Here is a 144,179-nt window from a genome sequence, read left to right as displayed (position 1 = left end):
GCGAAGATCTGTACCCCAAAAGATGACCCAGTAGCTCCCCATCTTCTTTTTCTGCTGATTCACTGCACATTCTCTGTGTCACTGTCACTTACTGAGCTTAGGCACCAAATGCACACTATACAGAATATATATATATTTAACAATGTAGAGAAAAGTCAGATTAGTAATTTATTCAAATTCACAGAGTGTCATGCTGAGAAGCACCTTTAATGGTATAGAGATAAACAGCAAGACACACCCCGCAATGTCACTAGCCAGATCCCAAAAGCAGAATAAGACTATTAATAATAATAGTTTGTATTCAAAATGTATTAAACCCTGAGGATGGAAAAGTCAGAATCAGAAAATCCGGCATCTCAGACCTGTCGAGGTTGCATAACAGTTAATGGGAGAAGTCCCAATGATTTTTTGATGTCCGCTGGGTTTTTGTGCAATACCCTGGGTGAAGTACGTGAAAATCGGATGAAAAAAATCGGAATAAATCATGAATATTTGTATTTTTTTGCGCAAAGCAAATTTTCGGGAAAATTTAATAATAAATAAGTGGAAAAAACCCAAGCATATTTTATCGGAGTTTGTAGCAGAAAATATTGAGATAAATTCAGACTTTGATAAATAACCCCCTTAGTCAATGGGAAAAGACCCAATGATTTTTTGATGTGCGCTGGGTTTCGTGCAATTTCGGGTGAAAATTCCAAAGAAAAAAAAAAAAAATTCATGAAAATCGGATGATAAAATCCGAAAAGATCTTGAAAATTGGATTGTTTTCCCATAAAGCAAATTTTTAGGAAAATATAATAATGAATAAAAGTAAAAAACCCAAGCAGATTTGATTAGAGTTTGTAGCAGAAAATATTGAGATAAATTCGGACTTTGATAAATAACCCCCTTAGTGTTGGACACCCAATGTCAGGGCTGATTTACAGCCTAGGATTTTACTAGCAGTCATAGGATGCCAAATAAAAGATGAAGGCAGTAAACAGGGAGTCAGAGGAGAACGTATACAGCAAGGAGAGATGAAGGGTACAATGGAGTGTGATTTGGAAGATGTAAAAGAAAGGGCAAAGATCCACGTGTCCTGAAAATATAACTTGCATTTATTTAATTCTCTTTATTAGAGCAAACTAATTATTAAAGCAAGCTAATCTGTATAATTAGTACCAGACCCAGTCATCTAGGGTAAGATATTGCCTTAATCAGCCAATAAATACAAGACTGTATGGCAGAAGCAGATGCAATATGGCTGACTTGAGTTACGTCCGTGCCATTATGAGGCTTAATTACTCTTCCATTGCTCTGAAATGTTAACACATTTATCAAGAAAATCACACTTTAATAACACCACAAAATGCTGATAATCTCCATGGAACGGATGTTAATCACATTGGCTGCCAGCGGTTCAGGCCCTCCGAGACCTGAGATCGATATTGCATTTCATTAGCAAAAGGATTTCCATTAAGAACCAAACATGCGCAAGTGTCTGCTGTAAACAGCCTTCTAAATCATCTCTGAATTGAATTGTGCTGGTCTATGAACACATTAATGGCCATCATGCAGTTTGATAAGAGGGATGTGCATTCAGAACAGGAATAACAAAAAATGATTTTAAAGGGACCAGATTTTTATTGTGACAACCAAGATGGCTGACAGTTTATTGAGGTCACATCTTTAGAAATGTACAACTGTCACAATGATTAATATCTTTCAGCTGACACTTGATGGATCAAGGAAGACTTGAAGGTCACTTTAGTCAAGGTCACTTTGTGACGAAATGTTTGATTTGGTGAGAAAAGCTTTGCTGAAGAATCTCAGAGCTTGATGAAAATGGTACTGTCTTCATATTTAACTAATAAGGCTGCTAGGTTGGCATCCAATCAAAGGGTAATCGTAGATATCCCCCGATGTTAACGTCTCATCTGTCCCATCAACAGTTAAGGAACTTGAATTCGATTTTTAAATTAATAAAACAAATAATTTCAGATTTATAATATGCATTAGGGCAGAGTCCTACATCGCGTCGGGTACTTGCAGAATATCTGCAAAGTGGCTTTAGAGCAGAAAGACCCCGATTTCCTAAGCATGCAGGTGGTCCTGCCAATTGCAGGCTCATAAAAGTAATTTTCCCCCTGACCTGCTTGACCCACCTCCAGAGTAACATCACTTCAACCCACGGGTGACATCACTTCCGGTTTGTGTGGATCCATGAGTCAGGTTAATGTAGGTCAGCAGATTCGTCTATCCATGGGCCCCAGATTTTTTTTCAAACCTGTCTGGGCACCCTCTGCTCAAGTATGTTAGCTTGTATAAGGGGAGAGCATCATTTACTAGGAATTGCCATCGTTTTAAGGATGGAGCTTTTGGTAGCTTCCAGAATAAGGTAATTGTTTTCCTAGCATTGAAGTTTAAGAGCTTTGGTGAAATACGCTGATTAGGGGTTAGGGGTTATGTTCTCAACCAGACCCAGGAGGCATATCTCAGGGGTCTGCACATTTAACATATTAAGAGTTTGTGCAACAAAATTTACCACCTTGCCCCAGAATTTATCTATCAACGGGCATGTCCAAAAGGTGTGTAGGTACGTGCCGGGGAGTGTTGCCTCGCTGGAGTAAGAGTCGGTCTATCATACGATATTGTACCAAGATGTTATTACTGCTTATTACAGAGGGTAAGTACGAGTGTGGGACGTCATCCCAGTCATCAAGGTCAAGGTGTGGTATATCCGGCACCCATTTGGTGTGACAGTGTGCATAGGGATTTCGGCTTTGTTTATTAAGAAAGGTATAAAAGCAAGATACTAATTTTCCCTTGTCCGATGACCTTAAGATTTCCTCAACCAAAGAGGAACATTTTGGGGAGAGTTGGGAACTGGTTGGTTGCTGCACTTCTTAGTTGAATATATCTATACCACATTTTCCTAGGAAGTTTGAATTCTGCTGTCATGGCCACATAGGACTTAAACCCTTGATTGTCATAGAGCTGACCAATATATTTGATGTTATATCTTGCCCAGATTACTGGGAGGACTTTACAAATTTACATTAAGGTCCCCATCACTGGACTCTGGAACAATGTAAACACTACCCAATCTGGAAGTCTGACGAAAAAACCTGGATCTGGCAGATCTCAGGAGATCACTACCTGCCTGAATGTGTAATACCGATTGGAAGTTTGTTGGCATGGACAGTTTTCCATGGGCTCCTCGCAACCTTAAGGCTATAGTGTACAATAATATTCCTCACAATTACTTTTCTACTTTGTTGCGACAGTTTGAACACAATGTTTCCAAGCACAAAGTGAGGTCAGTGCAAATTTGGTTTAATGAGATTGGAGTGGAGGAACCTGACTGGACTACGCAAAGCCCTGATCTCAAACAAAGTGACTTCCTGCGGAATGAAGCAGAATACCGAGTCCCAGATCTGATTCCCAACAACAGCTCCCCAAACTCACGAATGCTCTTGTGGCTGAACTGAAGCAAATCCCACCCATACTATAAAGTGGAAAGCCTTCAGAGAAGTGTAGAGTCTGTTGTAGCAACAATTGAGGACCAACTTCACCTTTTGTGGAATGAGCTGTTGGACAAGACAGGTGTCCAGATACTTCTGGCAATATAGTGGAAATATTCCTGCCATAATTCAGTTGTTCTGTATAGGTATATTGCCTTTCCAGGCCATGCTTCAATGTCCCTGAATGAAAGACAAGCCTGCAGCATGCCACTTACAACGCTAGCCCAATTAAAGGATGTACCACTGATAACTCTACAATTCTCCAGCTACTTTTCTGTACATACTCAACAGAATCTCAAACACCAACAGAATGAAGTTGAGCAAACAAGCAAAACCTTGAAAAAACTAAATTTCTCATCCTTAAGGCCGGGCCACACCGGGGCTGAAATCAGCTAACTGAAATATGCTGGCTTATTTCAGCCCTACCGTGTGCCTTCTCTTTTCCTCAATGAAATGCTCTGTGTGAACAGATTTCAGCAGATTTCTACTAAAAATGCAGAGACTCGTGGTCCTTCGCCAAAACCCTCTGAGTCTGTTTGTGATGAAGCCAATTCAGCAATTATGAAAGCCTGCGGTAGAGCTGAAATCAGACAGCATATTTCAGCTAGCTGATTTTGGCTCCCGTATGGCCCTAGTCATAAAGAAGAAGGAAAGACTAAAATTAAGTAAGCTTTATCAGAAAGGTCCATATAACACTATAACACAATATTTACACCAGTAAACCCTCAAAGTAATGCTGCACTGCATTTCTTTTCTTCTATTGTGTATACATGGGCTTCGGTATCAGACTTCCTTCTTTCAGCTTAAACCTCCAGGGCTAGGGCTTGAGCATGCTCAGTTTGCTCCTCTACCCCTCCCTTCTGTAATCTGAGCCCAGAGCTATGAGTGAGCAGGGAGAGACTCAGACAGGAAGTGATGTCACACAAAGCTAATATGGCAGCTGCTATCCTAAACAAACAGCTTCTAGAGTGGTTTACTTTACATTAATGGCAATAAACCTCAATTTACTGTGGCAAACGTTCATATTACTTTCTTCAGCAAATTATCCAAACAACAATGAAGAATACAAAGGTTTTTTTTTTAATTTAGAGGCATTATTTCATTTATAACAGTGGCCTTGTTTTCGGCTCTATATAAAGGAATCTGAATTATAAAGTCTGCATTCGAGTTACAGATTACATCCGACAAATATTTACAAACTGGTATTTCATTTTAGAATATATTAGTCATACTTGTAACCAATGGGACAGTCTCATTTCATATTCAGTAGCTTATGATGGTGTCACGCCTGAAAAGCATCTTCACATAATATTCACGTTGCTGATCCATCCCTCTACGGCTCAGTCTTGTCCGTACGTAAGCCATCTTATTTCTACTGAAGAGCTTGAGTTTCCCCTTCAGTAAAATCACACTCCCTTAGTAGCTTGAAAGGTGCCATGTGTAACATTTACAATGGCTTTCGCGTTTTTCTTCATGATTAAAGCTCTGTCTTTCAGTGCAAGGCTTTTCATGTCAGAGAAAGTGGAGACAGTACCAAGACAAAATGAAGAACGAGTAAGCCATCCTAGGAGGAATCACATATTTGTTACTGATTTCCGAAGGAATAAAAAACAAATCCAAAGACATTTTTTGAGATACGATTTTTTAAACTCATACTTGCTGGGAAAAAAAATATACAAGAAGGTAACAAGAAGAAGTGTGAATACTTCTAGAAAACCCAGATAGGAGAGCTGCACTGATTGCATTTCATTTACATGCCATTGGTTTGCAATCAGTGCAGCCCAGCAATTTGCATTCATATCAGTCTCTCTCTAAGGCAGCAATGTCAGTCTATAGATCAAACCTGATCCAGAGAGTAGGGAGAGGCACAAAATCATTTCTTCTTTACCCTCAGTGACTGCATTAACATGTTTAAATAAATAGTGCTAAGCCCCCCCCCCCAACGACGATGAGGAGATTTGTAGCCCACTATTAACATGCATGAGATAAATCCCCCAAAAATGCCTCTCTATTGGAAATAATTGAATTTGCCTGCAGTAAAACCATCATTCTGAAGTCATCCGACAAATCTCCACGTTGGCCACAGCTCTAAGGTAGAGTCCTGCGTGGAAACCAATTTCTAAGACCCGAACCACTACTCGACTCGGGCCCGCAACTGCCTTATCTGCAACCTGACCCGCAACCCACTGACCACTATCAAACAGTAAGTGATGTTGCTGCAAACTGGAAGTGACCGTCAAATGTGGCTGATAGCAGAGAGGGACAGAAGTGCGTCGTGTAAGAGAGCTGTGCCTGAAGTCAGATGGGAGGGGGAGACAAGTGGAGGGAAAGCTGCAGGGAGAGAGCTGCAGCAGGAATTGACCCACAACCCGATCCGCGTCTATATCTCTAGCTGAGCTAAACAATCCCAGTGTCATTCAACAGCTGGAGTTCCATGGAGATGCGCCATTTACAGCAGGGAATCAAGGTTGTACAGCAGTGTTCCCCAACCGGTAACCCCTTGGATGTTGCTTTCAGTGGCCTCAAAGCAGGGGCTTTTTTTTTGTTGAATTCCATACGCGGAGGCAAGTTTTAGTTGCATAAACCAGGTGTACTGCCGAACAGAATCTCCTGTAGTCTGCCAGTCCACATAGGGGACGTATCCGGCAACTTTGGAAAACGATGTGCTCCGAGTGCCATCCTGCCAAAGAAGGAGATTTGTCGCCAGGCACCTAATCTCCCCGAATCGGAGTGTGTGTCTCTGCCCTAATGGGTGGAAAAAACACTAACACCAAACAGGAAGATTATCATCTTTTTATACTTAGAGATTCTGTCATGATTTTTAGGATGTAGTTTTCATTTCTAAATTACACTGCAAATAATTCACTCTACAATATAAAATGTTATTCCAGAACCAGAAAGTGTATTTTTTTTTTAGTTGTAAAATGTGTAGGTGTGTAGGCAGCCATCTCAGGTTATTTTTCCTGGGCATGTGCTTTCAGAAAGAACCAGCACTTTAGGATGGAACTTCTTTCTAGTAGCCTTTGGTTTCTCCTACTAAATGTAACTGAATGTGCTGCAGTGGGACCTGGATTTTACTATTCAGTGCTGTTCTTAGATCTACCATGCAGCTGTTATCTTGTGTTAGGTAACTGCTATCTGGTTACCTTCCCATTGTTATGTTATGCTGCTGGGGGGAAGAGGGGGTGATATCACTCCAACTTGCAATACAGCAGTAAAGAGTGACTGAAGTTTATCAGAGCACAAGTCACATGACTGGCAGCTGGGAAACTGACAATATTTCTGGCCCCATGTAATATTTTAAAATTTAATGTAAAAAAAAACAAAACTGTATTCTCTTTTGAGAAATCATCTTCAGTGAAGAATTCTGCTGGAGCAGCACTATTAACTGATGCGTTTTGAAAAAAAAAAAAATTCCCATGTCAGTATCCCATTAACATTTACAACTCCTTTCTCTTACAGCCATCTTATCTGTTGCCTCGCCCAGTCTATTGTGTTTAGTACAATACATAGTCATGACACAATTCATGATCTGCTCCTAAAGCTCTGCAAAACATTACGTACAAATATCACACTTTCTAGAAATGCTGAAAAGTGAAAATGACATGTGAATGCACAGGCAACATACTGGTATGCAGGTATTACTGGCACGGAGCAGTGGACTGCACGGATATAATAAAAAGAGGAGCAGAAAATAAGCGGCTGCTGTTATATCTTTTGGCCCAGAATTACTAAGAAAGGATTATTGCTGCTGAACAACTAGGTCAACTATGTTATAAATCAGTCAGTATATTTTTACATCGAGAACTCCTCCAGCTCCCGCAGCTTGCTTTAATAATGTATGTTGTAGTTCTGCAAATGGCCCTCCTTTCTTGTACTTGTTTTCCCTTGAAACTAAGCCTGTCAGGCACAATTAAACGTACCTCCTACAACATATTGTCAGATTAGATTCTAGCAGGGGATATCCCAGCTCTTTGTCTATTCATTAAGAAAGAAAACAGGGTCACAGTTTATGTATCCGATCTATATAGGATCAGGTATAGGATCCGTTATCCGGAAACCCGTTATACTGAAAGCTAAAATTACGGAAAGGGTGTCTCCCATAGACTCCATTTTATCCAAATATTCCAGATTTTTAAAAATTATTTCCTTTTTTCCAATAATAAAGCAGTACCTTGTACTTGATCCAAACTAAGATATAGTGAATCCTTATTGGAAGCAAAACCAGTCTGTTTACATGATTTTCTAGTAGACTTAAGGTATGAAGATCTGAATTACAGAAAGATCCATTATCCGGAAAACCCCAGGCCCGAGCAATCTGGATAACAGGTCCAATACCTGTAGTATTCTTTAAGTTCGACATCCCTTATGTGTATCCTTATTACAAGCAACAATGAATAGGGGTTTCATTACGCTCCCATTTTTTTTTTAAAGATGGTTTATGTGCCCCAATACAGCTGGTTGGATTTGTTGTTGGACCAATCATAGAAGATCTTTATACAGTGGAACATGGATACATACAATCATTTTAAGTTTTGTTTTAAAGGGGTGGTGAACTTTTAGTATGTTATAGAATGGCTAATTCTAAGCAACGTTTCATTTGGTTATTTATTTTTTTTGAGTTTTTTTTTTTGCCTTTTTCACTGACCCCATCTAAAAAACAAATGCTCTGAAAGGCTACAAATGTATTATTGTTTTTTAAAACTTTTTATTCTTCAACTTTGTATTCAGGCCCTCTCCTATTCATATTCCAGTCTCTTATTCAAATCAATGCATGGTCTCTGGGGTAATTTGGACCCTAGTAACCAGATTGCTGAAACTGCAAACTGGAGAGCTGCTGGATAAAAAGCTAAATCACTCAAAAAACACAAATAAAAAAAAAATGCAAACCGGAATATCACTCTCTACTTCATACTAAAAGTTCATTTATAGGTCGACAACCTCTAACGCATATAAAAAAAATAAATCATACTAATTTGCTCATCCTGCAAATTTGTCTTAATTTAGTTCACCCCATATCTAGACTGCAAATCCTTTATAATTTCTCCAGCACTACAGCTGCTCCTTTGCTTTTTATGCATATTCCAGGCAGCTGGGAAATAACAGAAAAGCCGACTAATCAATAATTTTTGACCCAAGATGCAGAAGGGTAATATGTACAGCGCCTATGCCCACAGGCAGTGTTTCTATTGTAAAATATGCTTAGAATCATCAGCTTATAAACTGCTCTGCCTCCATCTTTCATTTATTGTTTTCAGTTTACCTCCAGGCAAGTTTCTCGGGAGAGAAAGAAAACTGTCATAATATTGAATTGATATGGTTTCTCCGAGAGATAATGTCAATATGTATAAAAGAGCAGAGATAAAAAAGGAAAGACAAATCTGTCTGTTATGGGAAACATGAGAAGGATTCTGGTGCATCCAAACACCAAAGAGATTTATTGTACGGGAGCCCCAGAACACACAAAGAAAGAAAAACTGAAGAAATACACAGAGGGCACTACCAGAGCTGCGGAGTCGTGGAGTTGGGAGACATTTTGTGTCGGAGTCGCCAAAAATGTTCTGATTCCTAATAACTTTAAAAACAAGCACTGAACATAGGAATTCACCGTATCCACTATTCTGGATTCAGCTAAATCCCAGAATCCTGCTTGAAAGATTCGGGATATGCAAATTAGTCAGAAAAGGAAAAAGTAGAAAAAAATTCTTCTTTTGTCACAAAAAGTCGTGTGAATTCCCTACCCGTCCCTAGTTTACACATGCAAATTAGTATTCGGTTCTGCTAGATTCCGTGCATCCCTAACTGAAAACAATAAAATCTGATTTAAGAGCGTCTATGAAGGAGGATATGGCAGAAGCAATTCTTTTTCTAAAGGAAATACTTTAGTTCATTTTGGATTATATTTAACATAGGGATGCACCGAATCCAATATTTTGAACCCCTGAATCCTTCGTGAAAGATTCGGCTGAATAACGAACCGAATCCTAATTTGCATATAGAAGAGGAACCTTCAGCTAGGAGAGCGGATCCCAACTGTATTGTATTTGAGCAGGCACTCCAGGACCAATCCTCCACAGACGTGTAAATAAAACAAGTATTTTATTCAGTATTCATGTCATTGCCTTACGCGTTTCGTATCTCTACAGACACTTAATCATAGACTCATGATTAAGTGTCTGTAGATATACGAAATGAATAAGGCAATGACATGAATACCAAATGAAATACTTGTTTTATTATAAACCCCAGGTCCCAAGACTTCTGGATAACAGACCCCATAACTGTATCTGAAGGGGCCAGCTGTATATTTAAAGGCAATGAAACACTAGAAATTGTTCTTCCAATCCAGCATGGGTATTTTTACCCACATGCCTATGGCTAGTTAAAAGAGGTCGGGAAGTAAGCTACGCTTAGGGGTCGCTGAAAATTGTCAAGCAGAAAATGAGGTTGGTCTGTAATATAAGATGATGCTACAGGGCTGATTATTAAATTCTGATGCTAGTTGCGTTGGTTCCTGTGCTGTCATGTAGTAATTATCTGTATTAATTACTAATCAGCCTTATATTGTGACATTTCTATTCTATGTGTACTGTATATTGTGAGTGGGTCCCTAAGCTCAGTAAGTGACAGTAGCACAGATCATGTGCAGTGAATCAGCACAAAAAAAAATGGGGAGCTACTGGGGCATCTTCTGAGACACAGATCTTTACTGCTAAAGAGCTGTGTTTGCCTTGGGCTTGTACAGAAGCCCAAAACGTAACGTACAACATTTATAGCTACTTCTTTAGTTAGGCTTTAGATGTCCTTTAAATACGCCGCAATGGAAGGGACATTTTCTGCTGTTTCATGCAGGTGACAATATACCCCCATGCGTCTTTGCATCGAGCAGAATCGTGACTGTTCATTAGGGCCGTCATGCTTTAAAGTGTAATTTCTGGGTGGGTTATTTTACAGGAATACTTCACTTACCGCACTCAATAACTCTGTCTGCTGCTTCTTGAAATCACATTATTCCATGTGAATGCGTTACATCCCAGATCAAAGCAGACACGGGAAACACCTCATTATAAATAGCTTGTCAAATATCTACATTAATCAGAGTATGCACCCTGTTGTGCCAGGCATGGGCAGAGTTTGCAGTCACTTTCCCAGCCCTTTAGCTTTCGCATGTCCTTATCCCACACATCATATCAACACACGAAATTATGGATGTATTATAGGGGTTATAACAAAGAATGTCCCATTATTCAAAATTCGTAAAATTATTTTCTAATTCAAAATCCATATTAAAAATATTTTCATACTGACCATACGACAATCGTTACTCACCTTTTGCACTGGTACTGGTTGTTACGTAGGTAAGACTATGTTGTATGTATGTAATTCATGTGATTTCTTTGTATAAGCACATTCATTTTACAGTGCTGCGCAATAGGTTGGCGCTCTGAAAATATTTTTAATATGGATTTTGGAATAAAATTAAAATTTTAAAAATTTTGAACTACGGGACAATCTTTGTTATAAGTGGTGACTTGTGCCCCGGGAACTGGGGTAATATGGCGTTAATTCCGTCTCATTTTCGACTGGCAACTAGATTCCCCTAAGAGACAATAAGTGGCAGATTTATTAAGGGTTGAATTAAAAATTTGAATTTTCGATTTTTTTTTTGTTTTGGTCAAAAACTCTCAAATTCGAATTGTGAATTATCCAAACTCGATTTGAGTTTTAATTTGAATTTCAAGATTGATCATACTCTCTCTTCAGAACTCATTCGACTATTCGCCAGCTAAAACATGCCGAATTCATTTTTATGTCAATGGGAGAGGTCCAGTGATCCATTTGAAGATGTTTGCAGCCTTCCTGACATTCGAGTTTTACATATTTGATTTTTTTTTAATAGTTGAATATTCGCATTTCATTTAAAAAAAAAAAAACTCACATGAATTTGAAATTCGACCCTTGATAAATGTGTTCCTAATTGTGTTCTGTTATAGGAGGCCAGAATGGTGATGTGTGAATGAAGGGTTTTCAACCAAACATTATTTTCTAGCCCAACATTTCAGACACAGAGAGGTGCCCTGGAATATATTGTTTCTCACATTTTCTGTTACTGTGCTGCTTCCAACAGAGACCCAGCTTATACCAACACCCTCTCCCCTCCTGCAGTCGGAAGATTAGTCATTGTCACCTTACAGGCGAGATCACACTCTCAGCAGGTATTTGCACAACTACAGTGCTAACAAATATTCTGCAGCACCCAGTGATTTGCTATAGGAATAACAGTGCACATAGTATGCATGTTATATAATGCACAGTTATGAAACCATAATGGAAGTAAAATAAGTGACGGATTTCTAAAAGCCCTGTTTTGCCTTCTCTAATTCAAGGGATATTGAAACGATTTAGATATTTTTTTTATGTGCTTTCCAGGGCCAAATAGCCCAGAGATGGTATTTTTCCCACCCTATTTTCTGCCTCCTTAATCTTATGGTCACATTGGAGCACAGGCAATTGGGTTGTGCATTAGTCTGATTTCTAAAAGTGCTTCTTAAAGCTCCCCATAGACGTGATGATTCTTCATGCCGAACGACCGATTTTAGGGAAGTCCGACCAATCCTTCGAAATTATCGTGCGGTTAGTGGGATTCGAACGATCGTACATCTTACGATTTTTGGGCCGACATCTGTCAGGAAATTGATCGGCCAGGTCAAAAAATCTTTGTCAGTCCCAGTGCAATCTATCTATGTTTGCAGGGCCAAGCAGGCAGCTCCCCTTTGTTTTCCGGGCAAATTGGTCTTTTTAGTTGATGGTAAATTCGTACGATCGTTCCGAGAAGATCGTGGTCTCAAGATCAGGATCTGATCTTTAACAAATCTCAACATTTATGGCCAGCTTTAGTGAGGGGGTGTTAGGATAATCAGAGCTGCTGTAGCACCAATACTATAAGGTCACCTTATTAACGGGGTGGTACACCTTTAAATTAACTTTTAGTGTGTTATAGAATGGCTAATTCTAAGCAGCTTTTACATTTTTCTTTATTTATAGTTTAAATTATTTGACTTTTTCTTCTTCTGACTCTGTCCAGCTTTCAAATAGGGGACCCCATCTAAAACACATTTGCTCTTTATAGCTACAAATATATGTAATGTATATTATTGCGACTTTTGGTTACTCATTTTTCTGTTCAGGCCCTTTACCATTCATATTTCAGTCTCTTATTCAAATCAATGCATTGAACCATATCAGGCTGCTTAAATTGCAAACTGGAGAGGTGCTGAATAAAAACCTAAATCACTCAAAACACACAAATAATAAAAAATGCAAACCAATTGCAAATTGACTCCGAATACCACTCTATACTCATACTAAATGTTAATTTAAAGGTAAACGACCCCTTTAAAAAGAAATCCTAAGCAGAAATTTAAAAAAAGTGTGAGTGGTAAAAATGGGGCATATTTATCTGCAATTGATGTGTCAAGTGGGTAGTATCCATTTCTCACTGGCAGCAAGACATTGCCGAAGGGAGAGATGCAGACTGCACTTACACGAAAGCATGAATTCAATATAAAACCTTATAAAATAATTTTCCGAGATGTAAAATCTTTTAATGACTCTAGGGACCCATATAAAGCTCAATGTGGTTAAATTCCATGCATATTTTGAAATAAACAAGGTTATGCAGGGTTGAAGCTGAAGCCACTGTGAGTCCTGCACTCGATTGGGTTCCCACGGAATACCAACAAAGGTATCTCGAGCAGGAAATCCCAGAGTCCCTGGCCGTGTGGGCAGTCTGAGGGTAACCAGGCAAAGGTGTGGGCTTAATCCCTCCCACCCTCCCCTGTGGTCCCAGGAGCTTTCTTCCCTTTTACTGCAGTTTCGCCACCGGGGTGACAATACCAGTCCAAAGTGCACATATAGTTTTGCGTGTCCCCCAGGTCGGATGTTAAGTTGGGCTATTGTGGGTAGGGATGGGTAGCAGATTAGTGGGGGAAATTTGTGGGTCGCGGGTCTAACAAAATGGGCCTGTGCAGGTCTCTGCTGTGAGCCCCAGATTTCTTCCCATAAAAAAAAAAAAAAATTGAAATAAGGTTACACAGCCACTGAAACCAGGGTTTCCACTTGGCTTTGTCTGGGTTTACAAATATATTCCCAACATTAATGCATATACAGGCATAAGGGGTATCTTTATAATGATGAATTCACAGCTGGCAAGCAAGTGCATATGAACACTTATAAAAAATGGCTGCATTACGTTTTTCATTTAAAAAAAGCAGCAGCAAAAATGAGTAGTGGGTATGTGTGTAGGGTGTGATAAGATAAAGGTATTTCCCCTTTTCCCATTAAAGTCAGAAAATTCCTAGAACACGTTGCAAAATAAGGGTAATAGCCCGAGAACAAGCTCGTCACAAACAAGTAAATTCTCATAATGATCCACTTTTCAGCTATATTCATTTACGCCAAGAATCTATTATCTTACCAGCCCTTAATCATCAACCTCTCCAAATGGAACCAGGACTTATAGGAGATGTTCTGGAAGATTTCCAGCTTGGAGACTGGAAACATTATGGGGGGCAACATTTCAGTATTTATAGCAAAGAGATAATACCTGAACTGCTTTTTCACCAATGGCACCAAGAATTTCCCGCAGAGTCTGAAAGTGCTCTAGCAAGTGATCTCCGCATATAATGTCTACCTGCAACAAGAACATCATTTATAATCAGCCAAGTGTCACATCTTTCAACAGAAACATATCGGCATACGTTGGGTGTCAACCATGAATGTAAAAATTGCAAAGTTGGCGCTTTATACAATTTAATTAATAAAAACTTGCACCCAGGCTGTGAAATTATTCATATATGATTTACACTATCAGTAGTCATAGTGCAAGTATGGGATACGTTATCTGGAAACCCATTATCCAAATAGCTCCGAATTACAAGAAGGCCATCTACCATAGACTCAGTTTTAATCAAATAATTCATTTTTTTTTTTTTAAATAATTTCCTTTTCCTCTGTAATAATAAAACAGTACCTTGTATTTGATCCCAACAAAGATATAATTGATCCCGGTTAAAAGCAAAACCAGCCTATGTGGTTTATTTAATGTTTAAATTCAATTTTAAGTAAGCTTAATGTGTGGCGATCCAAATTATGGAAACATCCCTTATCCAGAATACCCCAGGTCCCAAGCATTCTGGATAACAGATCCCATACCTGTACCAGGAAGTCTAGGAGGCTTGAATTAACTAAGTATAAAACATGACATAACCCTCCAATATATATAGTTGTTTCATGTATAAAACTTTCATCTCTTAATGCACTCAAGGTGAGGGGGAGGAGAGCTTCCTTTATAATTCAGTTAGCAAGCGGAGATGGTGAATGCTAAATCTTATTTGTTTGTAGAGTTCATGTGTGTTATGCATCAGCTCTAAAGTATATTGGAGATAGGTTTCTATTTCATTAAAGAAAGCAAAAATGGGATTATTTTTTTTGCCTTTACATGCCCTTTGAGGTATGAAAATCCAATTTACAAAAAGATCCCTTATCCTGAAAATCCCAAGACCCAAGAATTCTGGATAATAAATTCTACACCTGTATTAACAAGTATGTTAAAGAGAGAAATTTGGAGCACAAATATGGAGGTGAAGAATTATAATGGGAATAAGTTGAAAATGGGGATAAATGGATGGAAGGAGAATGGAACATAATGAACGGGGGGGGGAGCAAAATGGAAGTGGGGAGAGCCCGAAACATGTGTGGGTGAGAAGGTGGATACACTTATATTTGCAGAGAAGGACAAAAAAAACAGGGGAACAGTTTAAAAGAATTTGAATAAGGGCTGAATAGGAAATGTGAGACAAGGAAGGCGGTGAAAGATAAAGGGTGTATGTAATATAAAGAAAACGTAAAGAAATAAAATGAAGGAAAAAAAGACTGGAGAGTGCATTGGAAATGAGAAAAGAAAGACATGACACAATTAAAAGAAAACTGGAATAGAGCCAGCATTTGATTTTGGACTGCTACCAGTTAAAGGACACCTGTCATCTGAATTTGTTTCCCCCAGCAGATGAGTAGGTTAATAGATCCAGCATTCTGATTGCAGGAAACATTAGAAAAATGAAAAAAAAAAAAAACGAAAAAAAAACTGTGCCCCCCACCAGCGTTGGGCTGCCAGCACCAGGAGGGAGCTCATTTAATGTGCATTCAATGTCCTAGAATGATTGCAGATATGGAAGACGATATTTGAACAGTTTTGTTTCTATTTTTTTGTTTGTCTTTTTCCTGAGCATTTAAGCACTGCCTGAGGCATAGAGTTGGGGCAGTCAATTACTTTCACTCTCAATTCAGCACTTCCTACATATCACTGCAACTTCTCACATTGCCCCTTCCCTCCTCAGGCTCTGTAATCATGTACTGCACTGTGCATGGGCATTAGGTTCCCCATTCTGGTGCATACACAAGATTTTGGGGTGATACAAAATGTATCTTCATAACAGTGTTCACAAAATGGCTCCTGCGTGCTTGCTGTATAAGACTGAAGAAAACGAAATGTAAATAATACATATAGTGTAAGTAAAGTTTATTTTGCTCAGCTAACATGATAATAAAGAACTTGGAATTATTTTTTTAGGGTGACAGGTCCCCTTTAACAGAGTGAGGGTAATAAGTGTGCTTTAAGAGATCTTTTGAAAGCAGAAAGGTTGGGAAAAAGTCAGACAGACTGTGGGAGAGAATTCCAGGAGGGTGAAGCCCTTGCAAAGTCTTGAATGCGAGCATGTGAGGAGATAATGAGAGAAGAGTTGAGTAGCAGGTCAGTAGAGGAGTGTAGGAAGCGGAGGAGTTCAGAGATTTAGGGTGGGGTTAGGACGTGCTTTGTAGATAAATGGGTGAATTGTGGTGAGCTCTATTTTCACTTTGACAACATGTACTTTTACATTGTATGTACAAACCAAACTGGCTGTGGCAAACACATTCCCTTAATTGAAAGCCGACACCTAAATGCCACAGTGACCACTGAGGCGAGCAATAACATGCTAATCCGAACGGTGGGCCTTAGAGCCCAAGAATCGTCTCACAACGACGGAGATACAAGCAGTGAGGAACGCATCAAGGAGTCGATGTGGTCCTTGTTTCAACAGAATTTTTAAACCTGCCCTATAGATATCTTGCAGATTTTTGGCCAGATATGAATTGGGAAAGCCCATTGGATGGCTCGATAAACAGACCAGCACTCTGTCAGCAGCTTTATTAGCCCATTCATGGCCACCTTAAAGGGGAACTATCATGAAAATGAAAATTTAATATAAGCTTTAATATACGCTTCCTCATACTGAAGTAATAAACTTTTTAAATACAATCAATTAAATTGTATCTCAGTATCTGTTTCTCTTCATTCTCTTTTCATGCAGTAGTTGGGTGTCAGATGAATGATCTAATATATCTTATAGGGGGGGTCCCTTTCCTAGCAGATGTATTAGAGCTCACTCAAATAACTGATTCCAGTAGTAGCACAATCTAACAAAATAACTGCCTTTTGCACAAATTCTGCATTTAGAGAGACAGGATTTCTGGTGATTTGTTTTTACTTAAAGGAAAACTATATCCCCAAAATGAACACTTAAGCAACAGATAGTTCATATCATATTAAGTAACATATTAAAGAATCTTACCAAAAAGGAATATATATTTAAGTAAATATTAACCTTTTACATCTCTTGCCTTGAGCCACCATTTCGTGATGGTCTGTGTGCTGCCTCAGCTATCACCTGACCAGAAATACTACAACTCTAACTCTAACAGGAAGAAGTGTGGAAGCAAAAGACACAACTCTGTCTGTTAATTGGCTCATGTGACCTAACATGTATGGTTTGTTGGTATGTTTGTGAGTAGTGAATCCTACGATCCCAGGGGGCAGCCCTTATTTTGTAAAATGGCAATTTTCTATTTATGATTACCCAAAGGCACATACTACTAGAAAAGTATATTATTATGAAAATGGTTTATTTACATGAAGCAGGGTTTTACATATGAGCTGTTTTATGCAATATCTTTTTATAGAGACCTACATTGTTTGGGGGGTATAGTTTTCCTTTAACGAAACAAAAAAACACCAAGGTAGTTTTAACTTTAAATGCGCAGTCTTTATTAAGAAATTACTTACCGATTCTCTGCTTGCTCCACTTCAGAAAGGCAACAGGGCGACAATGCATCGATTTCTCCTCCCTGCCTTCTATAGGAGATATCCAGGGAGGAGAAATTGAGCGCTGCACGATGGATCGTCGCCCTGCCGCCGTTTCTGAAGAGGATCGCAAGCAGAGAATTGGGAAGTAATTTCTTAATAAAGACTTTGCGCATTTAAAGTTAAAACTGCCTTTTTTTTTTATTTCGTTAAGTAAAAACAATTTTTTTTTAAAAAAAATTCATGTTACTAGTCCTTTAATTAATTGTATTTACAAAGTTTATATTAAATTTTCTTTTTTGCGATAGTTCCCCTTTAAGTCACAGAAAGAAGCTAAAGGAATGCCACAGAAAGACTATTTATAAAGTGGATATTTTTAAAGTTAATTTAACCTAACAGATGATACTACATGTTTACCTGGCAAGTTGCGTTAAGCTCCATCTTTCTTCTTAGAAATTTCTCGACATGTCCAACGGTCGCTTCTCCTGAGACACGAACGTATTTCTTCTCCAAAGGCTACAACAACCCATAAAAGGAGATTTTACTACACTTCCTTTACATCTCTGGTGTCTGCACAAGGTTAACATAAAGGGGACATTTTCCTAAGGTAAGATATATATATATATATATATATATATATATATATGCTGTATTAAGCAACCGCACTCTGTACACCGGACTTCTTGTTATTGTTTGCGGGTGCAGGGTCAATTGTTTTCATATGCAGAAGTAGTATATAGACCCGCACACCAATGTTTCTTTCCAATAAAGTGTTTATTTAGTACATTAATCCGACGTTTCGGCCCACATTAGGGCCTTTTTCAAGGATAAATGATGTACATTATAACTGAGCTTTTATACAAACAACCCCCATTTGAATTTGGCGCCATATCTGACGTCATCCACATCCAAAAAAACTTTTTTTCTTTTTTGCATCACCCATAGTACTGTGTACCTTGTATACAATATGTGCAATTTCCTACCACCAGGTGGCATCAGCGTGCAGTGCAGAAAGTTCATTTAGATGCCAAAAGTGTCTTCAACCTGAAAAAATGTATATAAATTGTATACTTAGTAACTTAAAAAACGACATACAAACAATGTTGCTTAAAAAGATATGCTTATACAATGTTTCAATAAAAAAGAATTATAAGCCTTGGATTGTCGTTTCTTGTACATTGGTCCACATTGTGAGAATTTAGATGTTCGTCACAGAAAGCAATTCAACACCAATTGTCCATTTAACCCATGAGGGGCCACACAGTTCAGTTCAAATATCCAGAATGCTTCTTTCTGTAATAAAGCTTTATTGTAGTCCCCCACCCCTGGGCCTAACCGGTATGTGATCTATGGGCATACACCTGAATGATGATGGGCTATGTTTGGCCTCAGCCCAATGTCTCGCAACCAGTTGTTGGGATATGTCCTGTTTCTTATCCTTAGGTTTGCCTTTGTCGTAATTTGGGTCTAAAGCAGCTCTGATACTGGATCTGTGCATCCCCATCCGTTCTTTTAATTGTCTGATGGTTTTGCCGCAATATATAAGTCCACATGGGCATTTTATGATGTATATTACCATTGTGGTAGTGCATGTCATTCTGTGTTTTATTTTATAGACGCTACATAGACGATGTCTTTTTTGTGTGGTTGGGGCCAGCACAAACACTGGTTGACCTCGTGGGACATCTGAATGAATCCGATAGCCCAGTACGTTTCACGTTAAAATATGATCCTAATGAAATTGAATTCCTTGATGTGAAAATATACAAAAGTGAGGGGAGTTTACAGACTTGCATGTATGTCAAACCCACAGATAGGAACACCATTGTCCATTACCAAAGTAATCACCCTCGACACTTACTCAATTCATTACCCAAATCGCAAATGTTGCGTGTAGTAAGAATTGACAGTGACGCTGAGAAGCGAGCCCAAGATTTGGAAATTATGAGTAAAATGTTCCTCGAAAGAGGTTACCCCCAAAAATTGATTGCAGAAACCAAAGAATGGGCATCAAAACTCGATCGAGCCACAAACAAAAATAATGTGGCTAAAAGGGACAATGGTGTTTCAAAAGAAATGTATTATGTGAGTCAATATGGTGTACAATCCCGCTATATGAACCAATGCCTGAACAAACATTGGCCCATTGTAACCAGTGATGAAAACCTGAGTAAAAAATTACCCTACAGACCAAGATTAAGCTACAGGAGGGCAAGGAATTTAAAGGAAAACTTAAGCCCCTCAGATCCTATTGAGAAGTACACTAAACCCCAGAGTCAGCATTTCCTTTCACAGCGACCAGGAGTCTTTAAATGCGGTGGGTGTGTCCTATGCAGCAGTCTGATACTGGGGGACAGCTTCCACCATCCGCAAACTGGCAAAAAATATAAAATAAAACACAGAATGACATGCACTACCACAATGGTAATATACATCATAAAATGCCCATGTGGACTTATATATTGCGGCAAAACCATCAGACAATTAAAAGAACGGATGGGGATGCACAGATCCAGTATCAGAGCTGCTTTAGACCCAAATTACGACAAAGGCAAACCTAAGGATAAGAAACAGGACATATCCCAACAACTGGTTGCGAGACATTGGGCTGAGGCCAAACATAGCCCATCATCATTCAGGTGTATGCCCATAGATCACATACCGGTTAGGCCCAGGGGTGGGGACTACAATAAAGCTTTATTACAGAAAGAAGCATTCTGGATATTTGAACTGAACTGTGTGGCCCCTCATGGGTTAAATGGACAATTGGTGTTGAATTGCTTTCTGTGACGAACATCTAAATTCTCACAATGTGGACCAATGTACAAGAAACGACAATCCAAGGCTTATTCTTTTTTATTGAAACATTGTATAAGCATATCTTTTTAAGCAACATTGTTTGTATGTCGTTTTTTAAGTTACTAAGTATACAATTTATATACATTTTTTCAGGTTGAAGACACTTTTGGCATCTAAATGAACTTTCTGCACTGCACGCTGATGCCACCTGGTGGTAGGAAATTGCACATATTGTATACAAGGTACACAGTACTATGGGTGATGCAAAAAAGAAAAAAAAATTTTTTGGATGTGGATGACGTCAGATATGGCGCCAAATTCAAATGGGGGTTGTTTGTATAAAAGCACAGTTATAATGTACATCATTTATCCTTGAAAAAGGCCCTAATGTGGGCCGAAAGGTCGGATTAATGTACTAAATAAACACTTTATTGGAAAGAAACATTGGTGTGCGGGTCTATATACTACTTCTGTATATATATATATATATATATACAAATTATTTAAAGATCTTGGCTAAATAGGTTTTTCTATGTAAAATTTAAACTTGTTCTTCTGGGCATTTTAGCAGTTTAAAATGTACTGTTAAGGGGATGGCACATGGGGTTACTCCAATTGTTTGTAGCAAAATAATAGGAACAGCCCCTCTACCAATAGTTGCCTGGACACTGCTTGTGTATTCAAGTATGGCAATTGTTGGTCAAAAAGCCTACAGCAAGTGTTTCTGATGAATAATTGCCTGACCTGTGACTGAACAAGCAAGGTGCAGGCAATTTCTATTTTAGTCAATAGAGAAGCAATGCTTTGCCCCCACCTGAGCTTAAAATGGTTTGGGTAGGCATTTAGTATATATCAAGAGCAAGCTTGGTTTATAGAGGGGAGCAACCTTATTTAACCCTGTAAAAAAGTATGCTGAACAGATGCAGTGTAATTTCCTAAAGAAAAAGCAAAATGTAATCCCCTGAATACTAGAAAAAAAAAAGCTAAATGTAGATTACAGCTGCCACCAAAACATTTATATTTAAAAATAGGGTTGGTTAAATGGAATGTTAATGTATCATGGAATATCTAAATGTCAAGATTTGACAGCGTTATATTAGCAAGGGGGGAATGCAAATTACCTTAAAGTTTCCAGTGCCTTTTTCAGCCCTGGAATAAATGAAATCCATTAAAATCAATCATTCAATCAAGAAACCACAAATAGACAAAGGCAGACTTAAGTAGATATTTCCAAAAGCAGACACTGAATAATTAAACAATATTGACTTCAGATTTAAAACTCATTTTATCTGTTTCCCTTTTAAAAACACAGGGCTTTTCATTAAAGGTCCCAACTTGCCTCCTAAACCCATTTCATTTTCATACATAATTCTGTGGTTTGCAACACACTCAAAAATCACTTGTCATATACAAAATGCTGCGGTGATCAGAGCCCAGCTCCAGATAAACAGGACTTGGCAATATTCCATGGAGTGTTGTAAAAAATGCAAGCAACCATCTGATTTAGTCTGCGACAATCTCCCGGAACTGCCTTCCCCTTGCCTTCCAACTGCTATAATGAGAAAACGCCAGCGCCAATACACTCGCGGCGATTCGATTTCCAAAGTCACCCGAAGATGCCCGTTTGGTAGCTCCTATAAGGCGCCCTAGTGCACCAGATGCTGGGTAAATGGGCAGAGAATTGCAGATTTGTAGCCCATAGTAATCTAGGACATGCATCAGCGGCTTTTGTAAATGATCCTTTATTACCCTTTACAATAAATTATTGTTTGACAACATGGCAAATAGGTGCAATTATAACCCAAGTGCAAATCATTTGCTACTGCCAGTAGCTTCCATTTAATATAACTTGCGAGTTTCACATGAATAACCTATGTTTATTTATCACTTAAAAGGATTAATTTGCAAACATTGATTAAAGGAGAAGGAAAGCTAGAATGCTATATTTATTCTGTAGAATGTTTTACCATACCCGAATAAAAAGCTCTTTTGTTTAGGATAGGAGCTGCAGTATTAACATGGTGTGACATCACTTCCTGCCTGAGTCTCTCCCTGCTCTGGGCTCAGATTACAGCAGAGAAAGGGGGGGGGGGGAGGAGCAAACTGAGCATGCTCTTGCCCAGGGCAATGAGGTTTAAGCTGAAGGCAGGAAGTCTGATACAGAAGCCCATGAGTACACAATAGATGGAAAGAAATGCAGTTTCTATTGACAGGGGACTCAGAGCAGCACTACTTTGGGGGTTTACTGGTATATTTAGATGGACCTTTCTAATAAGGCTTACTTAGTTTTAACCTTTCCTTCTCCTTTAAAATAGCTTTGGAATTCTGTTTGAGATGTGTAAGGTTAAAACAAACTTCCATCTATCTTTTGGCCAGCCTTTAAAATTATGTAATCTGTGTTGATATCCTGATGTAAAAATAAAAGGGACTTTGAAGCATAGCCCTTTTAATGATTAAATATGTGCTGTCCAACTGGCGGCCTGCGACCCCCCCCCCCCACTTGTGTGGCCCCCCCTCAAGGTGTTTAATCATGTGCTGGGGGGTGCAGTTATCCACAGGGGAGGATGAGGCATGTGGTATTAAGGGTATGTCTTAAAATGACTTACATTTTTTACACATGATTGATAAGTAATATTCCTGCAGTCAGCACCAACCATTTGGTTTTTTGGTGTGCTACTACTATTAATGTGGACATGGTCTTAAAAGTTCATGTGGTATCATGGGTGTGGTATAAAAACAGCACTGTCCACCATGTAGGATAGGCCCTCCGTACCACAGAAGTGAGACAGCACTGATTTAAACCATGAAGTTTACAAATCAGCCATGAAGTCTGTGGAATTGAAAGAGATTAGCTAAAAAGGCTGCTGAAGGCATGTCCCACCCAAAGAACTTGTACAGAGTACTTTGCTGCCCTCTTATGGAGATTTCATGAACAGCTCTACTTTTACTTACAAATGACAGATAAGTTGGCTACACATGCACAGCTCAGGCACATCAAATGACCTTTATTCAGGTCCATGATCACCATAGCAGAGGGAAATTAAAATTAATGGTGGTCCTACGCTTTTAAATATGGGCGTTGGTTTGGGCAATCTCTCTCTCTTAAAAGCCTTCACTGGCGGGGGGAGGATTCAGCCTTCAAATTGAAACCAATGCTCAACACACACTGAACACAGGTAATGTTATTATGCAGAGAAGTATCTCTTTTTAAAGTAAGCAAGTTAGGGACCGCCATATGGGGTTTACCTTGACGTGGTATGGTGGCTTTTTCAATTTTATGATCATAACTTTGGTAACTAAAAACCCCTGTTTTGTAAAAATATGCACTTGCATTTATATTGAATTATTTATGAGACAGGGGCTCAGGGAAGTGCATTGTAAGTAGCACTTCCATTATATTTGAATATATTTTGATTTAGCCTTGAGTGCTTCCACAATTCCCCTCTAATATTGTATATTGGCCTGAAGCTGTGGCATAGCTTTATGTGGTTTTTCAATAGCACCCCATACCCCCCCCCTTAAAATTAATGGTGGTCCTACGCTTTTAAATATGGGCGTTGGTTTGGGCAATCTCTCTCTCTTAAAAGCCTTCACTGGCGGGGGAGGATTCAGCCTTCAAATTGAAACCAATGCTCAACACACACTGAACACAGGTAATGTTATTATGCAGAGAAGTATCTCTTTTTAAAGTAAGCAAGTTAGGGACCGCCATATGGGGTTTACCTTGACGTGGTATGGTGGCTTTTTCAATTTTATGATCATAACTTTGGTAACTAAAAACCCCTGTTTTGTAAAAATATGCACTTGCATTTATATTGAATTATTTATGAGACAGGGGCTCAGGGAAGTGCATTGTAAGTAGCACTTCCATTATATTTGAATATATTTTGATTTAGCCTTGAGTGCTTCCACAATTCCCCTCTAATATTGTATATTGGCCTGAAGCTGTGGCATAGCTTTATGTGGTTTTTCAATAGCACCCCATACCCCCCCCTTAAAATTAATGGTGGTCCTACGCTTTTAAATATGGGCGTTGGTTTGGGCAATCTCTCTCTCTCTTAAAAGCCTTCACTGGCGGGGGAGGATTCAGCCTTCAAATTGAAACCAATGCTCAACACACACTGAACACAGGTAATGTTATTATGCAGAGAAGTATCTCTTTTTAAAGTAAGCAAGTTAGGGACCGCCATATGGGGTTTACCTTGACGTGGTATGGTGGCTTTTTCAATTTTATGATCATAACTTTGGTAACTAAAAACCCCTGTTTTGTAAAAATATGCACTTGCATTTATATTGAATTATTTATGAGACAGGGGCTCAGGGAAGTGCATTGTAAGTAGCACTTCCATTATATTTGAATATATTTTGATTTAGCCTTGAGTGCTTCCACAATTCCCCTCTAATGATTTAGCTATGTGCATCCCTTCAAAGTAATAAAAATGTTTAAAAAAAAATATGCCTCCAGTAAGGATTAATTATATCTTAGTTTGGATCAAGTACAAGGTTACTGTTTTATTATTGCAGAGAAAAAGGAAATTAAAAATAAATAAATAAATAATTGGATTATTTCGATAAAATGCAGTCTATGAGAGATGGCCTTCCCATAATTTGGAGCTTTCTAGATAATGGGGTTTTCGGATAACTGGCCCCATACCTGTACTGTAAAGAAAAAGGTTGAAAGAATCCAAATGAGAAAAAAAAAACAAAAACCACTCAATCTTCAGTTTTGGAAAATTTTTGTTCAGTTACAAATGTAAAAAAAACCTCAAAAGTTCAACTCAAAGAAAGATTTTACAACAGGAAAAGGACAGCTCCCGTTAACTTCTACATGACCATGCCAGCTCTTACATACTAAAGTTTTGCATTAAGAGTTTTTCATGGTTTTTCATGTTTTATCAAATTTTTCATGGTTTAGAGACCAAATTTTGGTCAGTGCTGTAATGTTATGCACATTACATTCGTAGTACACGGTGTGAGCGCACAACCTCGCTTTCCCTTTTCAGTGGCCTGGTGCACAATCCTCTGGGGAGACGGCACTCCCACGATTTCCAATGTAAAGCAGAACAAGGAGAGATCGGCACACAGGAACAATTGCAACATGGGGTAAACCCCTAGGTGTTTATTGTGTCATAGTTTGCACAACGTTTCGGGGGCACGCCCCTTCGTCAGGTACCTACACTATGCACTTTGGCAAAAATAATATAAATGCAAGTTATACACTAAATGGCAGTGTGTTGGGAGTTTCCTTAAATGAGAAGGATCTAGGGGTTTTTGTAGATAACACGTTGTCTAATTCTGGGCAGTGTCATTCTGTGGCTACTAAAGCAAATAAAGTTCTGTCTTGCAAAAAAAAGGCATTAACTCAAGGGATGAAAACAAAATTATGCCTCTTTATAGGTCCCTGGTGAGGCCTCATCTGGAGTATGCAGTGCAGTTTTGGACTCCAGTCCTTAAGAGGGATATAAATGAGCAGGAGAGAGTGCAGAGACTAAGTGCAACTAAACTGGTTAGAAGGATGGAAGACAAATTATGAGGAGAAACTGTCACGGTTGGGGTTGTTTTCTCTGGAAAAAAGGCGCTTGCGAGGGGACATGATTACACTTTACAAGTACATTAGAGGACATTATAGACAAATGGCAGGGGACTTTTTACCCATAAAGTGGATCACCGTACCAGAGGCCACCCCTTTAGACTAGAAGAAAAGAACTTTCATTTGAAGCCACGTAGAGGGTTCTTCATAGTGAGGACAGTGAGGTTGTGGAATACACTGCCGGGTGATGTTGTGATGCTGATTCAGTTAATGCCTTTAAGAATGGCTTGGATGATTTTTTGGACAGACATAATATCAAAGGCTATTGTGATACTAAGCTCTATAGTAAGTATAGATATGGGTATATACAATTTTTGTGAAAGTATGGAGGGGTGTGTGTGTATGGATGCTGGGTTTTCATTTGGAGTGGTTGAACTTGGACTGTTTTTTTTCAATCCAATTTAACTATGTAACTATATGTACACCATGCATGTTGTTATGGCCTCTCTTTTGCTTTGTATATATAAGGGATTGCACTTCTTATGCTCAGAGTAAAATGTAGTAAGTTTATGGTTTGGCCGAACCACAGGGACAAGCGTGCAAGCAAAGTAAGTATCACAATTAAATAGGACACGATAACTGAGAAAGAAAAAGGTAAGCACATCACAAAAAACTAACCTCCATGACTACCTATACTTTGCTGTATCCATTATATTTATATAGTGTTGACTTCTATATGGTTAACAAGAAGAAATGCATTAGAAGTGGCATGGAGGAGCACACTTCATGCTTATGGAATCCTGTCAGCGCTGTTTTTTTATTTCTAGTTGTTTGGTGGTTGCCGGTAAGTGGCTATACACCCTATTGGACTGTGTGTGTGTGTGTGTGGATGCGTGTGTGCGCACAGTCATATGAAAAAGTTTGGGAACCCATCTTAATTCTTTGGAGTTTTGTTTATCATTGGCTGAGCTTTCAAAGTAGCAACTTCATGGAAACAGTAGTATTTCAGCAGTGACACCGTTTATTGGATTAAAAGGAAATAATGAATATGCATCATAACAAAAGTAGACGGGTGCATAAATTCAGACACCCCAACAGAGATATTACATCAATACTTAGTTGAGCCCTTTTTTTTGCAAATGTAACAGCATATAGACGCCTTCCATAGCCTTTGATGAGTGTCTGGATTCTGGAAGGCGGTATTTTTGACCATTCGTCCATACAAAATCTCTCAGTTCAGTTAAATTTGATGGCTGCCGAGCATGGACAGCCTGCTTCAAATGATAGATTTTTGATGATATTCACGTCGGGGGACTGTGACGGCCATTCCAGAATATTGTACTTCTCCCTCTGCATAAATGCCTTTGTAGATTTTGAAGTGTGTTTAGGGTCATTGTCTTGTTGGAATATCCAACCCCTGCTTAACTTCAACTTTGTGACTGATGCTTGAACATTATCCTGAAGAATTTGTTGATATCGGGTTGAATTCATCCGACCCCAGTCCCTGAACTCGCCACACAGCCCCACAGCATGATGGAACCTCCACCAAATTCGACAGAAGGTAGCAGGTGTTTTTCTTGGAAAGCGGTGTTCTCCTTCAGCTATGCAAAGCGCTTTTTGTTATGACAAAATAACTGAATTTTTGTCTCATCAGTCCAAAGCATTTTGTTCAAAAATGACTGTGGCATTTGCATACAAGTGACTGTTTGAGGCGTGAGTGCAGAAAGGGCTTCTTTCTCATCACCCTGCCATACAGATGTTCTTTGTGCAAATTGTGCTGAATTGTAGAACGATGTACAGATACACCATCTGCAGCAAGATGTTCTTTCAGGTCTTTGGAGGTGATCTTTGGGTTGTCTGTAACCATTCTCACAATCCTCCGCATATACCTGTCCTGTATTTTTCTTGGCCTCCCAGACCTGAGTTTTATAGCAATTGTGCCTGTGGCCTTCCATTTCCTGATTACATTGCAAACAGTTGAAACTGCCAGTTTAAACCTCAGAGATAGCTTTTTGTAGCCTTCCCCTAAACCATGATACTGAACAATTTTTGTCTTCAGATCTTTTGAGTTGATTTGAGGATCCCTTGCTGTCACTCTTCAGGAGAGTCAAACAGAAGCACAACTAGCAATTGTCCACCATAAATACCTATTGTCATGATTGGACACACCTGCCTATGAAGTTCAAGGCTTAATGACCCAATTCGACCAATTTGGTGTTGCCAGTAATCAGTAAGAATACTGATAAAAATCTTTGTTTAGAAAACACCCCAGTACTCAGATGTTTCTGAGAAATTAAAGAGATAACACTGTCATCTTTTTTGTTGAAAGTGGAGTAAATTATTATGCAGGTTAAGAGGAGTTATACACATTGCCAGCTTTTTTGGGAGGGCAGAAAATGAATTTATAAATCATACCATGCACAGGTCCCCAGTGGTCTAGCTATAAAGGCTGAACAACTGAATTTGTTCAATTTGTCAATTCAAAGTGGCAACACATCCACTATGAAAAAGGTAGAATGCAAAAAAAGCAGCTGAATGATATATCATAATTAATGTATGTAACAATTTTTTTAATTCTTACCCCATAAATTCCAGGAGCAACGATACATCCAGCTCTGGAGGGATCCGGAAAACTGGTCCTAACATCTTTTTCGGTTTTGCACGAGAACTAGGAATAGGCTGTGGAATATCTGTAAAAGAGAAAAATCAATGTAAGCCTGAAACCAAACAGTATTTAGTAAGGCAAATGTCTGCTGTTCATTTTAACTCATAAAGGAGAAAAAAGGCTGAGTTAACTTGGGGGTGACAAAAGTTAGGCACCCCCAAGTGATTGTATTTACTTACCTGAAACCCGGCCCAGTGCTCCATTCAGGATAAAATTGCACCGACACGGGTTTCTTCCAGCGAGCACAATGGATCTATAGTCTTCCTGCTCCTTCTTTCTTCTTGCAGCTGCACATGCACAGTAGAGCAAAAACCCAAACAATGCATCTTCCCCGGGAAATTTGAAGAAAGAAGAAGCAGGAAGAGGATTGCTCCGTGGTGCTCTCTGGAATAACCCTGGGCTGGGGCAGTTTTCTGCAGATAGGAGCACCGGCCCGGTGTGAATACAATCACTTGGGGGTGACTAATATCTGGAACCACCAAGTGGGATAAGACTTTCCTTCTCTTTTAACCCTGAATTATGATAGGCAGCAAAAATCGTTTCATATTGATTGATTGCAAATCAGAGCAAGCCACAACAATCACTGCTGAAGTCAGCTTTACATTGGCAGATCTCCGTTTGACCAAATTGCAGCACAAACCTTGATTTGGGAACCACTGGCTAAGTATATATCAAATTCAGGAGGTGATGTGACAGAAGAGTAAAAATGGGGGGGGTAGAGTAAAGTCTTATAGAGGCATTATTTTCCCTTTAAATACAAAAAGTCAAAATCCCTGCATACCGATGTTATGATCGATATGATAATATGATCAACGACTAATACGGGCGTGTTCGTTTTCCACTGATTGCGACCACACCAGAAATGTTATTATAAAGCCTCCCTCCTTGGTTAAACAAACATTTTAATAAGATGGGTAAAAGGGGGACAAGGAAAGGCATAGAAACGGATATATTGCTTTCAACTATGCGCCTATAACCCCCCCCCCCCACCAACACTAGATCAAATTTAGCGAATTGTAGTAGGAACAGAATACATTTGGTTAAATATGCAGGATTTTATTCCTTGCCATTCTGGATCTTCTTACATCTTTGCCCTCCTCTCACATGTTCTACACACATTTACAAGTCTAAACCCCAGTGATGTCAACTCTGGCAGCCTGGAAAGCAGTACTTTGATTTTTGTCAGTTGTTTTAGCAAATGGCAGGCGACTATTGTGCGCATACTTACTAGGCTTTGGTACGTCTAGGCCTCGTTCTTTATAAAATGCATGCATCTGTGTTTTTTCTCCTAAAAGAAAGATCACAAAGTGTAGTTAAATTAGATATCATATATCAAATTGATGATACTGTTAGTATTTGCTATTAGGGCTGCACAGAATCCACTAAATGGGATTCCGCCTAATCCTTTGTGAAAGATTTGGCTGACTACCGATCCGAACCCCAATTTGTATATGCAAAACATTTACATATGCAAATTAGGGACAGGAAAGAAATTTACCTAATTTAGATATGTAAATTAGGATTCGGTTCGGCCAGGCACTAGGATTTGGTGGAATCCTGGCTGAATCCCGAACCAAATTCTGGATTCGGTGCATCCCTTGCTATGGTGAGGTTACAGATATATATATATATATATATATATCTATATATATATATCTATATATATATATATCTATATCTATATATATATATATCTATATCTATATATATATATATCTATATCTATATATATATCTATATCTATATATATATATATCTATATCTATATATATATATATCTATATCTATATATATATATATCTATATATATATATATATATATATCTATATATATATATATATATCTAATATATATATATATATATATCTAATATATATATATATATCATATATATATATATATAGATATATATATATTAGATATATATATATATATATATATAGATATATATATATATATAGATATATATATATATAGATATATAGATATATATATATATATATATATATATATATATATAAGATATATATATATATATATATATATATATATATATATATAAGATATAGATATATATATATATATAGATATATATATATATATATATATAGATATATATATATATAGATATATAGATATATAGATATATATATATATAGATATATAGATATATATATATATAGATATATAGATATATATATATATATAGATATATATATATATATATATCTCAATAGCAAGGATTTATCAAAAAATGCACTTGAATCTTAATCCATATCTCAAAAATAATTTCATACAATTTCTAGTTTGACTACTGTACAAACCAGGGGAAGTCAAGATTTTACAGCAGGTTCGGCCATACTGTTAATTATCATACAAGTCTTAAAAACAAATAAGTTTATTTACAATTATATATTAAACAATGTGGGCAAGGACTTCCTTTCTAGTGTGTCCCTTACCACAAGGCAATTAATCTATGTATATTCAAATTTACGCAATTCTAAGGTTTGTTTCCCAGAATGTACTTTTCTATATTGTAAAATTGTACAGCGTTGTGTATCCTAGTAGTGTTTAAAAAATAAAGCTATACATATATATAACACACAAAACAGCAGATACTTACTTTGTTCCAAATTGACTACTAATTTGAAGACAATGTCTTGGAGTTGTCTGTCCAACCTACAAACACCAACAAAGGAATCCTTACAGTGGAAACGCAGAGGTGAATCATATTGTAGAAGAAATGGATCCATGGCAAAGACATGGAAGTGATCATTTTGGTTACAGAGAACTAGGGATGCACCGAATCCACTATTTTGGATTCGGCCGAATACCGAACCGAATCCGGGAAGGGGAATTTTTTTTTTTTTTTTTTTTTTACTTCCTTGTTTTCTGACAAAAAGTCACGCTATTTCCCTCCCCACCACTAATTTGGATAATCCGAACCCTGCTGAAAAAGGCAGAATCCTGGCCGAATCGCGAACCGAATCCTGGATTCGGTGCATCCCTACAGAGAACACCACAGCTTCATTGTGATCAGTTTGAAAAATTTGCTAAAATGTTCTGAAAGCTTGCTATGATTATCTTACTCATAAAGGTATCACCTTTGTACCATCTGTTTGTTATTTTTCTTGATATATTTAATACTGTTGTGACTGGCGTTCTTAGAAGGACATGCCTTGTATTTGCATTTCAGATAAAAATACCCAAAATGAGTAAAATGTACAGGTTAAAATAAAATAAAAATCCACATTACACACTTTTACAGCAGTTAGAAATGAATCACAGTACCCAAATACTTTCCTGACTAAGGAAAAAATATCATGACAAATTCTTTTAGCAGTTAAAGAACATTCATTCTGTTCTATGGAGTGTATGAGATCAGTGACAGTGATGAGCTCTAATACCCCTCCACAAGGTTTAGCCCCAAGAAATAAATGAACACTGTTTTAAAATGAACACAGTGCAGGTGGGGGAAGAGGAATTTGGAAAAGCCTGGTAAATCTTGACAGGAACAGTCTTTTTTTAACCGAGTAGTAACCATCATTAGTACGCTGTAAAAATACAGTTCATCCTTAAATTTGACCAAATGTATTTTATCTCTCCATATACGGAGACTTACAAATGAACACTTACCTGATATTGTAAAGTGGTTGCGTCTGATGAACGACAATGTTGCACTTTGGACATCTGTTGGTGTAGTAAAAATGTTTTACTATACAACTCTTGCAAACTGGGAAAGAAAAAAAATTTACACAGGTAAGCAAAAAGGAAATAATTGAAACATTATCAGTTAAAACAGATTCCATAAAAAAACCCTATATGACTATATACATTATATGATTTATTATCCAGAATGCTTGGGACCTGGAATTTTCTGGATAAGAGACCATTCTATAACTTAAAGGGGTTGTTCACCTTCCAAACACTTTTTCATTTGAGTTGTTTTCGGATTGTTCTCTGGACTTTTTTCAATTACTTGCTGTTTTTTAGTTTTTACCTTTTTTCCACAATGTAAGTTTAAAGGGATTGTTCGCCTTCAAACAACTAGTTGCTTTCCGATAGATCACCAGAAATAACGACTTTCTAAACTAAGGGGGCGATTCACTAAGGGTCGAATATCGAGGGTTAAATAAACCTCGATATTCGACTAGGAACTAAAATCCTTCGACTTCGAATATCGAAGTCGAAGGATTTAGCGCAGATAGTTATAATAAGAATAGGATAATTCCTTCGTTCGAACGATTAAATCCTTCGAATCGAACGATTTGAAGGATTTAAATCCAACGATCGCAGGAATATCCTTCGATCAAAAAAAGTTAGCCAAGCCTATGGGGACCTTCCCCATAGGCTAACATTGACTTCAGTAGCTTTTAGATGGCGAACTAGGGGGTCGAAGTTTTTTTTAAAGAGACAGTACTTCGACTATCGAATGGTCGAATAGTCGAACGATTTTTACTTTGAATCCTTCGATAGTCGTAGTTGAAGGTTGAAGTAGCCCATTCGATGGTCGAAGTAGCCCAAAAAAATTTCGAAATTCGAAGTTTTTTAACTTCGAATCTTTCACTCGAAGTTAGTGAATCGGCCCCTAAATGTTGCAAAACAGTTTCGAGTCTGCACCTGAATTACTGAGCTACCAGACAAACACCAGACACACGAACATTAAACTTAGATTTTGGAAAAACAGTAGAAAATAAATAAATAATGGAAAGTAACTGAAAAAAAGTCTATTTCTGGGGAACAATCTGAAAACAACTGAACTGAAAAAAAGGTGAAAAACCCCTTTAAAGCTGAATGTTCGTGTTTTAGTCTGGCAGTTTAGTAATTCGGGTGCAGACTCTAAACGGTTACAATTTAACAACATTTACCGTAGTTGAGAATTTCTTAAGAGAAATGCTCGTCCAGCACATCACTACTCCACACCAATATTACTGCTAAAAATACAATTGTACATGATAGAGTGAATTATGTAAAAGGTGTAATTCAGCAAATAAAAAGGAATCCATAAAAATCATGACAGAATCCCGTACATGCACAGATTTCGTACGAAACAAAGTATTTTTTCACACCCGGGAAAAACAGTAATTTCATCGGGATCTATATTAAACTGCACTGAATTTGCACAGAAGAAAGTTGTGTGCTTTTTAGGAGGCGATACGTTCTCTGATGGGGGGTGTACAGATACCCTTAACGTATTTACGTATATAAATAGATGAATGTTTGCACTCACATGTATGAAGGCATTCAGTGATAGTTGTGGCGTCTATTAAATACCCTTTGCAGATTGAGCACAGAATGTAGGGATTTAGGTCAGTCAGGTTAATCATGTGCTGGAAATAAAAGATATGAATCAAACATTACACATGTACTGAATACAGAGCACAATCATGATCGCTGAAACAGTACTGTCCTACAATCTGGCAGAAAAAATACCTGTTTGCAAGATATTTAAGTAGCAACATTTTGCTCTTCTTTTCCTTATTAACACACTGGTGGGGACAAGCCTACATTTTTGTACTGAAATAATAAAGTAAATTACTATTGGTGTATGCCATGCATGGACCAGCACATACTGGTTTATGTTTATTTTGTAGTTGTATGTTTTTTTTCCCCCCACGTCCTGGTTGCATTGGCCCTGCGGATATAGATTACTTGTTATTATACAACAGGGGTCCCCAACCTTATTTACCTGGGAGCCACATTTAGATGTTGGGGAGCAACAAAGCATGAGAAATGTTCCTGGGTGGTGAAAATAAGGGCTGTGATTGGCAAATTGGTAGCCCCATGTGGGCTGGCTGCCTACAGGAGGTGCTATTTAGCGGTACACCTGGCTTTTATGCAAAAAAAAAAAACTTGCTCCAAAGCAGGAATTAAAAAATAAGCACCTGCTTTGAGGCCACTGGGAGCAACATCCAAGGCAATGGTGACTACTGCTATAGAACATGACTCTATGTTGCCTTAGAGTTGCCAACTGTTCGGTTTTCACCCAGACAGCCCGGTTTTTGGAAGGGTTGTCTTGGTGAAAACTGCCTGTCCAGATTTTCAAATTAGAAAATCCATTCAGGGCATGGCTGTCAGCCAATCGCAAATCGTCTCATCATCAACCCCATCCCCGAAGTCATCTGCCCCACCCCCTGCACAGAATCACCTATTGAAAAGGTGGCAACCCTATGGTGCCTTGTTACATAAGATTTACCTAAGCAAGGTATAGGTTTACCTACTGCAACTACCTTGTAAACCTAGGGATGCACTCCCGAGTGATTATCACCCGACAACCCGGGATGTTGTTCCTGTTCACTTAAGACTGCACCGGCCTGGGATATTGCTGAGGAGCTCATTCTCTGCAATCTACTTCTGCAATCCTCTTCCACGTCTTTCCTTTGGGCCGGGGCAGGTCATGTGAAGCAGTGTGAAAAAGCCACCTTTTTGCATCTAAGTTCAGCTTTCCACCATACGCCTATCTGGACCAGACCAGATATGAAACGAGCTGAAGAAGATGGCAACATCTAATCAAACAACTCAGGCCGGTGCTGTTTTTAGCAAACAGGAGTATTAGGCAAGTGATTATAATTACCTGGGGGGTGCCTAGCATTTTGGCACCTATTGTACGCACTGTATATTATGCTTGGGTGTCCCTATTTTTTTGCTTTTACTGCTACATCTATAATACAGTGGTGATTGGGGAACCTTGTGGCTCCCTCAGTGGTGCAAATAATTTGCTAAAGTATACGGACGCTTGGTGGCTTTGAGACCACAACTTCGTTTTACGTTTTAGTTAACTGCATTTTCTGATGTTTTTTCATGCTTGTCCCTAGCAAATTGCTTCATTTATATCTTTAAAAATAAAGCTTCATTTAGGAAATAAAGCACCTTGAATATTCCCCTTGTATCTTGCAATCGCAGGCACATCAGGAACGTCTCATTTTTACCTTACATCACACACACTGTGCATGCGTGCCTAGCCGGGTCCTAACAAAATGCCACAAGAGTGGCACAGCTTTGGAAAAATTGTAAATGCACAACACAGAAACACTGTTTGGTCGACCAAACAAATGACTCCTCTACTTATTTCCTTTAAATAGGTGACAATTAAATAAATGTCCTTATGACATTTCCCTTATGTTACATATTTTTCCATAGTCCCCTTAAAAATGTAAAATGGGAGTTCTACTGTAGACTGAAAAATAAACATTGTGATAGTAGTTACCGGTCAAGTCTGTTGAGCTGCTGGGGACTCACAGGAGTATAATGGTGCAGCGGGGGGGGGGACATCATACTATGTTAAATACTATGAGTGGTGTGCTCTAGTGGAAGTCAAATAGCTCAGATGTGCTGGTAAGATTATTGGGCTAAACAGAATGAAAGCAGACCTGGATATGTGGGGAAGACACAAAGGCCCGGGCCCAGGGAAGCACAATTTCAGGGGCAGCATGCCTCCAAGCCACATCTACTGAATAATTTATACTGGGCGTGCAGCAAATTTTTCACAGTTACTTATATCTCCCACATGCAAAGTACTCCGTGCCAATGGAGTCATGGAAATTGCGTACACATGCACATTCAAGAGGGATGGCAGGGGAGCGGAGACACAAGGGTCGGCCTAGGGGCGCCGGAAATACAGATCCTGTCCTGAGTGAACGTTCCTTCTGCTTTAGAGGCCTACACTAGATTTCAGTTTAAAAAAAAAAAAAAAAAAAAAAAGGAAATTTGCCTTTTAAAAGTTACCAGAGGCAGCTCACCTTGCCTCATGGTAGGACCAGCCCTGATTCCAGGTGATCAACATTACAGGTGATGTTGCTCATAGCAACCAACCAGATCTTTGCTTTTGTTTTCTATCTGTTGAAATCTAATTGCTGATCAGGGCAACATCGCCAGAAATGCTTAACTCCACTTTTTACACACCATATTTTTTTTTTAAAGCGGACCAGTCACATAAAAAGCTGCATAATGAAAGTGCTCTGCAAATTAAACATGGAACACAAATATTTGTTTCGCTGCCAATCAAATATTATGCGCCTCGTCTCTATGCCTAAGGCCTAGAGGTGGGGCAGTAAATTACTTTCACTTTCCATTCAGCACTGGAAAGTATCACTGCACTTCTCACATTGCCCCTTCCCTCTTCAGGTTCTATAATTATGCAGGGCCAAGGTTGGCGGTTTTCCAGCCAAATTGGGACTACTAATTTAAAGCCCAGGCTGGTTTTTGAAAGTACAAAATAGCAAAGGTATGGATTTGGGCTACTTTTTGTTCCTTTGAAAAAAATGTTTTTTCTTGCTTTAATGTGCCAAGTCTGTGTCTCCCAATGCATGTTGGGTAATGTTTTTGTTTAACAATTTGCCAAGTTTAATGTAAATAGGGATGCACCGAATCCAGGATTCGGCCTTTTTCAGCAGGATTCGGATTTGGCCAAATCCTTCTGCCCGGCCGAACCGAATCCTAATTTGCATATGCAAATTAGGGGTGGAGAGGGAAATTGCGTGACTTTTTGTCATAAAACAAGGAAGTAAAAAATGTTTTCCCTTTCCCACCCCTAAATTGCACATGAAAATTAGGATTTGGTTCCGTATTCGGTCTAATTTTTCTTGAAGGATTCGTGGGGTTCAGCTGAATCCAAAATAGTGGATTTGGTGCATCCCTAAATGTAAGACTACAATACCCAGCATGCAATGGGACTGACTTGTGTAGAAGTCGGGAGTTAACAGATTTTGGGCTCTGTACCCCAGTCTCCCGTCGCTCTTAAGCATTCTCGCATTCGCCGGTGAATTTCCTCCGTTTCAGAAAATTGTGGGGCAAAAATCTGCTGGCCAACAGAATGTCTAGAGGTTGACCTATTTTACCAACATTTATGGAAATTGTATGTGTATTAATAACTCCTGGGCCCCACTCTGTGGAACAGATTCACCGTCACCAGGGTCATAACTTCATGGCATATTTTGCTTCATGGAAAAATTTGCAAAACAGTGAAAATTTGAAAAAGGCTTATTTTCACATTAAGGGCCCGATTCACTATGGGTCGAATATCGAGGGTTAATTAACCCTCGATATTCGACTAGGTACTAAAATCCTTCGAATATCGAAGTCGAAGGATTTAGCGCAAATAGTACGATCGAACGATTATTCCTTTGATCGAACGATTAAATCCTTCGAATCGAACGATTCGAAGGATTTAAATCCAACGATCAAAGGAATATCCTTCGATCAAAAAAAGTTAGCCAAGCCTATGGGGACCTTCCCCATAGGCTAACATTGACTTCGGTAGCTTTTAGATGGCGAACTAGGGGGTCGAAGTTTTTTTTAAAGAGACAGTACTTCAACTATCGAATTGTCGAATAGTCAAACGATTTTTACTTCGAATCCTTCACTCGAAGTTAGTGAATCGGTCCCTTATTCTTTTTTTTTAGACTTTTTTTTCACTGCACATATTGTGCTATTTTTGGGCTACTTTTGAAGTGCCTCATAGCTAGTTTTGGGCTGTTTTTTAGCCTACTTTGGCTGGTTTTGACAATTTGACCTGGCAACCCTGTGTAGGGCACTGTGCGTGAGCATTAGGTCCCCCATTCAGGTGTTTTTGGGGTGAAACACAATTTATCTTAATAACAGTGTCTACAAAATGGCTACTGCCTGCTTGCCGTGATTGTGTAATTCCAAGACTGAAGGAATCCAAATGCAAATAATAAATGTAGTGTAAGTGAAGTTTTTTTGTTCAACTAACATGATAGAAAATAATTTGGAATTATTTTTCAGGGTGACGGGTTCCCTTTAAAGGGGTCCCCCCCTCCCACCGCAAAAGTCTTTATTTGTAATTCTAAACAATACACAAGAAACATTTTCGTGTAGTTTTGGAAAGTGAATTGTAAATGCGACTGCTACTCCCTCTGAGATCTGACTTCTAAACCAATTGGAAGGCAAAGTGCAGAGACAGAGACAGACAGATACTCTTCTGAACAGAATGAGCATTTACAAATAACTAAAAAAAACACTGGAAATCTTTAATTTGTGGATACTGGAGTAATAACATTATGCAAAAATAAGTGTTGTTGTTTGGAGCTGCCCTTTAAGCAATGGATAGAGTGCAGCCACAGGTAGGAAGTCTGCAGTGCATAGGAAAAGGCTTCCCCTGTGTCCATCGTATTATCATAAGTCTCTAGTAGCACAACAAGTCGCTACTAACATAACTACTCTCACCTCCTCGGCCTCGCCCCCACTGAGCTGCTCCACTATCCCTTCGTCATCCTCACTGGACATCCCATCGTTTTCCCCAAACGACGAGCGAGTGGCCTCAGGGGCAGACACGACCGAAGGGGTTGCAGCGACTTCCATCTCCTCCTCTTCGGAACGAGCCGAGTTCCCAATCGCATTATCCATTCAGCGCTCACACTTCCCAAACAGGGAACACGGCAGCGCGGGAGTTCTGTTCCGTCATACGTGTATCGCGCATGCGTCGCGCTCGGCATTCTGGGAAGTGTAGTTCTCTTAAGTTTGTCACACGAGCTGGAGCAATGAAATTGTTTTTTAGTTTTCAAAGGATATACTCTGATAGAAGTTCTAAATAATATGGTCTCCGTGTACGTTTTGTGGAAACATTGTATAGCTATACAAAATATTATTTGGAAATGAAAGTTGTTTTTGCAAGTGCATACTTCAAGGTGGGAAGCTAAAATAAAACAAAAAAACAATAGATTGCTGCTGGGTGTTCTGAGGATCCCATGGTTCGGGTTGCCACCTTTTCTGGAAAAAAATACAGGCCTATAATATCTTTTTTCCCTATTAATAGGGTTGCCACCTGGCTGGTATTTTACCGGCCTGACCGGTAAAAATTTTGGTTGATCCCAATGTTATTACTATGGAAAATGATAAATGTATAGGAAGGCCGGTATTTATTTACGGAAAAGGTGGCAACCCTATATAATAACATTGGGTTCAACCATCATTTTTACTGGCGATGCCGGTAAAATACTGGCCGGTGGCAACCTAGTTGCCACTTGGCCAGTATTTTACCAGCCTGGCTGCTAAAAATGATGCTTGATGCCAATAATTTATAGGGAAAAACCATAAAAATATAGGAAGGCCGGTATTTTTTTCCATAAAAGGTGGCAACCCTACCTATTGTAAACCCAGGACCTCTTAATAACATGCAGTTATTTTGAGGGGATATGTATATTGGTTCCAACTGTATTATCTTCTTTCTTTTTTTTTTTATAACAACTAGACTGGTGGAAAATCCAGCAAAGCAACCAAGCCCACTGTGACTGAAATATTTGTGTTTATATAGTGCAGACAACGTGACTGGCTGATGTCACGGGGCATACCATTACGTTCAGCTGGGGGGCATTCCTGTGGCAGAAGATCTCCTCTATCTTTGCGGCAGAGCCACCAGACATTGGGGGGCAGATTTATCAAGGGTCAAACGGCTTTACTTCGGCTTCGAATATAGAAGTTGAAGTTTTTTTTCACCGAATTTGACTGTTTTGCTGTCGAAGTAAAATCGTTCGAACGATTTTTCTTCGACTTCAAAAAACTGCTCTGTAAAGTCCCCATAGGCTAACATAGCACTTCGGCAGGTTTAATTTGGCAAAGTATTGAAGTCAAAGTTTTTTTTAAAGAGACAGTACTTTGATTATCGAATGGTCGAAGATCCAAGCGATTTTACTTCAAAACAAAGTCGAAGTCGTAGTATCCTATTCGATGGTTGAATTATCCAAAAAATTACTTCAAATTTGAATTTTTTTACTTTGAAAATTCCCTCAAATTCAATTCGACCCTTGATAAATCTGCCCCTTAATGTATAAAGGAACAATGATGTGTCACTATCTCTACAGGACACCATGCATCCACCATCAGTGGTGCCTCCCATGGATGTCACTTCCTAGAAGCTTTTGAAAGGTTGAATGTTCATAATGTGCCTACAGTGCACCCCATTGTTTCACCATCATCTGCGTACTCATCAAATGCTTTAATGTTTGGGGTACCAGCATTCTCACAGTGCCTTGGCTACCAACCAATGATAAGTACTGAGTGCATCAAGGGAACATAAACCCATATATTATGCGATAGAGCAGCAGTCTCCAGCATGTTGGTGAGGGGATAAGACTTGAATTTAGCAGTGGGTGAAAAGTGCAATAGAAAAGCTGCCCTTGCTTCCGCTAAGTACATGGAATCCATTCCGCTGCTGGAAGAGCAGATAGATGCTCTGGAACATTTCAGATTTTTTCCTTTCTGGACCAGATTAGCATCAGAAGTCAATGGACCCACCAGGGATTTAGAAACTTGTCCTTTTAATTTTTTTTATCTTTTTTATACTTGTGTCTCAGAAATTCTTTTATACCTGTTGCATTGCCTGTAATTGTGTTTTTAGAGATTAAATCTAAAGATTTTTCAAGCATGAATTGTAATTTGTCATTTTATATGTACAGCCCATATGTGTGTGTGTAAATATATATAATTAGATAGATTAGTTGGTAAAGTAAGTTTACAATACAAAATACAGCATTTTAGCTATAATCTTTTTTAGAGTCCCAATAGCCTTAGAGTATAGAGTCCCAATAGTCATTATATATTCAGAACCACACTCAGAATCACACAGAGGATACAAAGAGACGGCATTCCATCAAAGAACCTAATGATTATAGATCAGGGATCCCCAACCTTTTAAACCCGTGAGCAACATTCAGAAGAAAAAGGAGTTGGAGAGCAACACAAGCATGAAAAATGTTATCGGGGTGCCAAATAAGGGCTGTAATTGGCCATTTAGTAGTCCCTATGTGGATTGTCTACCTACATTGAGGCTCTGTTTGGCAGTACATCTGGTTTTTATGTAACAAAAACTTGTCTCCAAGCCTGGAATTCAAAAATAAGCTCCTGCTTTGAGGCCAGTGGGAGCAACATACTGTTCCTCACGAGCTACTGGTTGGGGATCACTGTTATAGATGAATAGTGGACGTACTCTTTAACCACACTACACCAGAGATCTTTGTTTATGATCCACAGGTTGATTCCCATTAAGTACCTCCTCCTCCTCCAAGGCTTTAGCAGGTACATGCACATGAAGTACCCTTCATCCTAGGGTGGTTAATATAGAGCACCAAAGGCTAGGATAAGAGACCTGTACCAGAGGTAAGGTAGTTGGACACTCTGTGTGGGGCACCCCCATCTAATGGTTTAAAAATTAGTGGTAAGCCCAATTTTCCATGTGACACAATCCATTCACTCATTTCTATTCCTTAGTAAAGGTTGGGCACCAGAGTTGGACAGGGGGCTCCTGGCCTGCAGCCTCAGGGGCTCCCAACAACATCACCTGGGCCCCCAGCCGCAAACTCCTCTGTGTTGAGACCTCCTGCACCCCACACCTCCCAACACATTGATTGCATTTTTTGTTGGGTAAAAACACAGAAATATATGTTTACCCCTCACATTCTACTGAATCTAAAATATGTACCCATGCCTTTCTGCTCCAAACTACTGAGTCGCAAGACTTTCCCAAAATTGGCGGTTTTGGTGAAATATCTGAAAATTGCCTCAAAGCTTCAACTCTCCCGCATCATATCGCCCATGTATCGTTACATACCAAGAAAAGGCACCCTAAATATGATTGCCAGGGGTCCTCCAAACAGTTTGATGCCCCTTGTGCATAGGATTACCAAAGTATCTGGCATTTAGAGGCCCCAAAATAAAGTTAGGTCATACAAATAGGCCTGTGTGTAACTTCAGCTAATGAAAAATCAACACATTAACTGCATTTTATGTGTGCTGAAAACACAGAAATATATGTTTACCCCACAAAACCATATATTTTTGGAAAGTACACATGCTACCGAATCTAAAATGGGTACCCATGCCTTTCTGCTCCAAACTACTGAGTCACAAGGCTTTCCCAAAATTGGCGGTTTGTGTGAAATACCTGAAAGCTTCAACTTTCCAGCATTGTATTATTGTCCATGAATCATTACCAGCGTAAAGCATCCTAAATGAAACGCCGGGGGTCTACTAAACAGTTTGATGCCCAATATGCATAGATTTACCAAACTATGTGATATACAGAGACCCCCAAATCCAAATAGTCCATATGAATTCTCACGTATGACACTAATGGCTAATAAAATATAAGCACCCGGTATGTGTAAAATGTGCCATGAAACCCCCTAACAATATGGAGACCCTAGAAAACCATATATTTTCCGAAAGTACACATTCTGACGAAAAATGGATAAATATGTCTTTCTGCTGCAAACTACCAAACTGCAAAGCTATGCTAAACATAACGCTTTTTATGAAATTTATGAAAGATTTCACAAAGCTTGCATTAAAGCCCATTATATACCACATATTTCGTAATGTGGCAGCAAAAGAAATCCTAAATATGAAAGCCAGTGGTCAACTGAACAACTTGATGCCTGATATGCACAGATAAACCAAACTATGTCGCACACAGAAACCCCCAAATGGATATATAGCAGACAAAACTTTCCATGGGCAAAATGTGACAAAAGAACAGAGCGAAATGTAATAAAATCACTAAAATCCAACAAAACCACAAAAATCTATTTTTGACGCCTACTGTAATCAGCAGTCAGAATCACAGTTTAAATATTTTAGCATGGGCAAATAGGTTGTATGGACAGAAATAAGGTAACAACACCTGCGCAAGCTGAAAATGCACCAAAATCACCGAAATTGCAGTATAATCACCGAAATAACATACAAAAGGTATTGCGCAGTACAATTAGCAAACACGCTATACGCAATGGCAATAAAACAGTTTTTTCAGTGTCAGTGAGCCCCATTTGAAAGCTGGAAAGAATCAGAAGATGAAGGCAAATAATTAAAATAAATGATGACGACCAATTGAAAAGTTTCAATGAGCCATACAGTTATGCGATCCATTCTCCGGAAACCAGTTATCCAGAAAGCTCCAAATTACGGAAAGTCTGTCTCCCATAGACTCCATGTTATCAAATGAATCCGATTTTTTTTAAATGATTTCCTCTCTCTCTAAAACAGTACCTTGTACGTGATCCAAACTAAGATATAATTAATCCTTATCGGAAGCAAAACCAGCCTATTGGGTTTATTTAATGTTTATATGATTTTCTAGTAGACAAAGGGGCCGATTCATCAAGGGTCGAATATCGAGGGTTAATTAACCCTCGATATTCGACTAGGAACTAAAATCGTTCGACTTCGAATATCGAAGTCGAACGATTTAGCGCAAATCCTACGATCGAACGATCGAAGGATTATTCGTTCGATCGAACGATCGAAGGATTTTAATCCAACGATCGAAGGAATATCCTTCGATCAAAAAAACTCAGGCAAGCCTATGGGGACCTTCCCCATAGGCTAACATTGAGTTCGGTAGCTTTTAGCTGCCGAAGTAGAGGGTCGAAGTTTTTCTTAAAGAGACAGTACTTCGACTATCAAATGGTCGAATAGTCGAACGATATTTAGTTTGAATCGTTCGATTCGTAGTCGTAGTCGTAGTCGAAGGTCGAAGTAGCCCATTCGATGGTCGAAGTAGCCCAAAAAACACTTCGAAATTCTAAGTTTTTTTAATTCGAATCCTTCACTCGAGCTTTGTAAATGTGCCCCTAAAGGTATGAAGATGCAAATTACGGAATGATATGTTATGTGGAATACACCAGGTTATTATTATTATTACAGAGAAAAAGGAAATACTTTTTTTTTTTAAGATTTGGATTATTTGGATAAAATGGAATACAGCCTTTTCGTAATTTGGAGCGTTTCTGGATAATAGATTTTAGAAGTGAAATCCCTATAGTAAAAATGTACTTCCTGATCTCCCCTGTTTAGTTTATTAGCAGCTATATCTGGCTCATTATTTTGGGAGGAGATCAGGGCCTACCTTGGTGTACACAAGATATTAGGGTGGGCTTCACGCTCTACCAGAAATCTGAGCTGCTGGGTGTGTCTAGTTTACTTACATGAAGGAATATGTTAATATGTATCCATCCCATCTGCTTTAATCTGAAACTGCCTTTCTGTCTTTTCTGGACTGTAATGGACATTTGTCTCTTACACTGAATATGTCAAACCTAGCAAGTATATTTCACCTTGCCTGACACCCATAGTGGCCTCACCCCTATGTATATATATATATATATATATATATATATATATATATATATATATATATATATATAAGCACTGAGGGCTTGCCTGCCAACCAGCATTTGTGTTTTTTAAGTTATTAACCTTTTTCTTCAGCAGCTTTCAAACTTGCAATTTCAGCAGTCTGGTTGCTAGGGCCTAGCTTGTCCTAGCAACCATGAATTGATTTGAGTAAGAGACTGCAATATGTACAGTATAGGAGAGGGCCTGAATAGAAATGGAATAATAAAAAGTAGCAATAACAATAAGGGGCATATTTATCAAGGGTCGAATTTCGAATTGAAAAAACTTTGAAATTCAAATTCAAAAAGACAAACCGAAATGAAGTTTTTTTTTGGGTCGAATAGGTCCGTTTTCGATCGAATTGGTCCATATTCGGCCAAATTCAAATAGAAGGAATAGCATATTCGAACGAATTTGATTCAAAGTTTTTCCCAAAAAAACTTAGATTTTTTGAAGTCCACCAATTGACTCCGAGTAGGTTCTAGGAGGTCCCCCATAGGCTAAAATAGCAATTCCGCAGGTTTTAGATGGCGAATGGTCGAAGTGGAATTTTTTAAGATACAGTACATTATAAAATTTGAATTTTTTAATTTTTTGCAAATTCAAATGAAATTTGGACTATTCCCTAGTCGAAGTACACAAAAAATAGCTCGAAATTCGAATTTTTTCAATTCGAAAATCCACCTTGACCTTTGATAAATCTGCCATCAAATGTGTAGCCTTACAGAGCATTTGTTTTTAGATGGGGGTCAGTGACCCCTGTTTTAAACAGGAAAGAATCTGAAGAAGAAGGCAAATAGTTAAAAACTATAAAAAGGAAAAAATCAAGGCCAATTGAAAAGTTGCTTAGATTATCCCATTCTATAGGATACTAAAAGTTAACTCAAAGGTGAACCACCTCTTTAATGAGGATGAACCTGGCATAATAAAGGGGACACAAACATATTCCTTTTAAAAATAACACTACAATTTCAACTCCTAGGTTTCTTAGGAAGGCACCCCACGCTTAATTTTTCATGCAAAGAGATTATGCCATGAGAATTATATCAGTAGTATATCATCTCACTATCATGTGGGGGTTAGTTTAGTTTACATACAAGTTATTGTCTTCTTTTTATTCATTCATTTAAAAAAATGTTGAATTATTGGCTTAAAATGGACTCTCTGGGCGACGGCATTGCTGTAATTGAGAGCTCCACTCGGGCAGGGCCTTATGGGAAAAATAAAAATCTTTGCTGGTAGGCCTGTCTGACCCTGCAGGTATGTTCCTGGTACAGGTATGAGATCTGTTATCTGGAAACCTGTTATCCAGAAAATGCCAAACTACAGAACGGCCTTCTCACATTATTAAGAAATACCCTTCCCTTTGTATTCAAAGGGTATAGGATCCTTTATCCAGAACCCGGTATCCAGAAAGCTCCAAATTATAGCAATAGCCAGGTACAGGTATAGAATCTTTTATCCAGAAAGCTCCAAATTATGGAAAGGAAGTCTCCTGTACACTCCATTTTATTCAAATAATCCAAACTTTAAAACATTATTTCCTTATAATAAAAATGTAGCTTGTACTTGATCCCAACTAAGATATAATTAATCCTTATTGGAAGCAAAACCAGCCTATTGGGTTTATTTATTGCTTATATGATTTTCTAGGTATGAAGATCTGTTATTTGGAAAATGAATCCTTATTGGAAGCAAAACCAGCCTATTGGGTTTATTTAATGTGTAAATGATTTTTTAGTAGACTTGAGGTATGAAGGTCCAAATTATGGAAAGATCCGTTATCCAGAAAACCCCAGGTCACGAGCATTCTGGATTAAAGGTCCTATATTTGTATAAAAAATTCCAAATTTACTTTACCTCCTATTTAGCCAAAAGTAATATACAACCCCCCCCCAATAACACAGCACTGTGGGCATATGTATATGATTCCACCATTTCTTAAAATTTTATTATTTTAACTTTTTAAATAAAAATGTTCCGTTGCTATTCTCTGAAGACAGATGACATCACAATAAGGATAACACCTTTGTGAGTCATCTGCTCTGTTGCTATTGGCTGAAGACCGATGACATCATAATAAGAATAACATCTTGTGCTGTGTAAGGCTCATTTCCATTAAGAGCTGTTTTGGAGAGAGAGAGATTTGTTGTTTGGAGAGAGAGAGAGATTTGTTGTTTGGAGAGAGAGAGAGATTTGTTGTTTGGAGAGAGAGAGATTTGTTGTGTGGAGAGAGAGATTTGTTGTGTGGAGAGAGAGAGATTTGTTTTTGTTTTTTGGAGAGAGAGAGAGATTTGTTTTTTGGAGAGAGAGAGATTTGTTTTTGTTTTTTGGAGAGAGAGAGATTTGTTTTTTGGAAAAAGATATATATTTTTTTTTTTGGAGAGAGATTTGTTTTTGGAGAGAGAGAGAGATATTTGTTTTTCGGAGAGATTTCAGGTAAGTTTATGTACAATATTATATCCTATAGTATGACAAGGTACCGCTATATTTAGCCCTTATTCCATGGTTCAGTGTCTGAGTATTAGTATCAGAATTTTGTTTCAATTTGTAAGTAGCCATGGCACGCTATCACTATCACTTAGTGCTCCCTGCTAGATATATCATTATTATTGCACTTCAGCAGTGGATTTCATGAGAAATAAGGACTTTCATGTGTTACAATTGTGAACTATGAAAGAAAAAAGGCAATGCCCTGTCCTATTGCTCTGTATGCCAAGCAGGCTTTTTATAAGGACATCAGGCTTTACTGGAGGGAAAGGGAGTTATTCAGCCTGAGTTCTAGACAATCCTTTCATATAGATGTGCTTCTTATTAGAACAGATCCCTAGATTACAGTCTGTATAGAGATGTGCTGCCCTTCTTACAGTTGTTACCGGCTAAACCAACTGCCTTTAGCAATGGGCCTGAGTGAGAGTGTCAGTTGATAGCAGCATGGATATAGACACTCACACACAAAACACAAAACAAACAAGTCAATAAACATGTACATTTATACCCGGGTGGGAACATAACCAATGAGGTTTAGGGGTGGGCATGTATTTAGCTGCACCAAACATAAAACATACAATTAACCTTCAGCTTCCTACCCATGATTATGTTCATTTTGGCTGCTCAGCCTATAGAATTATTGTACATTAGTAATGTATGTAATCATTGCTTTTCTGCCCCATTAAAGTTGCAAATACCAGTAAGTTTTTAAAGGGGAACTTTACCTTTACCATAACCTTTAGTATGTTTTTAGAAATTCTAATTCTAAGCAACTTTTCAGGTGGTCTTCATTTTTTTTCTATAATTTTTGCATTATTAGCCATCTTCTTCTAAATCTTCCCAGCTCTCAAATGGGGGTCACAGACCCCATCTAAAACAAATGCTTTGTTAGGCTACAAATGTATTGTTAATGCTCCTTTTAATTGCTCATCTTTCTATTCAGGGCCTTTCATATTTAAATTTCAGTCTCTTATTCAAATCAATGCATTGTTGCTAGGGTAATTTGGACCCTAGCAACCAAATTGCTGAAATTGCAACCTGGAGAGCTGCTGAATAAAAAGCAAAAAAACTCAAAAACCACTAACTAAATAAAAATTAAAACCAATGGTAATCCAGCGACTGTCGGATGCAAACGCTGCAAGATGCTTTTGCATCTGACAGTCATGTCGGATTATCATTGCAACACTATCCAACTTTATATTACTTACCTTGTTCCTGGCGCATCTGACTTGACGCATTCGTTTTGTCGCCCAGAGTCTGATCGCATCAAAGTCGGCCGTGTAGTCCTACCCTAAGACATGGGGTCTGAAGACAAAAGGGGCCCAAAGACATGGCTGGGCATTCATCTAAAATATGCAATACCCCATGCTACATCTCACTTACTTTTGATCTTACCCATTCCCACACCTTGTGACTCAACTCCTTCACCTACTAAGCTCTTTTGGGCAGGGCCCCCACCTCTTATATCAGTTATTGGTTGCTATGTATGTAATTCAATGTATGTTCAATATATAAACCTATTTATTGTACAGGTATAGGATCCATTATCCTGAAACCTGTTTTCCAGAAAGATTCGAATTATGAGAAGGCCATCTGCCATAGACTACATTTTAATCAAATAAGATTTCCTTTTTCTGAGTACAGGCATGGGATCCATTATCCGGAAACCCATTATCCCGAAAGTTCCAAATTACTGAAAGGCTGTCTCCCATAGATTCTATTAGAATGAACTATTTCAAATATTTAAAAATGATTTCCCTTTTCTCTATAATAACAAAAATGTAGCTTGTACTTGATCCCAACTGAGATATAATTAATCCTTATTGGAATCAAAACCAGCCTATTGGGTTTATATTAATGTTTACATGATTTTTTAGTAGACTATACGTATGAAGATCCAAATTACAGAAAGATCCGTTATCCGAAAAAACCCAGGTCCCAAGCATTCTAGATAACAGGTCCCATACCTTCAATAATAAAACAGTAACTTGTACTTGATCCCAACTAACATATAATTAATTAATCCTTATTGGAGGCAAAACAAACCTACTGGGTTTATTCAATGTTTATCCCTATTGGGAAGGTCATTCTGGATAACAGGTGCCATACCTGTACATAAATAAGATAATGGTGTAGTACAAGTATGAATTTAATAACTGTCAAATAAAAATTATTTGCTGAAAGTGTTGCCATCATGAAACGTTTTAATTTCTTTTGTTTTTCTATGTTAGAAAGAGAATGGAGTATCATCTTGAGGAGGAGATTGTGGATTTTAAAGATTTAGGTAATGGACTTTATCAGTTACTTAGGGGCCGATTCACTAAGCTCGAGTGAAGGATTCGAATGAAAAAAATTCGAATTTCGAAGTATTTTTTTGGTACTTCGACCATCGAATTGGTGAAATTCGTTCGAATTCGAACGAATCGAACGAAAAATCGTTCGACTATTCGACCATTCGATAGTCGAAGTACTTTCCCTTTAAAAAAAACTTCGACCCCCTACTTCGGCAGGTAAAACCTACCGATGTCAATGTTAGCCTATGGGGAAGGTCCCCATAGGCTTGCCTGTGATTTTTTGATCGAAGGATTTTCCTTCGATCGTTGGATTAAAATCCTTCGAATCGTTCGATTCGAAGGATTTAATCGTTCGATCGAACGAAAAATCCTTCGATCGATCGATCGATCGCAGGATTAGCGCTAAATCCTTCGACTTCGATATTCGAAGTCGAAGGATTTCAATTCGAGGGTCGAATTTCGAAGTATTTTTAACTTCGAAATTCGACCCTTAATGAATCTGCCCCTTAATGTATTTTTGGAATAATACAATGACATCATTTTAAAATGTCTTAGAAAAATTTGCTTCTCGAAGTAGGGATGCACCAAACCCAGCATCCAGTTTAGGGTTCAACCCTACTTTGCAACATTTGGCTAACCTGTGTATTAGTATGCTCTTTATACAGAGAAGTATCTTTAAGTACAGTTTGAGGACTCTTCTTTTTAACTATAAGGCAGATAAGACTAACCGTATCTCTACTTCTCCTTGACAGACCAGGCCCCAGTGATGAGATCTTGGGGGTCTCTGATGGACCTTAGGGACGTAGAGGAGGTAGAAGAAGAACCATCAGAGGTGGAAGAGAAGGAAAATGATAAATTAGGTATAAATATATCTATATTTATATATACAAGTATAGGATCTCTTATCCCATAATTTAGATAAACATACTTTCATTCAACTAAAAATTCTTTTCAACGTTTGCTTGACAGATCAAGCCCCAGTGATGAAGTCTTGGGGGTCTCTGATGGACCTTCAGAATGGAGAGGAGGCAGAAGGAATAAAACCATCAGGTAGAAATCATAATATTATCTGCTGAAAAGTGCTTTGTATAGATTTGCATGGCTAACACTTCCTTCTATTTTTTAGCAGCAAAGGACTGGAGACCAAAACGGGATCTCCCAAATTTGAAGGTGGAAGAAGAGGAGAATGATAAAAAATCAGGTATAATTATATCTATCTATATATATATACAATTATGGGATCTCTTATCCGGATTTTTACCCCCATAATTTAAATAAACATACTTTCATTCAACTAAAAATCTTTTATTCAACTTTTCCTTGACAGATCAAGCCCCAGTGATGAATTCTTGGAGGTCTCGGGGTGGAGAGAAGGCAGAAAGAGAATCATCAGGTAGAAATCATAATATTATTTGCTGAAAAGAGCTTTGTATAGATTTGTATGGCTTCAGTTTCAATACTATGATTGGCTTTGTGGCTGATATGGTGTCAGATCAAAGGAAAACTAACCCTTCCTTCTCTTTTTTTTATCAGCAAAGGACAAGAGACCAGAAATGGATCTCCTAGAAGTGGAAGAGAAGGAGAATGATGATAAACCAGGTATAACTAATAATCTACATTTATATATACAGGTATAGGATCCATTATCCAGAAACCTGTTATCCAGAAAGCTCAGAATTATTGAAAGGATATCTCCCATAGACTCCCTTTTCCCCAAATAATCCATATTTTTAACATTTATTTCCCTTTTCTCTGTAATAATAAAACAGTACCTTGTACTTGATCCAAACTAAGATATATTTAAACCTTATTGGAAGCAAAACCAGCCTATTGGGTATTTTTACTGTTCATATGATTTTCTAGTAGAGTTTAGGTATGAAGTTCCAAATTACGGAGAGATCTGTTATCTGGAAAACCCTAGGTCCGGAGCGTTCTGAATAACAGGTCCCATACCTGTACAAGTATATATAAATGTTTCATACAAAGGTATATCTGTTAGACATAAGGAGAACTTACCCATTCTTTCACTTTTTTTAGACCCAGCCTCAGTTAGAAGCTCGGGATCTCTTACTGATCTGATTGCAGAAAAAGAGCAGAAAGTTGAGACAGGTATGAATCATAATTTAATGTATTGTGCTTTGCTCGTTTAATCCTTTAGCATATGATCCAGTTGATTAGGAAAAGGTTATGTGGGTTCATTTGTAGTTTTGGACTATTCAAATACCATTTATTGGCGTAGTTACATGTATTGGGGCCTATGCATATGGGGTTGTGTCTATGTTTTGCACCTCCCTGTCTGTAGTATAGGTATAAGTGCTAGGCCACCATCTTTTTCTTCTTCCCAGGTGTCCCTGGTGTGACTTCTAGTAGGGAGTAGAAAACCCACAGGTCTGTTGAAACACTTTATGGGGTAAATTTATCAAAGAGTGAAGTTCCGCCACTAGAGTGAAATTCCACAGTTCTCAATTCATTTCTATGGGATTTTGAAAGGCGTATTTATCAATGGGTGAAAGTTCACCCTTTGATAAATACACCTATAAAAATCCCATAGAAATGAATGGATAGTGGCGGAATTTCACTCTAGTGGCGGAACTTCACTATTAACTTCACTCTTTGATAAATATACCTCTATGTGTTTATTACGGAGTGCAGTGCAACGTTTTTGGGCGTACCCCTTTGTCAAGTATACAGATCATACAAAGTAGTGCATTTAAATAGGCTAACAATCATCCAATTAAATGATCCACCAATTAGTAAAGTGTAGATTTCAGAGAACATTCTCCCTTACAAACCAGAACATCTAAAAGCATAGAAAAGCATAAAGAACTAGCAGTGTAAAATGTCCAATCTTGATCCACCATAGTTCCATCAAGCGAGATGTGTCCAAATAAAGTAATAGAGTCCAAAAAGTGGTAAAAATCAGTGATGCAGAATAGTAAAAAATAGCTGCTAATAGCATAAAAAGTCCATAACAGTACCCGTTTATTTTAACACGACATTTAACGCATATATAACATCACATAAATATACCCTATATGAGGACAGCAGAAGAATATAATAACTGACCCTAATTAATTTGTTAGTTGGACTTTGCTTATGTGCAAGAAAAAAAAGACATAAAAATCCATTAACAAACATGTTTTTTTTTACAAGAAACAAGACATATTGTATACTTCGTTCAATCCCTTAGGTTGTCTGGTTTGAATAAGCCACATCCATTAAAATTCCCTATGGAGTTGCTCTGCACTCCGTAATAAACACTTAAAGGGGCACATTTATCAAGGGTCGAATTTCAAAGTGGAAAATACTTAGAAATTCAACCACCGAATTGGATTACTTCTACTTCGAATGTCGAAGTCGAAGTTTTTTCTAATCAAATTTGCCCGTTTTCGGTCGAAGTCAAAACGTTCGATCGTTTGATGAAATCCTTCGAATCGGACGATTTCATGGATCGGTCGAACAATTTTACTTCGAATTCTAAAAACTTAGTCAAATGTTGGCTATAGGTTCTAGGAGGTCATAGGCTAACATAGCAATTCGGCAGCTTTAATATGGCAAAGTGTCGAAGTTTTTTAAAGAGACAGTACTTCGATTATGGAACGGTCGAATATTCAAAGTATTTTCAATTCGAATCAAAGTCGAATTTAGGCCTATTCGATGGTCGAAGTACCCAAAAAATAGTTAGAAATTCTAAGTTTTTAACTTTGAAAATTTACTTCGACCCTTAGTAAATCTGCCCCTTAAAGTGTTTCAACAGACGTGTGCCATTGGGTTTTTTACTATTGCTAAGAGGTGGCTGAATCTCCACCTGTGTGCGCCAGGCATCTTTGTACCGCCTATCGGGCAGGGTGTGCGAGGTTCTACACCATTTGTATTTCATACTTCTAGTAGGGACACATGTACAGTTTAGGGATTTTATAGTTCTGTACTGCGCTTGCCCCAACCAATGTGGGACACTGGAAGACTGGAATGGAATGAGATTGCAGTGCTTAGTGAGTTCAAATATATAAAAAACATTTATTCCTTTTTATTTATAACTTTGTCCCTTAAAATCATCCCTACAAGCCAACAATTAAACTGACTCTAGTGGGTCTGGGAAATTAGGTTGAGAAAGGTCAGGAAGAAGTTTCCTCTCAAACCATTGGCCTTATACTCACATAAATGTATCTATCTATATTAACCCCATGTGTAATAAAAAGCACAAAGCTTGCACAAGTGCAGTGAACAACAGCATTGAAGGAGGTGTTTGCTTTTAAATGTGTGACAAGTAAATTCAACCTGTTTATTGGTTGCTATAAGTGATAAGAACTAGAGTAATATTTGCTTCTTATATATAGGGATGCACCGAATACAGGACTTGGTTCGGGATTCGGCCAGGATTCAGCCTTTCTCAGCAGGATTCGAATTCGGCCAAATCCTTTTGCCCGGCCGATATGCAAATTAGGGGCGGGAGGGAAATGACATGACTTTTTGTCACAAAACAAGGAAGTAAAAAATGGCTTTCCCAAATCTTTCGTGAAGGATTCAGGGGTTCGGCGAATCCAAAATAGTGGATTTGGTGCATCCCTACTTATATCTCATAACTAGGGATGGGTGAATTTGACCCATTTCGTTTCGCCAAAAATTCGCCACCAGCGTAATGTTGCTGATGCCCATTAAAGTCTATGGGCGTCAAAAAAACTTTTGTCGTGCGGCAAATTATTTTTTGCCGCGCTGCATTTTTTTGCCCTGCACAACGCCATACAAGTCTATGGGCGTCATTTCCACGGTGAAACAAGGCAAAAAAATCGCCCTTCCATCAATTGATTTTGGCCCTATGTTTGTCATTAATTAATATTGGGCAAATTTGCACCCTGGCATTAACCCATAGCAACCAATCCTTTTTCAACTGGCTGCTGGTGATCTGATTGGTTGTCCTGGGATCCTGGCCAGATAATCTGAATGAGGGTGAAAGAAATACAAATTACGTTGTATTTATATAAATAATAATTCTCCTGTTTATCATTATAATATGATCTTTATAATAAATATGTTTTCCCAGTCTTGCAGAACACCACTCGACTGTGGAAGCCCAAGTTGCGGCGCCCAACTTTTGTTTTTGGTAAGTGGAATTTCATTGATCTGTCTATAGGGACAATGTCAGTGTAGGCTTGTGGTACCCCAGTGAGCTGTAATGGGAATTGCATTAAAGTTCACTGCCCATGTGCCTATACCATTGTCATTATACCCTGTTAGATACTTATCTTTACAACTATAATTCCAATTTTATCATTATCCTATGATTTTTATGGAAAATATTTATTTTTATCCAGTCAACCAAAACATCACGCCAAGGTTGAAAGAAGGCGAGTTAGAGCGCCCAACTGCTGGTAAGTTATACCATTATTATACCCTTCCATGTACATAATGATATTTATATTATATGCCAAGTGTACTGAGCTCATCAAATTAATTATATCCTTATTCTCCTAATAGATACCACCAAAGCAGACGCTGGGCCTGTCAATGTGTCGCCAAGTTGTAAAAATGATCAGTTACATCGCCCAACTGCTGGTAAGTTATACCACTATTATACCCTTCCATGTACATAATGATATTTATATTATATGCCAAGTGTACTGAGCTCATCAAATTAATTATATCCTTATTCTCCTAATAGATACCACCAAAGCAGACGCTGGGCCTGTCAATGTGTCGCCAAGTTGTAAAAATAATCAGTTACATCGCCCAACTGCTGGTAAGTTATACCATTATTATACCCTTCCATGTACATAATGATATTTATATTATATGCCAAGTGTACTGAGCTCTTTAAATTAATTATATATATATTTTCCTACTAGATACCACCAAAGCAGACGAGGGGCCTGTCAATGTCACCCCAAGGATGAAAAAATATGTGTTACATCGCCCAACTGCTAGTAAGTTATACCATTATTATACCCTTCCATGTACATAATGATATTTATATTGTATGCCAAGTGTACTGAGCTCTTTAAATTAATTATATATATATTTTCCTACTAGATACCACCAAAGCAGACGAGGGGCCTGTCAATGTCACCCCAAGGATGAAAAAATATGTGTTACATCGCCCAACTGCTAGTAAGTTATACCATTATTATACCCTTCCATGTACATAATGATATTTATATTGTATGCCAAGTGTACTGAGCTCTTTAAATTAATTATATCTATATTTTCCTACTAGATACCACCAAAGCAGATGAGGGGCCTGTGAACAGAAAAAGAAACATGGGTAAGCTTTTAGTTAGTCTTTAGATTTTTTACTATTTAGATTGTTTGTTTTAAGCCTGACTGTAAGGTCAGGGCCTTCTCTTGCCACGTAACAACGTTGGGGATTAATAGATTTATACAAGTATCATTCTGTAGTTACAAGTATATCCAGTCCTGCAATGAAGTAGCCCCCCCAGATTTATCATGGCCTGTGGCCATTCTGCTATGGCAGAACACAGTGTGCAAAGTGCAAAAAAGTGGCAGATTGTAGCATTTTTGTTTGCACACTGCGTTCTGCATATTAAATGACCCCATAGTTGTAAAATACATCATACAATAGAAGATAGAAGATATTCTGTTAACAATGACACTGACTACTACATAGCACCACATTGATTGCTATTACTAGATTTGAGGGTTCTGGGTTTGATCCCTAAAACCTTCTGCAGGGAGTCTGTATGTTATCATTTGTTTTTTGAGGGTTTTGATCCCAAGTATGATTACACTCATGTTAATTAGCTTTTTATCATAGTGATACCATAGAGTGTGTGGCAGTTCAAGCTTTACTCTATACATATATATATTTATCTGTTTTCTAGACAACATCAATATAGAAGAAAGAAGCTCCCTGCCTAAAAAGAGAAAGACAGGTAAGCTCTTGGATGTTGATAATTCACAGTTCACATTCTTCAGAGAATTTGAATACATTTGGAAGCTTGACATTTGAATAGTATTTCAATATGTATAGTTATATATAATATATATCTTTATTTATCTTTTAGGCCACATTAATATGGATGAAAGAGGCGGCATGCCTAAAACAAAGGACAAAAGAGGTGCCATGCCAAAGAATATGGATGAAAGAGGCGACGTGCCTAAAAGAAGAAAAATAAGTTAGTTGTTGGCTGTTAATAATTAATAGTTTACTTTCTTTTAAGAATCTAAAAACATTTGAAAGCTTGATGATTTAATATTATGGAGATTAATGCTCTGTGACCCCCTCCTATACACATAACTGTTGGAACTGGTGGTATTGGGATTGGAATTGTTGACTCTGACTATGTAATTACTGACCATTACTATCTGTACAGGGATTATATGCTGTCCCTGCATGAGGCTCAAGACAATAACACAGGGGGTAGATTAACTTGATAAAGCCCCAGAGAGCATATACTATTAATTAGAAATGAGAATGTAAGCTCTGCAGGGTAAATGGAAAAACATGCTATATAATAATATATCCGGAAAACCGCAAGCATTCTGAATAACAAGTCTCATGCCTGTACCAGTTGATGCTATAATGTTCTTGGACATAACTTAAAACAAGTTATATGCAGAAATAACATTTATTCACAATACATTACTATCTTGTGATTTTTAGCCTTTGAAGATTTCCCCCAAAAGTGGAAGCGAGAGAATCAACATTGTTGGAACCATGGTGAGATATTTTAAGTTTTTTGTTAATGTGAAGCAGAGGAAGTAGTTACAATGAATGTTCTATATGTAGGTCTGTGAAACTTAAATTAGTAAGATATGAGGAACCCCTGATATCTTGAATTTTATACGTAGATAGCAGATATTTAGGGCAATCGTGTTAATGATTGCATTTACTTTACACAATACCAGATTATATCCAACACAGTAGGGCAACACACTTGTTTAGATCAATGGAATGGTTATAAACGTTATTCCTATTTTATCATTATTTTATGATTTTTACTGAAACTATAATTTCTTTCTTTTCTCAGCCCCTCGAAATCACACTGGCAGATGGAAGAAAGACAAGCAATGCGTAAAAAATGGTACAATGTTTTTGTCTATATCTATTTTAAAGGAATAGAACCTCAAAATGATTATTAATATACTCAATATTTTTTATAATACAGATATGGGATCCGTTATCTGAAAATCTGTTATCCAGAAAGCTCCAAATTATGGGAAAGCCATCTCCCATAGACTCCATTTTATACAAATTTTTTTAAATGATTTCCTTTTTCTATGTAATAATAAAATAGTAACTTGTACTTGATCCTATCTAAGATATAATTAATCCTTATTGGGAGCAAAACCAGCCTATTGGGTTTAATTAATGTTTACATGATTTTCTAGTAGACTTAAGGTATGAAGATCTAAATTATAGAAAGATCCATTATCTGGAACACCCCAGGTCCCAAGTATTCTGGATAATAAGTTTCATATCTATACACAAATTTTAATAAGTCGCCTGACACAAATTTTATCACTAAGTGCTGATTATAGCTGATAATATAACTCGAGACCATTTATGAGGATATAATTTACATATTCATGCCTCTTCTGAATTTTAGGAAAATAAATCTCTGAACAGACTAGTTATTAGAATGTGTATTATGCCCTAACTGTTATTTTTCATTTTAGGATTCTTTACTTGGAATGAGCCAACTATTCAAGTCAGAATAGAAATGAGTAAGTGTCCTCTATGATATTCAAAGGCACCAACGGGTTCTGTAATAATATATAATATATATACATATAGACAAATACAAGAGTCCTCTGCACTCAACCCATTATCAATATATTTAAGACAGAGACATTTTGTGCATACTGCTACTAAAAAATGCCTTACCCTTTAAACAAAACAGGGATTGTTTGTCCATATATTGCAATATATTTAAGCTGGCCAACTACGTCAAAGTCATCCCATATCTGGCCAGTCCTATGCTCAATTTTATCTGATTCATTAAGAATTCTATTGCTTCATTATATATTTTACAAAGGGACTAAGTTTTACCTGCAACTTACTAGCTGCTTTCAAAGTAAAACTCCCAAACTTGGCTGCCCTTTTATTAGACACCAGTGGGATCATGTGTGTGTGTCAATATATCATATTACCATATTATATCATATTTTTGGAGAAGAGGAACATTATTCCTTATAATACATATGGGTTTGTTATCTGTTATGTGGAGATATAAAGGGAGGGTGAAAAGAAGACAAGAAGTATGGGGAGATGGGAAGCAACCATGTAGTTAATAAATATTATGCCTGATGTTGTCTATATTTACTATAAGCAATGTACTTTATGTTGCAGGGCCCGAAAGCTCTTACCAGCGAAAATGGAGCCAGCCTAAGGGCAGAACACGATTTCGTCCATATTAAGTACACATTGATAAAAAGTTGCAGGGCCTGAAAGATCTTAACAGCAAAAATGGAGCCGGCATAAGAGAAAAAGACGATTTCGTCCATATTAAGAATGCATTAATAAAATGTTGCAGGGCCTGAAAGATCTAAACAGCAAAAATGTTGCCAGCCTAAGAGTAGAAGACAATTTCATCCATATTAAGAATGCAATAATAAAATGTTGCAGGGCCTGAAAGATCTTAACAGCAAAAATGGAGCCGGCCTAAGAGAAAAAGACGATTTTGTCCATATTAAGAACGCATTGATAAAATGTTGCAGGGCCTGAAAGATCTTACCAGCAAAAATGTAGTTGGCCTAAGAGCAGAAGACGATTTCATCCATTTTAAGAACGCATTAATAAAATGTTTTTGTTTATTGAAACTGTTCTTTTTAGTTGAGTAGTGGCTGTAGGTGTAAGAGACGGGAGTGTGACTGCAGAGATAGTGGGAACTTTAGTGTGAATGTCAGTAGATGTTATTTCATTGATATAGGAGATATAAACATCTTGGGGTTGGGAAGAAAATTCCTAAAATATGAGACAAATCATGATGGTCAATAAGTTTAAAGTGACAGACAATGTTCATTAGGGCTCACTGATCTTAGAGAAGAAGCTGTACTATAAATTATATATATGCTCCAACCTGCAGGGCCGGATTTAACGAAGTGGCGCCCCAAGGTCGCACGATCCATACCCTTGCTGCTTCTGGTCGCACCGCCCTGTTTCCACAGGGTCCTAGTGCCGGCTGTGGCGCTCGCTGAGGCAGAAGCGCTGGGGAGCGTTAAGTCTCCAGTGCTGCAAAGATGCGGCTGGGCGGCGTGCCGCCCCAAAAATTTTGCCGCCCTAGGCCCGGGCCTATGTGGCCTTACCACAAATCCGGGCCTGCCAACCTGCTAGACATAGGATAAAGGGAGGATGTTTCATCAGAGTGCATATGTTTATTCCCTTCCACCTTCTTATTAACCCCCCCATTCCCTCTCAGTACAAGCCATGCACAGGGCATGTGGTGGGAAATTGAGTGTTAAATGCAAGATCCACTTATTATACAGGTATGGGACCTGTTACCCAGAGACCAATAATCCAGAAACTCCACTTTGTCAGTATGCGTACAAGTGCTCGTTCATGCACACATGTGCATACCTCCCAGCTGTCTGGTTTTCTGCGTGACAGTCCTGATCCTGATTTTGACACCTCAGCCCACAGTCCTGGTTTCATACTGAAGTGTCCCGCATTTCTCTTTGATCTCCTGCACTGACGACAGAAAAAGATACAACGTTTCTGAAATTTAATTGAAGAAGAGGCTTTTGGTAGAGAGGCCAGAATACTCAGCACCTGCATTGTGATATAATTGTAACTAATAAGATAACCTGCTTAAAGGGCAATTTCATCTTTATTAGCAAAATTCTAATAACAGAAAAAACCTGATCCTAAAACCATCAGAAAGGTCTTCAAACTTTTCTTAACCTGCCAAATTTTGCAATTGGAAAGGTATTTAGGGGTAGGCCATACGATGGTCGTGTCCATATAATTCTCTGTGCTGAGTGAGGCTGAACTTTCTGTCCCTCACTCCATCTTTTAAATGTTGAGAGGTATGCATGCGTCAGGGGTTGGGAATAGTGAGGTGACTAGCCAGGTTGCCTACGGTGCAGGTGTGGGTGTAAGTAGGTTTATCTGTGGGTCTCATGGTGGGGTTTGAGGGTCTCAATATGAGCACCTTTTACACCTTAAAATTCATTTTTACCCCCTTTTGTTTTTTAATTCCTTCCCACTTCAGATAATGTCACTTCTGGTTTTCAGGGCAACACTTCTGGTTTGTGGTGGTCAGTGGGTTGGTCTCATCTGGGTAAAAATGCAGGTTTTGGGTCAGGTCCAGGTTTCAAAATCTGGACTCTACTTTGTGTATCCCAGCCACAATACTACAGGTATGGGATCTGTTATCCCGGAACTCGTTATATAGAAATCTCCGAATTATGGAAAGGCCATATCCCATAGACTCCATTTTAATCAAATAATTAATTTTTTTAAAAAAGATTTCATTTTTCTCTGTAATAATAAAACAGTACCTTGTACTTGATACAAACTAAGATACAATTAATCCTTACTAGAAGCAAAACAGCCTATTTTAATTATTTAAGTGACTTAAGGGATGGAGATCCAAATGACAGAAAGATCCCTTATCCGGAAAACTCCAGGTCCCAACCATTCTGGATAACAGGGTAACATATACATAAGTACATATATGGGCATTGGAATATCACAGTAGAATTCCCGATATAGTGCATTAAACCACATGCATTAAATGTACATGTATCAAATTTCACTCTTTGGACTTCATTATACATTTGTGCTGAGCAGCTCTCAGTCCTGCATCTAGGGTTGCCACCTTTTAAAAAAAATCTTCACCGGCAGGTGGAGGGGGCGGGGTTAAAAGAGCGGGTTGTGACGCTAAAGGGGACGGGTTGTGACGCTAAAGGGGGCCGGGCCATGATGCGCTATTGGCTGGGTGGGTCGTGATGTCAAAAGGGGCGGAGCCAATGCGCGTGTTTGGCAAGAAGCCCAGGAAAAAAGGTTATTTTTGAGCAGGCTGGGGGCAGGCCACTGGCTTTTTTTAGGTGTTTTACAAATTTACCGGCAGCTACATTTGTAAATTTGTAATACAGGCCCCGGCCTTGGCTGGTGTTTTACCGCCTAGGCTGCATCCCATTCAGAATTGAGCAAAGTTGCACTTACCGACACAGAGGAACCATGGAACCACCGCTAACCGATACTACCATATTAAAAGTTAACTCAAAGTTGAACAACCCCTTTAAACCAACGATAAAGTGTATGCTGTGAATTGTAGTCCAACACAACAGTACAAGAGTAAAGTGCAGTTGCTCAAAGAGTGTTGATGTCCCCTTTAAGTGGCATTTCAGCCAGAGCAATTCTGTGCCAATATTTAAACCTAGGTGCCATGTTTTCCCAAGACAGTATCCCTTTAAATATCAGTTTCACTTTAAAGGGTAACTGTAGTTTATTTGTTTTATGGCATTATTATTAAAGCTTCATCACCCTGTGAATTCTTCACCACGTTTTCTTTATGCTCTGGACAAAACACATTAATAGTCCTACTACCCATGTAAAATTGTGTGGTGGAGCCAGGGAGAAGAGTGTAGGAACTGTAATTTAAGCATCGTGGTGCTGCTGTGTGCTGGAAACTAAATGACAATGTGAATAAAACTCCCAAATACAGTTATGGGACGTTAATGGATGTGTAATGGATGCTGTACCTGATTCCCAAGATGGCGTTCCGCTTCCTCACCGCATGGCCTCTGCTGGTCGCAGTACTGTGACGCCCCCTTCTTCCCGCCCTGTGATTGGGCACCGGCGACGGAATGGGCGCCGGCGTCAGGACGCCAGCGTCAGCACGCCACTGCGTCCGGACTGACGCAACTGCGTCCGGACTGACGCAACTGCGTCCGGACTGACGCAACTGCGTCCGGACTGACGTCAGCACGTCCGCAAATTGGCGCGAAATCAGGCCTATTTAAGGCAGCTCCTTGTACTGCTCTGTGCCCAATTGTAGGTCTTGTTTCCAAGTTCCTGGGTGTGTTTATGCTGATATTAGATTTCCTGTGTGCCGACCTTGCCTGTTATATCGATCCTGTTTGTCTGCTGCCTGAATTGACCATTGCCTGTTTTCCTGACTACTCTCTTGATAAACCCTTCCTGTACTGCGAATCTGGTCTGGTCTCCTCCTTGGTCCTCACTTCAACTGTGCCTTCGGGCCCTTACAGTATAATTGGGCCATGGACCCTCTTGAGGAGACTCAAGTTCAGCCTGACGAATCTGGAACCATCCTGGAGCTGACTAACCGCATGCAGGCCTTCGAAGGCCGACATTCTCGCTACAGTCAAGTCATGGAAGCAATCCTAGAGAAACTGTCTGTTCTCTCTCCGGTAACTCCTGTTTCTGTCTCGCCTGTGCAAGTCCCGCAAGTCTCTGAGCCACGCATTCCTGCACCTCCACTCTATTCTGGTGATCCTGAAGCCTGCAGAGGATTTGTCAACCAATGTCTGATCCAATTCTCTCTGCTTCCTGGACAGTTCGTCTCTGAGTGTGCAAAGGTGGGGTATATTATTGCCCGTCTGTCTGGAAAGGCTCTTGAGTGGGCATCTCCGCTTTGGGAAAAGGAAGACCCCTTGATCTTCGATTCCAAGGCGTTCTTACAGGAGTTCCGCACTATTTTTGATGCTCCCGGCCGGGCTGCTTCAGCTTCTGCTCGCCTGTTCCAAATGCGGCAAGGTTCTCGTACAGTTCCAGAATATGCGATAGAATTCCGCACGCTGATGGCTGAAACTTCCTGGAACAATGACAGCTACCATGCAGCTTTCTATAATGGACTGTCGATGCACATTAAGAATGATCTTGTGTCTCGGGAAATACCCACTCGATGGGAAGATCTTGTTGCCCTGGCTATTAGAGTTGATACTCGTCGGAGTGAGCATCTAGCGGAGTTGAGGCGAGCAAAGAAGTTCCTGCCAGCTCTGGCCCCTTGTTTCCAGAAGCCTCTTCTCTCTTCTTCGCCTCCGGCTATCTCTCCTCCTCCAGCTAAAGAGGTCTACCTGGGAAGAGTCGATCACTCCTGCCATTCTTCTGCCCGTCGCCTGCTTCTTCCTGTGCAGATTCAGATGGGCTCCAAGAGAATCTCCGCTCAAGCTTTCCTGGACTCCGGTGCTGCGGGGAATTTCATGATAAAGCATTTGCCGGCAGCCATTCTTTTCCTCTCCAATCCCTGGCAGCACCCCTTCGAGTTCTAGCCATTGATGACCGTCCCGCTGACTTCGGCTATAATCTCCCAGTCTACCGTGGATCTCTCCTTCAAAGTGGGCACATTACATCTTGAAAGACTGTCTTTTCTCTTAATTGACTGCCCTTCAACTCCCATTGTGCTGGGTCTGCCCTGGCTGAGTATCCACAATCCGGTCATTGATTGGTCTTCTGCTCAAATTTCCCGGTGGAGTCCTTTTTGTCAACGCAACTGCTTACCCTCCAATTCCCTTATCAAGGTTTCTTCAGTAACTCCGAATCCATCTTTACCGCCTGTCTATCAAGCCTTCTCTGATGTGTTCTGTAAGAAGTCTGCCGAAACTCTACCTCCTCACCGTCCCTATGATTGCCCTGTTGAACTCCTTCCCGGAACCATGCCCCCTAGAGGCCGCACCTACCCACTTTCACCTTCAGAAACCTCTGCCATGAAGGAGTATATTCAGGAGAATCTCCAGAGAGGATTCATCCGTCCATCCTCCTCTCCAGCTGGAGCTGGATTCTTTTTTGTAGAGAAAAAAGACGGCGGTTTGAGGCCTTGCATAGACTATAGGGGGTTGAATAAAATAACCTTAAAGAATCGCTACCCCCTTCCTCTCATCTCAGAACTATTTGATCAGCTCAAAGGTGCCAATCTGTTTACTAAATTAGATCTCCGGGGGGCCTATAATCTTATCCGGATCAGAGAAGGAGACGAATGGAAGACTGCGTTCAACACTCGAGACGGGCATTACGAGTATTTGGTGATGCCATTCGGTTTTTGTAATGCTCCCGCAGTCTTCCAAGAGTTCATTAATGATATTTTCCGGGACTTGTTGGGGCGAAGTGTGGTCGTTTATCTGGACGACATTCTTGTTTTTTCCAAAAATCTTAAAGAGCATCGCTGTCAAGTCCAAGAAGTCCTTTTCCGTCTGAGAAAGAATAACCTCTTTGCCAAATTAGAGAAGTGTTTGTTCGAAGTGTCCTCCATCTCCTTCCTTGGATACATCATCTCCCAACAAGGCTTCAAGATGGATCCAGCCAAGGTTTCAGCGATCCTGGATTGGCCTCTCCCCACTAGTGTCAAGGCTGTTCAAAGATTCATCGGCTTTGCCAATTACTATAGACAATTTATCAAAGGTTTTTCGTCCAAAATCTCCCCTATCCTGGCTCTCATCCGTAAAGGGGGAAGACCTCAGCATTGGCCTCCGCTAGCCTTGGAAGCTTTCAAGACCCTCAAAGAATCTTTCTCATCTGCCCCAATCCTTAGACATCCAGAACCCCTTCAACCTTTCTTCATCGAAGTTGATGCCTCGGATGTTGGAGCTGGAGCTATATTATCTCAAAGATCGTCTTCTGATAGGAAATTACATCCCTGTGCTTTCTTCTCTAAAAAAATTCTCTTCTCCTGAACAGAACTATGACGTAGGAAACCGTGAGTTGTTGGCTGTCAAGTTGGCTCTTGAAGAATGGAGACACTTACTTGAAGGTTCAGCAGTTCCAGTAACTATCTTTACCGACCATAAGAACCTAGAATATATCCAGTCTCTCAAACGTCTCAATCCCCGGCAAGCCAGATGGTCCCTCTTCTTCTCACGTTTCAACTTCATTATAACTTTTCGTCCTGGTTCAAGAAATAAGAAGGCGGATGCTCTTTCCCGAAGTTTTGTTTTCTGATGATCCCATTTCTGAAGACCCAGAAACCCATTTTACCTCCTACAAAGATTATTGCCGCATTGTTTCCTTCCTTAGCCTTCAATTTATTGTCTGCCCAGTCCTCTGCTCCTGTGGATACTCCTGTGGGGGTAGCCTTCGTTCCTCCAGAGTTCCGTCATGATATCCTGGTCCAGGCCCACAATTCGAAGCAAGCAGGTCATCCTGGTGTTAAGAAAACAACGGAGCTCTTATCTCGTCTTGTTTGGTGGCCCTCTTTGAAGAAGGACGTTAAAGATTTTGTTTCTTCTTGTTCCATCTGTGCTGTTTCTAAGTCTGGACATTCCCCTCCCAAGGGGTTATTATTACCCTTACCCATTCCTTCTCGGCCATGGACTCATTTGGCGATGGACTTTATTGTGGACCTTCCTGTTTCTTCGGGTTTTACCGTGATTTGGGTGGTGATCGACAGATTCAGCAAGATGGCACATTTTACTCCTCTTCGCAAAATTCCTTCAGCTCCTGAACTCTCCAGATTATTCATTGAACATATCTTCAGACTTCATGGTTTTCCTGCGGAGATTGTCTCTGACCGTGGGTCTCAATTTGTCTCGAAATTCTGGAGGTCCCTTTGTAAAGCCCTTGGTGTTTCCCTTCAATTTTCTTCAGCCTACCATCCCCAGTCCAATGGAGCAGCAGAAAGAGTCAATCAGGCTCTTGAACAGTTTCTCCGGTGTCATGTGTCTCTGTGTCAAGATGATTGGGCTGATCTCCTCCCTTGGGCTGAGTTTGCCCATAATAATGCTTTACACTCTTCTTCTGAAAAGTCTCCTTTTTTCTGTGTCTATGGTATTAATCCCTTGGCTTTCCCTCAGGATCTTCTCTCACAAATGTCCCCTGCTGCCAATGACCAAGCTGCCCACATGTTGGCTATCTGGCATGCTACTACAGCTAACCTGGAGAAGAGTTCTTTGGCACAGAAAAAGTTTGCCGACAAGAGAAGAGTTTCTTCCCCTCCATATGCTCCTGGAGACAAAGTCTGGCTTTCTACTCGAAATATTCATCTCAAGGTCCCAACTCCCAAACTTGGTCCCAAGTTCATCGGTCCCTTTCCTGTCATCGAAATCATCAACCCTGTTGCTGTCTGGTTGCAACTCCCTCCTGAGATGCGGATTCCAAATGCATTCCATGTGTCTCTTCTTAAACCTGCAGTCTCTTCTTCTTCTTCTCCCTCCCCAGCTCCTGTTCTTGTGGATGGCCATCAGGAATTTGAAGTGCAGAAGATTCTGGACTCTCGGATTTCTAGAGGTTCCCTGCAGTATCTTATTGAATGGAGGGGGTTCGGTCCTGAGGAGTGTTCTTGGGTGAAGAGTTCCGATGTCCATGCCCCTCTTCTTGTCCGGAACTTTCATAGACGTTTTCCCTCCAGCCCTGGTCCTGGGGGTCCTGGGGCCCCCCCTAAGGAGGGGGGTACTGTAATGGATGCTGTACCTGATTCCCAAGATGGCGTTCCGCTTCCTCACCGCATGGCCTCTGCTGGTCGCAGTACTGTGACGCCCCCTTCTTCCCACCCTGTGATTGGGCAACGGCGACGGAATGGGCGCCGGCGTCAGGACGCCAGCGTCAGCACGCCACTGCGTCCGGACTGACGCAACTGCGTCCGGAGTGACGCAACGGCGTCCGGACTGACGCAACTGCGTCCGGACTGACGTCAGCACGTCCGCAAATTGGCGCGAAATCAGGCCTATTTAAGGCAGCTCCTTGTACTGCTCTGTGCCCAATTATAGGTCTTGTTTCCAAGTTCCTGGGTGTGTTTATGCTGATATTAGATTTCCTGTGTGCCGACCTTGCCTGTTATATCGATCCTGTTTGTCTGCTGCCTGAATTGACCATTGCCTGTTTTCCTGACTACTCTCTTGATAAACCCTTCCTGTACTGCGAATCTGGTCTGGTCTCCTCCTTGGTCCTCACTTCAACTGTGCCTTCGGGCCCTTACAGTTATCCAAAATGTTCGTGACTTGGGGGTTTTCCGGATAACTAATATTTCTGTAATTTGGATCTTCATACCTTAAGTCTACTAGAAATTCATGTAAACATTGAATAAACCCAATAGCTTCCAATAAGGATGAATTAAATCTTAGTTTGGATCAAGTACACGGTTCTGTTTTATTCCAGAGGGAAAAAAGGAAATCATATTTAAAAATCTGGATTATTTGGATAAAATGGAGTCTATGTGAGACTGGAGCTTTTTGGACAAAGGGACCCATACCTGTACAACTCATATTGGCTGATGTTTTAAACATGTTTACACATCCCTTTTCACAGCACATTGACACAGTCATGCAAGTTCTGTAACTAGAGAAGGCAAGACTCTTGTATAACAACCGGCAACGTGTTTGGAAATATTAATGTTTTTTTCCCCAAGTTTCTGGATTCATGAACAAAACATGAGTTGAGTCCATGGTGGGGAAATCGTCATCTGTGAATCACCATGCGTGGGCGTCCAAGATAAAAATAACATTAAATAAAGAGGGGAAAAGGAAGAACCGAGCAAACGTCTGGAGAAAGCAATGAGATTAAATTGGTCTCTGAACTGCCTGTTTAAGTCAGTCTCTGCGGCATATGATGAAGCCCAGGTACGAGCGCCATCACGTTAATGGATCAGCGCAACTGTCACATATTGTATCCGATGAGCTTCTGGGGAGTTGCCTGTGAGCTGTTATATAGAATTCTACTTATGTCTCACTTGCACTGATAATAGAAATATTGAGTCACTCCCTGCAATGCTGCAGTTGAACTAATGGGTGAGATGTGAGGGCTCCTTTGTTAATGCCAGACGTAAGGGATATACTCATTATGCAAAACTGTGCCATTAGCATTCACATTGCCTATGGAACCAGGTCCATTCTGAGAATTAAAATAGTCCCTGGCATTTCCAACCCACTAAATACTGACTTTCTATGGCACCTTATAGCAGCCCCTCTGGCATTTGTCAGAACCCACAGATTGCCAGTTCGGGCCTGTATGGAACCTTTAGTAGATGAGCCTTATGATATTCTGAGCTCTCATCTCTGATCATCTTTCTTGTAACATTACTTGCCATCACTTTCATGATCAATTACATGTAGATACTGTATAGTTTCACTGGTATTGTTACACTTCACATATTTTGTGACAAATGAGGAAAGAGAAAATATTTGCAGCCTACTGAAATGAAAGAGACAACTTACTGGAAATCCTAAAAAAATAATAATATAGCATGGATATTTAGATAAATATAATTTGTATATAGGCATGGTCAGCTCAGTAGGTTGTCTGGACAGGCTATTCTGTAATCACTAAGGGCAATAATCACTTGGACTTATGGTTCTTAGTGTGTACGAGTTAGAGGGGCCACAGGCCCTTTCCACTAGCAGAACTACAACTGCTTATTCTATGCCGCTATTGCCTTTCAGTTGGCTGTCAATGAGCATTTGTGATTAAAACAGTTCTGCAGCTTTGTCTCTTACTGTGATGTGAGCAGAGAAGAGTCAGGGACATGGGTCACTGCAATGGCCTGATAAAATTAAGACTGAATAGCGGAGCCATTGTACTGTTCTGGTGGTGTTAAACCTTGGTTTTCACGTTATGCTACACTAGCTTTTCTAGACATTTGTCCTAATTCCAATGAAAGATTGAAAAAAAAAAAAAAACAGATTAATATGAAAGAAGAAGAAGAAGAAGTCTGGATCCAAACTGAACCTTCTATAATAAAAAGTGTGTGTTCTGTTAAGAAGAAAATGACCCGGGCAGCATAGTTCCATAGGGGCAGAGCCTGGGGACAACTATTGCAGATTTCTCAATCACTGTGCCAAGTTTCATGCCGATGTTATTTATAAGAACTCTTACAGCCAATGTTCAGGCAAGAATGAGATAAACATCAAGGGAGCAAAGCAGTACATTTCCAGATCTTTATGCGATTTGTCCATTATGGGTTTTGTAAAAGTACTACCAGGCTATGGACCATGCACACCACCAGATATACATGAAGATGCTCCTTGCTCCACAACCTCAAAAAATGTAGATGGGGGGAAATTTAAATCTAATTAAAGGGAATTTATTCCTACAGTTCACTCCATAGGCACATCATTGACCTGCGGCTCAGATCTCCCATATGTACCTACAGAAGATCATTTGGGTTGTGAAAAGGTTACAGCACTTCAGAGGCAGCAGTAATTGGAAAATGTAGCCAAGTCAGTGCTATATATAGGGAACAGCTGCTCACTAATTCCACAGATGGAACACGCTAGAACTTCAATTAATAAATGGTCAGATTTCCGGTGCCATCTCAGTAACGCAGTGTTGCATAGAAAAGTCACAAAGGGACAGATCTACTAAATGATCATTGGCGGCTGTTAAGTTTTGGGAAGGTAATAACAGGCAGCTTTTTTTTTCACCCCAAGTTGCGCCATGTTCCTGAGTACCATATAGCAACTGTGCTGCTAACACCCCTATGTGTAAGTGTACTTTAATCTATATTGTGCAGGGGAAAAGAAGTTCAATGCTTGTTTCCTAACACAGCGTGTCTGGAACCATACTGGCAGATGGAGCACAGAAGCTGCTCTCTAGCCCCCTCTACTGAAGAAAAGTTGGATGTGAAGCAGCTGATTTCTCTTCTTCACACCTGTTTCTAAAGCCCCCTAACTTTGTATCTGTTTGTTCTGCTTACAACTGGGAATTTGGTAATCAGAGAAAAGTCATTATTATCTGTTATAAATGTAAAAATTATATATAGAATGCTTAGGGCTCTGAGCAATTTCAAGTTACTTGTTTGAAGGGTTCACATGGCCTTTTAAGGTTCAGTCTGGTACTATTATTAAGCTGAATCCAAAAAGGACAGGTTCCATAGCTTTTGTACGTGCCTGAAAGGGGCAATGCTTTTGTGTGCCTGATATAAAATGACTGGATGCTGCCAACTGCATATCTGTGCCAGACTGTTTGTTTTAGGGATGCACTGAGTCCACTATTTTGGGGGTTCAGGTGAATCCTTCGTGAAAAGTTTAACTGAATACAGAACGGAACCCTAATTTGCATATGCAAATTAGGCCAGGGAAAGGTGAAAGAACCGTGTGCTGCAGGAGTGGCTAGTATTTTTTTTAGCTCCATGGTTGTGTGGCGTAATGTCACGTGATTACAAAGGATTGTTTGTCCAGGCACTTTTATTCAGCCAAATCCTAATCCTGCTAAAAAAAACAAAAAACAAAAAAGGCTGAATCCTGGATTTGGTGCATCCCTAGTTTGTTTTCCCCATCAAATCCCGCAATGTTATCAGATCAGTTTCCCGTGGAATACACGTAAACAGATGGGTTTCGGGCAGAAAATACCCTATTCCCTGACAGTGTGGGCAGTCCACAGTTATCCTGCAAGGGTACTTGGGTAAGATGTAAGGTCTAATCTGGATCTAGTCCCTTACACATCCCCCCACCACACATTCTCTAGAGGAATTTTTCTAAAAAAAAATTCCTGACCTGTTTGATCCGCCATCCACAGATAAACATCACTTCTCATTCATGGTGTTAGTGTGGTTCCCCAGTTGGAGTAATTTTACACCCCCAGCAGGGTCGGGTAGCAGGTCTGGGAAAGAGGGAAAAAGGAAAAGCAGGGAGCCGGGTTTAAGTCAGATGGTCTGGCTGGGGCAGGGGTTTGCCTAACTAGACCAGTGCCTGTAGAAGCTACCTCTATTCAACATGTGGTCACACTATAACATGTAATCATCAACCAAGCAGGGGCTATACTGTACATATTGGTATGTGTATGGCCAGCTTATGATTTGTGCTGATTCATCAGCTGATGAAGGGTGGGTGTTTCCCCCCCCGAAACGTTGATGTTTGGTGGCTGAATAACCCCCCGAAACGTTGATGTTTGGTGGCTGAATAAAAGGGAATAATCCCCGACTGCACTAATCGGTGTGTGTGCGGATCCATTTTCTTTTACACATTGGTTGCTAAGGGACCCGGCCGGGTCAACGGAAGGAACGCACCACAAGCTTGCAGGAGTGGTGAACTACAGGTGTGCGGTAGGAGAATTACATTGTCTTCAGGAAACAAATCATATACAGCAGCAGGTAGGTTGGTGTGCCACTGGCCTTATATCACACAGCAAGGGATAATAGGGAAGAGACGACAACAAATCAAGATTGGCATTTATTTTAATGCATCAATTCTGCATATGAATATACACACACGCAGAACAACACAACGCAGCACACAAAAAAAAAATCAGTGGAGAAGGATTTAAAATGAAGATCCGTCTCTGAAGGGCAAATGCCCAAGTCTCAGAGTCTGTGTTCCTGTGGCAGCTCTCCCGGCATTCATATAATAACTCTCTATTGCATCCAATCTGTAGACAATGTATATAAACATTAATCAGAGCAGTCTCTAAGCACAGGGCACTATGTGGCCGCCAGAGAACTCTGAGATTCCACGTACTGCAGCGCTTTCTCTTTCATGGCCTGGACACTCTCGGTGCTTCCATGTTTCTTTTCATACTTCAAGTAGCGCTTGAAAAAGAACTTGATCTTTTTAGCTGCCAAGCTCAGATGAATCACACGCTCAAAAATGTCCCTGTTGGAAGAAAACGGTTTATTAATCAGTCAGACAAACAAGAGATGGGTGCTACGGCTTAGAAGAGCTAAAGCAGTGGTCCCCAACCAGTAGCCCGTGAGCAACATGTTCAGGTGCTTATTTTTGAATTCCTGGCTTGGAGGCAGGTTTTAATTGCATAAAAATCAGTTGTACTGCCAAATTGAGCCTCCCGTAGGCTGCCAGTCCACATAGGGGCTACCAAATAGCCAATCACAGCCCTTATTTGGCACCCCAGAGACTTTCATGCTTGTGTTGCTCCCCAAATCTTTTTGTATCTAAAGGTTGCTCACTGGTAAAAAAAGGTTGTGGATCCCTGCTCTAAAGAATGCTTTAAAGGGCAAGTGATAACAGGAAATGAAAATGACCTAAATTAATTTATAAAAAAGCCTCACTTACTCTGCGTGTGTAGGACACAAGAATTGGTGCAGTGAATGATTAGAACAGATAAAGTTTATAAACTTTTTATAAGGATACATTTTACACACATCGGAAATTAAACCCTACCAATGAGCTCTTTTAATAGACACATGTTGGTTATTGTTACAGAGAGCTATACGTGGAAGTACTTACCTCACTTCCTGTTGGCTGCCATGTTTCACCATCATGTCAATATAAACAGACCAGAGGTCTGTACGTTTTGGGTAGCTGCTCAGCGTGCTCTCAAACAGGGCTTTGGCCCGCTCAGTGTCTCCCAGCTGAAATTCTAACTGGGCAAACTTGGAAATCACATCAACATCTGCAAGCATAAAGAGAAACCAGTTTCAGAATCTGCCCTGAACCCTGCAACTTGGACATGGAAGTTGTTTCTTTATACAAAATGGAAACTGACCATACACAGGCACATTGACCCATTCAGCTGCCTATATAATAATTTATAATCCATTCATTGACTCTAGAACCAATAATCAGATCAGTCCACTTTGGCCCAGCATGTAGGCAGAATATCAGGCCCAGATCCCCTTGTTTGTAGAGCTCAGATCTGACATGTGCATGGCCACCTTAAGACTCAACAAAACTATTTTACAAAACTTTACATGTGGGTTCAACAGACCGTACGTTTGCTATACCGTTGCTAGGCACACTGACCACAGTAATGGACCAGGGCTTTTTGTGAATGAATGAGATGAATAGGAGAGGTTGTTGAAACAAAGATAAACAATGAAAATAATCAAATATTTTGCCCTGCTTGCTGTATGAGAAACTGAGACCAGGAGAATGAGGGAAGACAGACCTGGGGATTGATATTGAATGTCATATCTTACATCATATCTTAGAGGCAGATTTACTAAGCTCGAGGGAATAATTTGAATGCAAAAATATTCGAATTTCAAAGTTTTTTTTTGGGTACTTTGACCATCGAATTGGTCAAATTCAAACGAATCCAATGATTCGAACGATTCAAAACAAAAAAAAAAAAATAGACGTAACTCAAACTCTTCTGCTTCTTCTTTTTCTCTGGCGGCCTCAGCTTCCAGCAGTGAAGGACAGGGGCCCAAGAGGAGAAAGTTTTTTTTTTTTTATAGAAATCCTTTTTCAGACTGAGCGAGTCCCTAATGACAAGTTCCCTGGCCAGCAATTATTTTTTAGAACTTGTAGGGGTCCCTGGCCACTAATGTTTTGTTTTTTTTGTAACTTTTAGGGCCTAGTCTATTGAAGGGGTGGTTCACCTTCAAGTAAGCCTTTAGTATGTTATAGAATGGCCAATTCTAAGCAACTTGTAAATTGGTTTTTATTATTGCTTTTTTTTATTATAATTTTTGAATTATTTGCCTTCTTTTTCTGGCTCTTTCCAGCTTTCAAAGGGGGTCACTGACCCAGGGCTGTATTTAGGTGCATCGGACCCAAACACGCCCATACATGTGCGCGTGATGTCACTTCTGTAGTCTTCCTCGGACCCCCTACTCCTCACGCTCTCAGCTCTGTCACCGCGGACGGTGGGGAGGGTTTATTTAAAAAATAAATAAAAATAAAATCAATACCGAAAAAAAAATAGGCACCTGAGGGCCGTCCTCAAGACGGGGCCGTCCTAGGCACAGGCTCTCGGGGGCCTATATATAGTGAATAAAGTACCCCCTCTTGTAAAATATAAGGATATTAGAAGTTACCAAGGAGTTTCATGACCATATAAAAACACGAGGACCGAAGGAACTCCGAGGTAACTTCTAATATCCTTATATTTTACAACTGGGGGTACTTTATTATAATACACAAATTCCAGTGAGTCATGTGACCGAAATGACATCAGAACTCACCGTTTATAACTGATGACATCAGGGGGCAAATTTACTTAAGGTCGAATATCGAGGCTTAATTAACCCTTGATATTCGACTGTCGAAGTTAAATCCTTCGACTTCGAAGTTGAAGGATTTAGCGCTATTCGTTCGATTCGAAGGATTTTAATCCATCGATTGAAGGATTTTTGTTCGACCAAAAAAAGCTAGCAAAGCCTATGGGGACCTTCCCCATGGGCTTACATTGACCTCGGTAGCTTTTAGGTGGGGGTCGAAGTTTTTTCTTAAAGAGACAGTACTTTGACTATCAAATGGTCGAATAGTCGAACGATTTTTAGTTCGTTTCGAAGTCGTAGTTGAAGTTCGAAGTAGCCAAAAAAAAAACATTCGAAATTCGACGTTTTTTTTCTCTATTCCTTCACTCGAGCTAAGTAAATGGGCCCCCAGAACTCACCGTTTATAAGGATATCATTTACAGGATATTCATGGTTTTTGTGTATTATATATAAATACGGCCTTGCACTGACCCTTTCAAAAAGAAATGCTCTGTAAGACTACAGACTTTTTGTTATTGCTATTTATTATAACTCATCCATCTATTCAGGTCTCTCCTATTCATATTCCAGTCTCTTATTCAAATCAACGCATGGTTGCTAGGGTATTATGGACCCTAGCAACAAGAATCCTGAAACTGCAAACTGGAGAGCTGCTGAAAAGAAAGCGAAATAACTGAAAAACCCACAAATAGTAAAAAATTGAAAGCCAATGGCAAATCGTTTTAGAATATCCCTCTCTAAATTATACTAAGAAAGCCGGTGAACAAGCCCTTTAAAGAATGTACCGCTCTGCATTTCTTCTTGTAGCCAAGAATTATACAGAACAGCCAATAGCTATTTGGGGATTGGCCACAAGATGGCAGATGTTTTATTTCACGACTGAAGCGAAGTAACGCAAATCTACGCGTAGCTTTCAATCAAACTACGTCAGGACACGCCTGCCGGAAAGCTTTTCTTTGCCAGGAGTGTCGCGAACACGTTGAAGTTATAGAGAACAGCGGCGGCGACGTGGAAGTACTGGCACGCTACTAGGGACGAACTGACGCCATTACGATGGGTTGTTCCATGTAGTGCCGTAAAGAGAGACGCCGTAAGAGAATAAACTCCCGCTGCAAAATGGCCGCAGTGCCAGACGAGGCGAGTGTGGTGGTGAAGTCGGAGCCCGAAGTGCAAGATGAGGTTAAGGCTGATATGTCGGGGTGCGTGGATGGGAACGTACAGGCGCTGGGGAATGGCGCTCCCCCGAGTCCTTCTAGTCCCCAAGCCGCTCCTCCTGTTCCACCGGGGGTTGCGGCTCCTCCAGCAGCAGCTGCTCCCCCAGCGCCCGGCTCGGATGCCAGTGACCGCCAAACGCTGCTGGCCGTGCTACAGTATCTGAAGAAGCGCAAACTCAAGGACTCCGCCGACATCCTCCTGAAGGAGAGCGGACTGTTCGACTCCGAGGAACTGCTCGCCTTAACCTCGCTCAGCCCTGAACTCGCCGGGGAAGGGGACGGAGCCGAGACGAACTTGCTGAGCCGAGTGAGCTGTGCGGCGGGAACTGGAGGAGCTGACGTTTCCTTGTCTTCTGCCGGCGGTGCGGCGCCTTCTAACAGCTCTTCTTCTGCCTGCGCCGGGAAAGGTCAGCGCTCTGGATCTCCTCTGTAATATCTCCTCTGTAATATCTCCTCTGTAATATCTCCTCTGTAATATATCTCCTCTGTAATATATCTCCTCTGTAATATCTCATGTAGAATCTCCTCTGTAATATCTCCTCTATAATATCTCTGTAATATGTCATTTAGAATATCTCCTCTGTAATGTCATCTAGAATATCTCAACTATAATATATCTAGATTACTTCCTCTAGAATATTTATCATCTATAATATCTCCCCCCCAGAACGTCTCCCCCCCAGAACGTCTCCCCCCCCAGAACGTCTCCCCCCCCAGAACGTCTCCCCCCCCAGAACGTCTCCCCCCCAGAGCGTCTCCCCCCCCTAGAGCGTCTCCCCCCCTAGAGCGTCTCCCCCTAGAGCGTCTCCCCCCTAGAGCGTCTCCCCCCCTAGAGCGTCTCCCCCCTAGAGCGTCTCCCCCTAGAGCGTCTCCCCCCCTAGAGCGTCTCCCCCCCTAGAGCGTCTCCCCCCTAGAGCGTCTCCCCCCCCTAGAGCGTCTCCCCCCCTAGAGCGTCTCCCCCCCTAGAGCGTCTCCCCCCCTAGAGCGTCTCCCCCCTAGAGCGTCTCCCCCCTAGAGCGTCTCCCCCCCCCTAGAGCGTCTCCCCCCCCCTAGAGCGTCTCCCCCCCCCTAGAGCGTCTCCCCCCCCTAGAGCGTCTCCCCCCTTAGATGCGTCTCCCCCCTAGAGCGTCTCCCCCCCCTAGGAGCGTCTCCCCCCCTCTAGAGGCGTCTCCCCCCCCTAGAGCGTCTCCCCCCCCTAGAGCGTCTCCCCCCCTAGAGCGTCTCCCCCCCCTAGAGCGTCTCCCCCCCTTAGAGCGTCTCCCCCCCCCTAGAGCGTCTCCCCCCCCTAGAGCGTCTCCCCCCCCAGAACGTCTCCCCCCCCCCCAGAACGTCTCCCCCTACCTAGAACGTCTCCCCCCCCTTTACTGAATGAATATGTAACCCCCCCTCTACTGCCCCAACCTTACTGCATTCCAAGGGGCCCCTTGAGAGGCACAGGCATTGGCTTCTGACGAAATTCTTAGACTGTAAGCTCCGCAGGCACAGGGACTGAGAAGAATAATGAACAGTATTTATGTAACGGGTTATTTTTTAGATGTGATGTAAAATAAAGTATCATATTTTTAATATACAATTTTTGGCTCTTGGAATCTATTTTCGTTGGATGTCCCGGAGCTTGTTTATATAAACAATAAAAGTGTTTCTGAAGCAAACACAGCAGTTTTACCAGGGCAACATTACACGATATTTGCATTACTTTAAGGACAGAAACACACTCAGATTCGGGAGATTTAATCACCCAGCAACAAATATCCTCTTCTTCGGGGGGATTAATCTCCCTGAACTGCCTTCCGCTGGCTGGAATGTAAATCACCGGTGGGATTGCAATCAGTGAGCTAGTTTTCTGAAGTTGCCTCACGAGGAAACTTCGGGCAACTTCGGAAAACTAAGCGATCTGAGTACCATCCCGCTGGCGATTTACATTCCAGCCTGCAGGAGGCAGTTCGGGGAGATTAGTCGCCCTGAAGAAGAGGAGATTTATTGCCGGGCGACTAAATCTCCCCAAGTCTGAGCGTGTCTCTCTGCCTTTAAACACTTTCACGTTTAATGTTAATGTTTCCTTAGTTCAAATGCTGTTTAAGCTGAAATTTATCTTTAATGGTTCCAAGACCCCCTGTTTTCAGTTGGACCTCTGTGTTATGACACTTTTCATTGACTGTGAGGACAGGTCTCAACGACAGTTGGTATTTATGTAACGCTTTATGTGTGTATTTTCTCTTTCTGCCAGTTACTTTAAATAACGGCCCTCAAGACCAGCCGGACGTCAGCGCAGTTTTGTCGGCTTACACCCAACAAGGAGATCCGACCCTCTACGAGGATTACTACAGTAGCCTGAAGCGCTTTATCGAGTCCGTGCTAGACTGCCATCGGGCCGAACTCTCCCAGCTGTTCTACCCACTGTTTGTCCACATGTACCTGGAACTCGTATACAATCAGCATGAACACAAGGCAAAATCCTTTTTTGATAAGTAAGTCCTATATAATATACTTGTAGTATCCGGAAAAATATACAATATAGTGACTGTGGTTTTTGTACATGCTGCTATAGTGCTGCAGCGGGTCAGGTACTGAATTAGGGTGGAAAGACCATACTGTGTGTGTGTGTGTGTGTAGGGGGGAGGGGCAGTGCAGGTACCCATCTAGGACAGGGCTGTCCAACTGGCAGCCCGCAGGCCCTCCTTTATGTGGCCCTCCACATCAAAGTCTGTGTCTGTTTACCATTTGTAATCTTTAAAAGGTATCACTACAGAGATTAACTGCCCCCTACATTGTCTAAACATTAAATTCACACATGTAATCCCCCTGCATTGTTCACACTTGTGACACCTTTTGTTCACATCCTAAAGGCCTGTACTGTTCACACCTGAGACCCAGACTGAAACTGCCCACATTGTTCACCTGTTCACACCTTAATCAAAATGCTAATGGGGCACCAGCACTGTGTCACTGTATGTAGTACATTAGAATAAATTTCCCTGTCTCCTGCCCTGTTCTGCCTTCCCTGTGCTCCCTGTGTGTCATACTTTGCCTGACCTATGATCCCTATGGAACATAAGTCTGGTATTTGTTCTGGGGGTTTGTTAGCATTTGAAAATTATTGTTAGGGGCCCCTAAGGTGTTTAATCATATGCTGGGGTACTGTATTATACACAGGGGAGGAGGAGGCATATGGATTTAAGGCCAGCAGCCATCAATTATACTACCCCTCATACCTGTACCAGCAAGCTCAGCAGCCATCCATCAAACAGCCCTCCTGCAGCCATCATATTGCCTCAATCTTTACCTGTGTCAGCAGCAGCCAAAAATAAATCTGATCACATTATATTGCCCCCAAGTATTTATGTACCTGTGCCAGCGCCCAGCAGCGACAGCAAACATATGGCGCCAAATCTGTACATGGCTGTGCCAGCAGGAAGCTTCACATTTTCACAGTAATAGAAAGAATGTCTTCAGTTCAGTGCAACTGTGCAAGGCTGAGAGCAGCGAGAGCCACACCAAGCAGCCCCCCAGCTCTCTGCCTCTCTCTGTCACCCAAACACATCAGTGACATCATTGACGCGTATACGCACATCTTGCTGCACTGACGCATTGCACAGGAGGAGCTATTACTTGCCGGCAAGAGGGAGAAGATGAAGGGGGATTCCATCCGACTGAGTGATCATGATTACTGAAACAAATTATTAAATTATAAAATAAACGCTTGAAAAAAACCCAAAATATTTAAAGTGCGCCCCACAGTGATGGCGTCCTAGACAGCCACCTACTCTGCCTACCTCTAGTTCCGACCCTGATCCTTGCAGTGAGCACCAACCATCTGGTTTTTTGGTGTGCTATTAATGTGGACATGGTCTTGCGGTAACATGGGTGTGCTTCAAAGTGGTTGTGGTCTAAAAACAGGAAGTGTTTAACACTGGCTTCCATTATCAGCCCAAAAATTCCGGCCCTCTGTACCATATAAGTTGGACAGCACTGATCTAGGAGGTTGCGGGCAGCTTTAAAACCTAAAAAGCAACCCCAACCCCCATGCTCCAAAGGGTTCCTGCCACTTCCAGTCCCAAGGCTGTCCTGCCCCCGAAATATTGACATAACTTCCGGTTTAAATAAACATTCAAATAATGGTGTATGGCTCTGTCCAATAAAAAATTAATAAATAATAGGGGTGCACCGAATCCACTATTTTGCATTTGGTCGAACCACCAAATCCTTTGCAAAAGATTTGGCTGAATACCGAACCAAATCCTAATTTGCATATGCAAATTATGGGTGGGAAGGGGAAAACAGTTTTTACTCCCTTGTTTTGTGACAGTCAGGTGATTTCCCTCCACACCCCTAATTTGCATACGCAAATTCGGATTCGGCCAAATCCTGCTGAAAAAGGCAGATTCCTGAACCGAATCCTGGATTTGGTGCATCCCTAATAAATAATCCAAAAATGAGAAAAATAGTAAAATTGATGAAATGGTTTCTCACAAGGACAACTCCCAGTCCAAAGGTTGCCAATCAATTTTTTTTAATATGCAAAAATCCAAGTGGAGTGAGGCCCATTTGCAAGTAAAGCAGTAGCTCAAGTCTTAATGAATTAAAACTACTACAAATACCATGAGGTTCAGCTTCAAAGGGGTTGTTCACCTTTAAATTAACTTTTAGTGTGATGTATAGTGTGATATTCTGAGACAATTTGCAATTAATTTTTTATTATTTGTGGATTTTGAGTTACTTAGCTTTTTATTCAGCAGCTGTCCAGTTTGCAATTTCAGCTCCAAATTCCGCTAGCAACCATGCATTTATTTGAATAAAAGACTGGAATATGAATAGGAGAGACCTGAATAGAAAGATGAGTAATTAAAATAGCAATAACCATACATTTGTAGCCTTACAGAGCTTTTGTTTTTTAGATGGGGTCAGTGACCCCCATTTGAAAGCTGGAAAGAGTAAAAAGAAAAAGGCAAATCATTAAAAAACTATTAGAAATAAACAATGAAGACCAATTGAAAAGTTGCTTAGAATTGGCCATGCTGTAACTTAAAGGTGAACCACCCCTTTAAGGTGGTAATGCTCAAATACGGGATTCTTCCTTTGCCAATGCAGATTTCATGGAGATCAGGAATGCTATTACGAAGATGATCTGCGCATTTTAGCCAGCCTCACCAAAAAGGAGCACATGAAGGGCAACGAGACCATCCTTGATTTTCGCACCAGCAAGTTTGTGTTGCGAATTTCTCGTGACTCCTATCAGCTGCTGAAGAGGCATCTACAGGAGCGGCAGAACAACCAGATCTGGAGCATCGTTCAGGAGCACTTGTACATTGACATCTTCGATGGGATGCCGCGCAGCAAGCAACAGATTGACGCAATGGTGGGCAGTCTGTCTGGGGAAGCAAAACGAGAAGCTAACAAAGCAAAGGTACATGCACATATTCAAGGTGATAATGAAGGATTTTGACTGCAGATCTGCCACTTTTTAGCCTTTGTAATCTAAAGATGTGCCCCTGCTGTTGATAAAATTCAACTTCCAGTATACTTGGTGTGTGTTATACAGGTATCGGACCTATTATACAGAATGCTCAGGACCTGGGGTTTTTCGGATCATTTGGATCTTCATACCTTGTCATTTAAACATTAAATAAACCCAATAGGCTGGTTCTGCTTCCAATAAGGATTAATTATATCATGGTTTGGATCAAGTACAAGCTACTGTTTTATTATTACAGGGAAAAAGAAAATCATTTTTAAAAATTTGGATTATTTGGATAACATGGAGTGTCTATGGGAGATGACCATTCCATTATTCAGAGCTTTCTGGATAACGGATCCCATACCTGTACTAAAACTAAGGTTAGAGGATAATTTAACGTCTGCAAATTAGTTTCTTCCCTGAAGCCCAGCAAATACTCTGTGGTTTTATATGCTATTTTGGCCACAGGGGGCGCTGTTTTATTGTGGATTCGATTTTATTTTACCTCACCAGAGCAAGTTTCATTAATACAACCAAATCCAAATTTGCATGTGCAAATTAGGGACGGGGAGGGAAATTGCATGACTCTTTGTCACAAAACAAGGAAGTAAAAAATATTTTCACCTTCCCACCCCTAATTTGCATGTGCAAATTAGGATTCGGTTCAGTATTTGGTCAAATCGTTCACAAAGGATTCAGGGGTTCGGCCGAATCCAAAATAGTGGATTCAGTGCATCCCTATAAATAATTGCAAAATAAAGGGAAAGGTAACCATTATTACAGCATATATTTTTCTATTTACCATGCTTTTTAGATCTTCTTTGGGCTTCTAAAAGAGCCAGAGATTGAAGTCCCTTTGGATGACGAAGATGAAGAAGTGGAGAATGAAGAAGGGAAGCCAAAAAAGAAAAAGCCTAAAAAAGATAGCACTGGATCTAAAAGCAAGAAACAGGATCCTAATGCTCCACCACAAAACAGGTATAGTGGGCAGGCAAGATACTGTCGTGAAAAGAAAGTGAGCAGGAAAATTAGTATTTTTATATGAATTTATAGGTATGTCCATTCAGAAATGTGCTGCCCAAAGTATTATTTCCATATGGGTATTACAATAAAGGCAAAGTTTGGGATAGGTCAGCCCTTTGCCATTAGGGGTATTGCAGAACTACCTGCCAAATTCAGCTGTCTATCTGTTGAGAGAATGATGGGGAGTTGTTAGGTCTTTCTTAGAGTTTAGTTCTAAACTTCACAAGTGCATTCTCCATGGCAGTCACTCCACAATAAATTTTGATCAGTCTTTTTCTATATATGTTTTTGCCCCTGATGAAGACCGCTATATGGTCGAAACGCGTAGGGCTTATGTAATTGCAATCCATTTTTTGATCTTTAGGACCAGTCAGAAAAGCAATGATCAGGTTGGCTGTTTGGAAAACTGCATTGTTGCAATTTACTATGTTCGTAAATCTGCGCCATAGTCCTGCAACAGCCCGAGCAATAAAAATTGTACGACTTCCGATTATATATGTACAACAGAATTTTCCCCAGCCCACCAACTTCTTGCAAACAATATTTTGTTTGCTTTAAATATCCTTAAAAACTAAGGTTGGTTGCATGCTCTTTTACTCCTCTATAGAATTCCACTTCCAGAACTAAAGGACTCCGACAAACTTGATAAAATCATGATCATGAAAGAAGCTGCAAAACGAGTGAGGCTGGGCCCAGAAAGTTTGCCTTCCATTTGTTTCTACTCCTTTCTTAATGCATATCAGGTCAGTACTTTGTTTCCAGTTTGGTCTTGGTTCGTTGTCTTACTCATTGGGGTAATGTCAATTAAGCTGCAATATTGCTTCTATGTGCTCCAGTCAATTGGTTTTTAAACCTGCAAATTAGCTGGGGTAAACGTTTTTCCAGTTTAAGGCAACCTCTAACCATTGACATCCCTATGTAAATTGCTCCTTAAACTAGAGATGAATGTGACTTTCTTTAAATGAAATCTTTTGGTTTATAACTTTTCTTTTGTATTTGAATATGAGTGACATGTAAGTAAAAACACCCCCCCCCCCCCCGTTACCTATGCAGGGTCTGACAGCAGTGGATATTACTGATGATTCCAGCCTCATAGCAGGAGGATTTGCAGACTCCACTGTTCGTGTTTGGAGCCTTACCCCTAAAAAACTGCGGAGTGTCAAATCTGCATCTGGTAAAAAAATAAATGTGCCTTTTGCTTTTTTGTTTTAATTATTTGTACACGTATAAATTAAATCTGCAAACTTCAGTTTATAGATATCGCATATATGTGGCAAACCATTATGCATATTTAGCATCTTGCAAATAGTACAGCATAAGAACTTTAAAGCTGATTCTGAAAAAAAGTATAGGCATGAAGGTTTTGCTAAAACAGCTAACCAAACGTAGTAGAAAACAATTTTTGTTAGATGGCTCATTTAAAATTAGAAAGCACTGAATCCATAACTTGTCCAAAATCCTCCATAAAATGTTTGGCTGAAGATGAGCTCTAATTCACATTACAGGTTTGAGATCTGTTATTTGCTAACACGACACCATTTAATCTAGGGAACCACCGAATCCAGGATTCGGCCTTTTATCAGCAGGATTCGGCTGAATCCTTCTGCCTGGCCGAACCAAATCCGAATTTGCATATGCAAATTAGGTGCAAGGAGGGAAATCGTGTGACTTTTTTGTCAAAAACAAGGAAGTAAAAAATGTTTCCCCTTCCCACCCCTAATTTGCATATGCAAATTCGGATTCAGTTCGGCAGAATCTTTCGCGAAGGATTCGGGTGTTCGGTCTGAATCCCGAATGGTGGATTCTGTGCATCCCTAATTTTATCCAAATGCAAATTTTTCAAAAAATGTTTTCCTTTTCCTCTAATAATAAAACTGGAGCTTGTATTTTATGCAAACTGAGGTAAAATTAATTCTTACGGGTAGCAAAACCAACCTATTTGGTTTATTTAATGTTTACAACATTTTCTAGTTGACTTATGGTAGGAGCCACATATCCCGAGCATTTTAGATAACCGGTCCCATACCTGTACACAAATTTGAGATCTAAAACATCAAATGCAAAATCGTCCCTTTTAGTTGTCAACACCTTTTAGAAAGTCATGAGTTTGTGGGTTTGAATCCCATGCTGAATCCTGGATGTGGTGCATCCTTGTTCAAGTGCTGAGCCATTTAAAGTGCAACACTGTTGAGCATGTGCGTGTTTTTCTATTTTTCTGCAGATCTGAGCATCATAGACAAAGAGTCGGATGATGTTTTAGAAAGAATCATGGATGAAAAGTCTTCAAGCGAGATGAAGATTTTATATGGTCACAGTGGACCAGTTTATGCTACCAGCTTCAGTCCAGACAGGTTAGATGCTTATTATTTATTTAGTGTCACTGGTTTCCACAGTGTTGATCAGATTGTTGTACTGTGTGATGCACTACCTGTTTGTAGGATGAAAAATGTAACTTGTGATAAAGGAAACTGGTAATCATAAAATACTCTGGAGGGCCTTAAAGGCTTCTTCACATTCCAAACACATTTTTTTTTTCAGTTGAATGTTTTTGTTTTTTTTAGATTGCTCACCAGAATTAAAGCCCCTTTTTTCAATTGGTTTCCATGTTTTATTTTTGACCATTTTTCCAAATTTTAAGTTTAAAGTTAAAAGGAGAACTCGGCTTTCCAACCTAAAATTTGATAAAGAGACCCACATAAGAGAGAAAACCCTAATATACCCATCACAGTTACCTGTTTCTTCAAATAGTATGAATAAATGCAATTTTCTATGCTGAAATCCAGCTGTTTAACAGTTCTTCTCTTTCTGCATCATTTGAAATCCTGGCAGGGAAGGAGGGACTAAACACTGATGTTACAAATTGTAACAACTTCTCCACAGTTTACAGACAGCATGCAGGAACTACATAACCCACAATGCATTGCACTTGATGTTCTGTTCCTTATTGATATCATGTGCAGGGAATTGTGGGGTTGGAGGATGCAGGCTGAGGACAGATGGCTGTTGATACAAAGTAACAGTAGTCAGCCAGCTCAGCAAAGTAGTCGGACAGATCAGCAGGAGGGCAGGGGGCTAGGCTTAGGGAACTGTTCCAAACCATTAAAAATCATGAAAAGTCTGCATATTTTTTTTATTGATGTATATTGCAAAGTTGCTTGAAATTATGTTTACTTTTCAAAAAGCTTGTTATGTTTGTGTGAAGTTCCCCTTTAATGTTCTTTTCCTGTCTAGCAACTATATGTATCAATTCTAACAGCTGCCTGTAATGAAACTCAGGGAATTAGCTCAGCAGGGATAAAGATAAAAAAGTATCAATTTAAAAGTTGTCTCCACAAAGCTGCTTGAGAGAGACCTAAGAAGGTGATAAATTAAATTTCACAGAAGGTGATATACATTTTACACTTCAATATTAAAGAGACACAAATAGAAAGTAATTGGAGAAAAGTCTTTATTTCTGGTGAACTGTCTGAAACCAACTGAACTGAAAAAAGTGATAGAAGGTGAACTACCCCTTTAATTGGCTATTGGCATTAAGCTGGCATCATTGAGCTAGATTTATTTTGAAAGGAGGGTGACTGATTTAAAGTTGCTTAGATTTTGGTCTGCACATCCATCATGTGGTTGGTCAACTTACAAAAAAAAATTAGTTAATATACTACAAAAAAAACGCATATTAAATAGGGATGCACCGAATCCACTATTTTGGGTTCGGCCGAATTCGGCATATTCAAATTAGGGGTGGAAAGGGAAAGACATTTTTTACTTCCTTGTTTTGTGACAAAAAGTCACACGATTTCCCTCCGCACCCCTAATTTGCATATATTAGGATTCGGGTTCGGCCGGGCAGAGGGATGAATCCCGAACCGAATCCTGGATTTGGTGCATCCCTAATATTAAACTTTGAACGAAGTCTTTATTTAGAAACTCCGCTTGCGCTCCTCTTCAGACAAGGCGACGATCCATCGTAGGGCGCTTGATTTCTCCTCCCTGGCTATCTCCTATAAGGAAGGGAGGGAGGAGAAATCGAGCGCCGCAAGATGGATCACCCAGTCGCCTTTTCTGAAGAGGAGCGCAAGCGGAGTTTTGGTAAGTTATTTCTAAATAAAGACTGCGATTTACTGGTCCTTTAAAAGGTTGAACTTGATGGATGTGTCTTTTTATCGATCTTTCTTACTATGTTACTATGTGTCCTTGTGTTTCACTTTAGTATCTGCCGCTGTCCCCTCTGCATGTGGATGGATCGTCCATCAGTGCTATTGGCTAATTCTCTGTTTTACTAATAACGTTATATCTGTCTTAAAAACAGGAATTACTTGTTATCCAGTTCTGAAGATGGCACTGTCCGTTTATGGAGTCTTCAGACATTTACATGCTTAGTGGCTTACAAAGGGCACAACTACCCAGTCTGGGACACGCAGTTCTCTCCTTATGGCTACTACTTTGTATCAGGAGGCCATGACCGAGTTGCACGGTAAGAGACTGGATATTGCTGCTGATCTGTGGGCAGTTAAGGGCATTGGATTGGCGTCTATAATAAGCAGTGTAGAGAACAAGCTTAATTACATTGTCAAGAGTGACATTTTTGAATATATAAAACTGAATACAGGTATGGGATCTGTTATCTGGAAATCCTGTTATCCAGAAAGTTTCAGTTGCAGAAAGGCCCTCTCCCATAGACTCCACTTTATTTAAATAATCCAAATTTTTTAAAATGATTTCCTTTTTCTCTGTAATAATAAAACAGTACCTTGTACTTGATCCAAACTAAGATATAATGAATCCTTATTGGAAGCAAAACCAGCCTATTGGGTTTATTTTAGGTTTTCATGGTTTTCTAGTAGACTTAAAGGGCAAGTCAACCCCAAAATAAAATTGCCTAATAAAAGAAATCCAAGAAAAACTGTAGCACATTGATCCAGTTTGTTGTGCAAAGAAAAGTGCTTTCATTGGCTCATGGTAGACATCAAAAGTTTGGCAACATTTCGGGCCACACTGGGCCCTTTATCAAGGCTTGATAAAGGGCCCTGTGTGGCCCGAAATGTTGCCAAACTTCTTGGGCCCTGAGCAGGGGGTCTTATGGACTGTTTAGCACCTGAAAAGGTCTATTTATTTCAGATGAGCAATTTTGTGTGGAATTGCCTTATAAAAGAAAACCTAATTCTAAGTAGCTGTCCAATATACATTTATTAAAAATGGTTGGTGCTAAAGTTATTTGTAAAAATGTTTGCTATTAAAAGCAGCACAACTCCTGCTTGTTACTTTTTACTTATTTAAACAATGTTGCAAAAGTCTTGCTTCCCCAGCAAAGTCAAGTCTGTTAATCGGCTGCTTGTCTTACATTGTATAAGCAAAGCAGTTTTAGCCATCAAAGCAGAGAATAGACAGGGACAGACAAACACTGCTTTCAATAGCAATACATATACCAATAAATTAAAAACCGTAGAAAATGTGTAATGAATGTATATTGCAAAGTTTTATAGAATGTTTTCTTTTATTAGGCAATTTTTTTATTTTGGGGTTGACTTGCCCTTTAATGTATAAAGATGCAAAATCCGGAAGGCGCGTTATTCAGAAAACCGCAGGTCCTGAGCATTCTGGATAACGGGTCCCATACCTGTACCATAAGTCATCTGTACACTATCGGCTTGTACAGGTATTGGATCCGTTATCCGGAAACCCGATATCCAGAAAGCTCCGAACTACAGAATAGCTGTCTCCCAGAGACTCCATTATAATGAAATAATCCACATTTTTAAAAATGATTTATTTTTTTTCTGTAATAATGAAACAGTAGCTTGTACTTGATCGACTCTAAGATATAATGAATCCTTATTGGAAGCAAAACCAGCCTATTGGGTTTATTTAATGTTTACATGATTTTCTAGTAGACTTAAGGTATGAAGATCCAAATTTCAGAAAGATCCGTTATCCAGAAAACCCCGGGTCCTGAGCATTCTGGATAATAGGTCCCATACCGTATAGTCTGTTTTGCAGCCCTTTTAAACAAATGGCAATTATATATTCATTGTATTCTGTTTTTTCCCTAGTTTATGGGCTACAGATCATTATCAGCCATTAAGAATATTTGCCGGCCATCTTGCTGATGTAATATGCACGCGCTTTCACCCAAACTCCAACTATATTGCCACCGGCTCAACAGATAGAACGGTCAGAATGTGGGACGTACTAAGCGGAAACTGCGTGCGGATTTTCACGGGACACAAGGTAAATAAATATGATCCTGGAAACAACATTGACGTAGTTTGTAAGAAACACCAGAAACAATTGTGAGGATGCGTTTGCTGTTTTCTGTCCTTTTAATAAGATATGTGTTTCTGTAGGGACCAATCCATGCGTTGGCATTCACTCCAAACGGAAAGTTTCTTTCGTCAGGAGCTTCAGACAGCAGAATTCTTCTGTGGGACATTGGCCATGGTTTGATGGTTGGGGAGTTAAAGGGTCACACAAACACAGTGTATGCACTTAGGTTCAGCAAAGATGGAGAGATTTTATCATCAGGTATGTGTAATGTTGTGGAGCTCCTTAGTCTTCCTTTTACTTTACTAAATGCAACTTGCATGCAGAAACAACTTTAGTGTTTAACATTAAGGGGTTTTTTTTTTATCAAAGGTCGAGTTTTAGAAGTTTGTGAGGGTTTTTTTTATACCTCAAATGAACTCACAACTCAAATTTTCTAATTTAAAGAGGTTGTTAACCTTTAAATTACCTTGACAGAGTGATATTCTGAGACAATTTGCAATTGGTTTTTATTTGTTTTTGAGTTATTTTAAATATACAAAAAAGGGAAACGGCTGGCTCCAATCAGACTCAAATCAATTTATATCTGAAGTTCTAAAGCACTAACTATAGTTGTGCTTAACATTGGGTAGTGACAAAACTACTAGGGAATAGCTCACCGAGTAGAAAATTTGACCTGGTTGTACAAACCCCAGGTCCAGCACTTTAGTGTACAACCAATTAGAAGTTTGAACGGTGTAATAGTCAGCAGAGCTTACACTCACCAAATAGACCGGGTGCCGTGCCCCGAACCTGTAGCTTGGGTAATGTGTCCAAAGAAAATAATTGTGCACGCACTCCTGCAGCCACATTAGTGGCTGCAGGAGTGCGTGCACAATTATTTTCGTTTGAGTTATTTAGCTTTTTATTCAGCAGCTCTCCAGTTAGCAATTTCAACAATCTGGTTGCTGGGATCCACATTACCCTAGCAAACCACACACTAACTGGAATAAGAGACTGGGATATGAATAGGGCCTAAATAGAAAGATAATTAATAAAAAGTAACAATACATCTGTAGCCTTACAGAGCATTTGTTGTTTAGATGGGGTCAGTGACCCACATTTAGAAACTAAGAGAAGAGTGCAAATCATTCAAAAAACGATAAATAAATAATGAAGACCAATTGAAAACTTACTAGGAATTGATCGTTCTATAACATACCAAAAGTTACAATAAAGGTGAACCACCCCTTTAAGAAAAAACTCTCGAAAAAAAAATTAGAATCCGTGAATTTGGGAGTGACCCGAAAACTTGAATTTTCTGCGTGGAAAAACTCGAATTAAGTTTTAGAGCAAAACACACCGAAAAACCCCGATCAAGAAGGCTATTAATATCTTCAAATGCTTCAAAGGGTGTAATCCTTTTTTATTTATTTTTTTACTGAAAACTACCCTCAAATTCTTTGGGAAAACACAACTCGACCTTTGATAAATAACCTCCTAAGACAATTAATGTGTTTAGAGATTTACATGCTCGTTAGTTTAGTAACAAGAGTCCACATTATCCTTGTACAGAAAAGGGTCAGACAGTGACTTTCACTCATTACATTACCCCCTTAGTTTACAAAATATTGAGTTTTCTGTGAACTGAAATCAACTTGGAGGCTTATTTATCAATTCCGGATCGATTGATTCCAAATTACATATCTGTGGTATCGAATAAAGAAGTTTATCACAATTGATCTATATAGAACTAATAGTTCTAATCGTGATTGATCTCAACAGAAAACATTGTTATACATGTACGGGACCTGGGGTTTTACAGATAACAAATCTTTCCATAATTTGCATCTTCATACCTTAAGTCTACTAGAAAATCATGTAAACATTAAATAAACCCAATGGGCTGGTTTTGCTTCCAATAAGGATTAATTATATCTCAGTTGGGATCAAGTACAAGGTACTGTTTTATTATTACAGAGAAAAAGGAAGTCATTTTAAACATTTCTGTAATTCAGAGTTTTCTGGATAACAGGTTTCCGGATAATGGACCCCACGCCTGTATCAAATTAACATTAAAAAAAATACTTGCATTGATTGCCCATAGCTTTATTGGATTTTCCATCCACAGAGAAGCCGTTTATTTGGTTTGTCTGGAATAAGGAATCCTGAATGCTTGGACCTTGTTAATGTCCTATCGGATTCATTGTTTGATTTTTAGCATCTGTTCAAGCCAACGTTTGGTATTAATTTAGTGTTGATGCAGTAATTGTCCAGCTTACAATAGTGTTTGCTTTTCACAGTCTAATATCTATTTTGTTTTTCTTTTATGAACGGATTCACAAGGTTTGCACCTGATCTAAAATGGGTGGGGTCAATGCACCAGGTGTTCCTTGTATATGTATTTATGAAAGTGACAGAATGCTTGGTCTGTTAAAGGACAAGGAAAGTTAAACTAAAGAAGTAGCTGGAAATATTGTAAATTATGTTTTGTGCTTCTGTACCAGCCCAAGGCAACCACAGCCCTTTAGCAGTAAAGATCTGTGTCTCCAAAGATGCCCCAGTAGCTCCCCATCTTCTTTTCTGCTGATTCACTGCACATGCTCTGTGCTGCTGTCACTTACTGAGCTTAGGGACCCACTCACAATATACAGTACACATAGAATAGAAATGTCACAAGAAAAGGCTGATTAGTAATTAATACAGATAATTACTACATGGCAGCACAGAAACCAGTGCAATTAGCATCAGAATTTAATAATCAGCTCTGTAGCATCAGCTTATATTACAGGCCAACCTCATTTTCTGTTTGATAATTAGTGACGACCCCTAAGCTTAGCTTCTCAACAGCTGCTCAGAGCCCACTGAGCACGTGAGTGTCACAGACACTTTCCAAGATGGTGACCCCCTATGACAAGTTTGAAGTCCTGGATCATTGCTGCTATTGAGAAGCTGAAACTTTAGGCTGGTGCAATAAGTTCATTATATAAAACATGGCATTTTTTTGTCCTATTCATTTTTAGGGTTCAGTTTTAAGACACAGCAAGAGGTGTGGTTAGTCTTGGAATAATAATCATTATTATTCAACCATTAAATGATCAATGGGTACAGTTTTGGTCCCAAGCAGTAACCAATCCAGTGGTATAAAATAGAGCAGACCCCACAGGGTTTGCTGTATTCTAGCCCCCCCCCAAGTCAATCTCCTTCATTAAACTTTGCCTGTGGGCAGGGGGTACTCAGGGGATGAATTTTTTTTTTTTTATAGTTATGCGACTGAATGAAATACTTAGAAATACTAATGGCACAGTGAAAGTGCATCTTCCCAGTTAGTATTGCTTGGAGACAAGGTTTACTGGCATTTTTCCCAGAAGCCTCGACTGATGAGAAAGATGAGTGTTAAGGTTTTTAAAGTTCCTTAGACTTTTTTTTTTCCCCCTAGGTTCAATGGACAATACAGTTCGGTTGTGGGACACAGTGAAGTCCTTTGAAGACTTGGATACAGACGACTTCACAACTTCAACGGGCCATATAAACTTCCATGAAAACTCGCCGGATTTACTGCTGGGTACCTTTATGACCAAGTCAACCCCTGTCATACATCTCCATTTCACAAGGCGAAACTTGCTCCTTGCCGCAGGAGCTTACACACCACAGTGAGAAGATGCACTTTATTCTCTTAAGGAGACGTGCAGTTGTTTTGTGAGGATGGACCTCTGCTGACAGTAGCGAGTGCGGAGAGACAGCCAGCCTTATATTTTTGAAGCGGTCTACTCATTGTCTTGTTTTTAATCAGGAGTCTCTTGAATAGTGCCTAGCTCATGGAAAAGACACGGTTCTACAGTCAAACACATGGGGTAGCAACAGGGAGAAGAAAAAGGGGGTTGGCTTTTCTCCTTTCTAAATTGGGGGGGGGGGAGTTTATATCCTTTAAGGGTTTGGTAAAAGATTATTTATTTTATGAACAGCTAGAGCATGCAAATGCTCTGGTTCCTTAATGGCAGACCTCTACTCTTTCATGTGGGTTTTATCCCAGTATATAGTTGTAGCAAATACCGAAGCTGTGAAGTGTCTCAAGCATTTATGTGAGGTGGTGCTTTAAATCCTGCTTCCTCTAAGGCCAATATAATTGTATAAGCATTTCCACAAGTGCTGATAAAAGCTGTCTAGTTCATAATACGCCTCTATCAACAGTGCTATTATTCTACAGCTCTCAGATCAGGATTGCTCTGTTAGTGTCACTACTCCATTCTGGACTCTGTAGTATTGTCACTGTGAAGCAAGTCCCCCGTTTTTATCTTATCACAAAACTGCATAATATAACACTGCTTTTGTTAGTGAACAAATATCTGCAGTATTTGTGCACGCTCCAGATTTATTAAAGGAATACGGTCATAGGAAAACATGTTTTTTCAAAATACATCAGTTAATTGTTACTCCAAAAGACTTCTGCACTGAAATCCATTTCTCAAAAGAGCAAACAGATTTTTTTTTTTTTATATTCTTATATTCGATTTTGAAATCTGACAGGGGGGCTAGACATATTGTCAGTTTCCAGCTGTGACTTGTGCAAGCACTTTAGGATGAAACTACTTTCTGGCAGGCTGTTATTTCTCTTACTTAATGTAACTGAATAAGTCTCAGTGGGACTTGGCTTCTACCAGGCAGCTGTTATCTTGTGTTAGGGAGCTGCCATCTGGTTACCTTCCCATTGTTCTTTTAAGACTGCTGGGTGGGGTGATATCACTCCAATGTGCAGTAAAGTGACTGAAGTTTAACAAAGTCACATGACTGGGGGCAGCTGGGAAACTGTCGATATGTCTAGCCCCATGTCATATTTCAAAATTGAATATAAAAAAAAAAATCTGTTTGCTCTTTTGAAAAATGGATTAACTGATGCATTTTGAAAAAGAAAAAAAAACATTTTCCCATGACCGTATCCCTTTAAATGCAGAATCATGTCCATAGCTTGCTCCTGAATGAGGCTGCAAAGCATTCCTTAAAGGAAAACTATACATCTCAAACAATGTAGGTCTCTAAAAATATATTGCATAAAACAGCTCCTAGGTAAAACCCTGTTTGATGTAAATAAACCATTTTCATAATATACATTTTAGTAGTATGGGCCATTGGGCAGTCATAAATAGAATATGGCCATTTATTAAAAAATGTGATTGTAGGATTCACAGTGCACACAAACAAACCATACATGTTAGGTCACATGAGCCAATTAACAGACAGAGTTCTGTCTTTTGCTTCCACACTTCTTCCTGTTACAGTTAGAGTTGAAGTATTTCTGGTCAGGTGATCTCTGAGGCAGCACACAGACCATCACAAAATGGTGGTCCAAGGCAAGAGATGTAAAAGGGCAATATTTACTTAAATATATATTCCAGTTTGGTAAGTTTCTTTATTATATAAACTATTGCTCAATTATTCATTTTGGGGGTATAGTTTTCCTTTAACAACTGAGTTCTTGACAAATCCAGCTCCTTCATTCATGAAACAGGACTGGTGTCTTCTACAATCTGTACTTTATTACCAATTGCTTATACTTAATAGAAAAGCATTTGCCATACACATATGAAGGCTCCAAAGTTAACAGTCCAATGTCCCACTACCATATTTTATATAATCCAATGCTGAGTTTACCAGGCAAAGCCATTAAAACTCTAGGTTTTTATTTTCTATCTTGTTTGCAGGGGGTAGAAAAGGCAGTTGTTGTGCCGGTGAAGAGAGAAATATTGACCATCTACCCTTAAATAATATAGAACCACCTCCACTTTTCCTGTGGTTAGTGCCTGCAGCTAGAGGATATGTTCCTGGAGTTTGTGGCTGGAGAATGTCTAAAATATATCCAGTTTTTTATTTTTTTGGCTCATTGATGTGTAGCCCTGAAAGTGGACTATAAATCAAGGTAGGGCATCTACAACCATTCACAAGACTTGTCGCAAGTGATCGGAGCGTACACAGCTAGCCTGTGAATAGTAATGCTGGATTGAAATTGTAGCCTGTATTCCAAGGCTGCTTATGAGTAACTAAAAGACAAATAACAGGACTGAATGACAGTGGAATACATTTAATTATATACCTCCAACAGACTGTGTGATGCTTAACTGTAAAGTAAAAGACAGAAGAATCACTGCTTCTTTTTGTACAGTTTTTAACTAAGTGATATTTTGTAAATAAACAGTACAAATCAATGCCTTTTTATTTGGAAGAAGGAATCGATCACATTTTGATTGCAGAACCAAGGACCCTAAAAAGGAGAGGGGGAAACGCCACCATGAGATTGGCTGGTGTTAAATACTTTTGCAAAAAACACTGCGTATTAGAAGTGGTATTGGCTCTACCGGTGCACCAGTCAAAACATTGACTTGTTTTCTAGGAAACTTTCAGTCCACAAGGGGGTTTTGTACTTGAAAATAACCAGTTTTCGTCTGCTCAAAGTCAGATTAGAACTTTGGCCAAAAAAAAGTTATTAGAAGCGGTAACTGGAAGTTACTAGTTGTTCCATTAAAATAAATTAAAGGCTACATAGTGACTGGGCAGTATCCACCACAATAACAGTCCTTTCAGTAGTCTAATGTTTCATTCTAGATTAGCAACAATATTTTGAAGTAGGAAGGTTTATAGTATAAAGGCTGGTGGGAGAGGGGGAACAAAACAAAAATCAGCACTTTTTAGCATATAAATGTTTACCAATGTGCTGCAAAGTGGTTGGGTTTCATGCTTTGTAATCAATCAAAGCTCTTGAGGCCCCACCCACTGTTTAATAAAACGTGACATCTCAAATTGCTTGCTGCATTGGACATTATCCCCCATATATGTTATAAAAGGCACGAAGTTTGCCCCAGAGCAACAAATAAGGTGTTTGCTTTTACATGTGACCAGGAAATTATAGCAACCAATCAGCAGGTAGAACTTACTGCCCCTGGGCAAACTTGGTGCCATTAATTACATAACGTCTTTAGAAGGGGAGCACTTTATACCACCATAAATACTTGCCATTATTTGTCTGTTATGGCCGGAGTCTGTTTCTTGGGCTTCAGTTTAAAGAAAAGGATGAGGGTTGCAATTCCAGCATATGTGGCCAACACACACTAAAATAAAGAGGAAAGAAGAAAAAGCGGAGTAAACCTCAGAACCAGTTTGAGGCTGTGGGTCATTGAAATACAATAACAGGATAAAATACAAGTATGTTATCCAGAATGCTTAGGGTTTTCCAGATCTTTCTGTAATTTGGATCTCCATACCTTAAGTCAGGGGTGCCCAGGACGTTGATCGCGCTCTACCAGATCTCTGTCATGTTCCTGGTAGACCGTGACCTGGCGTTGGAAGTGCGCTGGCTGGGCTGACCGCACAGGGGAAGGGAGCAAGGGCAGGCGTGGAAACGGGAGGGAGGGAGGTAGGTCGGGCTGACAGCAACAAGCACGGCTCACAGCAGACGGGAATGGAGGAAGGGTAGGCTCACAGAAACAAGCACAGACACGGGAGGTCGGTCGGCTAACAGCAGCAAGCATGGTCACAGAAGGGAGAGCTGGCTGCAAGCACAGACACGGAGGGGAAGGGAGCATGTCTGGACTGGGAGTCAAAATAGGCCCTGGCATTCCAAGTACATTGAGGCCCAAACAGCCCCCCACCAGCCCACTAATTAGTTATTTTCTATGACATTTTAAAGCAGCCAGAACCCACCGATTGCCAGTCCGGCCTGGAAGGGAGGGAGGGCCGAGAGCAGCAAGCACGGAGGAGAAGAGAGTGTGTTCAAACTATCATAACCTGCCAAAATTTGTAAAATGAACATGGTAATTGGGGGGGTGGCCACACAAATGGGTGTGGTCAAAAAATGTCACCACCGGGGACCAGGTGTCGAGAGTAGACCCCTTCTCTACAAGAAAATCATTTAAAAATTAAATAACCCAATAGGCTGGTTTTGCTTTCAATAAGGATTAATTCTTAGTTGGGATCAAGTACAAGGTACCGTTGACCATAAGCAGGAAGATCTGCTCCTTTTGAGAGGCCCCAAATAATCAGATCTTTGCCTAATTCAGCTACTCATTAGCCAAATCAGCTGATCCGATCATCTGGACCCAACATTGGTCAATGACAGTATAGAGGGCTCCATGCAGACCAGCCATATGCACAATACAGTCTCCACCTGACTGCATTTTATGTCTTTCCTGGTCAATGGCTGAAGAAGTGCCAGACTTTGCTTTGCCCCCCACATACACCCTAATAAGCTACAAACTTTTGGGAAGAGTGACCCAGTTTACAGCCAGCACTGCTGAAATTCTCCAGTTCTTTGCCGTGTACTTACATTCCTTCTCCCTGTTATGGTATATGCATTGAAGTATTTCTGGATGCCAGTGAACTGATGGTGAGTTCCGGAGTCGTGTCCACCCATGACTGATAGCCTTAAAAGGGGACAGAAAGTGTTTACAATTAAGCTCATGTAAAGCTGGAAATATTATGCCATCCACACAGCGAGTCCAATTACATTGGGACTTTTAGTATGATGTAGAGAGTGATATTCTCAAGACAATTTGCAATTGGTTTTAATTTATTACTTGTGGTTTGAGTTATTTAGCAGCTCTTCAGTTTGCAGTTTCAACAATCTGGTTGCCAGGGTCCAAATTACCCTAGCAACCATGCATTGATATGAATAAGAGACAGGAATAAGAATAGGAAAGGGCATGAATAGAAAGATGGGTAATAAATAGTAGCAATAACTATACATTTGAAGCCTTACAGAGCACATGTTTTTGATGGGGTCAGTGAACCCAATTTGAAAGCCGGAAAGAGTCCACAAAAGAAGGCAATTAATGCAAAAACTATAAAAAGAAAAAATGAAGGCCGATTGAAAAGCTGCTTAGAATTAGCCATTCTATAACATGCTATAAAGCAGCTTGTTTATATAAACTATAGTAGTGTTTCTGAAGCAAACACACCAGTTTTACCAGTGCAGAGCAACACTACATTATATTGTCATCCCTTTAAAATACTTTCATCTTTAGGGTTACCGCTCCTTTAAACGGGAAGTGCATCAAGTTAGGTAAACCACAAACAGCTTTTATTTGTTATCCCTTTTAGCAATACCCTGTATAGCAGGAGTGCCCATACGTTAATAATGTGAGGTTCACTTTTAGTGATGATGTCCTATTATAATCTACGTCCATAAAAGAATTGTTAACATGGGTTCATGTAAAATATTACTTAAATATTGATTTATGAGAAAATGTAGGATTGCTAACAAACAACGATTTCTTTTGTAAGCATAACAAATAATAGTAATAGGTAAATAGCTGAATGAAAAGAAAGACATAGGGAGGGTAATTTAGTTTAGTGTCTTGAGATCTACTGATCACCAGCTAAAGGTCTGGTAGACCCCGAACTTTGAATGTCAAGATGTGAGGTCAGAGGACAATGTCTCGAGAGCTTACCATCCAGAATTTGGGGTCCAAATGAGTTTTGGGTTTTATGGCAGTCTCACACATTCAAGCTGGACACACACTGCTAAACAGAATAAAAAGGGCTGCCACTGGCACGTAGTCTAATCATGCCATGCTGCATGCATTAATGGACTGAAAATCAAAATAGGCCCTGATATTTCAAGTAAACTAAGACCCAAGTAGTCCCCAAAATTCCAAAATAAAACCCAGGTTCCCAGCAGCCCCTCTCGCAATGGCCAGGGTGTACTGATTGTCCTTCCGGCCTGTTCATATGTACTCTGTAGGTCACATGATGATGTGAGTAAATTGCCTTTTAGATTTTATACCCAAAATGCCCCTTCATATTTTTTTCTTCCCTTTTGGAATAATAATAGGAAATTAAATTTCTAAGCAACACATTATTTTCAATGGTCTTAAAGTTATATGTAAACATAATTGCTATTGAAAGCAGCATCTGTCTTTTACAACGGTCTTCTCTTTACCCGACTGCCAGATTACCCAGCAGTCAGCTCTCCCTTTACAGGTATGGGACCTATTATCCAGAACGCTTGTGACTTGGGGGCTTTCCGGATCACAGTTCTTTCCGTAATTTGGATCTTCACACCTTAAGTCTACTAGAAAATCATGTACACATTAAATAAACCCAATAGGCTGGTTTTGCTTCCAATAAGGATTAATTATATCTTAGTTGTGATCAAGTACAAGGTACTGTTTTATTATTACAGAGAAAAAGAAAATCATTTTTAAAAATTTGGATTATTTGATTATTATGGAGTCTATGGGAGCCTTTCTGTAATTTGTAAATTTCTTGATAACGGGTTTCCGGATATCGGATCCCATAGCATTATGGAAAAGGACCTTGGAGTCCTTGTAGATGATAAACTTGGCTGTAGCAAGCAATGCCAGTCATCAAGGGCAAATAAGGTCTTGAGCTGTATTAAAAGGGGCATAGAGTCACGGGAGGAGGGGATCATTCTTCCACTGTACAGAGCACTTGTAAGGCCCCATCTAGAATATGCCGTACAGTTTTGGTCTCCATCTCTCAAACAGGACATTATTGTATTAGAGAGGGTACAGGTATGGAAAATCTTAGCTATGAGGAAGGACTGGCCAAATTGGGGATGTTCACGCTGGAGAAGAGGCGCTTAAGGGGTGATATGATAACTATGTATAAATATATAAGGGGATCATATAATAATCTCTCTAATGCTTTATTTACCAGTAGGTCTTTCCAGCTGACACAAGGTCACCCATTCCAATTACAAGAAAAAAGGTTCCACCTAAATATTCGGAAGGGGTTTGTTACAGCGAGGGCTGTGAAGATGTGGAATTCGTTCCCTGAATCAGTGGTACAGGCTGATACATTAGATAGCTTTAAGAAGGGGTTGGATGGCTTCTTAGCAAGTGAGGGAATACAGGGTTATGGGAGATAGCTCATAGTACAAGTTGATCCAGGGACTGGTCCGATTGCCATTTTGGAGTCAGGAAGGGTTTTTTTCTCCTCTGAGGCAAATTGGAGAGGCTTCAAATGGGGCTTTTGCCTTCCTCTAGGCATGGGATATTTTATCCCGAAACCCATTATCCAGAAAGTTCTGATTTATGGAAAGAACATCTCCCATAGACTCCGTTTTGTCCAAATAATCCAGATTTTTAAACAAATTTATTTTTCTCTGTAGTAATAAAACAGTACCTTGAACTTGATCCCAACTAAGATATAATTAATCCTTACTGGAAGCAAAACCAGACTATTGGGTTTATTTAATGCTTACATGATTTTGTAGTAGACTTAAGGTATGGAGATCCATATTATGGAAAAATCCATTATCCGGAAAACCACAGGTCCCAAGAATTCTGGATAACGGGTCCCCTGAGGGGACAGAACCTGTGTTTAACTCAGCTTTGAGGCCCTGACGGGGAAAAAGAGAAGGGGAGTGTGGCTGTTTATAAAATGGCTGCACCTTAGAACTCCTATTCATTTTTAGCGAGAGAGCATATTTATGAGAGAACATAAATCCCCATTAAACTGCTTGCACTCAGACCTTTCAGCCCGATACTCACTTGATTTTCCCGAGGAGCAACACACACCTTGCCCTTCAACACCGGCCTTTACTTCCACTGCGGCTGCTGCTCAAGCCCCGCCTCAAGTTTTCAATGGTAGTGCCGCGCTCATTGGCTGCTAAAGTCGTCTGTCAGGCAGCGTCGGAGTATGATTGGTGCAAAACAGAGGGCTCTGTTCGCGCTGGGAAGGTGACATTTCCCTGTCTCTAAATCGGAAGTGGCTGTGATTGGTTGACCCGGAAAAAAGTAGCGTTTCCGGGTCATTTGTATGGTTGCTTACACGTGTGTGAATCGGATCGCTACATTCCTAGTGTAAAGCGTGAGAACATGCAATTGTAACAGCGCAGAAAGTCGAACCGGGACACGAGTATAATTGCCGCGACCATTTAAGGTATGTTATATGGGGGAATATATTTTGGTGCTCTTTTATGATTATTACCAGGGCCGGTTTTTATTATATAATGGACCAACGTGTTAGTGACGATACTTTGCCACCATCCTTTCATCACAGGGGTCCCTGGGCGAGGAGGATACATTGTTAGAAATGTATCAACCCAATGATTGCCCATGATGCAGCCCTCCAGCTCTTGTTGAATTGGGAGGAACTCGTATATGGCCTTGTGGATGAGGTGTCTTGTAGTTGAACTACAGCTGGAAGGTTGCAGGTTGGGCAGTGCTGATTTATGTAATCTCCAGGGGTAACATCTAGATCGGATTGTAAGCAGTTTGGTGCATGAACTGATATAAAGGAGGAACAATGCCTATAAAGTGCTACATTACATGTCAGAGCAATGTAACCTCATAATAAACTCTGACTGGGAACCTCATCCCTTAGGGTAAGGCCACACTGGGTGTTTTGGGGAGATTTGGTTGCCTGGCGACTACTCTCCTCGTCTTTGCGGCGACCAATCTCCCCAAACACCTTCCCTGACGCTGCGCTGGCTAAAATGAAAAAACGCATGCGCTAATCACACAGTGCGATTTGTTTTCCGAAGTCTCCCAGGGGTTCACGTTCCAAACACTTTTTTCAGTTGAATTGTTTTCAGATTGTTCCCCATAAATAAAGACTTTTTTCAATTAATTTCCATTATTTATGTAACCCTTTCGACACCCCTTTGTCGGTGTTACACTCCATATATGGCGCTTACCAGATGACATGAGACAAACCTGAGCCACTCCGCAGTGGTATGGGCAGAGACTGGGTACCTGGTACTTACTAGCACAATGCCTCCACCTTGTGTGATCCGGGAATGCACCTACGGGTGGCCCCACTAGGAATACAGTAATAACACACGCACACACAGTAATGGTTAATCTGAATAACTGTTTATCTGAATATCTGTTTATCTAAAATAAATGGGCACCTAATACATGCAGCACTCCTAACCGGTGGCAATAGGGCCTCACTAACTAACTTCTATCTAACTAAAAGAAACAAAGTCCTTTAATGTCCTCTTTAAAGTCTCTTTATCTTCAAGTGCTTCCTTAGGGTACTGTCCTTTTAAACAGGATACTTAGTCCAAATCCTCTTTGGATACTTTAGAGCTCTCTTCAGGCGAGTCCAGCATACAGTGCAACTACCAGCCCCTTTGGATGCTCAGATAGGAATCTCCTGCTGGTTGTTCCTCCAGTCTGAATTCCTTTCACACTCTCGGTCTTTCCAGGCACAGTATGTGGCTTCCCTGTGCCAGCCCGATCCAAATGAATACTTGTGGTGCAGCCTCTCAGCTCTCTGGCCTCTTTCTCTGTTCACCATGCAGCTTTCTATGCCAGGCTCTCTTCTTTTGGCAGTATCTGTGACTTCCTTTTCCTGCCAGCCACTCACTAGCTGCTGTGTCACTTCCTACTGCATTGAACAGCTGGTCACTAGGTAATAGCTTACAGCACCCAGACACAGGCTCTGTGTTTCTGCCCTTACAGTGATAAAAGCAAGAAGTTTACACAAATTCCCTACATTTATTTTTTTACTGTTTTTCCAAAATCTAAGTTTAAAGTTGAATGTTCCTGTCTCTGGTGAGTCTGGCAGCTCAGTAATTCAGGTGCGGACTCTAACTGTTACAATTTTGCAACATTTAGTTGATACATTTCTCAGCAGCATCTCTGGAGTATCAGCAACTATTGTATCAATTCTAACAGCTGCTTGTAATGAAACTCAGGAATTCTGCTCAGCAGGGACAAAGATAAGAAATGTATCAACTATATATCGATTTAGAACAGTTTACAGGATCGGCGACCCCTCCCTGCTTTAGAAGGTGAAAAAACACTTTACACTTCGATATTAGAAAAATTGTCACACATAGAAAATAGAAAGTAATTGGAAAAAATCATTATTTCTGGTGATCTATCTGAAACCAACTAGTTGTTTGAAGGTGAACAACCTCTTTAAGTGAAAGGCTGTTGTGGGCTATGCCAGTTGTAGTACATAGGTTGCAGGTTGGACTTCCCTGAGTTATTTCACTACCCATCTCTGTTATGTCCCCAGCCTTCTGGAATTGCCAAGGCTTAGTTCAAGGGGAACTCCACAAAAACTTAACTTTAGCTTTTTGAAAAGTAAACATAATTTCAAGCAACTTTGCAATATACATCAATTAAAAAATATGCAGACTTTTCATGATTTTTAATGGTTTCTGATCATTCCCTAAGCCTAGCCCAATGCTCTCCTGCTGATCTGTCTGACTACTTTGCAGCGTTGTCTAACTACTGTTACTTTGTATCAACAGCCATTTGTCCTTAGCACATGTGATTTCAATAAGGAACAGAACATCACAATGTAATGCATTGTGGGTTATGTAGTTCCTGCATGTTGTCTATAAGCTGTGGAGTTGCTACAATTTGTAACATCATTGTTTAGTCCCTCCTTCCCTGCCAGGATTTCAAATGATACAGAAAGAGAAGAACTGTTAAACAGCTGGATTTCAGCATAGAAAATAGCATTTATTCATACTTTTTGAAGAAACGGGTAACTGTGATGGGTATATTAGGGGGTTTCTGTGTTATTTGGGCCTCTTTATCAAAGTTTGGTTTGGAAGCCAGAGTTCCCCTTTCATCAATAACTCTAATACACTTTCATTTATAAGCACAAGCGTTTAGTTTATAGCAAGTGTGGTCAGCACCAGTTCCATTTAGGCAATTTAATAAATAATAAAAAGGGCGTTTAGGAAAATGTATAATCTTTTCCACATCCCAGATGAGGGACCCTGTTGTAGAGCAGAGGTCCCCAACCTTTTGTAACTGTGAGCCACAATGAATTTACAAAGTGATGTTTCTACTGCTGATCTGCACTGCAGTTGCATGCCTATAAGTTGGACAGTCCTGATATGTCTTAAAAGAAAAAGTTAATGCAAGGTTTCAGCCAAACTCTCGGTGGTACCATTTTCTATAGTAATATCTATCTGATTTGAAGTGGGTATAATTAATATTCCTATTATTTTGAGTGTTGGATAGTGAGGGGGCAGTGATGGTAGAAACATTCTAGACTAAATATCTGTAGGTACAGAACATCTCGTACTTTAATGGGTAGATGTTTGAGATTTTGTATGCTTAAGTGATTATTATGGGCAAACTATTCTATATGTGGTACATGTTATTTGTCCATAAACTGCTATAGGTTTCTATGGACCTTAGATATCTTATACTTGTTTGTATTCTGTTAAATCACTGTCCTGACCAGGGGCCTAAGCTTATTCTGATTTTGAAATACAATACGCTCTATGATCAGTGAGATCATTACTTCCTGCTTTTCAGCTCTCTAACTCTTGAGTTAGTGAACAACTTGAAGGGAGGCCACATGGGACATAACTGTTCAGTGAGTTTGCAATTGATCCTTAGCATTCAGCTCAGATTCAAGAGCAAACCATTTTGACCCATGTGGTCTTCCCTCAAGTCCCTGATTGGTTACTCTCTGTTAACCTATAAGTGGAAACCAAGAGAGCTGCAAAGCAAGAAGTATTGTCCTGACTATTATGTTAGACATCCAATCACTGCAGCCTTTATAGATTACATTTTTGGCTAGCAAACTATATTGAAAACATTGTTTTATTTTGCACATGCTATCTATTTACCTAGTTTTTATTTAATACTGAAGAATTCCTTTAAGATATGCAATCTAGAGAAAAATTAAGAACTGCCATTGCTTTAGTAAGAATCAGTCACAGAGATAAATAAGATAAAAATAAAATCACACCTTTAACTAAGTATCATACATACTTTTGTTTCTTCTCTATTCCACATAGCCTTAAGTGCCATCCAAAAATTAGGAAACATGGAAGAAAGTTTCCCTCGAGGTGGATCCCAGAAAAAAGCAGAGCAAAAAGCTGTTTTAAAGAGGCCTAAGGAAAATGATGGCAACCTTTTCTCAGTAAGTAGTATGAGAATATATTTATCTTCTATGAAATTGAGGTTTATCTTTAAAAGAAGAGTGTGTATTTATAATAGTCTCCTTTTTTTTAAGCTATCGGTTAAAAAAAAAAAACTTCATATGGAATTTAAAGTAATAGCCTCAACATCCCTGAAGAGCCATAGAGTGGGCTGGATTATTATTCTCATTCTTTCATTTCCTCTCAGTTTGTATGTGCTTGAGAGCACAGACCACATACAGGGTTGAGAGAAGCCCAATAAGCCCTGGGAGAAAGCGAGATCATTTTATAACCCTCTTCTCCCAACCTGTTTTTTCTTAATATAGGCAATGCAAATCAGAATAAATTGTTTGTTATTCCAACGCTAAATGAAATGTATTAAAAAATGAAAAAAAAACATATTCAGGGTACGATACAGTAGCAATCGGATAAAGTGTGTGCCTATATCTAAAGGTCTCACACCCACAGCTTTTTAATTACAGTTCCGAGTAGCAATATATATATCTATGTATACACACACAAATACTATTGGGCCTATAACTACTCTGGTTCACTCCTTTTCAATGTCATGGCTAACTATCTGCCTCAGCCTAGTTTCCAGCCTAAAGTCTTTTTTTCAGCACGGATGCCACTCTTACATTTATACCCATGGCTTTTTTTTTTTTCCAATTATAATTTTTATTGAAAATTATTGGCGTGAACGTCAAACAATATTTGTCTCGCAGGACCTGAAAAGAACTGTCTTTTTAAATCACCCCTTATGGTACATGAACTCCCATAGTGGATGACAATTTTGACCATACCGGTAAATGATGGATTACTTCATTTTTTAATTTTATGCAGACCCATCATGAGGAAGAACCGGAAATCAAGAAGAACAAGAAAGTATCTCGTGAGAAGCCAAAGGCTGTTGGTCTAGAAAAAAGGACAACATCTACTAAGGAAATTGTGGAAATTCCACTGTACAGTGTATGTATAATTCTGTATTCATTCCCTCTCTGCTTAAATTATTTTGCTTTTTGTGTTTTGAGGAGGCTAATGCAGTAATGGGCAATTCAGGGTTGCTTAACTACATTTTCTGTACTCCTTAACCGCCACAAATTCTTGGTGGGCTACAGGGAGTTGTGGTTCGAAAACATATACCATATGCCCAGCACTCTTGCCTTGATTAAGCAGTGTCCTCACTGGTGGCTGTATAACCTGACACTGTACAAACACTTGCTATATAATACACGAGACATGATTATCCTGTAAATTCTATTCTTATAAATGGTGCTTAGTGATGTCATTGGTTATAATCGGAGCTTAGTGATGCCATTTCTGTCACATGACTCACTGAAACTTGTGTATTATAATAAATAAAGTACCCCCTGTTGCAAAATATGAGGATTTTAGAAGTCACCTCGGAGTTCCATGACTGTATAAAAACACTAGGCCTTTTATATGGTCATGGAATTCCTTGGTAAATTATAATATCCTTATATTTTACTCACTATATATTTGATAATTGGATGTAATGTGAATGATTACTCTGTTTATTCCAATTGTGTTTCAGAAACTGAGCGTCGGGATGCTGTTTCTTGGTTGTGTGAAACGGACCAAAGATTTTGAGTTGACAGTGAGTTTACCATATTGCTTAACAGGCTATATCCAAGCGACAAACATTTGTGATGCATATACTAATCTCATCAGTGAACAAGTGGAAAAAGATGACCCCCTGGAGGTAAGAGATGTTGATGAGTAGCAAATCCTTTAAACTCCTGTCAAAGGCATGTAATAACACTGATCTTTTCTATAGGGTTTAGTTAACATCTTGGCATATGTGTTACCCTAATAAACTCTGACACTGTGGAAGACCTAGTTATGTTGAGTTCTTTGAGACATATTGAATTTCCCACTAATTGTGCTGATCACATGCTCTGATTTAGTTTTTCAATATAATTCATTTTTAACCAGACTGTATGATCTTCATCCGTATGTTGCCCAATGCCCACTTACACTGTGGGTTGACTGGCTAAAACAGACCGGGATCGGAAATATGCTAATTTAGGGTATATTTGTTCAGTTATGAATCGCTGCAGCATACCTCCCAACTGTCCCGTTTTTAGCTGGACTGTCCCAATTTTGACAGCTCAGCCCACAGTCCCTGTTTCTTAGATCCTTTGATCTCCTGCACTGAAGCCAGAAAAAGAAACAATGTTTCTAAAACTAAATTAAATTTAAAAAAAAAAAAGCTTTTTGACAGAGAGCCCAGAATACTCAGTACCTGCGCTTCAATACATTTGTAACTATTTCAGATAAGCAAAGATACAGTTATAACTATTTAAGATCAGCAGGTCTATTGGGACAAATGAGACAAATGAGCTTAAGCTGGCCATAGATGTAAAGATCTTTTCGTTATCGTGAGACCACAATTATCTCGAAACGATCATTTAAATTAGGGATGCACCGAATCCACTATTTTGGATTCGGCCGAACCCCCGAATCCTTCGCGAAAGATTCGGGCGAATACCAAATCGAATCCGAACCCTAATTTGCTTATGCTAATTAGGGGTGGGAATGGGAAAACAATTTTTACTTCCTTGTTTTGTGACAAAAAGTCACGCAATTTCCCTCCATTCCCCTAATTTGGATGTGCAAATTAGGATTCAGTTTGGCTGGGCAGAAGAATTCTGCCGAATCCTGCTGAAAAAGGCCGAATTCTGGATTCGGTGCATCCCTAGTTTAAATATACGATTTGTCCATCAACTAAAAAGACCATTTCAGGCGATATTGCCATGAAAACTGAGGGTAGCTGCCTGCTTGGCCCTGCAAACATAGATAGATTGCACTGGGACCGATAACATTTTTTAAACCTGGCCGATCAATTTTCTGACAGATGTCGTTTGAAAAATCGTAAAATGTACAATCTTTCGATTCCCACTAACTTCACAATAATTTGACGGATTGGTCGGATTTCGTTAAATCGGTCGTTCCCCAAAGAAAAATCTTTGCGTCTATGTGGACCTTTAACCATAACCTGCCAAATTTTGTAAAATGGACATGGTATTTAGGGGTTGTGGCCACACAACGGCATGTCAAAAATTTCACTGCACTGTGTGCGGCAGATCTTTTTGTCCCTCTTCCCAATTTTCAAATATTTGGAGGTATGATGCAGTCTGCCAGGTAATTCATCAGATTGGGTCATGGCCCATTGTTTTACAGGCAGATTGCTCTGATAGCCGGTGTCATGGTCTGTATGTGGCCAAATGTAGAGAGATTTTTGGGATGAGGGACATTCTGCATGAAGCATTGTCTAAGGGTGGCCATTCACAGGCTGATTAAAGCTACCGATATCGGTCCTTTAGACCGATTCAGCATCTTATCTGCCCTTGTGTTGGGGCTTCCAAAAATCAGACAGATATCGATCAGGCAGGTTTGAATTTTCCTGCGATTGACGACCGCATCGGCTAGTTGAAGTGGTCCTACGACCTGTGGCACCCATTTCCTTCTTTAATCCAATCGTATGGCTCTATGGCCAAACATTTGGATTAACCCGATATTGCCCTGCCGTTGGTGGGCATATCGGGGAAAGATCCACTAGTTTGGCGACCTTGCCAAACGAGCGGATCTTATAGTGTATGGCCGCCTTATAAGTTTAATAGAATTAGTTGTGCAACAAATGGCTAATAGGGGCATTTACAGTGCTCTGTTGTGTCTAGAGTGTAAAAAATGTGCACAATCGTCTATATTTTTGCACTCTGTGTACTGAATGGAACACAGCCTGCATTGTGCAGTGATCCATTCAATAGAGGTTGGCGGTGGGAGGCATGTAGTGGTAAGAGGACAGGCGATGATAACAGGGCTAAGTTGCACCTCCTGGTCCTGTTCTCTGCACTGATCACCAGATAGAAGTGCAATGCTCAGGGGCACTCAGGTGCTTAGGAAATGAGCAATAAGATTCATATTCTTGCACCCCTTGCAAATGACCCCTAATGTGAATATTGTAGAATTGTATAACTCTCATATGCTAAATATTGGTTGTTATGCTGATAAATGTATATGTCTCTTAAATATATTGATTGTATACTTTTAATTTGAACAGTAATTTGCACATATAATACTAACTGGCTATTTAACACAATCCATAACTTGTAATTAATGTCACACTGCTGAAGTCATCAGGTCAAAAATGGCAACAAACAAACTGCTCATCTCCACCTCTCACTGCTCCCCATAGTAATCTTTACACACTCTACACACGTCCACAGATTTCATAATGTCCCACATAGGGCTGTATTTAGGCCACCCCCTAAAGCAACCGCCCTAGGCATGGACCCTTGGGTGCCTATGAAGAAATATGTAACTGATTACAGAGCAACCAGAGCATTTACAGACCAATAGGCTACTGCCCCACCCTCAGACAAGAAAAATACAATTTTAATTGTCTTGTAGCACATAAATAAAATACATCTTGAAAAATCAGTCTCTATATGTATGACCATTTACACATTGTATATTCTACTCTGTACAGTCCTATGTAATGGGTTTCATTTACACTTTAATGTAGTTCTGAAACGAACAACTGGTTTTATGGTTACATACTGCTTATTCTTACCTTGCAGGCACTAGTTCCCCTTTCTGAGCTGTACAGTCCAGGAATGTTAGTAAGGTGCGCAATAAGCAGTTTAGAGACAACGGCCAGCGGTTTCCCCAGCGTTAAACTGTCCGTCAACCCGAAACATGTCAACAAGGCTCTGAACACAGGATCAATTAAAACAGGCATGGTATGTATGGGGTGTACATGGGACTTGTGTGAATTCTGGAAATGGCAAGTGTAATTTTACAGGTTTTTGAAAAATAACTACTATCTCTTTATAGGTTTTATCTGGGTGTGTATCTAGTGTAGAAGACCATGGATATCTTGTTGACATAGGAGTCGCTGGTACTAAAGCATTCCTGCCACGTCAAAAAGCGCAATTATTTTTAAGTCAAGCAGGGCAAGGTATGTTCCATATACAAAGTCATCATCAATGCACTGGTATTTTTATGACCCATTTATTAAAATTTTCTTGGGCACCTGTCCAATTGTCCATAGGAATCTATCTGATATGGTCTACCATTTTCGACCTTGTATTAGGCAAATCAAAGCTGATTATCAGCTGAGATTGGCTGATAATGGTATCTGTACCATTGCAGTTAAGTACCCTTGTGATAGGTACCCCATAGTGCAAATGTCTCAGACATAACCCTCCCTCTGGTGGACAGTGGAACTCGTTAGAGGAGAACTAAACCCTAAAAATTAATGTCTTAAAATGCCATATTTTATATACTGAACTTATTGCACTAGCCTAAAGTGTCAGCTTGTCAATAGCAGCAATGAGCCAAGATTCCAAACTTGTCACAGGGGGTCACCATCTTGGAAAGTGTCTGTGACACTCACATGCTCAGTGGGCTCTGAGCAGCTGTTGAGAAGCTAAGCTTAGGGGTCGTCACTAATTATCCAGCATAAAATGAGGTTGGCCTGTAATATAAGATGATGCTACATAGCTGATTATAAGATTATGATGCTAATTACACTTTTTCTGTGCTGCCATGTAGTAATTATCTGTATTAATTACTAATCAGCCTTATATTGTGACATTTCTATTCTATGTGTACTGTATATTGTGAGCGGGTCCCTAAGCTCAGTAAGTGACAGTAGCACAGAACATGTGCAGTGAATCAGCAGAAATGAAGATGGGGAGCTACTGGGGCATCTTTGCAGACACAGATCTTTACTGCTAAAGGGCTGTGGTTGCCTTGGGCTGGTACAGAAGCCCACACCTAATTTACAACATTTCTAGCCTAGATCTTTAGTTAAGCTTTAGTTCTCCTTTCATAACAGAAGTAGTGGTTATGTTTTTGCTTAGTAGGGTATCACATGACTAGTCTAAGGTTGCCCCTTTTGGGGTGGGGTAGGTTGTCTGGGGCTGGGGGGGGGTTGTAAAAAAATGCAGAAGCTTTAGATGCTGCATCTCTGCCCCATTTTACTGTTTGCTGGGAGTTTCCCGTTCTCTAAGATAAGCAACATGTAAATATTATGCCAGGGCCTTGAACTCTAGGAAGATAAACGTATGGATAAAAATATGGTCTTGTGGGAGATTGCAATACATTTATATATACAGTAGTCCTTACAGATGCCTGGACGTTGCCTTGTAGCAAATGTATGCAGCTACTGAGCCATACTGCATCATGATAAGCATTGTAAATGATGGCAACATTCAATGAAATACAAAATAAAAATCCAGCCATCACATTTAATCTTTGTAAATATGTCTGCTTTACATGGATGGCAGTACAGCTGTTCAGTGATCCAAGATAAAATGTCTCATTCATTTTAAACCAGCCCCTACTTACAATCAATATATTAATTAATTTCCTGTGCTCATTCCTTAATTTCCTGTGTCCAGCTTGGTACCTATTATACTTGTTCAAGTGCATTCACAAGGGCAAAGGGGCCAAGTATGTACTGCCAAGTATGTACTGCAGCTCTTTAGGATTTGTTACCCTTCTTTGTTCATCATGAATATAACTGTTTAATGTCTGTTTGTATGCAGGGTCCTTACTCAGAGTAGGGGAGTACCTAAACTGTGTGGTTGAGGAAGTGAAGAATGAGGGAAAGATAGTCCGTCTGTCCATAATCCAGAATGACGTGGCCAGTGCCCTTGCAACTGTGGAACAGAACTGGAATCTGAATAATCTATTGCCGGGACTTGTACTTAAAGCACAGATAGAGAAGGTAAATCTAGGCAAGAATTGGATTCGGTTTGTTTTCCAGAAATTACAGAGCATCCCTGAGTAAATCTATACAATGTTAACTCTGTTTTGTTCCAGGTGATGCACAACAACATCACTTTGTCTTTCCTTTCATCGTACACGGGCTTTGTGGATTTCTTGCACTTTGAACCAAAGAAAATCGGTTCCTACAAGGAAGGGCAGGAAGTACGTATCTAGAGAAAGGGTTAAACAACTGTAGTTTATTCTATTTTTTTTTTTTTTTTTTTACACCCGTATGTATGGGCAGTATTTGTTTTTAGAAAAATGTTTAATTAGGATTGCTGTCACCTTGCAGCTCTGGGGTTCTAGGGTAAATTCCAGCCAGGATACAATGATGTTTGTGTGAGTTTCCTTTGGGTTCTCCAGATTCTTCCCAATCTCTAAGAACATACAGGCTGATTAATTGTCTCCTTGACCATAATGTGTGTGAATGTTCTAGGAAGCTTCAATTCTTGTATGTAGGAGTAGAATTTGCTTTCTTTAACACTTAACTTGTCTTCTCATCTGCAGGTCAAAGCCTGTATTTTGTGGCTTGATCCATCCACAAAGACTATCAGACTTACGCTCCGTCAGTGTTTTCTGCAGCCAGGGAACACCCTGCCCCAGCTCACCAGTGACTGGGTTGGCTCTGTGCTTGACAACTGCGTGGTGCAAACATTGTTTAAGAATGCTGGAGCCGTTTTTGAACTGGAAGGAGGAAACCTGGGCTTTGCATTTGTAAGTTTGGGAGATTCTTTATCATGCAGACCTTAAAAACAGTTTACATTTGATCTTCAGAACTGCCTTGTGTGCGACACATTATATATAATGTAGAACCTATATTCCACAGGAAAAGCACTTAAAGGGATACTGTCATGGGGAAAAAAAAAATTCAAAGCAAATCAGTTAATAGTGCTACTCCAGCAGAATTCTGCACTGTAATCCATTTCACAAAAGAGCAAACAGATTTTTTTATATTCAATTTTGAAATCTGACATGGGGCTAGACATTTTGTCAATTTCCCAGCTGCCCCATGTCATGTGACTTGTGCATGCACTTTAGGAGAGAAATGCTTTCTGGCAGGCTGCTGTTTTTCCTTCTCAATGTAACTGAATGTGTCTCAGTGAGACATGGGTTTTAACTATTGAGTGTTGTTCTTAGACCTACCAGGCAGCTGTTATCTTGTTTTAGGGAGCTGCTATCTGGTTACCTTCCCATTGTTCTGTTGTTTGGCTGATGGGGGGGGAGAAGCGAGGGGGTGATATCACTCTAACTTGCAGTAAAGAGTGATTGACGTTTATCAGAGCACAAGTCACATGACTTGGGGCAGCTGGGAAATTGACAAAATGTCTAGCCCCATGTCAGATTTCAAAATTGAATATTAAAAAATCTGTTTGCTCTTTTGAGAAACAGATTTCAGTGCAGAATTCTGCTGGAGCAGCACTATTAACGGATTAGTTTTGAAAACATTTTTTTTTCCCATGACCGTATCCCTTTAAATGAACAAACCTCAATAGTTTGATAAAGCTATATATGAAAATGCAAAAATCACCAGGAGGAGACAGAGCTTAATATACCTTAATTGAGCAGTAATACAAAAAAAAAATTAAAAAAATTAAAACGATTTATGTATTTGATATATAATCCCCTGTTGCACTGTGATGGTAACAATTGTCTGTTTGCTTCAGGAGCAGTAGCATTGTTTACATTAAACCATAAGTAAACCTTAAAAACAAGTGTATGTATTAGGATATCCTATGCTTTTCTGTTATGGAACTCTGGCAATATCGTGTTGAATTTTTCTTTAAAAAATCAATAAAAATTTCAGTTTAAAAAAAAAAACAAAACAAGTGAATGTAAAATTGACGAGCATGCTATTCTAAGCACTTTTGCAATCTACTTTCATTGTTTATTTTTTTAATTCCAAGATATTAAAGGATACATATATTAATATGAATTTTGTTACAACAGCGCCACCTGCTGGTCCGTTTTTGTTAATTTTTACTAATTTGCTGTGTGTTGATGGGTGAGGCATACATGATAAATGCAAACCTTTAAACTGAGGTTCCTTATGTATTCAGGTACTAACATACAGATTGAAATGACAAGAAGCTCTGTTAAAGGGGTTGTTCACCTTCAAACAATTAGTTGTTTTCAGATAGATCACCAGAAATAACGACTTCTTCCAATTACTTTATATTTTCTATGTGTAACCGTTTTTCTAATATTGAAGTGTAAAGTGTCATGTTTCACCTTCTAAACCAGCTCTGGGATGGGGGGGGGGTCGCTGACCCTGTAAACTGTTCTAAATTGATACATTTAGTGGATACATTTCTTATCTTTGTCCCTGCTAAGCAGAATCTCTGGGTTTCATTACAGGCAGCTGTTAGAATTGATACAATAGTTGCTAATATTCCAGAGATGCTGCTGAGAAATGTATCAACTAAAAGTTGCAAAATTGTAAAAGAGTCTGCACCTGAATTACTGAGCTGCCAGACTCAAACACCAGAGACCCGAACATTCAACCTTAAATTTAGATTTTGGAAAAATAGTAAGAAATAAATAATGGAAAGTAATTGAAAATAGTCTTGTTTTTTTTTTTTTTTTCTGGGGAACAATCTGAAAACAACTGAACTGAAAAAAGTGTTTGGAAGGTGAACAACCCCTTTAAAGAAACAGTAACACCAAAAAATTAAAATGCATTAATGGAATGATTATATAACGTACTGTTGTCCTGCAGTAGTAAAAATTGGTGTATTTGCTTCAGAAACAAAACTGTAGTTTATATGAATAAGCTGCTGTGTAGCCATGGGGGCAGCCATTCAAGCACAGGACACATAATAGATAACAGATAAGTTCTGTAGAATCCCATTGTTTACTACAGAACTTATCGGTTATCTGCGGTATATCCTGTGTCTTTACTCTTTTTTTCAGTGTTGAATGTCTGCTTCCATGGCTACAGAGCAGCTTGTTTATATAAACTATAGTTTTGTTTCTGAAGCAAACACACCAGTTGTACCAGTGCAGCGCAACAGTACATTATATTTTACATTACCTTTTGGCGTTACTGTTCCTTTATGAAGGTGCAGTTTTCAGCAGTGGGTATAGATGCTAACATGGGTGGATGAAACATTGTGAAAAACACCTCTGTTCACCTTAGGAAAATCTGCATCACAAGGAACAGAGGTCGGAACCCTGTACATTTATTTCAAATTCCCTGTAGGACGCCGGGTACTGATATGCTTTGTATGCTTTGTCTTTACAGAAACATCATCTTTCTGCTTCTAAACAGCCACATTTTGAAAAGTTCAAAAAAGGTACCACTCATAAAGGGCGAATCACAGATTTTAGTCCCATGGATGAGATGCACATTCTCTCTCTAAAAGAGTAAGTCCTTAAATGTTCATTGCGGAACAATTGTTGCATTATTAACACCTTCGGCTTACAGAAATTCTTTTTACCTTCATGTAGGAAAGTGATTACAAATCTCTTCTTGCGCCATGAAGATATACAACCTGGACAGGTGCTGGAGGTAAATTCATGGTAGCTGAGAATGAAATAATAAAGACGTTCCTGTCATATCAGCGTTCGAAAATTCCATTTAGCTTCCAGCCATTCCAGAGCAAGGCAAGGCTGTAAACCCAGTGTCAGACTGGTTCTCCTTGTGCCAACCTGACACCCGAGGTCCACAACATTATATATAGATACATTATATGCAACATTATATATAGATAGTGCCGCATGGTATAGGTTCTCTAGGCCCAGTCTGGAAGTCGGAAGGACCAGTCTATACCCCAGCTCAGCTATCTCCAACTTGTATCCGGGATACTGTCATGGGAAAACGTGTTTTATTTTTTGTTTTTTCAAAATGCAGTTAATACTGCTGCTCCAGCAGAATTCTGCACTGAAATTCATTTTTCAAAAGAGCAAACAATTATGTTTAATTTTGAAATCTGACATGGGGCTAGACTTATTGTCTGTTTCCCAGCTACTTCCAATCATGTGACTTGTGCTCTGATAAACTTTAGTCACTCTTTACTGCTGTATTGCAAGTTGGAGTGATATCACCCCCTCCCTTGCCCCCTCTCCAGCAGCCTAACAACAGAACAATGGAAAGGTAACCAGATAACAGCTCCCTAACACAAGATAACAGCTGCCTGGTAGATCTAAGAACAGTACTTGATAGTAAAATCCAGGTCCCACTGTGACACATTCAGTTACATTGAGTAGGAGAAACAGCCTGCCAGAAACCAGTTCAATTCTAAAGTGCTGGCTCTTTCTGAAAGCACTTGACCAGGCAAAATTACCTGAGATGGTGCCTACACACCAATATTATAACTGAAAAAATACACTTGCTGGTTCAGGAATGAAATTTAATATAGTACAGTGAATTATTTGCATTCCAAACAGTGTAATTTAGCCCTTCCACTGACGCAAGCTGTTTTTTCTGGCAGTGTAATTCTGAGCATAATATATTATAAATATGTAAGTGCTGGAAGAATCAACACTTCATAACAAATAACAAAAGTGTGTCCCACTAAGAACCCTTTGTAGAAGTACTAACCTTTTTTGCTCCCCTTAATCTGAATTTGACTCTCCTAGGGGACAGTAAAGTGCATGGAAGCCGTAGGAATGGTGGTACAGATCACTGACCATCTCACAGGTCTCGTGCCTAAACTCCATTTTGCTGATGTTCTCCTCAAACATCCTGAGAAAAAGTACATTATTGGGAACAAGATAAAGTGCAAGGTGGGTGTGAATCGTTGCTCAAATACTTCTCAATAAACTCAAGATCCAGATCCAACCTTGCTATCTATTTCACTGCAAACTGATGTCCTTTATAATGCGCTGTTTTAGGTTTAAAGAGACACTTTAGTGGCAGGAAGTACATTTAAAAAAAATCATGCAAGGGGCCTATTCTTAAAGCTCTTTATGCTGCAATTGTGTCGCCATCTGATATTATCCTATTGTCTTCAGTGTCTTACGTGAGGTCTGTAATGTTGTGAGATAATGATGTAAATAATGGTGCCACGGATAGATCATAGACCTGTAATTGCAAATAGATGGGATTGGTCCACGTGCAGCCCCTCTTTTCTCAGCTGTGGGCCCTAGAAAGCCTTCATCTGTTGCCTAAACCAATTTTATAGGGAGCTAGAGAAAATAATTCCTGTTCCCAAATTCAATTAAAGCTTCAGTGATTCTTTTCAGCAGTTGCTCGGACCTATCAAAGGTCTTTTCAGTCCCTGAATTATTAATGTATATGTCTATCACTGCCATGAGCTTTTCTTGTATGAGATCTTTAGTTTATTGTATGAGGTCTGCAAACCTATTCTTACCAAACAAAAATCCTACTACATGACAAATTCAAACAGCACTACTTTAAGAAAACGATCTTAAAGGAGAACTAAACTCTAAAAATGGATGTGGCTAGTATTTTATATATTAAACCAGCCAAAAGGTTCAGCATCTTGATAGTAATGATCCAGGCCTACTTGGATATTGTTTGGCGTAGCTGAGACACGCACATGCTTTGTGTTCTGGGCTGCTGTTGAGAAGCTAAGCTTAGGGTTCGTCGCAAGTCCTCAAGCATAAAATGAGGTTTGCCTGTCATATAAGATGATGCTACAGGGCTGATTAATAAATTATGATGCCAATTGTGATGGTCTCTGGGCTGCCATGTACCAATAATCTGAATTATTTCATAATTAGCCTTATATTGTGAATAATATATATATCTATCTATAATCTGTGCATCAGTGCCTAAGCTCAGTAAGTGACAGCAGCACAGAGCATGTGCAGTGAATCAGCAGAAAAGAAGATGGGGAGCTACTGGGGCATCTTTGGAGACACAGATCTTTACTTCTAAAGGGTAGTTGTGGTTGCCTTGGGCTGGTATAGAAGCCCAAAGCTTAATGTACAACATTTCTACCCTATTTTTTTAGTTAAGCTTTAGTTCTCCTTTAAGCTGTATGGTACTATTGGTAAGGATAATGGATTATTTTCATTCCCTTGTGTAACTAGTAGAGACCCGCTGACAAGCATGGAGCTTACGTGTTCCTGATTGCTATTGTTAAATGTTATTTGTATCTTGTAGCCAAATCTTTGTAAGAAATGTTTTATTTCCCAAAGGTCTTGACTGTGGTTACTTGTGAACGAAAGTTGATCCTGACAAGAAAGAGAACTCTGATGAAGTCAACGTTGCCCGTTCTCGCCAGCTATGAGGATGCGCAACCAGGCTTAATTACCCATGGCTTCATTGTGGCCATTAAAGACTACGGATGCCTTGTTAAATTCTATAACGAGGTACAAGGCCTAGCTCCACGTCGTGAGCTGGGCTCGCTGCAAGAGATTTCCTCGCTGGAAGATGCCTTTTATAGAGGGCAGGTAATGGATTATGCTCCTTCCTGCAAGTACTGTCATACATGCTCATTTATGTTGTTTGTAACTTAAAGTTAACTTTTAGTATGTCTTAGAATGGCCAATTCTAAGTAATTTTTTTCAATTCAATTGGTTTTCATTATATTTTTTATATTTTTTTATAAAAAATATATAATAAAATATATATACCCCATCTAAAAACAAATGCTCTGTAAGGTTACACATTTATTGTTATTGTTACTTTTTATTTATATTCCAATGTCTTATTTAAGTCAATGCATGGTTTCTATGGAAATCTGTCTATGGAAATCTGAACCCTAGCAACCATATTGCTAACCGGAGAGTTGCTAAAATAAAAGTTAAATAACCCAAAAAACCACAAATAATAAAAAATGAAAAACAATTGCAAATTGTCACAGAATATCACCCTCTGTCATACTAAAAGTAAAAGTTAATTTAAAGGTAGGGGTGCACCGAATCCAGGATTCGGTTCGGGGATTCAGCCAGGATTCGGCCTTTCTTAGCAGGATTCGGTTTCGGCCGAATCCTTCTGCCCGGCCAAACCCAATTTACATATGCAGATTAGGGGAGGGAAATTGCGTGACTTTTTGTCACAAAACAAGGAAGTAAAAAATGTTGCCCCCTTCCTATCCCTAATTTACATATGCAAATTAGGATTCAGTTCGGTATTCAGCCGAATCTCTCCCGAGGAATTTGGCCGAATCCAAAATAGTGGATTCGGTGCATCCCTATTTAAAGGTGAACAGCCAATTCTTTGTATAAGATTATTTGTTAAGTATTCATTTTTCTAACAAGATACCCCATAAACAGCACATTTATAACGAGGAGTCCTTCTCAATTGTTGCAGAACACTAGAAATCCTGGGAGGGAATCCAAGTTTCTACACAATTGTTCCAAATGTTATGCAATACCCTATAGCAGTGGCTCCCAAATTGTGAGGCTGTCCCCATGGGGTGTGGGGGCCTGGGGCAGTGGCAGAGCGGGGTCAGGCTGAAGGAAAGTTAGGGTTTTATAGGCAGATTCTGGCACATCTCCCTTTATTAATAACACGTCTTTCCACGCAGGTCATTAAGGTTCAGGTGCTGGAGTGTAACCCCCAAACACAACAATTGCTGTTGTCCTTCAGAATAACGGAGGAGGGGCACACTGAACAAGAACAACGCTTCCTCAAGAAGATAAAGGCGGTGAAGTTAGATGTTGGGAAGGTACTTTTCTCTCTTACTTTATGGCATTAGAAACTTTTACAGCTGCTTTGTTGTGAAGTGTAAATGAATAAACTAGTTTCCATGTGGTAGAGCACCACGTTCACACACAATTTGCAGCCAATCTGAAGTTGTTGCTGTTCTATATTTTTCAGTTGGTTGATACCAGAGTCCTATCGAAGACTGACAAAGGAGTGAACGTTCTCGTCCTACCTGAGGAAAGCCCCGCTTTCATTCCCAAAATGCACCTCTCGGACCATGTGTCAAATTGTGAGCTACTCTGGCATACACTGCAAGAAGGGGACGATATTCCCGGGGCCATGTGTCTTAGTAGCCTCAAGGGCCACAGTGTATCCTTTTTGTCAGAGGGAATTCTTTTGCTTAGAAAATAGGTTCTGGTCTTTCCTGATGTCTCTGATGCATTTGTAGAAACCTCTCTATAATAAAATGTGGATTTAAAGGGGTTGTTCACCTTCAAACATTTTTTTTTCAGTTGGTTTCAGATAGTTCACCAGATGACTTTCTATTTGTGTCTGTTTCTCTAATACTGAAGTGGAAAGTTTCACTTTTCACGATCTTATGTCCTTCTAAATCAGCTCTGGGGGGAGTGGGGTCACCGACCCTGTAAAACTGCTCTAAACTGATACATTAGTTGATACATTTCTTATCTTTGTCCCTGCTGAGCAGTATCCCTGAGTTTCATTACAGGCAGCTGTTAGAATTGATAAAATAGTTGCTAATATGCCAAAGATGCTGCTGAGAAATGTGTCAACTAATGTAGCAAATTTGTAACCGTTCAGAACCTGAATTCCTGAGCTGCCAGAGACAATAACATACAAACGTTTGACTTCAATTCTGCTAAAACGGTCAAAAATAAAACATGGAAAGCCGTCGAAAAAGTCTTTATTTCTAGTGAAGGATTTGAAAATAACTCAACTGGAAAAATTGTTTAGGGTCAGGGCACACAGGCAGAGGAAGTCGCCTGAAGTTGCCTGACGAGGAAACTTCGGGTGACTTCGGAAAACGAATCACGCCGAATGCCACCCCCCCCCCCCGGCGATTTACATTTTAGCCGTTGGGAAGGCAGGGGAGGCAGTTCGGGGGGAGATTAGTCGCCCCGAAGAAGAGGAGATTTGTCGCCTGTGTGCCCTGACCCTTACAAGGTGAACAACCTCTTTAATTTCACATAAATAATCTTTTTAGGGTCCCAACATTGCTTTCAAAGATTAGGAATAAACTTGCTCACTCAGTGTGTCTTGTGCCTTCTGCTACCCCTATTGTAATTCTTGCTGTAGGCATGGCAACACTGATAACATCACTGTATGGCAATGCTACAATGCTTTCTGCTTTTTCTTGCAGTTGCTTCTCTTTGATGCCCAGGGCATAATCCTATGTATACAGCTTTGATTTATTTTGTATCCATAAACATTATGCTTCAAGTTAATGGTGATCCTTTCCTTTAAAAAAAAAAGTTCTTGTTATTTCAGTAGATAACTTCTTGTTGGTTTAGTCCTTTACAAGTTTGGTTCAGATATTAACAAAGAAATCTCTTCTGATTTCCTCTGTTGAGAAAGGATCGTGTGTAAAAGTCATCTCGGAGGTGCAGACAGGGATGCACCTGACTGGCTTTGTGAAAAGTATCATGCCATATGGTGTCTTTGTGGAATTCCCTTACGGCCTGTTTGGATTGGTGCCCATGTCCGTAAGTAATGGCAGTTTGCGTCTGGGGAGGGGGGGAGGGAGGGATGTCAGGCTGTTGAGTGATAAACAACTATTTTAATTGACATTCTGCAAGCTGTAAAAGAAGACAAACATCTGCAGGAGTTGGGGGAGGGCAGTCCAGTGGGGCTTACTAATATTGTTTTGCAGAGCAGAAAAAAAGAGATGAAAGAACTGAGTGACTGATCTAGGTGTCATTGAACATATGCAGACAGCAGGAAAGGAATTAGGGATTCACTGTGCAATGCCGGGAGATCGGTGCCCTCAAAACAACGTCGTGGAAGTGGAACCTCCAGCCCCCAAGTTGCTGTTGTGAATAGCTGTTAATTGAATTCTGGGAAATGTAGTGCAGCAAAGAATTGTCATATTGCACCAGAAGTGCTGCAGATTGGACATTTCTTTTGTGCAAGGGTGAAGACACAGCGCTACTAGCAGCAGCTACTTGTCACAGCTACATAATAGTCCGTAGCGATAACTGGCTTTGCGGAGATTCTACGTGTGTTTTAGCAGAAGCAATTCTCAATATTGTTTATGGCAGAGTATTTTTTTTTAGCCACAAAAAGTAGCTGCTACTTGTAGCAGCTAACTTTTGTGGCTACAAAATGCCAAAATACAGTATCTTCGCAAAGCCAATTATTGTCTATTCTGTAGCTGTGACAAGTAGCTGCTACTAGTAGCTCTGTGTGTTTTCACCCTAAGGGTCAGAGCACACGCTCAGATTCCGAGATATTAGTCGCCCGGCACAAATCTCCTCTTCTTCTGGGCGACTAATCTCCCTGAACCACCGGCTAGAATGTAAATCACTGGCGGGATGGCACTCGGAGTGATTCCTTTTCCGAACTTGCCCGAAGTTTCCAGCAACTTCGGGCGACATAGGAAAACAAACCGCGCCGAGAGCCATCCCACCGGCGATTTAAATTCTAGTCGTCGGGAGGCGGTTCGGGGAGATTAGTCGCCCCGAAGAAGAGGAGATTTGTCGCCCCCAGCGACTAATCTACCCGAATCTGAGCATGTGCCCTGACCCTAAGAGTGGAACTTTGCAAGTTAAAGGGTTATGGCACTTGGAGTGACAAGTGCTGCAAATATCCCTTGGCCCTCACCGGTGTGACTTTTTTGCTCGACCGCAAGCAGCAATGCCCTTGGCATCTCTTCAGCAGACTTACAAGGTGATGCTCACTGTTCTGCCAAGCTTCTGCCAATATGCACAATAGGTCCCCATTGATGATAATTTTTGTGTATAAATTCTGCTGTGAATGTGTATGCTCAGTGCACTTGTTGTACAGCATTCAAATTAATTTAAAAAGTCACTTGCTTCACCTTTAAGTTTAGTAAACTTTTTTTTTTTTTGAATAGGAAATATCTGACAAGTTTGTGACCAATATCAGGGACCACTTTGTTGAGGGCAACACTGTGGTTGCCACTGTAATCAAGATGGACGAAGAGAAGAAGCGGTTCCTGCTGACTCTGAAGATGTCTGAGTGTGCTCCCGATGATTATTCCATTGAAGGCCTGTTCCTTCTGAGCCAGTGTTTCAGTGAACTGCAGCTCATGAAAGGGCTGCTCGCTAGGAAAGGTAGGGCTGCTTTATACTGAAGAACAGGGCATTGGATAATGGGGCTGCTTGACTGGAAAATGTAGATCTTAAATAGGGTTGGGCAGTTGGTGGCCCTGGTTTCTTAACCCAGGGTCCGCAGATTTGCTGGACCCCATCTATATTGATTCTGGAACATCTGGATACCTAAGGTTAAGAAACAGGAATAATGATGGAAATGTAATAAACGTTGCAACCAGTTCTAGAAACTCGCTAAATGTATGGTTGCTATGTGTTACTTTACCTTGTGCAAAGCTGTGAATTATATGTTGCGAGTGCCAGTTTTTTTAAAAAAAAGAAAAATGAATTACTATTTTCTCCCCATATATCGTTGGTTATGATATTAGGAGATCCAGAGGACGAGCTAAGTATCTACACACTGATCGCAGGACAAAAGCTCACTTTGGTTGTTGAGAATGCAGAGGAGAATGGTCCCGTCCAGTTCAGCGCTGGCAGCATTTCTGGGGCTCAGACTGTATCAGCCACCCAGTATCACATTGGAGGTAGAAACCTAGACTTTATTTTATCATGATGGTAGCATTGCTACGAAGACACATTGCTCAGACTTATCTCTAGCTGTAATGTATTGCATGTACATATAACTGGGTTAAAGCTTTCTGCGTTGAGGAACAGAAAAGCAGAGATCCGCATATAGAAATGCTTTTATAGACCATTCATGCAAATATTTGTGGTCCTGTTTTCCCACTGCAGATTTATACACAGCTGACGTGTCAAAAATACATGAAATTTTTGGGCGATTACCCATGATCACTATATGTCATGTGTTTTACATGCATTGATTCCAGCTAATGTGAAGGGGCAGGTATAGTTGGGCGCTTCATCACCCACGGGAGAGGAGATTTTCCATTGTGCTATGAAACTCCCCAGGTGACAGATATAGATAAAATGTTGGCTCCCACTTGTATGTATAAAAACAAATCTACAGAAGTGTATTGTGTTCCTCAGAATTTGCTGTATATAGAAGTCACAGTCTTATTATTACTAGGAGCACATCTAGAATATTCTCCAATACCAAGTACAGTATAATTAAGTCAAAACATCTCCCATCCCTGACTTTCTTTCTAGATGAAAGAAATACTGTCATTTTTTTCCCTTTAGTATTTGTTATTTAAAACAAACAATTTTGTCATATTCCTGACATATTCCTTGTGGGTTGAAGGGCCACGCTAGGGAGAAATGATGATGTTGGGGCACAGCTTGGGTTGGGAGAGAAGGTTGAAGTATGGGGAAAGACAGGACTGGGAAGGGGGCAAATACCTGTGGTTCTTAAGGAGTGAGAATGAAAACAGAGCTGGGAGCATGGGTTCTAGAGAGGATAAACATGAAGCATCTGGTGCACACAACTACACTGCAATTAATATTCTGCTTTGTCCACCAGATACAGCAGTAAAGTCTGCTTCATCGGCACATCCCATAGTTGTATACAAGCAAAAGCATTTGTAATGCAGCCATTTTGTAATGACCAGTCCTTAGAAATACTTGCCTAATGGAGGAAATGTTGTTTTGGATGGTTTCTATATTTTTATTAACCTTGAACCTTACAAATTATACATGTTGTCTTTGTTGCAGATAAAGCACTGGTCGCTGGACAGAAAGTCAAAGCTGTGGTTTTACATGTTGATATGCTGACGTTGCATGTTCATGTATCTCTAAATCAAACGCTGTTGAAAAAGAAACAGAATGTGGTAAGTGTGTTTGGCTTGGTGTTTTATTTTGTGATAGGGCATGCTGGGAACTGTAATGCTGTAACAACAGGGTTTGTTTCAACAATAACCAGTGGCATGGTTTTTTTTTTTTTTTAAAGCCAATGGCACAATGAGGGTCTTGTTCTTTGTTCCTCGTGGTTGTGATCAATGTTCCCACCACTTTCTTTGAGTTGTTTCCCTTTGATGTGCATGGAAAACATTGTAGGTCCGCAAAATGAACCCATGCAGTGACCCACAGCTTATTTCATGTATATCAGAGGGCCGTAGACTGGGAATGTAACCAGTGGTAATAGGTCGCTAGACCGGGATTGTATAGGTTGTTATTGGTTGCCAGATTGGGAATGTATTGGTTGTTATGGGTTGCTAGACTGGGTATGTAACATTGTTCTGGGCCAATAGAGACTGGGTATGTATAGGTTGTTATGGATTGCCAGACTAGGAATGTATTGGTTGCTAGACTGGGAATGTAATGAATGGTTATGGGTCACTAGACCGGGAATGTAGAGGTTGTTATGGGTTGCCAGACTGGGAATGTATTGGTTGTTATGGATTGCTAAACTGGGAATGTATTGGTTGTTATGGGTTGCTAGACTGGGAAGGTATTGGTTGTTATGGATTGCTAAACTGGGAATGTATTGGTTGTTATAGGTTGCTAGACTGGGTATGTATTGGTTTGTTATGGGTTGCTAGACTGGGAATGTATTTGTTGTCATGGGTTGCTAAACTATGAATGTATTTGTTGTTATGAATTGCCAGACTGGGAATGTATTGGTTGTTATGGGTTGCTAGACTGGGAATGTATTGATTGTTATGGGTTGCTAGACTGGGAATGTATTGGTTGTTATGGGTTGCTAGATTGGGAATTTATTGGTTGTTATGGGTTGCCAGACTGGGAATGTATTGGTTGTTATGGGTTGCTAGACTGGGAATGTATTTGTTGTTATGGGTTGCCAGACTGGGAATGTATTGGTTGTTATGGGTTGCTAGACTGGGAATGTATTGATTGTTATGGGTTGCTAGACTGGGAATGTATTGGTTGTTATGGGTTGCCAGACTGGGAATGTATTATTGTTATGGATTGCTAGACTGGGAATGTATTGATTGTTATGGATTGCTAGACTGGGAATGTATTGGTTGTTATGGGTTGCTAGACTGTGAATGTATTTGGTGTCATGGGTTGCTAGACTGGGAATGTATTGGTTGTTATGGGTTGCCAGACTGATGTAGCCACGTAGCAGTGAAACTCAATGTAAATCATCATACAGCAACCACACAAATGCGAGTGAGTGACTACGTACCGTTCATAATAATGGTTCAATTCTAAATATAAAAGCTTTCTTTTGTGTAAATTCTCTGCAGCCGAAGATGAATTCATCCCACTCAGCGGATGTGCAGCACGTGGCAGAAGAATTTGCTGTTGTGTCCTTCGCAGACTCTGCTCATCTAATTGCGGTTCCCGTGTCTTCTCACCTTAATGACACTTTCCGTTTTGAGTCTGAAAAGCTGAAGGTGGGAGAGACCATCTCCGTAATTCTAAAAACAACAACTGTGAATGAACACGGCCTTTTGCTAGCAGTGCAGAATAAAGCTGCCTCAAAGACCAGCAAAAACCTCGGCCGAACAACCCAGTCAGCTATGAGGGTCCGTGGTGCAATTTCACATGGTTTGAAAATTGGAGATCTAGTAACTGGAACAGTGAAAAGTATAAAGCCCACACAAGTGACCGTCTCCATAAATGATAACGTATTTGGCTTTATCCATGTTTCCCAAATAATGGATGAAACCCCGCAGGGTTGTTTCCCAACCTCCAAACTCAATCCAAAGCAAGAGGTGACTTGTCGAGTTATTGGCGGAAGAGAAGTGAAGACCCACAGGTAGGTTGCAGGGGATTTTTTTTTCAAGTTTCTTTGTAGAACACAGAGCACCAAACATCCTGCCTCGAAAGGGAGCAGAGCCTTGATTATGGGCAAACAACATGGGTGTTTGTGTGCCCAGTTTTGTTTTGGTGTGTTGTGCTGCTTTGTGCCTCACCCCAAATGCGCTTCAGTTGCATTGCATAGGCACGGCAGGACAACCCTATCATTGGACAGAGGCCATTGTTTTGTGAAGCTGTGAATGCCCCTTGAATCTGCCACAGCTAAAAGCACAGTAGCTTATACAGCCATATGAATGCCAGTCTACCCTGTAAGTGGGAGTCTGGTGCATACATTTAAAATGTGGCACAAAAAAACAGAACAAATTGCATAAAATCTGTATGGTTTCCACCCAATCCACTTGCAAACATATTGCTCCGGTGCATATGCAATCTTTCTGTTTTCTCGATTCCTGCACCAATCGTATATATTAATTATAATAAAATAATTATAGGTCTTTCTCTTACAACTGTTTCTACCCCTCAACTTTTTCCCCCAATGTATACATTTACCTATCTTGCACCAGTGCTTGGAGTGAGTCTTTTTAACTCATTCAGCAATACATAGGAGGTGAAGTTTAGAGCAGAGAGTGAACTTAAGAGGTTGATAATGGGGAGTACAAGTCGGTGGAATAATTTATTCTTAAAGGAGTAGGAAAGTCGTTTACAACTTGGGGTGCCAAATGTTTTACCCCAAGTGAATGTATTTACTTATCTGAAACCCTGGGCCGGTGCTCCTATCGGCAGAAAACTGCACCAGCCCGGGGTTATTCCAGCGAGCACCAAGGATCACTTCTCTTCCGGCTTCTTCTTTCTTCAAATTTCCTGGGGCAGACACATGCACAATAGAATGAAAAAGTCGACTTTTTAGTTAAAGTTCGGCTTTATACTCTAATGCACAGCCGCAAGAAGAGCGAAGATGCCGGAAGAGAAGCTCTCCGTGGTGCTTACTGGAATGACCCCGGGCCCGTGCAGTTATCTGCTGATAGGAGCACCAGCCCGGGTTTCAGGTAAGTAAATACATTCACTTGGTGGTGCCTAACATTTGGCCCCCAAGTGATAAAAGGCTTTCCTTTTGAGGAAAGTAAGACCGTAACTTGGCCTTCACCTGTGACATTTCGAGCTTTGAGTTTTCCAAACTTGGGGCCAATAGGGTAGGATTTGAGCTGAATCTATAGCAGGGTCACAACAATGTTTGCCTGAAATTTGTTGTGGGTAAAAGGAGGCCTTATCAAGTGGACTTGCATGAATTCTGGAAAGCACTCTTAAAAGGGTTTGTGCTGAAGGTGAGTTTTGAATGCAACAAACCTCATTGGGGTGGGTGGGTCTGCAGTTAAAACAATTGCTAATTTGGAAGATCCCCTAGAGATTTGTAAGGCTTGAAGGTGTCCTGTGAATGTATATCTTGCAGAGGCAAACAGAAATAAAATAAATAAAATCCATTTGTTGCATAATAAATAGTATGGTATTTATAGCAGACATTTTCAGCAATCCGATTCCTGCTGCAACTGTTGTTGCCTTACTATCCACAGTATCCAATGTAGCTTCCTCACTTACCCAGTGTATACACCTTTACTCCTGTAAGGGGCCAGGGGCTGTTGCTGCTGTTTTTACCCCACTTCTGCTAGAAATTTCCATTCGGTTGGTGTAATCAGACTCCGATATCCTTTGGAAGAGAAATGTTTTGTTTCATCAATAATCTATTTCGTTTCAATATCATAAACCAACACTTTCTTTTATTATTTTGTGACAGATACCTTCCAATCACACATCCTGATTTCATACATTCTGTTCCTGAGTTGAGCCTTCTCCCAGAGTGAGTATATCTTCCTTTTCTGCTTTAGAATCACTGTGTGCAGGGTTACAAAATGTCAATTTTTTCTTCCGCTAAACTTTTATCTTTCTTTTGTGTAGAAAAATAAAGAGGTGCTCAAATGTTAGCTCTGCTGCAATTAAAGAGCTTTTATCACATATCCACAAAAATAGTAACAAATGGCACACTCACTTCAATGCTTCTGCTTCAATTCAAATCGTGTTCTTTTTATTTCGGTGAGATCAATAAGCAAACGTTTTGGGGTCAAGCCCCTTCATCAAGTGCTACTTACAAACAGTGTTATTGAAAAAGGGTGCAGGGTTAGCCTAGATCAGAGGTTCCCAAACTGGAGAGCTGAAAGCGGTGAATAGAGGGGCCCATGGTGGGGCCCATAGTCCATACTGATTTTCCGACCCAGAACTACAGCCTGGTGATGACTATGACAAAGTTCTTAATTAGGGTACAGATATATAAAAACAAAGTTGATGAGATCCAACATGTTTAAAAAACCTCTGGTCTTGATATATTTTTTTTTGTTTTGCAGGTTAATTAACACTGATAATGTTCCAAAGCCAAGAGCACTGAAAACATTCAACCCTGGTGATAAGGTTACATGCTATGTAAATAAGGTAATCCCCTCTAGGACATATAATGCATTTTCTACTGTTGCTGCTCATGGCTCCGTATAGCTCCTTTAGTTATGGTCCTGTTTGGTATGGCCATGCCTGCTATGAGTTAAGAGCAGTAATATGAACCCTTCCAACAAAGGACCTGGCACCAGAAGGTTTTCAAATGATTACAGCTAACCACTGGTGTTTGTTTGCTGCTTTGGCTCATTTCTTATGAATTCAATCCGTGATCAGCGATATATTTTTTTGGTGGATTTTAAGCAGTTGTAGACCTGTATATGCTGTAAAGCGTTATGTTCCAGATCAGGTGTCACAGGCACTAAAGCAGGTTTCCTAACTTTTTTTTTTTTTTAACCCATGAGATACATTCTTATGTGAATAAAAGAGGGAGAGCATAACAAGCATGCAAAAAGTTCTTGGTGGTGCCATTTATGCGCTGTAATTGGCCCCTATGTGGACTGGCAGCCTCCGTAAGACTCTGTTTGGCAGTACACCTGGTTTTTATGCAACTAAAACTTTCCCCTAAGACAGGAATTCAAAATTAAGCACCTGCTTTGAGGTCTCTGGGAGCAACATCCAAGGGGTTAGTGATGGTTATACACACAAGTACAGCCTGCTCAGGCCATAGAGAACAATGACTTCCACTGTTTGAGAGATTTTTAAAAAGCAGGGGGTGTGGATTAATTCCAGTGATGAGACCTTTAGAGACGCTGATTTCCTTTGCTTTTTATTTCTTACCTCCCCTGTACAGTTTAACACAGAGACAAAATATCTAGAGGTGGAGATCACACCAGAAATCCGTGGGAGAATTGAGCTTCTGCTTCTTTCCCAGACCCCCAAGGTTTGAAAAATCTTGTTGTTTTTTTTTCTTTATTTCTTATACTTCACAATGTCTGAATAAAAACACCAATTGTGCTCATGTTCTCCATAGAACTTAAAGCGTCCAGAAAAACTATTCAAGAATGGCCAAGCCTTGTCTGCAACTGTTGTTGGACCGGACGCCGTTCACAAGCACCTCTGCCTTTCATTAACAGGTACTTTACACTTACTAATACTTCATCTTGAGTGGTTGTTGTTACCAGGAGCAGCTTCCTCCGACAGCTAATCACTTTAAAGGGGATGTCCACAATCAAAGAAAATATGATTCTAAATAACTTCCCAATATACTTTCATTAAACATATTAATTTGTTTTAATGCTATGTATAAATGTGATTGCTATTGAAAGCATTATCTGTCTGGCTGGTTATAGTTTGTGCACTTCTGGATGTTACTTTGCAAACAATGTAGCAGAAGCCAGCTGATCTGGAGGAGAATAGATTTTTATATTGATTCAAGAATCCGAACCATAGAACAGAGGGCTAAACAAATACTGCTGTCGGTTATAATTGCATTTACAAACTGTTAAATTATTGATACCGTATCTACTCTATTAAGCCGAGTTTTTCAGCCCCCAAAATATGCTGAAAAACTCAACCTCGGCTTATACTCGGGTTTAGAGCAAAAACGGTCGCCAGCGTCTAAGAATAGTCGCTGGCATCCAAAAACGAGACGCTGGCACCTCCAATGGGAGCAGAAACCCTCAATTTTTTGATTGAAACTTACCAGAAGCTGCTGCATTTCTCACTCTAGGCTTATACTCAAGTCAATAAGCTTTCCCAGTTTTTGGAGGTAAAATTAGGTACCTCGGCTTATACTCGGGACGGCTTATACTCGAGTATATACGGTACTGTGGCATAACTAGAGTCACGTGGACTGGCTGCAGGATTTGCACCTGGGAATCCCTCCAGAGGGTTCGAATTTAGCTGCAAAGTAATGAAAACCATACACAATGTTTAAGGGGTTGTTCATCTTTAAATTAACTTTTCGTATGATGTAGAGAGTGATATTCTGAGATAATTTTGCAATTTGTTTTAATTTTTTATTTGTGTTTTTTTAATTATTTAGATTTTTATTAAGCAGCTCTCCAGTTTGCAAGTTCAGGTAGATAGGCTCCAAATAAACCTGGCAAACATGCATTGATTTAAATGAGAGACTGGAATATGAATACTAGATGAGTAATAAAAAAGTAGCAATAACAATACATTTGTAGCCTTACAGAGTATTTGTAAAGCTGTAAAGAGTCGGAAAAACTATAAATAATGAAGACCAATTGAAAAGTTACTTAGAATTGGCCGTTCTATAACATACTATGGGTCAGGGCACATGCTCAGATTCGGGGAGATTAGTTGCCCGACAACAAATCTCTTCTTCATCGGGGCAACTAATCTCCCCCTCCTGCCGGCTATAATGTAAATCGCGAGGCAACTACGGGCGACTTTGGAAAATGATGTGCTCCGAGTGCCATTCTAGCCGGTGGGTGGCAGTTTGGTGAGATTAGTCGCCCTAAAGAAGAGGAGATTTGTCCCTGGGTGACTAATCTCCCTGAATCTGAGCATGTGCCCTGACCCTAAAAGTTAACTTGAAGATGAACCAACCCTCACTCTTCTGTGTCAGAAGATAAGATATCCTTACTCATTATGTGACTTCTACATCATTTTGAAGGACAATGAAGCATCACCCACAATACTTCAGTATTGAGATTGACGTTTGTTTGAGCACTAAAATGCTGCAAAACTAGTGGAGTATGCCCTTCTCCTGTCCCAACTTCCCAGTCACTTGAAAGGGACGTGGCAGGCCTGTAGGCAGGTGTTTCTCTGAAATGTGTCCTACTTATTAAAGGAAAAATGAAGACCATCCAAAAATTAGGCTAGACATTGTGGACTTTGTGTTGGGATTATGTACCATCCCAAAGCCACAACAACCCTTTATCAGTAAGGATCTCTCCGCCTTCAAAGCTCCTTGTCATCTATTGTTGCTGATTCACAGCACATCCTCGGGGTGGTTACTGTTTCTGCTTAGAGACCGGCTCACAATATACAGATTCGTATTGCACCGCAGCATGTAAAGCAGTGCATTTTGCATTATAATTAATTAAAATCAGCCTTGAAGCATCGGCATCTGTCTGATGTAAGATCACTTTCTGCTATTGTAGTGATGTTTTCAACAGCAGCAGCAGCCCCAAAGCTCAGTAAGTGGCCACTGGAAATGAAAAGATGATCTAACAAGATCCAAGATTGGTATCTGCTGTGGACAAATTTTGAAGGCATAGGTCATAGGGCTGCTGAATACAACAAACTGTACAGCATTTCTAGCCATATATGTTTTTTAAGATTTAGCTCTCCTTTAACTGAAAAGCCTCCCATACAAAGAAATGCATGCACCAAAGGCACAAAGGGTAAAATCTGCACCAATTTTTGGAGCATTGTGTTTAGCCTGATTCTGCCTCGTGATTTACTGGGAATGACCCCTGTCTTTCTCTGCCATCTTGTAGGTATCCATTCATTGGAGGAAGGAGCTGTGACTGTGGCGTGTGTGACTAAGGTAGTAAAGGGCTCCGGGCTGACACTCTCCCTCCCGTTTGGAAAGACTGGAAACGCCAATATGTTTCACTTATGCGACAAATACGCAGAAGCTTCATTGGAAAAATTCACCCCTGGGAAGTTTGTCAGGTAAGAAACCTCATTGCAAATTGAAGTGGCACCTGCTCCCACAATATCTTGCAGCTTTCCTTTTATAATGGTCTGCAACAGTAATCTCATCACAGTACAAACCTTTTAATATGTATATTCTTTTATTTTATAATACAGGTGTGCTATACTGTCTAATTCAAAGATAGTTAAGGTTTCTCTCAGGCAGTCCAGGTAAGTTCTCAAAATGTTTTACTCCCACACCTTGTCTTATTCCCTTCCCTTTAGATTGTAAGCTCTTTTGCACAGGGCCTCCCTCACCTTTTGTCCCTGTATTGGTTGTGATGTAAGTAACTCCATGTGTTCTATATAATTCATGTGATTTAGTTGTATAAACACATTTTCTTTACAGCGCTGCGTAATATGTTGGCGCTATATAAATACATGTTCATAATAAATAATAATAATAAATACATTGTTCCTGTCCCTTTGGTCATAAAATATTCTAACTGTCTTCTATGCAAACTTGTTAATGCATTGTATTGGTGTTTGTGTTCATGTAATAGCCTCTGCTGTTGACCATAAATACATGTACTTTTTTTTCCCAATAGGGTAAATCAACAAGCGCAGAGCAGTGCAGTTGACGAGGATATCGCTTCCATAGATAGTCTGGAAGAAGGGCAGTTGGTTAGTGGCTTTGTGAGTGCCATTACAGAAAACAAAGGAGTGTTTTTCAGGTATGGTGCCTTGTTCTTCTTTTCACTCTCCTTGATGTTTTTGACAGCTGGCAGTCCAGTTGTTGAATGCTGCTATATTAAAGGGGTTGTTCATCTTTGAGTTAAAGGGATACTGTCCTGGGAAAAAAACATGACTGGGGGCAGCTGGGAAATTGACAAAATGTCTAGCCCCATGTCAGATTTCAAAATTGAATATAAAAAAAATCTGTTTGCTCTTTTTGCTCGAGTAGCACTATTAACTGATGCGTTTTGAAAAAAAAAAACATGTTTTCCGATGACCGCATCCCTTTAAGTTTTAGTATTATGTAGAGAGTAATGTCCTGAAACAATTTGCAATTGGTTTTAATTCTTTTTTTATTTAAGGTTATTTAAGGTTATTGAGTTATTTAGCTTTTTATTCAGCAGCTCTTCAATTTGCATTATAAAAATCTGGTTGCTGGGTCCAAATTACCCTAGTAACCATGCATTGATTTAAAAAAGAGACTGGAATATGATTAGCAGAGGACCTTGCTAGAAAGAAGATTCATACAAATTAGGGATGCACCGAATCCACTATTATGGATTCGGCCGAACCCCCGAATCCTTCCCGAAAGATTCGGCCGAATACCGATCCGAATCCGAATTTGCATATGCAAATAAGGGGTGGGAAGGGGAAAACATTTTTTACTTCCTTGTTTTGTGACAAAAAGTCACGTGATTTCCCTCCCGCCCTTAATTAGCATATACAAATTAGGATTCGGATTCCGTTCGGCCGGGCAGAAGGATTCAGCCGGGCAGAAGGATTCGGCCGAATCCGAATCTTGCTGAAAAAGGCCGAATCCTGAACCGAATCCTGGATTCGGTGCATCCCTAATACAAATTAGCAAAAACGATACATTTGTAGCCTTACAGAGCATTTGCTTTTTAGATGGGGTCCGTGACGTCCATTTGATAGCTGGAAATGAGTCCGAGGGAAAAGGCAAATAATTATAAAACTATAAAATAAATAAATAAATGAAAACCAATGGAAAAGTTGCTTAGAATTGGCCATTCAATTACCAACTAAAAGTTTACTTAAAAAGGAACCACCCCCACAAATGGTTGATTTGTAATTTTATTTTAATTTCTTTTTATTTCTGTATTTGACATGTTTGTTAAAAACAATAAATATGATTTTTTTTTTTTTTTTTTAAAAAGTGAACCACCCCTTTAACACACAAAAACAAGGGACTAAAGCTTGTGAACTGTGATTGAATGGAAAAAAATAATAAAATTGAATTAACTTCTAGCATTTTGTCTTTCCTCCAGGTTATCCAGCTTTATTGTGGGACATATCCAGTTCCAGAACGTCACTAGTTATTTTGTTTATGAGCCATCTGCATACAGTAACTATATCCCAGAAGGCACCCTGCTTACAGCCAAAGTCCTGTCGTATGTATTCATTTGTGTATATTTCCATGGTGCAGCTCACTAGAATGTCAAACAGATAGGCGTGTGTATGTATATAGATATTGTTTGTTTTGCATAATGCTGGATTATGTGGCTCAAGTATATGCCATCCTTTGCTTTTACAGTATCGACCCTGATAAGAAACACGTGGAGCTTTCGCTTCTTCCCACCGACACCGGAAAGCCTGACGTCGTACCAGAATCTGCTGGATTCAGCAAAAGGAAAAATAAGGCGTCGAAAAAGACACCGACAAAAAGGAAAAGGGAGAATTTAGAAAAGGGCTCACAGGTATATCATTTGTTAAATAGAGTACTTCTGATTTATAGAGTTTACAGCCCAAGGCACAGCGGGATTAAAGGAGAACTAAACCCTAAAAATGAATAGGGCTAAAAATTTCATGTTTGATATACTGAACTTATTGCACCAGCCTAAAGTTTTAGCTTCTCAATAGCAGCAATGATCCAGGACTTCAAACTTGTAACAGGGAGTCACCATCTTGGAAAGTGTCTTTGAGCAGCTGTTGAGAAGCATAAAGGGGACCCGTCACCCAAACAAAATTATCCAAATCCTATTTTATCATGTTAGTCAAGCAAAATTAACTTTAATTACACTGTATAAATTACTTGAATCTTGTTTCCATCAGTCTGGGAACTCATAATTATAGCAGCCAGGAAGGCGCCATTTTGTGGACACTGTTATTAAGGAAAGACTTGTATCATCTCAGAATCTTGTTTGTGCACCAGGGGACAGGGACCCAATGTCCATCCCCATGCCCTGGTTACACAATTAAATCGTTAAGAGAGCTGGGGGAATGTAGGGAGAGCGGTGACATCTAGGAAGTGCTGAATGGAAAGTGAAAGTAATTGCTTGCCCCGCCTCTATGCCTAGGCAATACTTGATTGACAGCTGATATTTTTAAATGAGTTTACAACAGCTATGAATGCTTTTGGATTTCATATTTAATTTAAGAAGGACTTTTAATATATAGATTTTTATGTCTGGGTGACGGGTCCACTTTAAGCTTAGGGGTCATTGCAATTTATCAAGCAGAAAATAAGGTTGGTCTGTAATATAAACTGATTATGAAATTCTGATGCTAATTGCACTGGTTTCTGTGTTGCCATGTAGTAATTATCTGTATTAATTAGTAATCAGCCTTATATTGTGACATTTCTATTCTATGTGTACTGTATATTGTGAGTGGGTCCCTAAGCTCAGTAAGCACAGAGCATGTGCAGTGAATCAGCCGAAAAGAAGGTGGGGAGCTACTGGGGCATCTTTGGAGACAGATCTTTACTGCTAAAGGGCTGTGGTTGTCTTGGGCTGGTACAGAAGCACACAGCATAATGTTCAACATTTCTAGCTACTTCTTTAGTTTAACTCTCCTTGTCCTTTAAGCAAGTTAAATGGTTCACATGATTTTTTCTGGGCTTCATTCTTGGGCCTCCTTGACTCAGTCCATTGATCTATGGCTTAGATAATACAGGAAGATTAGTAGCAGTGACATGTATCTAAAGCTGGCCATAGACGCAAAGATCTGATCGTACGAATCGAGGATTCGTACGATTTTCGAACCGTGTGTGGAGAGTCCCGACATTTTTCGTCCGGCGGAGATCGGTCGTTTGGTCGATCGGACAGGTTAGAAAATTTCTGTCGGCTGCCGATAATATCTCTGCGTGTATTGCCGATCATACGATTTTCAGTGGGAGACTGTCACTAGCTTTGGTTGGACATAGATATCGTATGATTGCTGTCAGGGGCAGAACATTGCTGATCTGTTCTTTAACTAATCTGACTGGTAAGACTTTGATCTGAATGGTTAGTGGTGGGTCGGGAGATGGGAAAATCCGATCGTACGATGATTCGTACGATCGGATCTTTGCATCTATGGCCAACTTTAGACCTTCTTTCTAACCAGCTACGAGTAACAACCACTTGTTTAGCTTATCTGCTGTTTATTAGCATTAACTATTAGTTGTGCAAATAATGTTGTTTTTTTATGGCCTTAAACCTTTTATACACTAGCAAGTGAATCGTTTCTCATATACAACCAATCAGCCTACAACTGGGCCATGTTGTTGGTAAACCAGGCAACAGGATATTGGGCAGTGTGCCCCAACTATTTGCACAGATATGTCAGATTGCTGTGGAGGTATAGCCACAGTCTGTCATTGGGTTGGCTAGTTGTGTAGCTATTACAAGGAATGCATCAGGCCTGGACTGGTAGTCTGTGGGTCCTGGCAAATGCCAGAGGGGCTGTTGGAAGATGACACAGACACTATTTATTGGGCCTATAGGGGCTGTTTGGGTCTCTGTGTACTTGAAATGCTAGGGCCAATTTTGAATCCCAGTCCAGACCTGGAATGCATGATCACTATAACTAAATTAGGGTCTGTTCACTTTCAGGACACTGGTCTAAAGAAGAAAAAATCTCACAAATCTATAGAGGATGATGACAGTGGAGTTGAAGTTTACTGCAGAGAGGAAGATGCAGAGGATAAAACAAAGAAAACACAGCAGCAGTCCCAGGTAATAGCCTGCAGATCCCTGTATGATTGTAACCACAGAGAGAGATTGAGCTTTATGCGTTTAAAGGGCAAATAACCCTTAAAATCAAGATGATCTGATGGGGAAAATAAATTTTTTACATTCACAAGTACATATGTCATTTACCAAACTTTGATACAAAGCAAGCTTTTTGCCATTATTTCTAACTGTGTTATTAACCAGAAAGCTATTATATGTCCTCGTAGTGGTAGAGAGGCTTAGCAGTGTGATCTACAGTAGGTTTATGGGGAGGTAATTTATTAAAGCCCAATGTATTTCTGTACCAGACTATATTGCTAGGAGGTCATTTGCAGTTTAAAATACCATTTTGCCAGCTCCGTATATTTCCAGTTGACTGATATATGTGTTGCAGGTTTGTATATATGGCAACACATTGCAATAGTTAGAGCACTGCCCACCACAACATTAAAACACACTAAGGGTATTGGCACATGAGCTGTTTCATCTGCTGCCATCCAGCAGAAAATTGCGAAGGTCAGCGGCAGACAAAAACCTGGATGTCACTGCTCCTGATGTTTATAAATTGAAATGAAAATCAGTTGAAAACTTGGTAAGAAAAAGAGAGCATAAAAAGAGTTGCGTCATTGCATATACTTTTAAAATGCAATGCTGAACTAACAGTGTGTGTTTGGTGTAAATGGTGCCATAGATTTTTCCTTGTTAAATGTTATTCAGTTCTTCGCGATCCTGCTTGAACAAAAACATGTTTTCTTTTTCTCTTAAGGAACAAACTAGCAGTCAAGCATCCGTTTCAAGGTTGCAAGTTTCCTCTGGGTTCTTATGGGATGTCAGCCTAAACACTCTCAAAACGTCTCTGGCTGGGGCTAATGAGAGCAGCTCGGACAGCGATGAAGAGGAGGATGAACAGCCCAAGGTAAGGCTTCAGCCACTATTATTGCATTTTATGACCGTCGGTTAAATAGAAAAAAGGGACCAGTTATTTGTTGTGTTACACTGGCCCATTTCAGTTATCTGTGACAACCAATGGATCTTTAACTTGGACAAATCCAGTAAAGTGAGAATGATGAAGAAAATGCTAAGCATTGCTTCAATCTCCTTTTGATCTTCCAGAAAAAGAAAACGAAAAAAGAGCTGGCGAAAGAAAAGAAGGAAGCGGAGAAAGAACTGTCTAAGAAAGAAGCTACTTTACTGGACTCCAGTCGGCAGCCTCAGTCAGCCGATGACTTTGACCGGCTTGTCATTAGTTCCCCAGACAGCTCCATCCTTTGGCTCCAGTACATGGCATTCCACCTTCATGCCACAGAAATAGAGAAGGCACGAGTTGTGGCAGAGCGGGCGCTCAAAACCATTTCTTTCAGGTAAGGAACTGTGGGCTGCTTGATTCCAAATAACTCCACAGTTTGACCCCAAGCCATTGTGCTCTGCTAGCAGGAGAGCAGTGAAGAGAATGGAAACTCCGAAAATCCTGCAAGAAAATTGAACTATAAATCTATTTAAAAAAATCATTATTATGTAAAACACGTTCCAATGGGGATCTAAAGCTGGATTGACGCACACAAAATGTTTTACATGCAGTGACCCCTATGTTAGTTAAAGGGGTTGTTCACCTTAAAAAATTAACTTTTAGTATGATGCAGTGAGTGATATTCTGAGACCATTTGCAATCCATTTTTATTTTTAGTTTTTGAGTTATTTAGCTTTTTGTTCAACAGCTCTCTTTTTGCAATTTCAGCAATTTGGTTGCTGGGTTCCAAATTCTCCAAGCAACCATGCACTGATTTGAATAAGAGACTGGAATGTGAATGAGAGGCCTGAATAAAAAGATGAAAAATAAAAAGTAGCAATAACAATAAAGTTGTCGCCTTACAGAGCATTTGTTCTTTATATGGGGTCGGAGACCCCCTCCCCCATTTGAAAGCTGGAAATAAACGTAAAAACTAAAAAAAAATAAAAGAATAATGAAGGCCAGTTGAGAAGTCGCTTAGAATTATCCATTCTATTACATACTTAAAGTTGTTTTAATGGGGTTGTTAACCTTCAAATTAACTTTAATTATGTTGTAGAGAGTGATAGTCTGAGACAATTAATTTTTTATTTCTGAGTTATTTAGCTTTTTATTTAGCAGCTCTTAAGTGGTGGTGGGGTGCTAGGGTCCAAATTTCTCTAGCAACCATGGACTGATTTAAATAAGAGACTGGAATAGGAAACGCCTGAATATAAAGATGCGCAATAACGTTTCATGCCTTCGTAAACCTGCACTTCCTCTGAGCTAGGCAGTGCCAGTTTACTAAGGCATGAAATGCGTAAGCCCTTGGTTTAGCGAGCGACTTTGCTGTATTTGTATTCGGAGGTGGCGTGGAGTTGCCGAAGTCTCGCGAGAGCAGCTCCGCTGGTTCTTATTCCTAAAACTTATTGTGTCTTAAAGGTGAACCAACCTTTTAAAGGGAATGTATGTTCAGGAAATTTGTTGCCACAAGTAGAGCAGAATTCCCATGGGCAACAAGTCTCATCCACCATTGCCTTTAAAGAATAAGCTGCTGTGTAGTCATGGGGGAGACATTGCGCTGTAGTTGGATGTATGTTTACTTAACAGATGTAATTTCAGCCCATTTCAAGGGGCACTTGTAAAAGCTAGCAGTGCTAAGCTCAAAATGGGGGCCATCATACATGAGTTGATGACAGTCACAAGAGGAATAGGGGTAGGACTGTGGCTTGAACCTTATACAGCAGCTCTGTGATGGCCTGAACCAATAAGCCAATACGCTTAGTGGAACCTTGTATTCATCTGGAATCTTTCAAATGACATTCATTTTGTGACTGCAAACAGCAATGTAACTTTGAATCACTGTAGTTTCCACTGGTATTTTTTTGACGTAAGCAAATGTGGTTCTCCTTCCCCTAGAGAGGAACAGGAAAAGCTCAATGTGTGGGTTGCACTGCTAAACTTGGAGAACATGTATGGCACTGAGGAGAGCCTCACGAAGGCCTTCGAACGAGCTGTTCAGTATAATGAGCCTTTGAAAGTCTTCCAGCAGCTGGCCGACATCTACATCAAGTCTGAGAAGTTTAAGGTAATTAACCACTATCCTACATTGTTGGACGATGATCATGGATGATGGCAACGCTTGTATTATTCAGATCAGTGACTTTGGCCAGAACTACTCAGTTTGCAGTTCTCCAGTCTTGGGTATACTACCATGACTGCTGGGAATTGTAGTTTACAATAGTTTTAATATTGCTGGTATGGACAATTAAGTGAATTGGATAATGTAAGGGTAAGTCTTCCTTCAGCACATGATTATTCCGAAAATACTTTGATCTGCCTATGCCCAGGGTGGTCTATTGCCACCTGTATTTGATTGTATATCCAGTGAGAGGCCCCCATGACTTCCCCCTGAAATGCAAAATATGAGTGGATTTGCCATACTTTGCATAGATATGCTGCTTATATTCCATGTGCATTTCAATGATGCACAATTTCCAATAGGAAATCGTACATCTTGTTTTTAATCTTAGGAGCGTCTGTCTATAATTACAAGATATAGCCGTTCTGGGGATTTAAAGGGATACTGTCATGGGGAAAATTTTTTTTTTCAAAATGAATCAGTTAATAGTGCTGCTCCAGCAGAATTCTGCACTGAAATCCATTTCTCAAAAGAGCAATCTGACATGGGGCTAGACATATTGTCAATTTCCCAGCTGCCCCAAGTCATGTGACTTGTGCTCTGATAAACTTCAATCACTCTTTACTGCTGTACTGCAAGTTGGAGTGATATCACCCCCCTCCCTTTCCCCCCCAGCAGCCAAACAAAAGAACAATGGGAAGGTAAACAGATAGCAGCTCCCTAACACAAGATAACAGCTGCCTGGTAGATCTAAGAACAGCACTCAATAGTAAAAACCCATGTCCCACTGAGACACATTCAGTTACATTGAGAAGGAAAAACAGCAGCCTGCCAGAAAGCATTTCTCTCCTAAAGTGCAGGCACAAGTCACATGACCAGGGGCAGCTGGGAAATTGACAAAATGTCTAGCCCCATGTCAGATTTCAAAATTGAATATAAAAAAATCTGTTTGCTCTTTTGAGAAATGGATTTCAGTGCAGAAGTCTGCTGGAGCAGCACTATTAACTGATTCAAAAAATTGAATTTTTTTTTCCCATGACAGTATCCCTTTAAGCATTTCTTGTCTTGTATTCACAGCAAGCAGAGGATCTGTACAACACAATGCTCAAGCGCTTCCGGCAGGAGAAGTCTGTATGGATTAAGTTTGCAACTTTCCTTCTAAAGCAAGGCCAAGGAGATGGGACTCACAAATTACTGCAGCGTGCGCTCAAGAGCCTTCCGGAGAAAGATCGTGAGTATTTGAAATGCTGCGTTTGTTCTCTGGTTGACGCAGAGGGGCGTTTTAGTTGTACTTCACTGATGGTGCTGGCTATCCGTTGACCTGGCTTGGTCCCTTAGCAACTGCAAAATATACATGGACCTGCACACACTCAAAATATGCAGTTGGCGGGCTTACCCCATTTATTGCATAACCAAAAGTATCAACGTTACGGGGGGGGGGGTACACCCTCGCTTTATCAGAAACATCTCACCATAATGTCAACCCGGGAAAGCCATCTCACATAGACTTCATTATGAGCAAATAAGTCACATTTTAAAAAAATATCTTTTTCTCTGTAATTATAAAACAGTACCTTGTACTTGATCCCAAGTAAGTTATAATCCTTACGGAAGGCAACAAATCCTATTGGGGCTATTTAATGTTTAAATAAAGGATCCCTCATCCGGAAAACCCCAGGTCCCAAGCATTCAGGCCCAGGTCCCATACCTGTATGCAATTCTTTCTTCTTTGACTGATATGTAATAAGAATATGGTTCTTTTTCCTTTTTTCTTTCTTTTTTCTTTTTAACCACAAATTCATACAAACTAAGACAACGGGGTCCTCTGCTCTTGTCCTGTTCTGTTTTGCCTTCCTTCAAACTGTGACCTCTGTCATCAGAAAGTATACACTGACTGATGGTATTTGATTATTTTCATTGTTTATTTTTGTTTCAACAACCTCTCCTAATCATCTCATTCATTCACAAAAAGCCCTGGTCCATTACTGTGGTCAGTGTGCCTAGCAACGGTATAGCAAACGTACGGTCTGTTGAACCCACATGTAAAGTTTTGTAAAATAGTTTTGTTGAGTCTTAAGGTGGCCATGCACATGTCAGATCTGAGGTCTACAAACAAGGGGATCTGGGCCTGATTTGCTGCCTATGTGCTGGGCCAAAGTGGACTGATCTGATTATTGGTTCTAGAGTCAATGAATGGATTATAAATTATTATATAGGCAGCTGAATGGGTCAATGGGCCAATGTGCCTGTGTATGGTCAGTCTCCATTTTGTATAAAGAAACAACTTCCATGTCCAAGTTGCAGGGTTCAGGGCAGATTCTGAAACTGGTTTCTCTTTCTGCTTGCAGATGTTGATGTGATTTCCAAGTTTGCCCAGTTAGAATTTCAGCTGGGAGACACTGAGCGGGCCAAAGCCCTGTTTGAGAGCACGCTGAGCAGCTACCCAAAACGTACAGACCTCTGGTCTGTTTATATTGACATGATGGTGAAACATGGCAGCCAAAAGGAAGTGAGGTAAGTACTTCCACGTATAGCTCTCTGTAACAATTGCTAGGGTTTAAAATGTATCCCTATAAAAAGTTTCTAAACTTTATCCGTTCTAATCATTCACTGCACCAATTATTTAGTCCTACACACAGAGTAAGTGAGGCTTTTTTATAAATGAATTTAGGTCATTTTCATTTCCTGTTATCACTTGCCCTTCAAACCATTCTTTAGCGCTGGGATCCACAACCTTTTTTTTACCAGTGAGCAACATTTAGATCTAAAAAGAGTTGAGGAGCAACACAAGCATGAAAGTCTCTGGGGTGCCAAATAAGGGCTGTGATTGGCTATTTGGTAGCCCCTATGTGGACTGGCAGCCTACGGGAGGCTCAGTTTGGTAGTACAACTGATTTTTATGCAATTAAAACTTGCCTCCAAGCCAGGAATTCAAAAATAAGCACCTGCTTTGGGGCCACTGAACGCAACAGCCAAGGGGTTGGTGAGCAACATGTTGCTCACGGGCTACTGGTTGGGGACCACTGCTTTAGCGCTTCTAAGCCGTGGCACCCATCACTTTTGTTTTTCAGGCTGATTAATAAGCCGTTTTCTTCCAACAGGGACATTTTTGAGCGTGTGATTCATCTGAGCTTGGCAGCTAAAAAGATCAAGTTCTTTTTCAAGCGCTACTTGGAGTATGAAAAGAAACATGGAAGCACCGAGAGTGTCCAGGCCGTGAAAGAGAAAGCGCTGCAGTACGTGGAATCTCAGAGTTCTCTGGTGGCCACATAGTGCCCTGTGCTTAGAGACTGCTCTGATTAATGTTAATATACGTTTCCTACCGATTGGATGCAATAGAGAGTTATTATATGAATGCCGGGAGAGCTGCCACAGGAACACAGACTCTGAGACTTGGGCATTTGCCCTTCAGAGACGGATCTTCATTTTAAATTCTACTCCACTGATTTTTTTGTATGCTGCGTTGTGTTGTTCTGCGTGTGTGTATATTCATATGCAGAATTATTACATTAAAATAAATGCCAATCTTGATTTGTTGTCGTCTCTTCCCTATTATCCCTTGCTGTGTGATATTAGGCCAGTGGCACACCAACCTACCTGCTGCTGTATATGATTTGTTTCCTGAAGAGCCACAAATCATAAGCTGGCCATACACATACCAATATGTACAGTATAGCCCCTGCTTGGTTGATGTTTACATGTTATAGTGTGACCACATGTTGAATAGAGGTAGCTTCTACAGGCACTGGTCTAGTTAGGCAAACCCCTGCCCCAGCCAGACCATCTGACTTAAACCCGGCGACCTGCTACCCGACCCTGCTGTAAAATTACTCCAACTGGGGAACCACAGAAACTCCCGGTCGGGAGTAATGTTTATCTGTGGATAAACATTTTTTTAATTCCTCTAGAGAATGTGTGTGGGGGGATGTGTAAGGGGGTAGATCCAGATTAGAGCTTGCATATTACCCAAGTACCCTTGCAGGATAACTGTGAACTGCCCACACTGTCAGGGAATAGGGTATTTTCTGCCCGAAACCCATCTGCTTTATGTGTATTCCACGGGAAACTGATCTGATAACATTACGAGATTTGATGGGGAAAACAAACTAGGGATGCACCAAATCCAGAATTCTGCCTTTTTTTAGCAGGATTAGGATTTGGCTGAATAAAAGTGCCTGGACAAACAATCCTTGTAATCACGTGACTACGCCACACAACCATGGAGCTAAAAAAAATTCTAGCCACTCCTGCAGCACACGGTTCTTTCACCTTTCCCTGGCCTAATTTGCATATGCAAATAAGGGTCCCATTCTGTATTCAGTTTAACTTTTCACGAAGGATTCAGCTGAACCCCAAAATAGTGGACTCAGTGCATCCCTAAAACAAAGTCTGGCACAGATATCACATCTGTACTGTAAATAGCAGTTGGCAGCATCCAGTAATTTTATATTAGGCACACAAAAGCATTGCCCCTTTCAGGCACGTACAAAAGCTATGGAACCTGTCCTTTTTGGATTCAGCTAAATAACAGTACCAGACTGAACATTAAAAGGCCATGTGAACCCTTCAAACAAGTAACGTGAAATTGCTCAGAGCCCTAAGCATTCTATATATCATTTTTACATTTATAACAGATAATAAAGACTTTTCTCTGATTACCAAATTCCCATTTGTAAGCAGAGCAAACAGATACAAAGTTAGGGGGCTTTAGAAACAGGTGTGAAGAATTGAAATCAGCTGCTTCACATTCAACTTTTCTTCAGTAGAGGGGGCTAGAGAGCAGCTTCTGTGCTCCATCTGCCAGTATGGTTCCAGACACGCTGTGTTAGGAAACAAGCATTGAACTTCTTTACCCCTGCACAATGTAGATTAAAGTTCACTTACACATAAGGGAGCTGGCAGCACAGTTGCTATATGGTACTCAGGAACATGCTGCCAACTTGGGATGAAAAAAAAGGCTGCCC

At 39.9% G+C, this 144,179-nt stretch overlaps 5 protein-coding genes across 7 annotated transcripts in view; 2 read left to right on the top strand and 3 right to left on the bottom strand.

The window, feature by feature from the left end:
• The window catches only part of LOC108704947 (polycomb group RING finger protein 6), a 42,508-nt gene extending 3,396 nt beyond the window's left edge, over positions 1–39,112 (bottom strand). The window contains exons 1-10 of one of the 3 annotated variants that reach the window (XM_018241694.2): positions 38,863–39,109; positions 33,908–34,007; positions 32,314–32,410; positions 31,301–31,356; positions 29,905–29,964; positions 28,593–28,701; positions 21,603–21,630; positions 18,100–18,198; positions 14,110–14,196; positions 4,563–5,067 (exon numbers count right to left, since the gene is read on the bottom strand). In XM_018241694.2, the coding sequence (XP_018097183.1) occupies positions 5,011–5,067; positions 14,110–14,196; positions 18,100–18,198; positions 21,603–21,630; positions 28,593–28,701; positions 29,905–29,964; positions 31,301–31,356; positions 32,314–32,410; positions 33,908–34,007; positions 38,863–39,042 (873 nt within the window). In that variant the 5' untranslated portion in view covers positions 39,043–39,109 and the 3' untranslated portion in view covers positions 4,563–5,010. Of the gene's footprint in view, positions 1–4,562; positions 6,268–14,109; positions 14,197–18,099; positions 18,199–21,602; positions 21,631–28,592; positions 28,702–29,904; positions 29,965–31,300; positions 31,357–32,313; positions 32,411–33,907; positions 34,008–38,862 lie in introns of those variants that run through there. The other 2 variants (XM_041568673.1, XM_018241695.2) reach the window with 2 other exon arrangements.
• Positions 39,113–71,590: 32,478 nt separating this feature from the next.
• Positions 71,591–73,389, bottom strand: LOC108704948 (protein RRP5 homolog). The gene is made up of 2 exons (XM_018241696.2): positions 72,615–73,389; positions 71,591–72,023 (listed from the first exon to the last, which is right to left on the bottom strand). The coding sequence occupies exons 1-2, from the start codon at positions 72,788–72,790 to the stop codon at positions 71,852–71,854; spliced, it is 348 nt and encodes a 115-aa protein (XP_018097185.1). The 5' UTR covers positions 72,791–73,389; the 3' UTR covers positions 71,591–71,851.
• A 2,048-nt stretch (positions 73,390–75,437) lies between these two features.
• Positions 75,438–92,655, top strand: taf5.L (TATA-box binding protein associated factor 5 L homeolog). The gene is given in 11 exon segments (NM_001123361.1): positions 75,438–75,953; positions 77,774–78,014; positions 80,635–80,950; positions 81,816–81,979; positions 82,632–82,767; positions 83,078–83,198; positions 84,246–84,375; positions 86,331–86,495; positions 88,072–88,249; positions 88,366–88,543; positions 91,701–92,655. Coding segments are annotated over 11 exon segments (2,352 nt in total). The 5' UTR covers positions 75,438–75,448; the 3' UTR covers positions 91,919–92,655.
• A 1,666-nt stretch (positions 92,656–94,321) lies between these two features.
• On the bottom strand, positions 94,322–99,909 carry atp5mk.L (ATP synthase membrane subunit k L homeolog). The gene is made up of 4 exons (XM_018241697.2): positions 99,766–99,909; positions 96,576–96,672; positions 95,267–95,361; positions 94,322–94,517 (listed from the first exon to the last, which is right to left on the bottom strand). Exons 2-3 carry the CDS (start codon positions 96,660–96,662, stop codon positions 95,269–95,271), a joined length of 180 nt encoding a protein of 59 aa, XP_018097186.1. The 5' UTR covers positions 96,663–96,672; positions 99,766–99,909; the 3' UTR covers positions 94,322–94,517; positions 95,267–95,268.
• Positions 99,910–100,094: 185 nt separating this feature from the next.
• On the top strand, positions 100,095–142,746 carry pdcd11.L (programmed cell death 11 L homeolog). The gene is given in 36 exon segments (NM_001128623.1): positions 100,095–100,156; positions 103,998–104,122; positions 104,964–105,089; positions 105,676–105,843; positions 108,725–108,886; positions 108,981–109,104; positions 110,699–110,880; positions 110,976–111,083; positions 111,429–111,635; positions 114,163–114,284; positions 114,369–114,429; positions 115,500–115,646; positions 117,027–117,281; positions 118,361–118,501; positions 118,654–118,848; positions 120,030–120,200; positions 121,571–121,790; positions 122,156–122,311; positions 123,399–123,514; positions 124,895–125,409; positions 127,201–127,263; positions 127,805–127,889; positions 128,641–128,730; positions 128,821–128,923; positions 131,261–131,438; positions 131,577–131,630; positions 132,008–132,133; positions 133,421–133,543; positions 133,687–133,849; positions 135,968–136,090; positions 136,854–137,003; positions 137,201–137,448; positions 138,993–139,161; positions 140,293–140,446; positions 141,564–141,729; positions 142,317–142,746. Coding segments are annotated over 35 exon segments (5,439 nt in total). The 5' UTR covers positions 100,095–100,156; positions 103,998–104,026; the 3' UTR covers positions 142,489–142,746.
• The last annotated feature ends 1,433 nt before the right edge of the window (positions 142,747–144,179 follow it).

Source organism: Xenopus laevis, chromosome 7L (genome assembly GCF_017654675.1).
Source record: "Xenopus laevis strain J_2021 chromosome 7L, Xenopus_laevis_v10.1, whole genome shotgun sequence".
NCBI classification, from domain to species: Eukaryota; Metazoa; Chordata; class Amphibia; order Anura; family Pipidae; genus Xenopus; species Xenopus laevis.
Note: the sequence above shows the minus strand (reverse complement) of the source record. Positions and strands in the feature narration are given on the sequence as shown.

Excerpts from the sequence above, each read along its gene's own strand:
- LOC108704948 (XM_018241696.2), bottom strand. The coding sequence starts at position 72,790 with ATGCTTGCAGATGTTGATGTGATTTCCAAGTTTGCCCAGTTAGAATTT. Across the intron at positions 72,024-72,614 it reads GGCAGCCAACAGGAAGTGAG|GGACATTTTTGAGCGTGTGA; the intron begins GTAAGTACTTCC and ends TTCTTCCAACAG.
- atp5mk.L (XM_018241697.2), bottom strand. The coding sequence starts at position 96,662 with ATGGGTGGACACGACTCCGGAACTCACCATCAGTTCACTGGCATCCAG. Across the intron at positions 95,362-96,575 it reads CCATAACAGGGAGAAGGAAT|TGTGTGTTGGCCACATATGC; the intron begins GTAAGTACACGG and ends TCTTTATTTTAG.